This window comes from Symphalangus syndactylus, chromosome 24 (assembly GCF_028878055.3).
Source record: "Symphalangus syndactylus isolate Jambi chromosome 24, NHGRI_mSymSyn1-v2.1_pri, whole genome shotgun sequence".
Classification (NCBI taxonomy): domain Eukaryota; kingdom Metazoa; phylum Chordata; class Mammalia; order Primates; family Hylobatidae; genus Symphalangus; species Symphalangus syndactylus.
This window is the reverse complement of record NC_072446.2, coordinates 19,812,972-19,957,150: the sequence shown is the minus strand read 5'-3', so window position 1 is coordinate 19,957,150 and position 144,179 is coordinate 19,812,972. Positions and strand designations below refer to the sequence as shown.

The following is a 144,179-nucleotide window of genomic DNA, read 5'->3' as shown; positions in this document are numbered from 1 at the left end:
AAATGTAAGTCAGTTTTTCCTGGGTTGCACAGTTAGGAAATGATGGATTCAGAATTTAAACCTAGACTATCCTCAAAGTTCTTGCTCTTTCTATTAAATTGTTCTCAGGCTACATGAGCTTTTAATGAATCAGATCAGGAAATAGAGAATGAGATTCTGATTGGAGGCTTATCCTGAAACATTCTTAGCCTCCTTTATATTCATTTAGGCTTTTCCTTCCTCGCTTTTCCTACCACCGTCCTTACTGAACTGAAGGCTTGCCTCATACCCACACTTGCAAGCCTCTCGCCCCTTCTACCATGTGGCTTTCAAATTTGATTTACTGAAATCTACTTGTCTAAATGATAAAATCGAGAAAGCTTTTACCAAGTAAGTTTATCACAGAAATGTAACTATTATGTGTATTGTGCAAAATGGTTCTTTTTTTTAAATCCAGGCAAATACATTGGAGTCATTAATTTGAATACTAAGTACAAGGTTCTGTTTAAAAATCCACAAGATGAATAACAAATCATAATTCTGGCAAGGCAAAGACATTCTTCAGAGCCATCGTTTGTATAATCCATTGAAGATACTATGATAGTAGCTCGTTGATGGCTGATTTAGAGTCTAGCACATGTGCCATTACCTTTCTTGGGAGATATATTTCATGCATCCTCACATTACAAGCAGTTGCTGACTTCAAAATGGATTGGGTTACAAAAGTTCATCTGAACTATATTCTTTGATATTCAGAATGTTTCACACATCCTTATAAAGCACCTATTATGTGACTATCTTGCACTTGGCTGTGTAGATAAAACAATTAAAGAAAAATAGGGTCCTTGTTTTTTGAGAGTTTAAATGGGATGAATGTGGTGCATTGAATTACAGGTCTTAGCTCTTTGCTCCTCTTTGGACATCCCTGCCCTGAGCCCCCTGACTTTCATTTCCTTGTATACAGACTGACCATACTTCCCCTTTCCTTGGCTATGGGGTTGACTGTGTGACTTGCTTTGGCCAGTGAGGTGTTAGCAGATGCTGCAAGCTAGATTTTGCCAAGTGCCTGAGCAGTTGAGCTTGCCCTGTGCTATGGCTGTGAGGAGTGCTTCCTCCGGGTGTTTATGCTCTTTACCCTGAGCCTGGAATTCACATATGTGCCACCTACACCCCAGCTGCTCCAAGGACCTGCAGCATTATAGCTGCCCCAGCCAACCCACAGAACCCTAAGAGAGAATATATATCCTTGTCATTCTAAGTCGCTGAGTTTTGCCATTTCATAGCATGTTTATGGCAATAGTTAAATGATAGAGGTGGGGAGAACTCCCGCACTACCCAAATAGTTCCAAAAAATAAACCAGTAATCACTGGGGCATGGTGCAGACATAGAGTGTGTTGAGACACAGAGCAGTATATGCAATGGGGCTTCTGAGACATCAAGAAAGTCTCCCCAAGCAAGTGGCTTTCAAGCTAAGACCCGAAGGGTGAGCAGGAATTGGTTGGGTGAAGAGAGAGGGGAAAGGAATCCTAAGTAGAAGGATTGGCACCTGCAAAGGCCCTAACTGAGGTTGGGATAAATTTGGTGTTGAGATGAAGCAGCAGTGAGGGGACCAGATAATACAGGGCTTTGTAGAAGGAGGATTTTGAAATTTATTCTAAGAGCATTTTATTGCAGAATCCTAGTACGGTCAACCTTCCGTATACACGGGGTTCCAGGACATACTCAAATCCCGCTGTCCACTGTGTGGAACCTGTTTATAGGAAAAGTTGACCCTCCATAGAAGCAGGTTTTGCTGGTTTTGTGGAAAAAGTTCTGTATGTAGTGGACCTACACGGTTTAAACCAATGTTCAAAGGCCAAGTGTACATGAGACTCCTGTGGCTGGCTTAGCAAACTAAATTTCCCCTCAGGGGTGTTCATCCATGAGGTTATTCTGTTTTTCTCTGATTACTGCTCCTGTGTATGTTCAGGTGAATCTTCTCTCCCCTTTGGGTAGTGCATCCCTTCATGATGTCTTGGACAGATTGCATAACTTTTCGTTCCCTTTTAGCTGCTAAAATCCTATCTGGTTTAAAATTTTAATCATTTGTTCATGGTGAACATTCCCTTCAGTTATGGACAGGCAGGCTTGTGGCTACAGAATGTAAAGCTGGGGACCAAGTTATGATCTATGTACTTACTTCTCTCACTCTCTTAACCCCTTGGAGTGGAGTGGGCCACAGGTTGTGTGGTGGATGCTATAGGACACCTCCCGGATCCCCTTCTGGACAAAGGACTTGCTGAGAGTGACGCAGGCAGTTGTTCCTCTGTGGTCATCCCACCTTCAGGGGTCCTGCAGCTGAAGAGAGACACTCCACCTATTTCCTGGGGCGGTCTGCATCCATTGACCAATTGATCCTCTAACCCCAATTCCGGATAGCTCTGAAGGTCAACCCAGCTTCAGAACTCCCTGCATAGTTGGCTGAGGCTCGCACTGTCACAGCATCATAGCTCAACTTGTCCCTCTGCTCATTCTCACTCCCTCACTTCCCTTCCACTGGCATGGTTCCTCTCTTAGTCTTCTTGAGCTGCTATAATAAAATGCCACAGGCTGGGTGGCTTAAAAAACAGAATTTTTTTTTCTTATGATCCTGGAGGCTGGAAGTCCAAGATCAAGGTACCAGTGAGCGTGGTTTTTGGTGGGGCCTCCCTTCCTGGCTTGCAGATGGCTGCGTTCCAGCTGTGTCCTTACATGGTGTATTAGTCAAGGTTCTCTAGAGGGACAAGACTAATAGGATAGACGTATATATGAAAATGAGTTTATTATGGACTATTAACTCACATGATCACAAGGTGAAGTCCCATAACAGGCCATCTGCAAGATGAGCAACGAAGCCAGTCCAAGTCTCAAAGCCTCAAAAGTAGGGAGGCTGACGGTGCAGACTTCATTCTGTGGCCTACTCCACTGGTGTACATCCAAGAGTCCCACAGCTGAAGAACTTGAAGTCTGATGTTCGAGGGCAGGAAGTATCCAGCATGGGAGAAAGATGGTGGCCAGAAGACTTGGCCAGTCTTGTCCTTCCACTTTCCTCTGCCTGCTTTTTCCCAGCTGTGCTGGCAGCTGATTAGATGGTGCCCACCCAGATTGAGGGTAGGTCTGTCTCTCCCAGTCCACTGACTCAAATGTTAATCTCCTTTGGCAAGACCCTCACAGACACACCCAGGAACAAAACTTTGCATCCTTCGACCCAATCGAGTTGACACTCAACATTAACCATCACACATGGGTTTCCTGTATGCAGGGGAGAAGAGAGAGGGAGCTCTGGTGTTTCTTCCTTTTCTTACAAGGACACCAGTTTTATTGGCTCAGGGCCTCAGCCTCATAGTTAAGGTCGTTTAACCTTAACTGCCTTCTTAAAGGCTGTGTCTCCAAATACTGCCATATTGGTGGTTAGGGTTTAAACACAGAAATTTTGGTGGGGACACTAGTCAGCCCATAGCTGTTTCCCAAGATACTCATCTCTGTCTCAGTCTGTTTCTCAGGAACACAACTTACCATGAGCTGCTTGTGCCTCTCATCTGGCTCCATCTCCTCAGACTGCTTTATGGAAGAAATGCTAAAAATAAAAGGGATAATTTTTAAAAAATAAACTGTTAGTAAAAAGTAATTTTAGATTTACAGAAAAGTTGCAAAAATGGTACAGAGTTTCTATAACCCTCACCCAGTTCCTGTAAGGCTTTCATCTCACATTAACAGGATACATTTGTCGAAATTAAGAAACCAACATTAGTACATTACTGTCAACCAAACTTCAGGCTGTATTTGGGTTTCACCAGTTTTTCTTTAATGTCTCACTTCTGTTCCAGGAATTAGCCCAGATACCACTTTTCATATAACCATGTCTCTTTAATCTCCCCTGGTCTGTGATAGTTTCAGTCTTTCCTTGTTTTTTTATGACCCTGGCAATTTTGAAGAGTGCCAGTTGGATATTTTGCAGAACGTCACTCCAGTTTTGGAGTTATCTTCTTTTGTGCAATTAGAGTGAGATTTGGGGTTTTAGGGAGGAAAACGGCAGAGGTGAAGTGCCTTCTCATCATATCCTCTTGGGCCACATGATGTCCACGTGACATCGCTGGGAGGTTAGCCTTGATCTCTTGGTTAAGGTGGTGTTTGCAGGTTTCTCCATTGGATCATTTCTCTTTTTCCCTTTTCATACTCTGCTTGTTGGATGTAGACAAGCATCTTTCGCTTAACGTGCTTGTCTTCTCTCTGGACATTGCATCTCTGCTAACACTGCCTGGCCCCTGTGCCTCTCAAGGCAGGTGTCCAGATGCTGGCTCTCTTGGACTGTCTGACCGAGCAACAGTGGGTGACATGAGGTACTGGCTCTGGTTCAACCCATTTAGCTTCTACCCTGGAGGAAAATGAGGCCAAAGGGAGTTAAAGACCCAGTGAATCAGGGTCAACTTATTGACTTGATGTCAGGTCTTCTGTGCTCAATCTAGCGTTATTTCTTAACCTGATATGACTATGGACATAGGGGCAGAGAAGTAGATGTCCAAGATGAGAGCTGGCTGATGAGGTGCTGGACAGAGCATGTGGTGTCTTTGCTCTCATGTCCCTGTCAGCCTCAGCCTCTTGCTCATCGGCCAGGTTTGAGTCATACTTTCACCTCCAGAGGCAGGAGTTGGGGTCAACCCACCTTGCTCACAGGGATGGCAGTGGAAGAGGGTGGTTTCCAAAGGGAAATCAAGGTACTGTCCTAGGAGGAGCAACCGATGTCAGACAGGACATATGGTCACTACAGGTGTGAAATCCAAGTGGTGACAGCAAGAAGTTGAGGGTTTCTGTGACTCCTGGGCCACTTTGCTGGGGATCTTTAATGCATAAAGGACACATTGTATGTATACGAGTTAGGCTTTGTATATGTCATCTGAGCCTATTCTTTCTTCTTTGCATTAGATAAGTAAAAGAAAATAACACAATACGATAATAATACTGCATCCTTGTACATTATAGAAGCACTTTGCGTATTATAGAAGTCCTTTTACACACTCAGTCTCAGTTGATTCTTGCAATGATTCTGTAAAATAAGCATCATAGATGTGAATGTCCCCCCATTATACAAGTGAAGTAAGTGAAGCTCAGAAATATTCAGTCAATCGCTTGATTCCATGAGTGCCTTGCTTACTTCCCAGTCTGCCTTCCAGTACATGTGTCTGAATTCTCTCCCAGTGTAACTCTCCTTCTGTGTGCCTTCTCATGGCAGGGGCAGGCTAGAAATGCTGAGCCATTAAGGCCCCTAGAAACAGTCTCTGGACCAATGATGAATGTGAATTGGAGGTTAAATACCCCAGCTTCCTTGCTCCTGGAGCAAAGAAGGAGAATAATATTTCTGAGGCGTGTGCTCTAGCCTGTGTCAGCTCCTCAGCCGTTCTCAGTGTCCGCATGCTTGATCAGGCACCCTTTCAGGTGTCTTTCCCTCTCTGTCTTAATTCCTTGTCCCACCACCAGTACTTCCTGGGAGCAGCTCCCAAATAAATGGCTTGCACTCAGATCTTTGTCTTAGGGCTTGTTTTTGGGAAAACCCAACTTAAGACAGCCACAGCATCACATAGTGGTTGTATATTTCCACTGTAAGTGACAGAAACCCCAACTTAAGCTGGCTCCAGCAGAAAAAGAATTTACTGGTTCATGTAATTGAACAGTCCAGTCTAATAGCTCTAGCTTCAGGCACGATTGAATCTATTTCTTTAAATGATGTTACCAGGCGCTTGATTTCTCTCTTTCCACCTCTCTGCTCTGATTTTCTCTGTGTTGAGTTCTTCTCAGGCAGGCTATCTTTCCAGCAGCTCACATGATCCCCAATTCAAGTCAAGTGGAAAAGAAACCATCTCCCTCCAGGAAACCCCAGGTAATCCTGAGATTGGATCTGATTGGCTCTGACTGCATCAGGTGCTTACCTTTGAACCAATCACTGTGCTCAGTGAGGTATAAATGGCCAGATTTGGGCCATAAAGACCACCCGGGAAGCTGGTGGTCTGGTTGGCTGCACCCAGTTGCAAGGAGTAAAACTAGATGGCAGTCATTCTCGAGGGAAGATGTTGGGTTTTTTTACAGAAAAGGGAGAATCAACACTGTTCAGATTGTCACCCACACCATCTGACTCTTCGTACTTTCCTCTGAGGAAAAAAAAAGTGCTATCTTCTGAGAAAAAAATAATATATTAGTTCCATTTAATTTCAACAAAAATATAAGTCATACATGCCTCACTATTACTGGATATGCTTAGATATAGAAAAGAAGTAAAAACTCTAAGAACCATAAAATAATTGTTTTATAGTGCATAAATCATTCCATATTAAATTTTAATTTTTTTTTTTTTGAGACAGGATCTTCCTCTGTCACCCAGGCTGGAGTGCAGTGGAACAATCTCAGCTCACTGCAGCCTTGACCTCCTGGGCTCCAGTGATCCTCTCACCTCAGCCTTCCAAGTGGCTGGGACTACAGGCTCACACCACCATGCCCAGCTAATTTTTTTTTGTATTTTTGGTAGAGATGGGGTTTTGTTATGTTGCCCAGGCTTGTCTCCAACTCCTGAGCTCAGGTGATCTGCCCGCCTCAGCCTCCCAAAGTACTGGGATTACAGGCATGAGCCACCACTCCAGGCCAAATTTTTATTGTTTTGTAATAGGATTGTAGGATATGACAGGGAAGTATACCATCAAAGATTCCAAGGACGGAAAAACCACATCTAAGAGGACAGTATTTAATTGTTGAAGGACAGGGAAAGCTGGAGTGGGTGGTGATGGCTGGAGGGGAGGCCCTTTCAGGCAGTTGATTCAATGAGTATGGTTGAGTTTTCATATGGCAGAAACTTAAGCAAAAGTGGTCACATTTCATTTCTTCCCTTAAAACAATAGTGTACTACTTACCACAATTTTGTTGGCATACTGCAGATAAGTGAAATATAATAGCTTAACATAACAGTGCACAAACTGTTTCAGTAAAGGGACAGAGAATACATATTTTAAGCCTCAAGAGCCAAGAGGGAAAATAGAGAATATTAAGTGGGCACTTAAGCAACAAGAAAGAAGACAAATTTTCATATATTTTTCAATGACAAAATTCAAAATATAATAATTGAGTTCAAGTTTTTGTAATACAGGTCTGCTAAGAGAAAAAAAAAAATAGAATTCTTAATTTTGAGAAAACCAGGCACAGTGGCAGGGTCCTGTAATCCCAACTACTCAGGAGGCTGAGGCAGGAGGATTAACTGAGGCCAGGAGTTAGAGGCTATAGTGTGCTATAATTGCACCTATGAATAGCCATTGCATTCCATCCCAAGCAACATAATGAGAGCTCATCTCTAAAACAAATAATTCTTATTCTGAGAGAGATAAATAATTTTTCATAATTGAGGCTCAAAGTTAGTATTCTCTATCATCAAATCAATTGCAAACATTCACCTATAAAAACCACCGTTAGCTTGAGGGCCATTAAAAAATACAGTGGGCTGAATTTTACCCACAGGCTGTAGTTTGCTGACCTTTGGTTTAATCAGAAAGGGAATTTACTGACTCATAGAGTTAAAAAAATAGAGGTGAATCGTTTCCAAACAGAGCTAATTCAGAACTCCAGTTTCATTTCTTTGAGATGACCTTTGTTCTGCCCTCCTTCCTAGGATGACTTTATCCTGAGACTGGGTTCCTTCAAGGATGCCTTAGAAACTAAACTGTCTATTTCATTATTCACATCCAGGAAGGGAGAAAGAGTCACTTCTCTGAGCAAACGTCCTGAGCTTCACTCTGATAGGAGCAAAGTTGAGCCAAGCACTGTGACAAGGTGCTAGGACCAATCAGGGAAGTGACTTGGGTACAGATTTCATAGGTGTTATGCAGTGGAAGGTGAAGGAGTGGCCCGCCCCTCCACACCTGTGGGTGCTTCTCGTTAGGTGGGACGAAAGACTTGAGAAAAGGAATAAGACACAGAGACAAAGTGTAGAGAAGGAAAAGCGGGGCCCAGGGGACCGGTGCTGTGCTTACAGAGGACCCACACTGGCACCGGCCTCTGAGTTCCCTTAGTATTTATTCACAATTATCTTTACCATCACCGGTGCTGTGCTTTGAGATGTATATGCGAACATCTCCATAAACCTTTTAGCAGTATTGCTCCAGCAAGCCCCACCTTATTCCTAAAGGTGGTTATCTCTTTACTCAGTAAATAAAGCACACAAAGGGTTTTACCTGGAGATGTTCCATCGCCCAGGGACGGGCAGAAGACAAATGTCTTTCTTTTTCTCTAGATTTAAGAGAATGGTGATGACCTTTAACCATAAGCAGCCTTTAGGCACTTGTTTAACAAAGCACATTCTGCACCGCCCAAAATCCTTTTAACCTTAAGTTACCACAGCACATGTCTCTTGCAAGGACAAGGTTGGGGGTAGGGTCACAGATTAACAGCATCTCAAATACAGAACTAAATGGAGTCTCTTATGTCTACTTCCTTCTATATAGACACAGTAACAGGCTGATCTCTCTTTCTTTTTCCCACAGGAAGGGGCATAGAGTGGAGGGGGAAGAGAGGGAACGTCCACTGTAAGTAAACTGAAGAATAACACAGAAAAGAGGGAGTGGATGGGCAATTTTTACAAAGTGAATGTGCTCCACCCTTGTCTTGATGTCTCTGTGGGAGATCTTGCTACTCTGGAATATCTGTATCAGATGCATTTTTCTCAAAACATACGGTAGGAATTGTCAAACACCACCTTAGTGGTATTTTACAGAGGCCCTGTCCTCAGCACCTATGGTCTTATTACTTATATTAACTTCCCATGAACAAGTCTTAACATTCTCCTGAGTGATAGTCTGCCAGTCCTGCAACCTCTAGCTCTTAACCAAAATCCTGTATAATCCCCTTATTCCCTTCCTTCTGAAAAGGTTTCCTTGAGAAGACATATTCAACATCCTTGACAGAATGATTGTGTCATGAATCATCTTACATCTTTTAGGGTATAATCCTTATTTTCTTCTATCTATGCCCATCCTAGTGCCTTTATGAAATGGAAGGCACATGGAGGGGTTCTGCTTTTTCTCTTGTCTCCGGTAGTTTCTTACAGACCAGTAGCACTGTGTAAGGTAATTTGGAAGAACTAAAAAAGAAGTATAAGCAACAATTCTACAGCTATCACCATGAGAATGTGTAGAACACAGATCAGCAAACTATGGCCCTCAGGCCAAATCCAGCCCACTGTGCTTTTGTAAATAAAGTTTTATTGGCACACAGCCACACCCATCCATGATATATTGTGTATGAATGCTTTCGTGCTGCAATTACTGCAATGGCAGAATTTGGTAACAGAAACCTGACAACACAACAAGCTAGGGCTTATATGTTTCTCTTACCACAAGAAACCTGGAGTTGTGTGTTCCAGGCATAGTACAAAGGTTTCCTGATTCCATCAAGGACCCTGGGTTCTTTTCACCATCCTTGGTGTATGGCTTCCGTCTTCAGGCTTTTGGCAACATGGTGGCTCCACCTCTAGACACTGTGCCTACATTCCAGGGAGGCAGATAGGGAAAGGACAGGACAGTGAGCAGAAGTTATATGTCAGCTGATTTGGCTCATTTTTATAAAAAAATACTTTTTTAGGGCTTCCCAGAAATCCCCACCCAGCAGATTTCCAATTACATTTTGTTGGGCAAAACTATGTCACATGGCTGGAACTAGCTATACTGGAGCCTGGGGAACTGATGTTTTTGGATTTCTACATTGTTCTTTTGCTCATTGTTCATTGTTTTGTTTTTGTTTTTGTTTTTGTTTTGAGACCGGGTCTTGCTCTGTTGCCCAGGCTGAAGCACAGTGGCATGATCATGGCTCACTGCAGCCTCGAACTCTTGGGCTCAAGGAACCCTCTCACCTCAGCCTCCAGAGTAGCTGGGACCACAGGCATGCACCACCACACTCAGCTAAATTTTTGGTGTTTTGTAGAGATGAGGTCTCACTATGTTGCCCAGTCTGGTCTCAAACTCCTGAGCTCAAGTGATCCTCCTGCATCAGCCTCCCAAAATGCTGGGATTATAGGCATGAGCCACTGTACCTGGACCCCACATTGCTCTTTTAAGTTAAATAAGAAGATGAAAATGGATAATAAGTAGGCAACTACAAACATCTTCCACACCAGGGACTCACAAATCCAAATGCCTGCCAGGATAGTAGGAGATTTAAATGGGTGCTTTATGCCATTGGAGACACCAGAAACTGGTACGATTTATGATGAAGTTGAGAGTACACACCCTACCTACAAGTATTCAACTTCAAAATTTCCTAGAACAATCATCTATAGACCTTGAGCTTTTGACATCCTCTTTGGATGATGCTTCTCACATGAGCTAGTCATTTGAAAAGTGTATTTCAAGGGGTCAGCCATTGATTCATTTATTCTATAGCATTCTACAAATATTAATTTACCACTCACTTTCTTCTGGTGTTCCAGATTGTGGTCTGTGGCTCTCCTTGTGCAGTTATTAAATTCAGAAACCACAAATCAACATGCAAATCAAAATTTGTTTAGGCTAAATAGGTAATGTGTTTGCACATTATATATGACTGTTTTAAAATGTACAAGGAGGCCTTTGTGAGTCATAAAATAGAAATTCATTTAACAAAAGTACCCCTAGTTTCAGAGTAGCTCTCTGTTACATATTTTCTCACTCAACAGATATTCAAAAGCAAAAGCACTATTGTGTGAAAGTCTTAATATTTTTTATATTAAAAAAATTCTCATATGACAAAAAGGTTGGAAAAAAATGTGCTAGGTACTGGGGGCTATGGAAATGGTGAGATGAATATGTCAGAGCCTCAGTTCTTAGAAAACTCACAGCACAGTAGGGATAAAAAATATGAATTAGGTAGGACTCTTTTGGTTGCAAGTGATAGAAACTCAATTTAAACTGACTTAAGGGAAAACAGAATGTACTGAATTATTTGGCTAGAGGTTCAGAATTGGGTTGGGCACGGTGGCTCAAACCTATAATCCCAGCACTTTGGGAGGCCAAGGCAGGTGATCATGAGGTCAGGAGTTCAAGACCAGCCTGGGCAAGATGGTGAAACCCTGTCTCTACTAAAATTACAAAAATTAGCCGGGCATGGTGGCAGGTGCCTGTAATCCCAACCACTCAGGAGGCTGAGACAGGAGAATTGCTTGAACCCAGGTGGCAGAGGTTGCAGTGAGCCAAAATCATGCCACTGCACTCCAGCCTGGGTGACAGAGTGAGACTCTGTCTCAAAAAAAAAGAAAAAAATTCAGAATTAAGCACGTTCTTCGCTCATTCAGGCATGCCTGGATCTAGAGTCTAAACAGTGTCTTCAAGATTTAATCTTGCTCCATTTCCTGGTTTTTCCTTTCTCAATGTTGGATTCATTTTCATGCTCTCCCTTTCTCCCCAGTATAAACAAAAACTGTCCAGGATTACAGTATTGTAGCTCCAAACACCTTCTAATTCTATTGGGAAGAGACATCAACCTTTCCCATAGTTCCTCTGAATTAACTCTCATTAGATTAATCTTTCAGGTGAATCAATGGCTGTGGCAAGAGGAATGGAAGATACTAATGGATCAGATTTTGAATATGTGTCTCATGTATCTGGGAGGAGGTTAGCACCAATCAATCCACATGGATTGATGATGGAGTCTTTGGGGTTTTTAAGGAGAAATAGGAATGTTATTATGAGAAGAAGGAGGAATAAATGCTGGAAAGGCAAAAAACAACAGACACTCACTAGAAACAAACCAAAATCAACATCCCCGAGGAAGAAAATAATGAATGACACCAGACAGACTCGTTTGTTTCATTCAATGTTTTCTTCAATAAACATTTACTGAAATTTGTTATTTTAGTGGAGGCTGTTGATTGCCAATATCTACTCCCACCTTCCATTCCTTTTTTTATCTTTTTTTTTTATCAGAACCATTGACTTTGTTCAACTATCCCCCCTTGAAGTGGCTGTGTTTGAGAGAAGGCTGCTCCATTTCCAAACCCAAGGGCAAGTCTTGACTATCTAAGCCAATCCTCTTAGTGTCATTTCCTTTGCTATTGATTTGTTTAAGGCATAAACATAAGTAGAATTTGAGGCAATGAAATATGAAGTCACCAGAAAGCTTCCAGGAAGGTTATTCTTGCTCTTAAAAAAAAAAATACAGTTAGGGGTCCTCAAAGGGAGCTAACTTGTAGACCTACTCTACATGAGATAAATGTTGAAATAGCATGGGTTCTTGGATAGTGTTGTTGAGGAAATTAATGACTCTAGACATGTCCCCACATCTAGATTTCTAGTTGTATAAGAAAATTCTTTCTATATTTTGAGTTACATTGGGCTTTTGGGTTATTTGCAACAAATGCACTTCCTATAAATGACAGGTCCAGGGCCAGGCATTGAGGATAAGAAATTGTAGGATGTATGCCCTCTGTTCATATGATGCTTCCATTTTAATCGGCTGGAAATTGTTATTTTTTCCCACTTTATTCTACTTCTTTCTCTCTGTGAAGTTAACCAAAGTACCCGAGGGGACTGGATCAAGGAAAACATGAGGGCAAACTCAATATGTTGCTCTCAAAGTGGTCCCTGATCAAATGCTCTGGCCTTGCCAAGAGAATCAGGAGCCCTTGAAGCAAATATGGCTTCTTCCCCAGAAACAAAATTCAAAGTGTGTGGCCCTGCACTGGTGGGTCAGGAATGCCATCTTCACAGACAAAGGAAAACATATTCTCCTTTATTCCCATTTTTAAAACCCCAATTATGGGCACAATGAGGATCCATGGAACCCCATGAACACTAACAAAAATAAAGCACTTAGCTCATGCAATCTTGTCTTTTTATTTTCAATATCACTTACAATGTAAGCTTTTTACAAAATCAAATCCTTTCTCACCAACGATATGATTTTCCCTGAAGAGGCTTTGAAGTATCCCACCGTTATCACTTCTGTACACAAACATTAGCAGAAGCCCTGCTAGGCAGGAGGACAAAAATAATTGTTCAGTCTTCATTTTAATTTAACCTTTTGTAAATTCCTACTTTACAAAAGTTCCCCTTGGCTTACTGGCATCATATTGAGAAAATTTATGAGGCAGTCCATTCTTGTTAAGACAGCAAATCTCCATGAATCTTTTCCCCCATGAAAGTCTGTCCTGGACCCTTCACCCCTTTTAATTTAGGCATCTTGCTCTCTTTCTTTACCATTTGCATGGGTCCCTTTGTCACCTTAACATTATTGTCTAATGGTTTCTGTACAATTAAGGCATTCTGGAGGTGAACATTAATATGTCTCAAAAAATTTACGAAGGCCATATATCTTGATGTTTGCAAAAGGATGTGCCAGAGATTGGCTAGGAATGCCAGTGCTCAGCTCTTCCAGCTGATGTAAGGAACGGAGTTCATTATCTGTCATATTGGTAGTAGGACAGAAACAAGACCTTTGGCAGGAAGGTGTGAAAAGGGAATGAGTAGCCAGCCTAGTGTAAATCAGGAGGGGAAATACAGGTTTAAGCTATTTTAGGTCTGGTTTAATAGAAGAGTGGCTAAAAAGGTGGGATTAGTATTCATATTGCCGTGTGCGATGATTAATATTGAGTGTCAGCTTGATTGAAGGATGCAAAGTGTTGTTCCTGGGTGTGTCTGTGAAGGTGTTGCCAAAGATTAACCTTTGAGTCAGTGGACTGGGAGAGGCAGACCCACCCTCAATCTGGGTGGGCACCATCTAATCTGCTGCCATCATGGCTAGGATAAAAGCAGGCAGAGGAACATGGAAGGATTAGACTGGCTGAGGCTTCTGACCTCCATCTTCCTCCTATGCTGGATGCTTCCTGCCCTCGACATCAGACTCCAAGTTCTTCAGCTTTTGGACTCTCAGATCTACACCAGTGGTTTGCCAGGTACTCTCAGGCCTTTGGCCACAGATTGAAGAAGGCTGTACTGTCAGCTTCTCTACTTTGGAGGTTTTGGGACTTGGACTGGCTTCCTGGCTCCTCTGCTTGCAGGCAGCCTATTGTGGGACTTGACCTTGTGATTGTGTGAGTCAATACTCCCTAACACACTCCCTTTCATATGTACAGCTGTCCTATTAGTCCTGTCCTTTTAGAGAACCCTGACTAATACACACCATTTTTAGATTTTCACTCAAATACCCGCTAGCCACCTGCCCTTGTTTTATAGCCTCTCTCTTCTTCAGTTTCTTCATTTGTAAGGTGGAGGTACATTTAGAACACAACCTTAAGTCCATACCATGGCCTACCAGGTTCCTGCAATCTGTTCCCACCTTGGTCTCAGGCCTCCAGTGCTTTCCTGGCTTTCCTGGAACCCTGGGCTTCCACCACGTTGGTCTCCTTTCCAACTCTGCAGTGTAACGACAGCTGCTTCCCACCTCAAGGCCTTTGGCCATGATGTTACTTCCTCTTCCATGAAATACTTCTCCCCAGATGCTCAAGGGTGGGCTCCTTCTCTTCATTTATGAACCAGGTTAAATCGGACTTTCTCACATAGTTTCCCAAAGGTGGACTTGAGTAGTTTATTTAGAAGGTGATCCCGGGAATCAGAGGAATACAGAAGGAAGGAGAGTTAAGTCAAGGTGATATTGATGAGAAATTGATCACTGCAGGCAACTGGAACTCAATTCTGCAGGGAGTTTCTGGGAGACAGTGTGAAACTTCCTCCAAGTTGTGCTATAAGGGGCTGGGAAGCCGTGATCGTTTTCCACCAATTCTCATCCTCTGCATGTGGAGGGGCACTCCTGGAGGGGCTCATTATTTGGCATTTCCAGCCTCTGCTGGTACAGATTGAGCATGAATCTTGCTGCATTACAGAAGGCTCTATGGCAGAGAGTTGCAGGTGCTAGGGGTAGGAAGCTCTTGAAGTGTAAGGGAACTGTCCAGCAGGGTGCAAGTGGCGCCATGGGCGTGACAAGGGAATATGTGGGGGGAGCTGACTGTGCTCTAGAGTCCTCCATTGATCTCTGTTCCTTCATCCTGTCCATGGCCTTGAAAGCACTTACTACAATTGTGAATCATACCCTTCTTGGTTTGTGTATTTTTTAAAATTTATTTTGTTGTTGCTGTTTTTGTTTGTTTGTTTTTTGAGACAGGGTCTCACTCTGTTCCCCAGGCTGGAGTGCAATGGTGCAGTCATAGGTCACTGCAGCCTCAACCTCCTGGGCTCAGGTGATCCTCCCACATCAGCCTCCCAAGTAGCTGGGACTACAGGTATACCCCACTACACCTGGCTGATTTTTTATATTTTTTGTAGAGACAAGGTCTCGTTATGTTATGCAGGCTGGTCTGGGACTCCCAGGCTCAAGCAATTCTTCTGCCTCAGCCTCCCAAAGTGCTGGGATTACAGGCATGAGCCACTATGTATTTATGTATTTGCTAAATTAATACATACCTATTTGTAGAGTCTAAGGGCACAGAGCGATGTTTGAATGTTCTTGAGTGTTTCTTTGAGTGTTCTTGAGTGTTTCTTTAGTGATCAGCAAAAAGGTGATAATCAAAGTATTTAAGCACCTGAAGGGCAGGGTTGTCAATCATCCAAAAGTTCACCCATCCTGCTTTGTGCTAAGTTTCTGGAAGTAAAATTTCTGTGTCTAAGACACAATGCTTTTAAAGCAGGACATGGCTTTGTTAGTTACATTTTCGAGAATCTTCATAAACCCAAACAGTACAGGTTTAAAGTGCAGGAATGGCATCAAATTAAATTCTGAGGATCTCAAATATGAGGGCCTTGGTAATGAACATGAAAAATCTTTTTTTTTTTGAAGCTGCATAAGCAAGGTGATTTTGAAAGTTTAAAAACGACTGTGTGTATGTGTTTTGTGTTCCACTAAAAGCCCATTTAAAACCTACTTGAGTGCTTTTTCATTTGGTTTATAAGTATTCAGAACATCAGAATAAAGCCTCAGGTTTAGGCAAGCCTCCACCCTCTCCAGCTAGGCTGCATGACTAAAAAAAATCAAAAAAGGAAAATTTTACTTTGACAAATATAATACCTACATTGGGAATATGCAGACAAGTTTTTCCCTAAAAGGTTAGCTAGAGACAATAATTACTTTCTCCAGAGATCACCGAAGTGACATGCTGCTGTCTTGATTTCATTGCTGTTTTGTGATGTGCGTTTCTTGCCACTTATAAATGAAACAAATGAGGTTAGATGGCAAAGATTATGAAAGGAATTAGCAATAATGAGCCTGGGAACAAAAAAACATTATTATAGAAAATTGAGTTGACCTCACTTTTATAATTATTCACCTTAATTTTTTTTTTGTAGTGTAATTTGAATGAAATTAAATAATACTAATATTCCTCCTGCCACTGACTAGGAATTTCATGTAAAGATTAATAACTTTTAAAACTAAAGATTTGGCTGCCATCTTAGAGGTCACTGTTGCTATTCCAGGGCGCGTCCTGTCCTCTACATGATCCTGAACCGCCTATGCCAAAACCACAATTTTCTCCTCAAAGATCTAGGGTCACGTGACTCTGTGGCACAGGAATTGCATCTCCCTCCAACCTCCGTGAGATTCACTTCTCTCCTGAGATTCACTTCTCTTACTTTTCCCAATTTCTCCATGAGAATGTTCTCAGTAAATCATGCTAATGTGTGATGGAAGCAGACATTTTCAGTTAATTGGGTGGGCATAATCTGAATTTGAAATATATAAATTTTTCTTAGGGCACTCCTTGAAGACATCACACTCATTAAGTTGGGGTTTGAAGGTGAGTCAATATAGAACTTTCTACTTGTTTGTAATTTTGGCCAATAGTAACCTGAAGATGTACTGAACATGTATCATGTGATAGACACTGAGTCAAGGAGTTCACTTGTGTCATCTCATTTAATCCTCTCTGTGGCCCTATAAGTACTGTTGTCTTCTTTGTTCTGCAGATACTGCAACTGCAACTCAAATACATTGCAGAGGTCAAAGAAGGGCTGACTCAAGATTTGAACTCTTAACACCTACCCCCAAACCTGAGCTCTTAGCCAACAAGATGGAATCAAAGCAAGCCAATCAATAGAAATATTGGTGTTGACATCCGATAGTCTGTGATCCATCTCTGCTCTCTCAATATCTTTGCATGTAACTTCTCTCAGTTCGAGTTTACACTTAGAAAACAGAAATAATAACACCAAACTTACTGAGTTGCAGTGACTATTAAATGGGGAACATAGTGAAGTACCTTGACCTCTGATGAATTACAGTGATGCCCAATAAATGTTGACTTTTCTTCATTACTTATGGACACTTTTCTTTCTAAGGCTTGGAAAGCATTTAGCACAGTATGTGGCACAGAGATACCAGTCAGTAATAATATTAGCTAATGTTTACTAGTACCTACAATGTGCTTGGCTCCACATTGCATACTTTGCAGGTGGCATCTCTCTAATCCTCACCAGTGTCCTGTGCTGACGGGGCCATGTCTGCCCTCATTTTGGAGAGAGTAGCTGGGTGGTTTCCATCTGGTAAGCAATGGAGTTGGAGTTCAAGCTCAGAATCCAAGCTCTGAGTCAGCGATTTTGCCAGCTGCTGTGGCTCATCGTGTTGTCATCAAACTCTGTGAGTCTACCATTGGCTTGTAAATGTCTTTTCATTTCATCACACCTGGAGTGATCACTCTTTCGAACTTCAGTGGCTTTTACTGTCTATCTAAATCAGTAGGTAATAAATCATGGCCTCTAGTTCATTATGGCCTCCCATGCTTTCCTGAAGTATTTAAATCACTATTGCCTTTGTTTGTTCATTGATTTGGTCACCCAGCCACTCAGCAAACATAATTGTGTGTCTATTATATTCCAGGCACTGTGGGAGATTCTGAGGATACAGGGGAGAACTGAAGAGACTTGCTATTCACTAAGGGAAGAGCCAAACTTCAAGGCGACTTAAACCTTTATTTGGGGGGGGTCCTCTTTAGGAAAAGAACATTAAATGACATACACACAGTTAGATTCAGGGCCAGGGAGGAGGTCTTGCAAGTGAGGGGTTCTGAAACCTAAGCTTCGTTAGCTTCGTGGTAAATCCACTACAGGTCCACACTGTTATGGATCTTAGAATTCTAGATTCTGCTGTAACCCCGATAAAACAGGGAGGCCCTGCTGCCCTGATCACCATCCACAGATCAAGTCAAAACAAAACAGAGCATAAATGTGACTACAAACCATGACGGATTATGAAAATCCTTACTGCAGATTTCCCTGAGGGAGCTAATCTAGCAGCCAAAATGACACGGTGTGCCATACCCAAAGATTCCTAAAAGTCATTTTCCCCAAAATGTCACTATCTCTCACCCTGAACCTCCCATTACCCTCACCATCCTGCTGCTCTATTTTCCACTCTGTCCCCGGCCTAACACTCTTTAAACCCTGGAAACCCTATCTCCGACTACGTGCGCACCCTAAACTGGTGTGGGCTAGTTTCTACTATGAATGTTTTTGTAGACACTGCTAGAATTCACTACAGCCTCTTTCACACAGACATGCAGAATTCTGGAGAATTAAATTCTCCACTGATTACCCCTATTTAAAAATTTTCAGTTTTATGTATCATTTCCCAAACTAAAGCATAAGAGATTTGATGGCAGAGACTAATTTATAATTTTTCAATTTTCAGCCCAATTGGGACCCCTCCCTGGCCAAATATTTTGAAATCGAGGTAGTAATTTTAAAATAACAATTATAATGGGGAACAACTGGCAATTCTATTTTAAAAAATTATTAGCCAGGCTCAAAATTTCATACTCAGTTTGGTCATTAAGTTCAGGCTTGGAGCAAAACGAGATTAAAAATAAATAGCAGATGGGAGAAAATTATATGACTGTTAATATAAATGTTTAGGCATGTTGGACCCAAGCAGTGATTCTCAACCCAGAGGACACATGGCAATGTCTGGACTCATTTTTGGTCATCAAAACTAGGGAAGGAGGGTGCTACTGGCACTAGTGGGTTGAGGTCAGGGTTGCTGCTAAATATCCTACAGTGCTCAGGGAAGGCCCACGACAGAGAATTAGCTGGCCCCAAACATCAATAATGTTGAGGTTTTTAGATCCTGAACCAGAGAACTCACAGAAACAAGCCTTACACTAAGTAACTAATTAGCCAGTTACGTAAACAACTCATCAGTTAACTAACCAACTAATTAATGATATGGATCTGTTTTGACTGAATTGACTCAAGTTTTTTCCCAATTAATAACTAGTCAATTGATGAGTAAAATAACCACATTTTATAAAGTTGGCCTCTTTGTTTAGTTTGTTTATGCATGAAGCGTGCATGCCTGTGTGTGTATGTGTGCATGTGTACAGTGATAGCATATGGCAAAGTAATCACTTCTTTTCCTTATCCTGAAATGTCCTGCATGTTTATGTATCAGGCATAAGGTTGGACCGACTGTAAATGGATGATCTGGCTTAATCTCACAACAACACTGTAAGTGGGATTAACCCCACTCAAAGATGATAACCTGTGGTTTAAAGATCAGTAACTTGTCAACGATAACATGAGCCCTGGTAGGTGAGAGAGACATATCTCAGTCTAGGCTGTCTCAGCCCCAAAGCCCATCCTCTTAGCTAGGATCTCTGAACTGTCACTTATTCCATGCCCTCTTCAATGATTTTTGCATATCTATGAGATACGTGCATTATTAGTTTTCTGATTTTTAAAAATTTAAATAAATTTAACTTTACTCTCAACAGTAACGGGCTGGAATCATGGGTTCAGCACCCTAGCATACATTATATTTCTAATAAATTTTGAGGAATCACTGCTTTAACACCACAATGTTAAGCCACCTCTCGCCTATTTCAAAATGAATTTTTAATGATCAAGCACTATATAAGTGGAAATTATTGTAATAATTGATTGGTTAATCCACGTGAGGGCCACAAAGTACTCTCTAGAAGAAGTTCTGAGTGGCCAAATTAAGGTAAGATCAGCAAAACAAAGAGTGATGATAAAGAAAAAAGATTAAAGGAAAATGCTTCCAAGGAGCTCCTGTGATTAAATGCAATCAAAGGAGAACTAATGGGTTAACTCATTTCTGCCGAGCACAGTTACATAGTGCTCAATTTGATAAAGGACCCTGCAGTAGCTTTCAAACAGAGAAATGGGAATTAGCGGCATTCCCTCTCCAATGACTAATTTTACAGAAACGCAAACAGCTCAGCAAAGGGAACACATTGTCTGTTCCAAGGCTTTCCGTGAACAAATACATTTGATATTTGAGACAACACCCTGTATGAAATAGGCCCTGATTTTCAATATACCCTTGAATTCTTTTATGTTGTTGTCAATAGGTTTAATAATTGATTGTGGGGAAAACACAATAGGGTAAGAAAAATACCAGGGTTATCTCAAGAGTTCTGGAGGAATGATTTGTGTCAAATTAGGCGAGTAGTTTTTTTTTTTTTCCAATTATATACAGTGCCGTTCACAAGCTAAATTCTCACTGATTTAACCTCTCTCTCCTCTGTTCCATTTAGCTGGAATAAACCCCTGTGGCCAATCTTCTGTGAATGAAATTGTCCGTCTTTCCTAGGAATGAGTCAATCTGTGTATTTGTGGATTTCAAATATGTGTGACTACTATGGTAGAAGGAAATAGCTGTCAGAATAAAGAGAAAAGGAGATGGATTTTCCACCTTGTCATGACTAACACACTTTCTCAGTCATTCTTGGCCAACATTTGCAAATAGTGACTGTTGTGGCTAATTGGAGTATTCCTTGCAGTTTTCTCATGTCAGCTTATACGAGCCAACATAAAGAAATACCTTTGTGGACTAGATGCAGTCATCTCGCGCTTTACAGTCTCCATCGTTTTGATCCCTCCAATAGCCCTGTGAAGTAGGAAAGAGGTGTGTCTTGGATTCCCACAGTGTCTTGGATAGCTTTGTTACGGTACCTACTGCACTGTACCGAAATTCATTATTTATTGTGTGCTTTCTCAACAGCACTGTGACCTTTTGCAAAGTGACCTTCCTTAGGGCTTTAAACATAGTAGGCATTCGATAAACCTTCACTAAGGAAGTGTGTTGTTCTCTCTCTGAACTCTGTTTCTAGAGCAGTGGTTTTCAACAGCGGTGGTGTTGTCCTCGGGATATCTGGCAATGTCTGAAGACCTTTGGCTGAGGTGGGGGTGGGGTACTGGTGGCATCCAGTGGGTGGAGGCCAGGGATGTTGCTAAACATCCTACAATACACAAGACAGTCCTTCATGCAAAGAATTATCCCACCCCAAATCCAAATGTCAATGGTGCCGAAAGAGAAAGCCTGCTCTAGAGGTATCTAATACACACCCGAAATGGGAGATGAATTTCCTGTGATGCTCATAAAACATTAAGGTCTCACCCACTGGCATCAGCCCTTCTAAAGCTCTGGGAGGGGCCATATGATTTTGCCCAAATGTAGGTGGCTACAGGAAGCTTTTGGACGTGTCTAAGGGGATGCCCTAGAATTTATTTGGTTTGTCTTGCGTGGAACACATACATGTGGTTTTAGGTGACTTTGTGTACAGTAAAGTTACTGCTCACTTTACTGGTGTAGGAATGACTTCCAGAATATTCTTAATGCTCACTTTGCCATCTCTCCCAGCGGATGGTGATACAAAGGTGAAGGCCAGAGGCTTTGTAGGGCTACGTGCGTTTTCTAGGCACTTAACACTCAATGTAAGTGGGTAGTGGAGGAGACACAAAGTTAAAAATATAGGGAGCCAGGATGGGCACGGTGGCTCACACCTGTAATCCCAGCACTTTGGGAAGATTGAGGTGGGTGGATCACCTGAGGTCAGGAGTTCGAGACCAGCCTGGCCAATATGGTGAAACCCTATCTCTACATACAAAAATTAGCTGGGTGTGGTGGTGGGCACCTGTAATCCAAGCTACTTGGGAGGCTATTGCAGGCGAATCGCTTGAACCCAGAAGGGGGAGGTTGCAGTGAGCCACAATCATGCCACTGCACTCCAGCCTGGGCGACAGAGGGAGACTCAGTTTCAAAATAAATAAATAAATAATAAATAAAATATATGGAGCCAGAAGCTAGTTTGTGGGAAGTTTTTCCATTCACCAAATGTGTAAACTGAAGCAATGGATGAATTTCCCATTGACGCCATGGCAAAATAGAATTTCTTTTCTGTGAGAACACATGCACACACGCAAGGGAACAGCAGACACCCGGGCCTACCAGAGCATGAAGAGTGGGAGGAGGGAGGGGATCGGGAAAAATAACTAATGAGTACGAGGCTTAATGCCTGAGTGATGAAATCATCTGTACAATAAACCCCTGTGACATGAGTTTACCTACATAACAAAGCTGCACGTGTACCCCTGAACCTAAAAGCAAAAAGAGGATTTCTTTCCTGTCTGAAATACAGTTGATAGTACAGTGTATACAATTATGAAAGCACCACATATTTTTCTGTTTTTTAAAAAATAAGCCAAAGAAAATGTATCAGAATTCCTGAATTGTAGGGCATGAACCTGTGGTAGCAGTGGGAAGGCAAGTACATCTGTCTATGTAGTTACATGTTCTATGTATACCAATTATCAGTAATATGAAACCAATTTTAATCATGTTAGAGGAAGGTCTGAATTTCATTACTATTTCTTATGAAAAGTATAAAAAATTATCATAAGAAAAGATTATCAAATTGTAGATGGCCTAAAATTTGGAAAAGAGATCTATTATGGAGTTATATCAGGCAGTTAAATAATACAAACTGTTATGTTATTTTTTTGAATCTTGTGATGCTAGTGGTATTTTCAGTTTTTAGTACTTGCAATTTGTTGAGATTTTATTTTAACTCTAAATACATGTACACTTCTGTACTGAATTTTATATTCTTGTGTTATTGTGCTTAATTAGAGATTCCAAACTGTATAAGCTCCAGGAGCTGCAGACCAGTATCCTCTGGATGACTCACACACTTTGATCACTGGAGTAGGCCTTTCCTGCAAGCTCCTTTGAGTGTTAGACTCATATTAAATCACCTTGACATCAGCTCTGGGATACCTCAGAGACATCTTCAAACTCAGTATGTCCAAAGTCAGTCTTGTCATAAACTCCCCCTGCCTCATCCAGGAGATAAATAAAGTTTAAAAAAGGTTGTAAGTGTGGGTCTCTAATCTGATAGGGCTGGTGCCAATATAAGAAGAGATAGATGCTGGGCGTGGTGGCTCACGCCTGTAATCCCAGTACTTTGGGAGGCCGATCACAAAATCAGGAGATCGAGACCATCCTGGCTAACACGGTGAAACCCCGTCTCTACTAAAAATACAAAAAAAATTAGCTGGGCATGGTGGTGGGCGCCTGTATTCCCAGCTACTCGGGAGGCTGAGGCAGGAGCATGGCGTGAACCTGGGAGGCAGAGCTTGCAGTGAGTCAAGATCGCGCCACTGCACTCCAGCCTGGGGACAGAGATAGAGACAACAAAAATCCTTCTCTCTCTCTCTCTGTCTCTCTACCCTGTGAAGACAGAGCAAGAAGGTGACTATCTGGAAGGGAACCTTCACCCAAAACAGACTCCTTTTGGAGCCTTGATCTTCAGCTTTCCAGCCTTCAGAAAATACATTTCTGGTGTGTAACCTTCACAGTGATTGTTATTTTTTTTTTTATGGCTGCCTGAGAAGACTAAGGAGGTTGACCCAAAGATACCAGATCCTAATATATGGGACCTGTAAATGTTATCTTATTTGGAAAAAAAGTTTGCAGATGTGATTAAGAATCATGAGATGGGGAGATAAGCCTGGATTACCCAGGTGTGCCCTAAATTCCATCACAAGTGTCTTTATGAGAGAGTGATAGAGGGAATTTCACACACACACACACACACACACACACACACACACACACACACACACGAAGGCAATGTGAAGATGGAGGCAGAGATTTGTTATCTGGTCACACACTCTGGAACTGCAGCAGGTAGGGAATATATGCTTACCTGAGGCCTCTGGAGGGAGTGCGACCCTGCCAGCACCTTCAGGTCAGCCTTTTCCTCTAGAACTATGGGAGAATAAATTTATTTTAGTTTAAGACATGAAGTGTGTGGGAAATTGTTACAGCAGCCATGGGCAACAAATACAGAAAGAATTCATATTTTTCATTGCATGTATTTCTCTGTGATTCTTCTCACTATTACGATGGTAAGAAATGAATGGTCTAGATTAGGATTGGCTATTGAGGAAAGGGATTGAGAGAAGCTGTGGGCTTATCTTCCTGTGGGGTTTTGGGTCTAAACTCTTGAATAAAGAGTACATTTTCTTAGAGGATTCTGATGCTGGTAATCACTACTTGAGAACCTAATAAAATTTAGGGTAGGTGGATTCAGGGCCCTGGATATCTTTAATGTCTCCCATATCGATAAAATCTGCATATAGAGAGTCAGTTATTGAACAATTCCAAATTTTAGGATCATAGGTGACAAATCAGATAGAATGTTCAGTCTTCATTACGGTGAGTGGGGTTGGGGAAGTGATGTTTAGGTGGAGAACCAAATAAGATGAGAAAGCAAACTTAGAGGAAGTGAGTTTCAGGCAGAGGAGAACGTAGCCACAAAGGCCCTGAGTCTGGAACTATTTTGGCTTATTTAAGGAATATCAAGATGTCCAAAATAGTTGCAATTCAATGACAATGTTATATTATTTGGTGCAGATAGGTTTATGATTATAGTGTCTTCTTTGGAAAATGTCTTTTACTATTACATTATATTCCTCCTTATTCTTTTATTACTTTAATTCTAAATTCTATCTTGTTTGACGTTAACATTGATTTCCTGTTTTGTGTATCTTTGCCCATATCTTTATTTCCCAATTTTTGCAAAAAATAGTTTGTTTAAATTGTGTTTTTTGGTAAATAACAGAATAACAAATACCTAAGGTAAATTATGTTTCATCTCTCCTATTTGAGCGGCGTAAAAATGTGAATTTTACTTAGAAATATTTTCATCAAAATTTCTAATATGAACATGTCTTGGTGCTAAGCAGACACTTCCATTACCTGAACATAACTTGCATCTACAAAATAACTCATTTCCTGATGAGTTTCAGTAATTGAGGTATTATTGCACATGTCATTTGACATCTTGAAATTTTAGTATCTCTACATGCATGAGCTTTTAAAAATAAAGTCATGGCTCTATTGGGCCACAAAGAATACACTTAAAATTTACAGTGTTAGCAAAAATTACTAATTTATTTAACTAATAACAATGTTGTTTTTTATTTATGTCTATAGTCACACCATCAGTATGGCATATGTTTGAATTGTTCCAGTAGTGCAGATGGAGTTACTGTGATTTAGCAAGACTTTCTCAACTGCACTTACGACCAATATGATGCTCTTGGGAGGGGCCCAGCTGTGGTCTAGATGGTCTGTGTCTGTAGAAGGAAGCATCAAGTTTCAGCCCATAAGGGAATTGAACCCCTGACCGTGGCCTTATTAGCACCATGTTCTAGCCAACTGTGCTTGCTAATAGGTCACACATGACAAAAATTTTGGAGACAAGGAAAAGATGTCAGAACATAGGATCCTTGGTTTTCACATGTTTGTTTCGGTCTGATAAAAAATATCCTTAGATTTGGGGTCAGATCTAGCTTGGTTTGAGTATTAGCCCCCTCTCCTGATGACTGAGTGACCTTGGTTTTCTCTTTGAACAATGAGGATAATGAGGCCAATTTTGGAATATTTTTTTTTTAATGTCAGTGTAAGTAAAATAATTTACGTGGGAATACCTAGTGTATAATGCAGCACAAAGTAGTTATTCAGTACATATTCTTTTATAGTTTGGTTTAAATCATTGTGAGGTAAACTGATGATGCAGAAAACCACAACACTTCTCCCTCACTTAGATTATACCCCCTCTCTTTCCACCTTCTGTCACCTTCAGTGATACAAGTAACATGCTAAGGCACCATTCAGTTGCAAAGTGGTTATATTTATGCAATACAAATAAATGCAAGGCAGAGGAGAGTCACGTTACTCAAGTGTTTTTAGTCTGTTTGGTCCTGGCTTGAGCACACTGAGATGAGGTGAGTTCAGCACTCCAACCCTCCTAGGCAGCAGAAGCCTCGAGAGAAGGCAGCAGAGGTTCCAAGAGAGCAAGTCTTCAAGAGCAAGTCTTCAAGGGTGACCACTGGGTTTTAGGTCCTCACTCTGTAGCTGTGCAGCCTTGGGGCAAGCATTTAACCTCTCAAACCCCGGGTTTTCTCATCTGTAAAATGGGGGTCGTTACTGTTACTACCCCAGAAGATTTTGTGAGATGAGGTGAGATAAGACCAGTGAAGAATTTAACCAGACATACGGGAAGTGTTCGAAAGTGCTCAGGGGAAGGTCATGTGTCTCATCTGCATACCATGCACTTTATGACAAGGGCTGCCTTTTTTAACTTCTCTGATCTCCCTCTCTCTCTCTCTCTCTCTCTCTCTCTCTCTGTGTGCGTGTGTGTGTGTGTTTTAAGACTTTAAGCCTGCCCCAACAAGCTTATTTACTCAGAATGTAAAACAAATTTATAAGTATATTGACTAAATACACATCAGGTATCAATTTTATTTGTTGCAGGAATGAGTATACTGTGTGAGTCTCTTAAAAGGTTGATACTCTGGTTTCAGCCTAACCTCAGCCTTGGTCTGAATCCAAGGTTTCTAAGCCTCTCTTTCTTATCCCCTGGCTCTACCCTTTAATTCCACATCAAATCGTTCTCTCCGGCAGTCTTACTCTGAATCAGCGGTGTTGACCTCACAAGGAATCATAGGACCATTCCCCTCATTTCCTCTCCCTGTTTTTCATATTCAACCTCTGTTGACCCTTCCCAGGTGTTACTCATGTGATGTATTCTGTAGGCTAAGTCATTTCCCCCCTGCCCCGAGTTTCCCATTTATTTCTTCCACTGCCAAAATGTCTTTTTCCCTCTGTATCTTCCACAATCCCTATGTTCCATATCTGTCACCTTTATATGTGTCCTGAGCCTTGCGATTCTCCATCTGCACTCCTGATCACTTTCTCTTCCTCACTCTGAGCCGTTCATTCTCTGTGTTGAGTAAAAATTCTCGGCCTCAAGGAGCTTTCATCAGCAATGCTAATATTTTAAATATTATGATTACTTTTCTCTCTGCTATAAAAATCTCCCAAAACATCCATATGATCAGTATAGAACACTGATTCTCAGTCAGGGAGGGGTGATTTTGCCCACTAAGAGACATTTGTAGTTGTCACGACTGGTGGGGGTCCTTCTGGCATCTGGTGGGGAGAGGCCAGGGATGCTGCGGAACAATACTCCAAAGCCCAGGACAGCCCCACAACAAAGAAATATTCAAATGCCAATAACGCCAAGGTTGAAAAACTCTGGTGTAGGTTAGAAAGTGTATTTATCTTAAAAATCTAGAATAGAACTAAAACACAATGTAGGCATAGGGATAGTTAATAATAAAACAATAATAACTCAAATGTATTTGGCATTTGTCATGTGGCAGGCACTGTGCCAACAGTTTTCCCTTCTTTGCCTTATTTGATCCTCATAATTACCTATAAGGTAGGAACTACTATGATCCCCATTGCAAATGATAAAACTGTGGCCCAAATAAGTTAAATTATGTAACTAAGGTCACATAGCTGATTAAGGACTGAGCTGAGATCCTATCCCAGGCAGCCAAATGGGAAGGGCTTCTTTACTTTGAACCGCTGTGATGAGCACTGATGCATCTAGAAACAGATGTGCCATATACTTCAGAGCGAGGGTCATCTAACTGAGGTCTCTTGGATAGGATTCAGGAGGTCTTTGAGCTTCCTGGAAATAAATGCAGTATTTCCATCAATGTGCATTTTTTTTTTTTTTTCTGGGAAGGCGGATACGGTTCAAACAGTCAAATTATCTCAGAAAGATTTGCAACCAGAAATACATTGGGAATCCATGAACAGCTTGCTCTTGACTTTCAGGAAAGGAGAGATTTTGTGCCCTGGTTTAGGCTCCCTTTCTGCAAACGTGGGCTCAAAAATTCGGACCAGACTATGAACCATCATTGATTAAACTTGATAAATCATTTGGCAACCTTGAATTTCCAAGGACTGTTAAAGGGCACAAAGCAAATTTAATAAAAATTTTAAGAAATGGGGTGACAGGTGATTTTTATATAAGATTAGGAAATATAATGGCCTCAGGTACTAATGGTTTCACAGTATTGACCTGTCCATGTCACAGGACTGTTTGCCTGGGTGTTGCTGATACTGTCCTCTGTGATTCTCACTGTCCCTGAATTCATGGCTCACCTGGTCCCCTACAAATTTATATATTTGCTTATCTGTGTTAATACCTTCAATCTGGTTACCTCCAGCTTTGATGGTTTAGGAGTCACATTGATGCTTCTTTACATATCATAATTGATTACATCTAGCATCTAGGACATTTTTTTAACACCCATCTCATGTGTATCAACTTTGGTAAACGTTCCCTTTGGTCGCAGTCATTTGTTGACTCTGTTTTCTTTATTGATAATCTTTTCAGCTGCAAATGATGATATATTTGTTTCCTTTCAAATCCTTAGCCCTCTAATTAGCTTTTCTCTTTTTAATTTATTGGCTGGGACCTTCAGAACAGTGTTGCAAAGTAACAGTGATGGGCATGCTTGTTTTATTGTTAGCTTTGACAGCAAATCTTCTAAATTTTCACAGTTGCTACAAACTGAATATTTATGTCTCTCCAAAGTTCATATGTTGAAATCCTAACCCCCAAGGTGATGGTATTAGGAGGTGGAGACTTGGTAGGTGATTAGGTCATGACAGCAGAGCTTTCCTGAATGAGAATAATGCTTTTAAAAAAGAGATCCAGGCTGGGCATGGTGGCTCATGCCTGTAATCCCAGTACTTTGGGAGGCTGAGGTGGGCAGATCACTTGAGCCCAGCAGTTTGAGACCAGCCTGGCCAACATGGTGAAGCCCCATTTCTACCAAAAAAAAAAAAAAAAATTAGCCGGGTGTGGTGGTGTGTGCTTGTGGTCGCAGCTACTAGAGACGCTGAGGTAGGAGAATTGCTTGAACCCGGGAGGTGGAGGCTGCAGTGAGCTGAAGTTGCACCACTGCACTTCAGCTTGGGGTAACAGAGGAGACCCCGTCTAAAAAGAAAAAAAAAAAAACCCAGAGCTTCCTTTCCCCTTTCACCATGTGAGGACATGTGAGAAGATGATCATCTACAAAAGAGGTGCAAGCCCTCACCAGGCACCAAATCTGTCTGAACCTTCATCTGGGACTTCCCAGCCTCCAGAACTGTGAGAAATAAACATTTGTAGTTTATCAGTCACCCAGTCTATGATAGTTTGTTATAGCAGCCTGAACACACTAAGACCACCACCTAAAATGATGTTTGTTATAGGTGCTTTTCCTACAAAAATTTCTTCTTTCCACTGCTATGTTGCTAATTCCCTATTATTGTAAAAATCATTTGAAATTATTAAATTTTATCCATTTTGCATCTACCAAGGACGTCAGATGACTTTTAAAATTTTATTTCTAAGTTGACTTTGCATTTTTTTGCTTTTATACATGATGCTGTGGTTTCCCAGAGAACAATCATATTTAAGGGACTTTGAAGTAGGAGGCATTCACTGTCACCACCCATGGGCGTCCTACAGCTACATTCAATATGTTCTTGGAAATACATTGGCCACAATGTAATGACTACTCAAAATATTGCTAACATGACCTACTTAGACATAAGGTAGGGGAGAAAGAATATTTAGCATTTTCCATAAATATATATGTCTCCAGATGTACCTATTCACAGGGAGTCAGAACAAAACAGCATTATGAAATGCTCCATGAGGTCTCCAGGGCCATAAATCAACTGAACTCAGCCAGCACCATGTCTTCTTCAGAAGTGTATCTTTAGTCTTTGAGACTGCCCATGACCAATAAAAGAAACGAGGATATTTTTTGATGAAGTTTATTTTTCCAATATTTTTCCGATATTGAAATACCAGAGGTCCTTGCTTCCAATAGGCACAAATTTCAGTTACCGTGTTTTAATTAAATAACTCCAGTTCCCCAACAATATGGGTCAATTTTTAGTTACCATGGTATATTACCTGTAATTGTATGAAGTGCAAATTTCCCTGCTAGCTCTTCAGTTCATAAATCACTACATAAATAACACATGCACATCATGATCTGTGACTGATCATGTCACTTCTTCGAAGTCAATGACTGGTCACTAAGCATCTGTATTCAGTTCATACGCAGACAGCAAAGCATGAAGTTGTGTTGTCTCCTTGTCTCCCAGTGATTAAACCACGTGACATTTTATAAACGTGAATAATCCTGGCCGGGCAAGGTGGCTCATGCCTGTAATCCCAGCACTTTGGGAGGCCGAGGTGGGCAGATCACGATGTCAAGAGATTGAGACCATCCTGGCCAACATGGTGAAACCCCGTCTCTACTACAAACACAAAAATTAGCTGGGCGTGGTGGCACACGCCTGTAGTTCCAGCTACTCAGGAGGCTGAGGCAGGAAAATTGCTCGAACTCGGGAGGTGGAGGTTGCAGTGAGCTGAGATTGTGCCACTGCACTCCAGCCTGGCGACAGAGTGAGACTCTGTCTCAACAACAAAACAAAACAAAAAAACAAAAAGAAAAAAAAATAAAAGTGAGTAATCCTAAGATAGGATTAGCAACAAAGATAAAAGTGCATTAAAGAAACAAAAAGTGGCAGTGCTGGAAGTGAAACTTGCATTGAACCTAAATGGAGTTATTGAAGAAATAGCTGATCGTAGGAATATTGATGCTGCTGTGGTTGGAGGCTCTACTGTGCAGCTGGAGGAACTTCAAGGAAGCAAGCTTATCAAAATAAGTAAGGAAAGTGGTTGTGACGAAAAGGATGAAGATGTCCCAGAGGAAAGGATGCTAGCAAAAACTTCACTTTAAAGGGATTCTCAGAGATAACTGACAACATTGAAAGATTTACACTCAAGGTTTGGAAACTGATTTAAAGTTAGAATTTAAGTATAACAATTCACGAAGGCGTGGAGAAGATGCTTGCTTTGTCTCATAAGTTCTACAATGTTTGAACAACTCGATAAATTTTTAATAAAGAAAAAAACTTCAATTTTCAATGTTTCTAATTTTTAAAATTGTAGTGTACTAAAGTATTAGTTTTACTATTTCTATATTTCCCTACTTATAAGTGAGAATAAGTGACTTTTTAATGTTTTGACAACCATTTTTAAAGGTCACAGAACAACTGCAATTTTTACCACTGATTATTAATAATCAGATGGTTTTGCACAGTTGTAGCCTGCACAATCGTTTTTATGGTCCCATACTGTTCTGCAAAGTGAGGACAGCGATGTAATTTTCTCATTGAAGAATACTTGGAAAATAGAGCAAGAGAAAAAAATTTACATATAACCCCATCCCAAAAGCACTTTTGAGTATAAAAATGTGTATCTTTCCAATAGTCATTTTGATTGGTATAATTTTATATCTGTTGGTTTTACATACTTGTGATCGTGCTGCTTAAAGAATTTTATTCCCTTTTTAAAAATAGACTTTACTTTTTAGAGGAGTTTTAAGTTCACAGCAAAATTGAGTGGTAAGTACAGAGAGCTCCCATTATACCTCATATCCTCACATAAGCACAGACTCCCCTACCAGCAACATCATGCACCAGAGTGATACATTTGTTACAGTCAATGAACCTACGTTGGCACATCATCACCCAAAGTCCATAGTTTACTTTAGGGTTTACTCTTAGTGATGTACATTCTATGGGCTTCTAACAAATGTATCATAACGTGTATCCACCATTATCATGTCACATAGAATCATACTGCCCTAACAATCCTCTGTGTCTTTGAATTTATTAATCTCTCTCTCACCCCAACTCCTGGTAACCACTGATCTTTTTACTATCTTCATAGTTTTGCTATTTTCTTTTATATATTTTTTGATGTTAATATATAGGTTTTATTAATTAATCTGCATAATAATCCATTGAGTGGATGCATAATAGCTTATTTAACTTTTTAAGTGAATTAAACTGAGTTGTTACAGGTTTTCACTTGTTTACGCTTTTTCCTTTGGTATTTTGCATTCTTTTCGTAGGGTCAATTTCAGAAGTACAGCCATTAGGTCTAAAGTCTCAGCCAATGTATCGAATAAATCTAGCCTGCAGACAAATTTGGCCTGGCCAGCACATTTGTTTATATATACATATATATGTTAATGGAGCCAGTAGTTAGCACAGTTTACATACAAATCTGAATTTCCTATTTTCCTTGAAAAAAACCAGGAGATCTGTTGACACCAGGTGTTTCCATATGTCAGCAAGAAGCCGGACCTGTGGAGCTAGCACCCCTCCGTGAGCAGTAGAGTTTGATTTTCGCTAAATGTGATTAGCAGATGGTTTTTAAAGACAAAAGAACCACAGTTTATTTGCTGTGTTATATTTTGATTTATAGTCCACATTTTTTTTTCAAAGGAATTTGAGATGTCTCAACAAACTGGTATATGGATATGTGGGAAATACTTCTGTAATAATGAACTACCCTGAGTTTGTGGAGCATTAAAAAGTGCTTCGGTTCAAGCTATTCTATTCCACCTTTTCAAGAGGTGGGTTCTTCCCTGAACCATTACATAGTGAGAAGTTTAGTATCTACAAAAGGTATGGTGTTTCGTGGTTTTGCATCTTGTTTGATCTTCACACTGGACAGTAGCAACTATAAAATTTAAAAAGTTTTCTTTCTAGAATTACTCTGGAAGCTTACGTGCAGATGACCATTGCTCTGCTCCACCACCTTTGATGGCTCCCTACAGCCTCTGCAATGCTCTCTCCATTCATTAGCCATTTCATTAGCTCCTCCCACCCTGACTTCACCCGTTTAATTGTTCCCCTCTCTAAAGGTCCATTTAAAATGTGATCTTCTCTCTCATACTGCAGAAATACTACTTTTTCCCTTATGAATGCCCATTGCCTTAATTTCTGCCTCTGGTATGGCCGTTGCTACTTTTTCATTTTCTATTTTAGGTGGTTGGGTGGATGATTTATCTCTTCTACAAGACCTTTGAGGTTTTCTTTTTTTTTCATGAAAGTTTATGTCTATAAGATGCTGTTGAGAGCAACTTGATTCCTCATTCATTTTTGTTTCCCACAAAGTTTATGCCTGAAATGTGTGTATAAACAACATTTGAAAGAAGAAATGGAAATCTCCCATCGCTGCATCTCAGTATGAAGAGATGGAGGGAAGTTAAGTCCTAAATGACCAGATTTGGATGTTACATGACAAGTGGCTTCTGCACAGTAAACTGAGGCAGAACTGTAAGTGATGAGTAGGTATTCAAGAATGAAACAGATCATGACCAAGGACAACCACATCCGACCATTCGTTGTGTTTTGTTGATATGCCCTGACAATAGGTGACATAACCGAGGAAAGAAACTGTTGGGGGATACAGGCCTATACCTCTGGATATATTTTTCTATCGTGATTTTAACTTCAGAGAAACTTCCCTCTGACATAATGAAGACTCTTGAGGATTGAAGATGAATATTTATTGGAGAAAAATGCAATGGGAAATAAAGAAATCAGAAGATTGGAGATGCTTGACAAACTACTGGAAATTTTATTCCCAAGTAATTTATTTCTTATTTGTGTCAATTTGATAAATATTACATAAGTTAGGATTATATTGAATTGCAAATAACAAGAGCAGGTGTTTATTATTTTTTTTTTTTACATAATAACAAGTCCAGAGGTGTGTTTAGATGGCTGTGCAATGGCTAGGCCACTGGTTCTGATGCTCTTGGCTTTTTCCTTATGGTCACAAGATGGCTGCTTCAGTACCAGGTCTTACATCTGCGTTTAAGAGATTAAAAAAAAAAAAAAAAAAAAAGAGGCACAGGTACTTCTGCAACTGCCATCTGTCCTCTTTTATCAGGAAAGCAAATGAGTTCCTAGGAAGCCACTGGCGGACTCGGTTTGTTTCATGGCTATGTTGTCTTGCATGGCTATGTATCGCCAAAAGGGAACCTTTGAAAGGGAATATTTCACTGAATGTTTTTATACTCTGAAAATAAAGTCATTGTTTCTTATACATGAGATAAAAGAGAATGGTTATTAAACAGGTAATAGACAGAATCCGTCACTGCCATTTAACTCCAATGTCAGGGGTCTCTAACTTCAGCATTCTGGGATTACCTTTTCTTTTAAAGCTCAACTGTAATAGTATTCTCTGGGCCCTCATTCAATCTAAGGGTTCTTTTTCTCCCTCCATGTTGAGAATCTGAAAACTTCCTTCCTTCCTTCCTACCTACCTTCCTTCCTTCCTTCCTTCCTCCCTCCCTCCCTCCTTCCCTTCCTTCCATCTTTCTTCCTTCCATCTTTCCTTCCTCTCCTTCCTTCCTTTCCTTCCTTCCATCTTTCCTCCTTCCACCCTTCCTTCCTCTCCTTCCTTCCTTCCTTCCTTCCTTCCTTCCTTCCTTCCTCTCCTTCCTTCCTTCCTTCCTCTCCTTTCTTCCTTCATTCCTTCCTTCCTCCCTTGTCTTCCTTCCTTCCTTCCTTCCCTTCCTTCCTTCCTTCTTCCTTCCTTCCTTCCTTCCTTCCTTCCTTCCTTCCTTCCTTCCATCTTTCTTCCTTCCATCCTTTCTTCCTGTCTTTCCTTCCTTTCTTCCTTCCTCATCCTCCCCCCCTCCTTCTCTCCCTCTCTCCCTTCCTTGTTTCCTTCCTTCCATCTTTCTTCCTTCCTTTCCCTCGTTCCTTCCTTCCTTCCTCCCTTCCTTCCTTCCTCGTCCTCCTTCCTTCCTTCCTTCCTTCCTTCCTTCCTTCCTTCCTCCCTTCCTTCCTTCCTTCTTTCGTTCCTTCTTTCCTTCCTCCCTCCTTTCCTCCCTCCCTCCCTCCCTCTCTTTATTCCTGTATTTCTCTTCCCTTCTCTCTCTTTCCTTCTTTCTCTCTTCTTTTTCTTTCCCTCTTACTTTTTTCTTTGCTTCTCTTCTCTTTTCTTTCTTTTTTGAGACAGTGTCTCACTCTGTCTCCCAGGCTGCAGTGCAGTGGTGGGATCGCTGCTCATTGCAGCCTCAACCTCCCAGGCTCAAGGGCTCCTCCTGACTCAACTTCCTGGGTAGCTGGGACTACAGGTGCACAACACTACACCTGGCTATTTTTTTTTTTTTTTTTTTTTTTTTTTGTAGAGATGGGGGTCTCCCTATGTTGCCCAGGCTGCTCTTGAATTCCTGGGCTCAAGCAGTCCTCCTGTCTCAGCCTCCCAAAATGCTGAGATTACAGAAATGAACCATGGTGCCCAGCTCCTTCTTTCTTATACAGACCCATTAAACTATCTTTGCAACATCAGTCTCTGAACTCACCTTTCTCGTCCGAATAAGCCATCAAGGTTTCCTAAGCAAAGAGCTATCAACATGGACATGGATTAGGCAACTACCCCTAGAATAGAAAAATGACTGCAGTCAGTTGCTTGAAATACTCTTTTTCCTTTCTCCTCACCACAAATGAAAATAAACACTTATTATTTTCAAGTTCTGAAAAATAGTACCCATGTTTTAGGTCTCAAATGTTCAGAAATCTCAACATGAGACACTCTGCAGAAAATATGGAGTCAGTGGGACATGAGTCCGTTCTGTTTAAATCTACATTCAAGTATGTTAAGGTCAGTTTTATCATGCAACCATCGTTTCTGTAGTTTTAACTTACTGCCTCTGAATATGTTGTCTTTGTGATGCATGAAACTGTCAAAATCAGGAACGTGACTTAATGTATTAGTCTCAACACTTACGATGGTAAAGTATCATCAGACTGTTGTGAGTGATGCTCATAAATGTCATCCACTCAACCATATTCAAACCACATGCAAACTTTCTAACCATATGCAAATTCCCATTTGTGATGGTCACCTTCACTCATAGTTTAGAAAATGTTGTGGTTGATTATTCCCCAGCTCTAGTGGTCGGCTGAGATCCAGTTAAACCAACCAGCATATGTCATTATCCATGGTAGTAAGCAGCTTTGGAAATAGCTCCCATGGGGTCCCCACCTCCTGGTATTCACGCTGTTGTGTAATCCCTGCTTTTTGAGTGTGGATGGACTTATCACTTGCTAATTGATATGGTTTTGCTGTGTCCCCACCCAATTCTCATCTTGAATTCCCACATGTTGTGGGAGGGACCTGGTGGGAGGTAACGAATCATGGGGCAAGTCTTTCCCATGTTATTCTCATGATAGTGAATACGTCTCATGAGATCTGATGATTTTAAAAAGAGAAATTCCCCCGCCCAAGCTCTCTCTTTGCCTGCTGCCATCCATGGAAGACGTGGATTGCTCTTCCTTGCCTTCTGCCTTGATTTTGAGGCTTCCCCAGCCACATGGAACTGTAAGTCCAATTAAACCTCTTTCTTTTGTAAATTGCTTGGTCTCAGGTATGTCTTTATCAGCAGCATGAAAATGGAATAATACACTAATAATGACTAAAATATGGCAGAAATAGTGGGATATCCCTTCCAGGATTAGGTTATTAGAGACCATGACTTCCATCTCTCTTGTTTGCTTACTCTCATGAAGCCAGCTGCCTTGTTGTGAACTGCCCTACAGAGAGGCCCCGTGGCAAAAAGCTGAGCATGGTCTCTGCCGAACAGCCAATGAGGACCTGAGGCTCTCAGTCCAACAGCCCACAATGAATTGAATCCTGCCAGCAACCACTGAGTGGGTTTGGGAGAGGATCCTGTTGAACCTTGAAATGACTGGAGTCCTGGTTGACACCACAATTGGAGGTTACAAAAGACTCTGAGCTGGAGGACCTAGTGAAGCCATATTTGGATCTCTGGCCTATAGAAACTGTGAGGTAATAAATGCATGTTATTTTAAGCTGCTAAGTTTGGCAGAGGAAGGAGGGAGGTGTAATTTGTTATATAGCAATAGATAACTGATGCACTCCTGGTTATAAAAGTTTGTTCAGGATGTGCATGTGAGCAATTGAGCCAATGGTAAGTAGGCTGATCCTCGACTTTTCAACTGGTAGAAGGAGAGGGGAGGGAAGGAAAAAAAGAAAGCAAGAGAGGAGGTGGAGGAGGTGGAGAGAGAGAGAGAGACTGTTTTCTGCCATCTATGAAGCAAAGAAGTTGTTCTATAGCTGTTGTCATGAAGCCAGCAGATGTGAATCACTGGATTCCCTTTTTTTCTTAAGCCAGTTTCCATTTTTTTTGTAACCCAGACTTTGACCTGATACAAACTGTAATTAGCTAATGATCAAAACTTCTGCTGTCCAAAGAAGGACTTGTCACCCTAAAACAGATGCTCCAAATTTTGTCTCAACTGACACAATTTGGAGCATCTGTTTACAGCTTTACAGGAAGGGGGACAAGGTATTTTTAAGTGTGTGAGCACAAGTTAAAAAAGTAATTGGAAACTAAATAAGTACAAAAACATCTTCAATCAAAGAAACATTTTGTAAGCTGAAATATTGTTCATTTTTATGATGGTATATGTATATCTTCATATATAAAACTTCACTATCATTAGAAAATGTCACACAAAATAACAAATACACCTTTTTCAATCTGGTTATAAATATGCAGAATGGAGTTTATTTACCAAAGTGTTACACATTTCCAACTGATAATATATCAATAAAAGCTCTCACTCCAAGATGTCATTAAAGCCACATTTGTTCATTTCTATTTATTATGAGAAAAAAACAAAATGAAAAAAGTGGATTTGAGTCATATTTCCTGTGAGTTCATCATTTGCTGGCATATAACACTTGTGAATTTTATTCAATTCATTTAAAATGATTTCTTACATGCAGCCAGAAAGTTGAGGGCGGCAAGGAATTCAGAATTATCAGCGGGCATCCAAGATTTCTCAGGAGACAGATTTAGAATCACAACTAAGGTATGTTTTCCTTAAGGAATGTATCTTAGAAAAATTAGTTCTAATGAACTAGAATTTGTTCCTAATAAATTCAGCTCATTTGTATTTTGAAATTAGTAGACTCAAATGACCTTCTTAAAATGAGTTTCTTCCTTTGTTCTCTTCCCTCCCCTCCCCTCCCCTCCCCGCCTTCCCCTCCCCTCCCCTTTCCGATATAGACCAAAATCTATGGTACCCATTTCAAATGCCCTCAGAACTCATTCTTTTTTCATGTTTATTTCATAAAAGTGGGCATTCTATCTATCCCAACCTTTGCCTATAGACCTAACATGTAACCTGTTTTGGCCAGTGGGATGTTAGCCAGCATCACACAAGGAGAGGTCCTTTTGCTCCTCTGTCTCTGTCAAAAAAAAAAAAAAAAAAAAAAAAACCCAGGCTATCCTGATGGAGAATTACACATTTAGCTCAGGTGTACCAGCCAACAGCCAGTGAGGCATAGAATGAACCTAGCATCACCAGAAGAACTGCCTAGCCCAGCCCAGCCCAAATCTCTGACCTGCAGATCTGTGATGTAAATACATGCTTGTTGTTTTTAGCCACTGTATGTGTGTACATGTGTTCAGGCATGTGTTTCTCAACATTATCCTGGTAATAGGTAACTGGTACACACCTAATACCTGAAAAACTGATTATATGGTTGAAATATCTGGAATGATTCTGATTTCCTGTACTGAGTCCTGACTGATACAGAAGTTTATAGACATTTTCTCATTTAATTGTCACAACTACCCAACATGGCAGGTATTGCTGCTCTCCCATTTTACAGATCAGGATGCTAACTAAATCATGCAAGTCCACACAACTCCGAAATGGCGGAGTGGAAAGCAAACCAGGATGCTGAATTTGAAAGCCCACATTCTTAACCATCAGACCACACTGACTGACTCAGTTTTCACACTGAGAGTGAAAAATATTAGCAGGTTTCCTCTGGAAAGATCTAGAAGATAGGTTTACAAGGTCTAAATTGAATGGGAGCTATAAAGGAAGCACAGGTTTCATGCAGAGGATCTGAAGCTCTATGTGCGCTTGCATGTTTTAGAGCTGAATTCTTGGAGGGTTGTGCAGCCTCTTCATCTAATACGATTGGATTTGGCCCTATCTTCAGATTTGTCATTTCTTCCGTGACACATATTAAATGACAATCTCAAATAAAGACCACTCATCTGAACAAAGGGAACACGCCCCACTCAGGCCCTTCTTTGATTTATAACCAATTCTCTTTTAACATGTGGACCCAACAAACGAGAGATGGCTGACTAGCTCGAACAATGAACTTGTTAGTTAACAGAATTAACAGTGTGTTGTTTCACTGTGATGACAGTAATAAAACAGGAGACGTGAAGCCGATATAGTCACAACTAAATCGTAATGGATGAGATATTTACAGCAAAGCTGTTAAAACATTGAATAAAATATGGGAAGAGCAAAAGCAGATGTGTTTTTATTCTTCTGAGTTGAAGCTTGCAAGGTAAAAAGATAGTTTGAGTAATAATCACAGGTTCTGATTCACAATGCATTAATAAATATTCATATGGTACCAGCCGCTGAAACTTTCCAGATACAGAAATAAAGTGAGAAAGCCTGTTCTTGCCTTACACTTTACTAAGTTTAGATTTCCAGACACACATGTCAATATCTCCATTAGGTTCCTGTAAAAGTTCTCTTTTATTTTCCACTGCGTTCCAAGTCTTGATGGTGAAACATTCATCTTTCCTGTTTCGTTCCAAATGTCACAGTATTTCCCCCACTCAAACCACAAGAAAGTAGAAAGAAGTGATGGTCTATTAATAAAGAAGAGACCTATAATTTAAGTAGAAGATAGAGGTACAAGGAAATGAGCATTTCTCTTTGAATTAGGCACAGGCAAATGAGCTATATATCCCATTGGATGTCCACATCCCCAAATGAATTAGAACAGTGGGATGCCTGATTTTGCAACAGCAAGCAAAACACATTTATGCGTTTTTCTTTTGTGATTATCATTGTCTTTGTTTTAAAGGAGCAGGGAGTTTTCTGAGAGCACAGGGGAATGCTACCACATTACTCAGGGTTGAAACAACTTGGGAAGCATAATTTGGGGGGTGTGAAAGCATCAGGATGCTTGGTCCAGGTTTGTTTTCCTGCATTTCAGAAAAACACCTGCTGGAAAAGAAGGGAGAGGCTTGGCGCAGAACTGGTTTGGATTTTTTGGGAGGGAGAAAGGAAGAAAGTGAGACAAGAGTGTCTTGCAGGGGCTCAGATCCCCCTGGCTGGGGGCCACAGCCCTCCCCTCTTGAGTACCTAGTTTGGGTATTGGAGGCTTCCTGATGGATGTCCATGTGCGCTGCAGTCAGTAGCACAACAGGGCTCCTTGAGGTTGCTATGACATCCTTTGTTCCCCATTTCCCTGCTTTTATTGGCATATGTACCTTGGCTTGTATGTAGAATTGGAGGGCTTTGTGTTGCATTTTCATTTTCCCCTCTGTTTTATTAATCACTGCGTCCTTTTATCTCCCTGCACATCCCCAAGTCTTCTCCCTAGACTTGCACAGAATCTTTCATTTGGGTTCCATTCTTTGTTTTCCCTCAGATGATCTCCGTTGGCTCTAAATGAGATTTTGTTGTTTCTCACCCTCTCTCCCCTCCTTGGCCTTCGTATTATTTTTTCCTTTTAATTAATTCCATCCCCACAGACTTATATTTGCGTTTTTTTCATTTTCCTATTCTTCTCTGTCTTCTTTGAAAATCTCAGGGTGATGTTCTGGGCACTTGTCTGTGGCTCGGAGTTCTGGGAAGGGAGAGGCCGGGGAGGGTGTCTTCCAAGCAGGTAGGGCACAAGACCAGCAGGAAGGAGCAGCCCCAAGCCAGGACTCACCAAGGAAGCCTCTTACCAAGTGCCTCCTGGTCAAGAGAGGGTTATTTCCAGGGCCAGGCATGGGGGCTCACGCCTGTAATCCCAGCACTTTGGAAGGTGGAGGCGGGTGGATCACGAGGTCAGGACCATCGTGGCTAACACGGTGAAACCCCGTCTGTACTAAAAATACAAAAAAATTAGCTGGGCATGGTGGCGGGCTCCTGTAGTCCCAGCTACTCGGGAGGCTGAGGCAGGAGAATGGCGTGAACCTGGGAGGTGGAGCTTGCAGTGAGCTGAGATCGGGCCACTGCATTCCAGCCTGGGTGACAGAGTGAGACTCCATCTCAAAAAAAAAGAGGGTTATTTCCAGAAGAACCTTCCTGGCACTGAAATCTGAGAGCAAGCAGGCCTCTCAAGGGTCAAGAGTCCTACCACTTCCATTTTGGGGGATTCCCAATGTGTTAGACAATGAAGACGGACTAAAAAAAAAAAGAGTTATAAAAATTGTGGTATGTTTAACAAATTAACACTCCTTACACAAATCTAAGGCTATGTCATTGTGGCATGTGCAAGCAAATTAGCAGATTTAGAAACAATGCTTAATCTGAATGCACTACTGATAGTCTTGCAAATAAGTTTCACTAACAAAGTCCAACCACACCAGGTATTTTAGAAAGCATGTGATGTTCTAAAGCTGGTATTATTTGGTTTATCGGCTCAACCACGAGGGAGTTAGTTTCCTATTATGCTCTGATTCTCTTGTCACCCTGTGCACAATTGACCAGGCATTTTTTTTCCTGAATGGGGGGATTGGGGGCGGTCTGAGGTTTAGATGGTTCACGTTTTTTCCTAGTAACTTTGGCAGAGGAATTAATTATTACTGTGCAATCACCTTTTTTGGAAGGATATTTGGAATGTGCTTCTTGTCTCTTTTCCCTTCAGACTTTTTTTCTTCTTCTTCTTTGAATTGGACAGCCTAAATGTTAGCTTTACTGGAGCTGAACATACTGTAACACTTCACCAAGGTGAAAAATGACTGCTTGCCAATGACTTTTACATCTATATTAAGACTATGCTGTTTATATAGCACAGTTAGATATAATATGTTCAAATACAGAGAGTGTGATAGATCCAGGCATCAATGATATGCTTTCTTTAAAAACAAAAGGATTGCAAGAAGTGAGCCAGGTATGGCTACTTAGGAATTTGTGCAAATAAGGAAAACACGGTTATTACTTTTTTAGGCATTGGTCTGTATCTAACTTTACTCTTTTTCGGATTTATTTATTCATTGGCTAATAAAGATTTTCAGCCATAGATGGGAGTTTGTTTTTTTCCTAGGTAATTGGTAAATGAATAGAACCAGACTTTAATCAGTAAACAAGGTATCTGGTAAATTGATTAAATAAATGATTCAATATTGTTAGAAGAACGAGACTACAACTTTATCCCAGTTTAAATCTTCAGTGCTCTTAGAACCTCATTCTTAAGATGAGGCTCTTTCTTTATGAATGGAATTTATTTACAGAAAACGAAGCATTTGGCTGAGTTTGTGGCTTACTCGAGATTGCACAGCAAGTCTGAATTAAATCTGTGTAACAGGTTCTAATCCCGTGGTCCAGCAATTAGACCATTCTCCCTAAGCTTCTTGGAGAATTAATTTCTCATTATAAATAAATATATTCTGCACCATGGTCTGAACATACCAATGCTAAGCACATTTTCTGACAGACATTTCAAAGATATAGATGAGCTCTTGCATCTTTTCAAAAGCAATGCAAGGGACATTCACACAGCAGGTGCTGGAAGGGTCCTTCTGGCAGACAGAGGGGATGCAGAAGTTCTGGTCAATCAGGTTTTCCTGACCAAGCTTGTCTGTGTAGCTGCGGTAAATATGCACAGGTCTAGCGCTCAAAAATGGGCCCCTGGCTCTCACAATGAACCTGACAACCTGGCCAATCAAATTCAAGTCTACCACGTTGCCAGGGTAACTAATACACAGTCACAAAAACAGAATGATCACAGTGAGGGAAAAATACAAAATGCAGCATTTTCATGCTTAGAGAAAGAAAGAGAAAACACAGGCTGACCGTACATAGCAGGAACTGATACTTGCTTCTTCCTTAAGTATGAGCCATTCGTTTACAGCCATGTGCAAATGCCTATGTGCAGATGTATGCACCTATCCTCTTTCACAGAAAATATGCGCCTCACTTCTGGAATATTATTAGTGAATTTAGAATGGGAGAAAGATGGCAGATTATGGTTTGAGGTGGAAAGATCTGGAGGCACACACACAAAAAATGAGCATCCACCCTTCTTCCTTGAGCAGCTCCTGGGTTGAAAGGTGCTTCCAGACTCACTTAACTCAGTCGATGGTCCTTCCTTTCAGTATTTAAAGGATGCTACTGCCAGGGTAATAAAAGCCACCCCATGCCCTTAGCAATGACTCTTTCCAGACTAAATGGTCCCTCTGTTTTGCTATGTGCCCCCATAGTATAGGTGCCCAAGTGATTCTGAAAAACGTAGGTCATGTCCTGCCCCCGCTGACGGCTCCTCCCCTGACTTCCCTTGCAGGCTGAGCAGCAGGTGGTGTTTACACCACGGCCCACCAGGTCCTGCTGAGTCCACCTCTTCCTAACTCTCTGCCCTTATTTCTTGACTCTCTCCCCCGCAGTCCACTGTCAACAGTCTTCCTTTCTGTCCCTTGAACATGCCAAGCTTATTTCCACTTGCATTAGTTTCCTGGAGTTGCCATAACAAAGCCCCACAAACCAGGTGGTGAAAAACAACAGAAATGTGTTCTCCCATAGTTCTGGAGGCTCAGAGTCTGAAGCCAAGGTGTCTGCATGGCCATATCCCCTCTGAAGGCTCTGGGGGAGTCTATTCCACTTCCTTCTCTGAGTTCCTGATGTTGTTGGCAATTCCTGGCATTCCTTGGCTTGCGGGTGCTTTGTCCCCATCTCTGCCTCCCTGCGTGTTTCTACATCTCTTCTTCTCTTCTTATGAAGACATCAGTCATTGGATTAGGGCCCGCCTGAATTGCGTAGAACTCAACTTGACTATGTTTGCCAAGGCTCTATTTCCACATAGGGCCATATTTACAGGTACTAGCTGTTATCACATCAGCATATCTTTTCGGGGACACAATTCAATCCATAATGCCACCTCAGGACTTCCGCCTTGAATTCCCTTCTACTAGCCCTTTTCACGACTGGCTCCTTGCATCTTTTGGGAGTGAACTCAAAAGCCATCTTGTCCAGAAGCTTCCCATATCACACATTTTTGACTTTCCGCCCCTCAACTCCTTGTCATCACTGCACTTTGTTTCTTTCTTAAACCTTATCACCACTGGATATACAACTCCCCTCCCTCTATCGAGGGGAATGTGAACTCCCAGGAGTAACCGCTTTGCATGTCTTATTCACAGCTCCGTTCCCAGAGTGTAGATGAGTGCCTGCAACAAAATAGGTTCTTGATAACTATGCATTGAATATAAAATCTGAATCAGAAAATTTGGGAAGTAGGAGAAATTGTAGAAGAGAAGGCTGAGTTGAGGTGATACTGAATTTATGACAAGCATTCAACAGTTTCTGTGACAAATATCTGTTGGACATCCATTTTGTGCCAGGCACTGTTCTAAGTTACAGCTCAGCTAAGACAGACACAAAGCCTTGAGCTCACGAGATCTGCATCTGAGTGAAAGCCCGAGAACCTGCCATATGTTGAGTGCTTGCTATCTGCCAGCACAGTGCAGAACGCCTGTGATGTTAATCCTACAGAAAATTGTAGAAGGCAGGTGCTGTCATTAACTTTACTTCTTCCCAGGCGAGGAAACAATTTCAGAGCAAGTTCATCTCACTGGTAAGCGGGAGAGCAAACTCCTCCTAAACATGGGGTTCCGTTCCCCACCCTCTTAGCTGCTCCCTTCTGCGACTCTTGAAGAAAACACTAATGATGGCCAGAAGTCCATGTAGTTGGCAATCAGCTGCATTTTCCTGAAGAGAAAATGAAACGCAGAAAAGTTAAATCACTTCCACACATCACAAGCTAATGGGTGGCAGGTAGGGTAGGAGGGAGATGGCCCTGGTTTGTTGTCAGAGCCCATGTTCATAAGCCCTACCTTTATGTCCTTCTCAAGTCTGTAGGTTTGTGGGCAGGTATAGCAGGGGTATCCTTTTTTTTATTATTATTTTTTTAACAGAGCTCAGAACCCAAGGTTCTCAAACTCTAAAGAGTGTAGGATTCGTCAGGGGATTCCAAACAGAGACTTTGAATCAGCAGGCCAGCTTTTTCCATTACCCTTGTGTGACCTTCTGGGGCTCCCTGATTTCTCACTCATAGCCATATTCACCACATGGCAGGCTTTGTGCTACAGAAGGGTTCCTGGGAGTCTGCAGGACACCATGGCCCAAACCACTTCTTCTTGTTATTCCCTGAAACAGACATATGTTGCTTTGCTTACCCCAAGTCCAGACCTTCTTCTGATAGTAACATCTCAAATTTCCTTTTGAGGAACCATGCCTCCCTCATCCCAATCCAAAGAGTTTGAATAGATTTGACGACTCCTCCTTGCTTCCAGATGTGACAAGGTACTTTGATGGACTTTATGGGGAACCAGAAGAAATCTTTTCACTAGGGCTACAAAGTGCATAGAATGCATGTTGGATGCTGTGTTACTGTGAAGGGAGAGTCACCCAGGTAATAAAGCCAGCACTGAGGTAAGCAGAGATGAAAATTAGAGAAAATTAGAGACAGAATCCTGATGAAATCTTGGAATGGCCAGAATACCTCCTGGGAGGTAGGCTTATTGCAAAAAAATTCCATGATAAGTAAGACAATAAAGTCCCTTTTTTGCTAAAATCAGATTAAATTAGATGTTGACACCTGCTGCCAAAAGAATCCCAAATAAAAAGAATCCCAAATAAAACATCTCCTTTAGGCCAAATTCCCCTGTACTCTAGAACAATCTCCCTCAGAAACTGGAGTGGCTCATGATGGTATTTCAAACTAAAGTGCCAATGACTAGGAGTGCTTGCCGACTCAACCACTGGAATGTTCTGGAGATGAAATTGATATTTGAAAGCAACTGGAGGGTGACTGACAGTTGGTAGGTACTTAAAAAATATCCTGAGTCTACCTAAATGGTGTATTTTCTTTTTTTATGTGCTAGAATATATGTACTTGGCAAATCTCAAATATGTTTACAATTTGGGGAGTATAATAGGAGATATTTTATGTGAGAAAAGTTCTCATCATTGCTTTTTGCCTATTTGGTTTATTTTACATGACTGTGAAATGCAAAATTCCAAGATTTTGACTTTTTGCATGATTTTCCTCTCTCTCCCATCTCCTTTTCTCCCACACTTACACCATCCATCCCCAGTGGTCAAAGGTACAAGAATCCACCATTTGGAACTTCATCTTTTAAAGACCAGAAACTCCTCTTCAAGAGAAGGAAGAGTGTGATTTATATGTGGCTTTATCTAAGGTAATACAATGAAGTTCCAAGTTCTCTAGTTTCTTTATTTAAAAAAAAATGGGCTGGGCACGGTGGCTCACCCTTGTAATCCCAGCACTTTGGGAGGCCGAGGCGGGTGGATCACGAGGTCAGGAGATCGAGACCACGGTGAAACCCCGTCTCTACTAAAAATACAAAAAAAAAATTAGCCGGGCGTGGTGGCGGGTGCCTGTAGTCCCAGCTACTCCGAGAGGCTGAGGCAGGAGAATGGCGTGAACCCGGGAGGCGGAGCTTGCAGTGAGTCGAGACTGCGCCACTGCACTCCAGCCTGGGTGACAGAACGAGACTCTGTCTCAAAAAAAAAAATAAATAAATAAAATAAAACAAAATAAAATATAAATACCAGTGATTTATACCAAGGGTAGCAATTTAGTGCATAAGGAATTTCTTTTGCTCTATTCCTCTCCATCTCCATCTCTCTTAAAGTAACTAATTTTCACAGCTTAGTGCATATTCTTCTAGTCATTTTTCTATGGTATTATAACCAGACACAAATGCATGCATGTACATGCATGTATGTATGTATGTATGCCTATATACATAAATACACATACACACATCATTTTTTAACATATTCTTGTACACTGTTGCTTTTGGATATATTTCCAAAGGTAGGATTGCTGAGTCAAAGGGTATGTATAATTTTAATTTAAATGAACACGGATGATTACTTTCCAGAAAGTTTATAGAACTTCACATTCTCACCAGTATATTTCTCCAAATCACTGCTATCCCAGAATTTTTTTGCACTTGATACTGTGGTAGTTTCATGATTTTTATTCTTTTTTCTCTTTATAAGACTGAGCATCTTCCCCATTCGAGTGCTTAGGACCATCACTCAGAATCTGTTCTATGGCCCCATCGTGCATGCCTTTCCTGCCTTTCCTGTGTTCTTTCAGAGGTTGCCGCTTGTAATAATGGGGATGAAGATGCAGCTGATGTTTATTGAGTGTTGACTACCTGTGCTGAGTCTGCTACGCACATACAATGCTGAATAGGTTCTTTACTGAAACTTTTTCCTTTGATCTTCACAATAACCCTATGAGCTATCTAGTTTTATAAGTTGGCTTTTACAGATTAGGAAACTGAGGCTCAGAAAAAAGTTAGAGGATAGGTGTGGTGGCTCACGCCTCTAATCCCAGCACTTTGTGGGGCTGAGGTGGGAGGATCATTTAAGCCCAGGAGTTTGGGGCCAGACTGGGAAACCTAGTGAGACCCCTGTCTCTAATAATAATAATAATAATAACAATAAAATAAAATAAATTAGGTGAGTGTGATGATGCACACCTGTAGTCTCAGCTACTTGCGAGGCTGAGGTGGGAGAATCACTGGAGCTTGGGAGGTCAAGCCTGCAATGAGCTGTGATCACACCACTATACTCCATCTTGTCTCAATAAAAAGGGTGGAGGGGAAGGTTAGAGTAATTTGTCTAAATGTGCAGAGGGAGATGGAAGGGGTCACATGGCAAGGAGTGTGGGTGGCCTCTATGAGTTGTGAGCCAGCAAGAAAATGGGGACTTCAGTCCTACAACTGTAAACTGAAAAATGTAAACCTCATTATTACTGATTAATTTATTTATTAATAGATATTTATGGAATGCCTGCTATGTGCCAAGCTAAGAATAGGAGTAAAAAGCATGAAAAAACGCAAGATCCCTGCTGTTCTGGAGCCTATATTCTAGTACAGAAAATATCAGATCATAGTTTTAAATGTAAATCTATATGTTACATAATCTGCTTGATAACTTCCTTTTTTGTTTGTTTTGACAGCTCCGAGTTGCTCATCATCGTTTTTTTTTACATCACAATATAACTGATAAAAAGCTCCTGTTGATGGTAGAAGAAGTTACAGCCATTTTCTCCTTGCATGCAGATGCTTGCATTGTTAAAATTTCCTTCAATTCAGATTACTTTGTAGGAATCTTTAAGCCACTAGTCCTTTTTGTGAGAGCTGCTATAGTTAAGAGGTGAGAATGCTGTCTATGAATCCACATTACTAGGCATGTGTAAATTGCAAGAAACCTCAGTAGGCTGTAGGCTAGAGGCAGTAAGAATGCCATTGTCATCTGCAGAGACAATTTGACTTCCTCTCTTCGTATTTGAATACCCTTTATTTCTTTCTCTTGCCTGATTGCCCTGGCCAGAACTTCCAATACTATGTTGAATTGGAGTGGTGACGGAGGACATCCTTGTCTTGTACTGGTTTTCAAAGGGAATGCTTCCAGCTTTTGCCCATTCAGTATGATATTGGCTGTGGGTTTGTCATAAATAACTCTCAGTATTTTGAGATATGTTCTATCAATACCTAGTTTATTGAGCGTTTTTAGCATGAAGGGGTGTTGAATTTTATTGAAGGCCTTTTCTGCATCTATTGAGGTAATCATGTGGTTTCTGTCATTGGTTCTGTTTGGATTACATTTATTGATTTGCATTCTACTATAAAGACACATGCACATGTATGTTTATTGCAGCACTATTCACAATAGCAAAGACTTGGAACCAAACCAAATGCCCATCAATGATAGACTGGATAAAGAAAATGTGGCACATATACACCATGGAATGCTATTCAGCCATAAAAAAGGATGAGTTCATGTCCTTTGCAGGGACATGGATGAAGCTGGAAACCATCATTCTCAGCAAACTAACACATGAACAGAAAACCAAACACTGCACATTCTCACTCATAAGTGGGAGTTGAACAGTGAGAACACATGGACACAGGAGGGGAACATCACACACCAGGGCGTGTTGTGGGGGCAGTGGGGGGCTTGGGGAGTATAGCATTAGGAGAAATACCTAATGTAGATGATAGGTTGATGGGTGCAGCAAACCACCATGGTACGTGTATACCTATGTAACAACCTGCGTGTTCTGCACATGTATCCCAGAACTTAAAGTATAATTTAAAAAAAAAAAAAGAATGCCATTGTCTCCCCCATCCCCAATTCCTCTGAGTTGTAGAATTCCCACCTTCTCTCAGAATTTCTGTGATACCATATGTAACCGACGCAGAGGGAGTGAGGCAAGTGCCAAGCTGCTTATTAAAATATAACACAGTTTAATTTCTTATTTTTAGTTTGAAGTTAGTATAAATAGAAGGTCTAATGTCTTTTTTTGCTTATTTTCCACTTTGGAGGACACTGCTCTAGAAAAAAATCAGAAAACACTCCTCACCAGTTAAAGAGGATGATGCTTCTGGAAAGGACACAGTCCCCAATAATGAAACAACCCCCACACCTTGTCTCCGTGAGTGCCTTCTCTTGAGTGATGATGCAAAAGGAGCTGAAGTCAGTTGCAACTTGCAGGAAGTAGCCTGACATACAATGTTGTTTAAATTAAAATGAATGCAAAAGAGAAGCTTGTTATAGCTTAAATAGATAGAGGAGGAGAACTTTTTCTGTTTCCAGTTGCTTGTCTGCTTTGGTTGGAGACCATATGCTTTGAAGAATCTTACAAATGTTCCTGTCCATATACATATTAGAGTATCTCAGCCTTTTCTCTCTGGAAGCCTTTGTGCCATTGTCTGAAGGATCTATAAAAGCAATAAGCCATCTTTTAAATGGAGCTGGAATATGGGATGCTCTTGTTTCTTTCTTGCCAGCGGCCACTGGCATTTATTCCGGAGTTGATGCGTCAGTGACCAGGGTTATTGCTCCCAGAATCCATGTTAAACCACACAAGCAATGGAAATTTTCTCAGCTGTGCTGTGAAATCAGTCTAGGCTTATTTCACTCAAATATGAATAGCAATAAAGATGTTAACAGCAATGCTAATATTAATTCTAATAGCTAAGAGTACCCAGTGCCTACTCCTTGCCAGGTGCTGTGCTAGGAAGCCACATGGATTTAATTGTTACTCCTCACAGCAACCTTACGAGAAATATACTGTCACTTATTGGACATCAGAGCAGGAAACTTCTCCAAGGTTTGGAGGAATTAAATAACTTGAACAATAGAGGCTGAGCCCAAGGAGGATCCCCATAGTCTGACTCCAGGTTTGCAAGGTTAATTAATGACTTTCTGTCTCTCTAATACATATATGTATCTATATGTTATATATATCTATATGTTATATAGATATATATAACATATAGATATTTACATTATATATAATACATGTAAATCTTATATATAAGTTATGACAAATAAATTTTAACCACTATGGAAAACTTGCAACTCAAGTTTCTATATATATGATATGGTTTGGCTGTGTCCCCACCCAAATCTCATCTTGAATTGTAGCTCCCATAATCCCCATGTGTAGTGGGAGGGACCCAGTGGAGAGTAATTGAATCGTGGGGGTGGGTTTTTCCCATGCTGTTCTAGTGATATTGAATAAGCCTCATGAGAGCTCATGTTTTTTTTATTTTTGTTTGTTTGTTTGTTTTTGACAATAGAAAAATAATATACCATGCGTTCCCATGTACTTTTTCTGCACTATAGACTCATTGAGGTGCCACGGATGCCTGCCTTTCTTTCTTTCTTTCTTTCTTTCTTTCTTTCTTTCTTTCTTTCTTTCTTTCTTTCTTTCTTTCTCTCTTTCTCTCTTTCTTTCTTTCTTTCTTTCTTTCTTTCTTTCTTTCTTTCTCATCTCCTTTGCATTGTGCTTACACATAGCAGATGCTGTAAATGTGAGCTAGAGAGGCTGTGTGTCTAGTTAGGAGGACAGACTCGAGCCAGACTGCCTGGGTTTAAACCTGGCACTGTGTCTTACCAGCTGTGGCACCCTGGGCAAATTACTTAACTGCCATGTGTAAAATAGGAATGAAATAATCATGCTTGCTCATAAGGCTGGGGTGAGGATAAGATGACCTTTGTGTGTAAAGTGCCTAGTACATAGTAAGAACTCAATAACATGTTGGTTATTATTACTGTGTGTTTCATAAATTAGCAAATAAATCTTAACTACTATGGGACTAAAAGCCTTATAAAAAATTCCCAAATGTCTCTACCTGCTTAAGATAAGTTTATGGATTTTTAAAAGCTTTTCTGGACTACTTGCTATCAAATTACTGAGGTATCTGTACTACAGGGATGTCCTCTGGCACCGTGGAGAATTGGGGCCCAATCCTAAATGGTCGCATTCTGTATGATTTCTATTTGAATTCATTTGGGGAGAGAATCTGTATCTTTGAATGAAACTTTCAAAAATTCCTGTTCACATATTAGAGTATCAGTATCTGCAGGAAAAATTGATTTCTTCTTTGTTGTTGTTAGATATTCCCTTCTGGGCATGACCATGTACTGCGTTTAGCAACGATTGCTTCTAGTTTCCCCACATGTACTGTGGGCTGAAAAACCCACAGTGATCAGCCAAGTGTGTATGTCATGGTCTATTTGCCCCAGCAGGGCCACTTGCCACCCTGTCCTACCCTGCTCTGTGGCTGCAAAGCTGAACTTTAGGGGCTGCATCAACTGGCTCCCTGGCTCACTGCCTTTCAGCTGGGCAAGCTGGCAAGAAATCAGAGGGAAGAAAGGAGGCCACTTTTCCTGGGGTTGCCTTGGCTGGTCGTTTCCTCCGTGATCATCATTCCTCTTCAGGTAGCCTTTTTTCACAGAGCTCTTCCTCGTTTCTGATTCTGGAAACAATGCCCTCCTCTTTTCCTTCAGACCTCACGATGGTAACAGCTCCTTCACATTTCTGACACCAACCCCCTTTGTAAATAGTGCCTTTACTGAACTGCCCTTGAATTATCCCAGTCTAAATGAGCCATCTGATTTCTGATAGGCCCTTCACTGTTACACCAAGATCGTTAGATTTTTAAGAAGAGTTCAGAGTCCATAGGTTCTGACTGTAGCTCTCTAATTATCAAAGTGCTTGAGTTTGACTACATCTATATGGGCTGTTCAAAGGACCATTTCTCTTGCTTTTCACTGGGTTTTCAGTTATATTCTAGATGATGGAAGTTGGCAGAGAAGTGACCTGTGTATAAATGAGATATTTCAGGATGTTTTGCCATCAGGACATCCCACTCCACTGCATCTTATTTTAAAGAAAGCTCAGGTCTGAATCCACTGAAACAGGAGCTGACAAACCGAAGGAGTGAATCTTCAGATAAGACAATTTTTAAAGGTTGTTTGTACATGTCTTCAGGTAAACTGAATTGTCCCTTGAATTCCATTTCCTGCAGATTATTTCGGGAAATTCTCAAAATGGATAGTGCATTCAGTTCTCATATGGAACACTTCTATTTTGCATATTGACATGCATTTTAACAAGAAAAAGGTCAGTGATGGGAACAGCACTGCTTGTTGGTGTGACAGTCGACATTTACCTGAGCCTTTCTGATACACTGCAGTTTAAGATAATTTAGTAAAATAATTGTCACGATTGATTTTTATTTTCTTTCTGGACCCACAGTTCACTATGTTACTCTTGGGCTAGGTAACTTTCAGAGGCTTAAATTTCCTTTTGGTGGAAATTCATTTATTAAGTTCTGGATGGATGACAAACTTTGATGAAAATCGTGAACTCCTTTATGATCCGTTGGCGAAAGCTGGTGAACCCAACTGCTGTTGACTTATTCTTTGACCAGCATCTGTTTACTGGCTGACATGAGAATGGCAGAAAATGAATGGTTGGGATTTTTCTGTGCATAATATTCTTTCTTATAAATCACACATCTTCTGAGGACTTTGGTGGGAACCTAGGGAGAAAGGTGGCATTCAAACGCATTGTCATCACAATCATAACAGTCATGTAGCTTTACGTAGTAATTCTTTGTCCACCAATGGTAAGATCATACTTTTGGGAGAGAAGAAGAAAAGACAAGTTATATTTAGAACAGTTTACAACTTTCACTTATGAGAAAAGAGGGATGCACTTGAGGAGAAATGCATGACACTTAGATCAAAAGAAAGGAAGAGATGCGCAGAGAGGGCCAGAAAGATACCAGATAAAAGAAAATCTCAGTTCAATTTGAGAAATATTTATTGACCAATTACTATGTGCCAAATACTCTGCCTGGTGTTGTTTCTCAGAATCAAACAAGATGGATGTCACTTTTGACATTAGCTTGCTTGGCATCTCCTGGGAAAAAAGGGGACAGAAAACTATCTGTGCTAAGTATTTGCTGATTCTCCAGCCATATATCCACTCCTCTTTCTGATTTTCCTCGGTATCATTCTTCCTTGTTCTCGGGCTTTGAGTTATAGAGAGGGCTGACTCTATGTCTATTCCCAACCCCAGGTGTGGACATGGGACCAGGCTGAGCCAGTTAGCACAGCAATAGGTTCAGCTAGCCACCTGACCCCGAGTATTGCTATAATATTCAATTATATATTTGGCAAAAACCAGAAGAAAAGTTCTTATCTGCTGTAATTGCACTTGATAGGGATTCTAAATGTGAGAGTAATGTAAACTCACAATTTCTGGGAGTTACCACATAGAGAAATCTTGCTGAACATGAAGCTGAGCACAGTGCAAAGTGGAATTTAGAGACTGACAGATACCAAGCCCTTTGATTGGTATTTGAGCTCCTGGATCCAGCTATGCCTGAAGCTACATTTACCTCCTTGGCATGTCCAAAACATTCTACTCTTTAACTTAAACCTATTTGGTTGAATTTTTCTCATATTCTTTTCAAAGACCAATACATTTATTTATTATTATACTAGTTGTTACAGGTTGAATTTTGTCCCTCAAAAAGATATGTTGAAGTCCTAACACCCAATAACTTAGAATGTAAATTTATTTGGAAGTAGGATTGTTGTAGATATAATTAGTGAAGATGAGGTAACTAATTAAGGTAGGCCCTTAATGCCACATGACTAGTGTCCTTATAAGAAGAGAGACCCAGGGATAAGATGGCCATGTGAAGTGGAGGCAGAGACTGAAGTTCTGTTGCCACAAGCCAAGGAACCCCTGGAGCTACTAGAAGAGGTAAGGAAGGATCCTTCCCTAGAGCCTTCGGAGGAGGCATTACCTGCATGATAACTTGATTTGGGGCTTTTAGCCCCTAGAGCTGTGAGGCAATGTTTCCTGTGGTGTTTTTTGTTTTTTGTTTTTTGTTTTTTTTTGAGATGGAGTTTCACTCATTGCCCAGGCTGGAATACAATGGTGTGATCTCGGCTCACTGCCACCTCTGCCTCCTGGGTTCAGGCGATTCTCCTGCCTCAGCCTCCCGAGTAGCTGGGATTACAGGCGCCTGCTACCATGCCTGGCTAATTTTTGTATTTTTGGTAGAGATGAGGTTTCACCATGTTGGCCAGGCTGGTCTCAAACTCCCAACCTCAGGTGATCCACCCGCCTTAGTCTCCCAAAGTGCTGGGATTACAGGTGTGAGCCACCACGCCCGGCCGTTTCTGTGGTTTTAAGCCACCCAGTTTGTGGTACTTTGCAATAGTAGCCCTGGGAAATTAACACATCAATAAGAAGTGATCTGCCATGATGAAGGTATTATGGGAGTTCAGGCAAGAAGATGACTCACCCTGATGGGAAGATGAAAAAGACTTCAGAAAAAGTTTTCCAAAGGAAAATGGCTCTTGCACTGGTACTTGGATGATATACAAAAATTAAACAGGTGAAAAAGGAGAAAGGAGTGTCTTGAGCGAAGGTGCTTGTGGATATGGAAACGTGTTTGGTGACCTGCAGGGAGGGGGCTGTTTCTCCAGCAAGAATGGCTGTGGAGGTTCCCCAAGGCGTGACACAGGATGGGCAAGTGTAGCTGGAGTCATAAGGCACTTTACCCTTCACCCATGGAATTTACATTTTAACAGGAGGGCAATGGGGCTCTGTCATGAGGGCAATGGGGCTATTTCCACCCGGAGTCCTAGCAGGCAGTTCATGCTGGGCATTTTTAAACAAATTTAGAACTTTGGGGTCTAAGAATTTTGACACCCTATCATAGAGCCGAGTTTCTCAGTCTTGGCAGTATTGACATTTGAGGTAAGGTAATCATCTGTTGTTGAGGGCAGTTCTGGGCATTATGGGGTGTTTAGCAGCATCACTGGCTTCTACCCACTAGATGCCAGTCACCCTCTCATCTCAGTGTGACAACCAAAAATGTCTCCAGACATTGGCAAATGTACCCTGGCAGTCACAGTTACCTCCAGTTGAGAACCTCCATACTAGACATGAAAGAAATTAGACTCATTCTGCAGTCAACAGCTACTGCAAGCCCATTGGGCACCAGGCACTGTTTTAGGCACTAAGAATAATAAGTGAGCATGAAAGACAAGGCCCTGCCTTCAAAGGACTCAGATTTTCCAGCAGGAATGGCTTCATGTCACATTTCCACAGTCTGTGGCTGAACCAACTGGGTCCCAGATGGCTGTCCAAGCTCTGTGGGAGAGAACAGCCAGAAGACAGAGAAGGTTTCTGCAATCATGACACCTATATTGCTGTTGGAGATTGTAGTATTGACTGCTAGGGGCTTCCATATATTTATTTTCACCTCTTCCTTAGTAGCAAACCTTCATTTTGAGTTGGGCACATAACCCTTTGGCATGAAAGTCTGCATTTCCTTGCCTCTCTTGCATTTCTTTGGAGCATATGCATTATGACTAAATCTAGCTAAAGAGACATAAGAGACAGTGCTATGAGGACTTCAGAGAAGGCTCCTTAAAGCAGGTGGAGATAGTGACACTTTTACTCCTTTCTCTTTCTGCTGCCTGGAATGTGTATTTGATGCCTGGAGCTCTAGCTGCCACCCTGGAGAATTTGATGCATGGTGACAGAATAATGGCCCCCCAAAGATACGCATGTCCTGATTCTCAAAACCTGTGAGTACCTTACCTTAGATGGCAAAAGGAACATTACAGGTGTGATTAAGTTAAGGATCTTGAGAGGGACGATTATCCAGGTGGGCCCACTGTCATCAGAAAGGTTCTTAGATGAAGGAAGCAAGTGGGTCAAAGACTTTGGAAGCAGAGGTTGGAGTGATGCGCTTTGAAGATGGAGGGACAGGCCATGAGTCAAGGAATGTGGGCAGCCCATAGGAGCTGGAAAAGGCAAGGAACTGATTTTCTCCTAGAGCCCTGAAAAGGACCACAGTCTTCCTGAAAGACATCTTTTTCTTAGCACTGTAAGACTCATTTTGGATTGTGACCTTCGGAATAGTACAATACTAAATGTATGTCACGTTAAGCCACTAAATTAGTGATAATTTGCTACAACAGCAATGGGAAATGAGTGCAAAGTGATCTTGAGATGGGACTCTTGTGCTACGTTGGGGAAGTGGAAAGACAAGGACATATGTTCCCTGATGACACCATTGGGCGACCATGTTGACCTTAGATTTGTTACTTTTGGACTTCTTTGTGCATGAAAGAAATAAACTTCTATCTTATTTAAAACAGTCTTATATTTGTTTTAGTGTTGTGTGACACCAGTCTGTGTTTCCATAGCTTCTGAATTTGTCTATTTGACATCCATTAATTACAAGGCCAAACTAATGACAAAAGTTGTTTCCAATTTATTCTGTGATCCATATTTCATACTCTGTAGCTTACTTTCATACACCAGCCCAATATGTCCCCTACCCTAAATCAACCTGGGGCCAGGTACCAGACAAGTAGGAACAGCTTTAAGTCCCAGAGTCCACTAGAATTATTTAAACTGGACAGCTGTAAGCTGTTCACCTGTCCTGCCTCAGCTTTCCTGCAGAAAACCTGATGAAGGCTGTGCCGGGTGCCTTCCTCAGATAAAGTTGTGGTCAGGGATCTTTTCGTGTGGGTGACATTTAAGCTGAAACTTCAGTGATGGAGAGAAGCCATTAGGAATAAGGATGGGGCCAGTTCAAGTCTTTTTAGGCAGGAAGAATAGCTGGGCAAAGGTGTTGAGGTGGGTGGGAGCTTTGTAAATTAGAAGGCCAGGTGGTTGGAACATCAGGAGAGATGGAGAAAGATGAGGTCATATGGTGCCAGACCAAGTTAAGGAATTTGGCCTTTCTTCCAGGTGCTGTGAGAAGCCACTGGAGGGTTTTAAGCAGAAGACATTGGCACCAATGTGCATTTTAAAGAGATCACTCTAATATTGCTATCTTGAGCATGGGAAAAGCTGACCCACCATATGGCATGGTCCAATTCTGTCATGCCAACTTTCATTAGTCCCTCCTGGGGCCTTAAAAATTATATTATAGCTGACTCCTAATGTTCATGTGAGTTATGATCCAGGACACCAGAGCGAGGCTGCTTTTCTTTGTGCATGTGGTTTCTACATCAGTTACGGTCTTTCTGTGAGGCAGATAAATATAAGTACTTGAAAGTATTTTATGGATCAATGAAATATTAATGGACCTGGAGGTGCTTTAAGTTTATTTATAAAGCTGGGTCATCTATAGGTCAAATACCATTATAGCAAATGCAATTGTAATGAATATCTTTGATAAATTTGGTTTTTAAGGCTCAACCCATGTCCTGCTTATTTCAAAATTATGAGCTGTAGGCTTGCAATTTCTTACATGCAATTCTGAAATCCAAAAAAAAAAACCACCTGAAGACCAAAGTTGGCTATTTTAAATCTGTTTTATGATTCACTTGATGGCCAAAATTGAACTAAGGGATATTCCCACACAGCAAGATGAATAAAGACTATATACGTGTGTGTGTGTGTGTGTGTGTGTGTGTGTGTGTGTGTGTGTGTAGTGACATTTGAGGCTAGGTTGCACTGCAGAAATATTGGGCTTGATTACAGGGATCAGCCTCAGTTTCCTTTGAGATTATGATTTAATATATCTGAACCTATTAACCTAAAATCTAAGTAAAACTTGAATTTTGAAATATATTTGGCCTGAAAATTCCAGATGGGGGATTATAGACCTACACAACTGTATGTGATCATTTCTTCAGAATGTGCAATCAGGCATTTGAATCATAATTGATCATATTAGAAGGTAGGTGGAGCCATTTAAAAGACTGTAAATAAATTACAAAAATTCTAGTAAGTGTACATTTGTCTGTCCCATTAATTTTACAAAACATTTTGTTTGTGGGTGGGGATGGGGAATCCTGTAAACTCTGTGAGGCCAGGGGCGAGGACGATTTTATCACCATATCCCTAATACATAACAGAGCCTGAAGCACTAGCTACTCAATAAATATGTACAGAATGTAATTACTAACTCAGTTGAGGAACCTGGGAATCAGATGATGCGTGACCCATCCAAGTGCTGGGGTTGGTGGACTGGAACTCAGGTCTTCTGACACCTTTTTTTTCCTTATACTGTCACTGCTGTGCTAAAATGGAAAAAAAAATTGAAGGCCTGTCTGAGGTAATCAAAAACATTGGAACATAAAGGAGGAAGAGGAAGGCAAGTGGCCTTTGTTTCCATTGGACAAAGCTAACCAGTCTGTATGAATAGCCAAGGGCCTTGTTTCTAGATAAAAGAAAACTCTCTAATCAGTTCTAATCCAAGAGCATCGCTGGCAGTGAGAGATTGTAAAAGCGAAATATTCACTTTGAAAAATGAAACCTATTAAATTCAGGGCATTGTAATTTCCCATTGTGAGACTGTGGTACCAGCGATTAAATTCTATTGTGTGTCTACAGCCCTTGTTACCAACGATGTTTAGTATTATTAACTGAGATTCTAAGAATATCAGCTCTCCATAGCTGGAGTGCTGTTCTGTTCCTTATGTGAAACAATTTGCATATATCTCGGATTCGCCCTTGATATGCCTCTTTCCTTCCTTATTCTCTGTATGCCATTTAGAAGCCAGTCCTGTAGACTCCATCTCCACATATATTCTGTGTATGTTCATTTCTCTGCCCACATGGTTCACATCTGGGCAACTCTGGCAGCTTCTATTTTTTAAAAAATATAACTTCAACTTTTATTTTAGATTCATGTGCAGGGGTACATGTGCAGGTTTGTTGCATGGGTTTATTACATGGTTGTGGATATACACATCAGCTTTACCAGATAGTGCTAAGCTGACCTCCAAAGTAGTTCTACCAATTTACACTCCTGCCGGCAGTATATCAGAATTTTCCTGTGTTACATAAGAATTTTCCTCTGTTACATCCTTGCCTACTGATGGTATTTAGACTTTTAAAAATTACTGCTCGGCCAGGCGCGGTGGCTCACGCCTGTAATCCCAGCACTTTGGGAGGCTGAGGCGGGCGGATCACAAGCTCAGGAGATTGAGACCATCCTGGCTAACACGATGAAACCCTGTCTCTACTAAAAATACAAAAATACAAAAATTAGCCAGGCATGGTGGTGGGTGCCTGTAGTCCCAGCTACTCGGGAGGCAGAGCTTGCTGTGAGCAGAGATCACACCACTGCACTCTAGCCTGGGCAACAGAGCGAGACTCCATCTAAAAAAAAAAAAAAGTTATTGCTCATGTGTAGGATATAAAATGGTTTTTCATTTCAATTTTGCATTTCTCCAATTACAATAAAATTAAGCCACCTTTTAAAATCATTTCAACTTTTTTAGATTCGGGGGTACATGTACAGGTTTTTTACATGGGTATATTGAATGATGCTGAGGTTTGGGGTACCATTGATTCCATCACCCAGGTACTGAGCATAGTGCCTGATATTTAGTTTTTCAGTTCTTGCCCCCATCTCTCCCTCACACCTCTAGTAGTACCCGGTGTCTATGGTTGCCATCGTCATGTTCATAAGTACCCAGGGTTTAGTTCCCACTTATAAGTAAGAGCATGCAATATTTGTTTTTCTGTCCCTGCATTAATTCATGTAAGATAATGGCCTCCAGCTGCACCCATGTTGCTGCAAAAATATGACTTTGTTCTTTTTTATGGCTGCATAGTATTCCATGGTATATATGTACCACCTTTTCTTTATTCAATCCACCATTGATGGGCACCTGGGTTCATTCTGTGTCTTTGTTTTTGTGAATAGTGCTGTGATAAACATCTGACTTTTGGGTAGAATGATTTACATTTTTAAAAATGTATAGACTCTAGCAGCTTCTGAACTGATCTATTTTCTATCTGTCCTCTATATGGTGGGCAAACTGCTTTCTTAAAAGATGGAAATTGTCCTAAGTTGTGTTCCCCAGAAGCAGATCTTGAAAGAAGGATCTGTGTGGAAGTAATTTATTAGGAAGCATCTACTGAAAATACCAGAAGGGAAGTGAGGAAATAAAGCCAGGAGAAGAAGGAGGCCAAGCGAGTATACAATATCTACAGGTTCTAGGGAAGGTAACTTGGGTTCTTGCCCTCTATCCCACGGGGGAACTTCTGAGTGTAAGCCATGCATCAAATTGTCCCAATTAGGAGCAAGGGATATTTATATTTCTTGCACCTGCCAGTCATTTGTAAAGGCTACAGCCAGAGGTCATCAATTCCCAGATAACCCAGGCACTGAGTGAGCAAGAAGAAGACTATTCTCATAATAGCCCCAGGAAATAAGCACAATGATCACTTTCATTCCTTTCATTCTACTGACAAGGAAATCATATTTTTGCAGCAACAGAGATGCAGGAGTGGTAGAGACAGAATGTGACCCCCGGATGTTTGTTTTAGAATCTGTCTTCTTAACCATGGCTTCAGATTATGCTATAGTTATCTCACAATCACTAAGGGTGGGCAGCCACAGAAGTGCAGAGAACATATACAAAATGACTGGCTTATGCTCTTCTAAAGTGTTGGGTTATGAAAGTCAAGGAAAGACCAAGGCAGTGTTCCAGATTGAAGAGGATAGAAGCAACAGTTGGTTTTGAACTTGCTCCTTTGACTACAAAGGACATTACTAGGACAATTAGAGAAACATGAGTGGGATAATAGGAATATATCCTGTGATTCATGTTAGTTTCCTGATCTTGATGATTGCTTGTGTAAAAGAATGTCCTTGTTTATAGAAAATACACACTAAGCTGTTTGGGCATCAGGTTAGCAACTTATTCTTATAGTGTGGGGGGGATAAAGTTTATTTTTCTATACCTGAAACTTTTCTGCAATTTTAAGATAACTTCAGAATTTAAAAAAATATTTAAAAATCCTCAAGCAACACTTATGTAAATATAATTATCTTAATTATAACTCTTAGCTTTGAGTTTCAAAATAGAAATGTAGTAAGGATAGTTTTATAAGCCAGGTTTCTACAAGAAAGTACTATTATTCTGAGTATTCTCCAAACTGGGTTTTTATATCCCACAATCAAAGCTTGGTGGGCAGACCACAGAAGGAAACTTAGAGTGGCAAAGATGAGGTAATGTGTTAAAATAAATTTCTGATCACATAGAAAGGGAAAAGTTTTTGGAGGCCAGAAGGAGGAGCCCAGAAATGTGGTAAGGAGAGAGGAGGCAGGAATCCTCAGAGGAGGATCCTAGTGATTCTAGGTTTCAGGTCATCTTGAATTTAACTCTGGAACACAACTTTTCAGTTTGAAGACTGAGGAGAATGAGGCCTCATAGAGAAGCATCCTGTTAGACACAAGGACACCTCTTACATAGTTTCAAATAAGAGAGTAACGGCCAGGTGCGGTGGCTCACGCCTGTGATCCTAGTACTTTGGGAGGCCGAGGTGGGTGGATCATGAGGTCAGGAGATTGAGACCATCCTGGCTAACACAGTGAAACTCTGTCTCTACTAAAAACACAAAAAATTAGCCAGGTGTGGTGGCATGCGCCTGTAGTCCCAGCTACTCGGGAGGCTGAGGCAGGAAAAAGGACAGTAACATTGGCTGGCCTGGGCAGCATCACAGGACCACACATACCCCGACATGGTGGGGAAACAAGCAGCCATTTGTACTCATGGGGATATGGAAATGTTGTATGAACTCTTTGCCTGGAATAAGACTGCGTTCAGGTAGAGGAAGTTTAGGGGACTGGGACTTCATGCCCAGAAGCAATGGTGAGATCCAGGGTCATTAACACCAGAGGCCAACACAGAGCCCAAAGGACTGGTGGGTCTCAACTGCATCTTGGTGGACACCAGCCTGGAATGCCCGTTGAGCAGAGAGGCCACCCTATGCAACAGTAATTGCAGTAAGTGTGGAGGGCAATGCCGGAAGACCATGAACAGAAGGAGCCATCATGAAAGGGGAGCTCACAGGCCAGAAATGCCTTGCTGGCGCCATGAGGAACCGACCTTTCGCTGATGCCCAGGTGCATTATGGGAAGGGGACAAGAACCCTGAAATTAGGGAGAAACTCTGAAAGGTTGAAAAATTACTCCAAAGAAAATTTAGCAAGATGAGTACTAATGCCCTTTATGGATAAATGAAGAGAGTTTGGCTGTCTGTGTGAATCAAGCTTGAGAACAAAGGGGTATATGTTAGAGAATACGATTCAGCTCTCCCCCTCCCTTTTCTTTTATACATTGGAGTCAGTTATAAATGTTAACTTTTTTTAAAATGAAGTATTCATATGTGTTATAACGTGGGTAATACCTGAAAACACTGTGCTAAGTGAAAAATTTAGTCAAAAGACCCCATATTTTATGATTCAATTTATTCGTTATTAATTTTTTTATTTCCATAGGTTATTGGGGAACAGGTGGTGTTTGGTTATATGAGTAAGTCCTTTAGTGGTGATTTGTGAGATTTTGGTGCACCCATCTTCTGAGCAGTATATGCTGCACCCAATTTGTGGTCTTTTATCCCTCACTTCCTTCCCACCCTTTCCCCCTGAGTCTCCAAAGTCCATTGTGTTATTCTTATGCCTTTGCATCCTTATAGCTTAGCTCCCACTTATGAGTGAGAACATACGATGTTTGGTTTTCCATTCCTGAGTTACTTCACTTAGATTAATAGTCTCCAGTCTCATCCAGGTCTCTGCGAATGCCATTAATTAATTCCTTTTTATGGCTGAGTAGTATTCCATCATATATATATATACCACAGTTTCTTTATCCACTCATTGATTAATGGGCATTTGAGTTGATTCCATGTTTTTGCAATTGTGAATTGTGCTGCTATAAACATGCATGTGCAAGTATCTTTTTCGTGTAATGACTTCTTTTCCCCTGGGTAGATACCCACTAGTAGGATTGCTGGATCAAATGGTAGTTCTACTATGAGAACACATGGACACAGGAAGGGGAACATCACACACCGGGGCCTGTTGTGGGGTGGGGGAAGGGGGGAGGGACAGCATTAGGAGATATACCTAATGTTAAATGATGAGTTACTGGGTGCAGCACACCAACATGGCACATGTATACATATGTAACTAACCTGCACGTTGTGCACATGTACCCTAAAACTTAACGTATAATTAAAAAAAGGTAGTTCTACTTTTAGTTCTTTAAGGCATCTCATATTAATTAGAAATGATGAAGATGATAAAAGTAACCAAGAGGTATGAGGGTGAGGTTAAGGCCACCCTTTGATGACATGTCAGAGAAGGTTCTTCCAGGAGAACTGAGACCTAGCCAAAGAGAAGAAACCAGTGATGAATAAGGTTGGGAGAAAAATGTGCCAGGAAGAAGAAACAGCCCAGGCAAAGGCCTTGAAATATTACTGAGTTTGGCATGTTCTGAGCCACGAAAGAACAGTGGGGCTGGAGGTCAGGAAGTTAGGAATGGAGTGACCAAGGATGAGGAAGGAGAGGTGGACAAGGACCAGGTTATATAGGGCCCGGTAGGCAATGATATGGAGGTCTGGGTTTTATATTAAGGGCAATGGCACCATGAAAGAGTTTTAAGGACTTGATTTGTGTTTGTAAGTGATTGTTATGCCCTGTTCAATATAAAATAGGAAGAAGGAGACCAGGAAAGAGGCTACTGCAGTGCATAACCAGAGATGGAGTTCAGTAAATGGATTCAGAATATAATTCTGAGTTAAAATTGCCACAGCTTGCTGATGGATTGGCTATGAGAAAGAGGGAAAGAGAGAAACTAATGATAATTCCTAAAGTTTTGGTTTGAATAAATCAGTGGTTGGAGTTAGGGGTGATAGAGCCTTTGACTAAAATGGGAAGACTGGAGCAGAAAAGTCTTGGGTGGGGTTGGGGTTGCTAACTCCATTGCTAATGCATGGCTACTGTCTGATTTCTCAATGCTAAAGAACGTAGATCTGCCAAACCGTAAACTCTCCTTCAAACATCAAGGGTGATGACCATGCTTGCAATATAGTTGATATAAAACTATGTTCAAGTCCGTATGTTTCCAGTATTAGGTTTTTACTTAGTTGATAATTTATTAATGACATTGTTTACATTTGCATTTGGATGCCTTGCTGTAATTAAAATAACTCTTGAATTTATCAACTGAGCCTTAAAGACCCATGAAAGGCTCTACATGATGGAATAAATTTTCATATTCAGTTGTTTTAGATATGGACAACCATATACGTTTTTCTGACACATGTAATGTTTGACATCAGTCAAAAAGAGTACAACAGAAATATTCCATGTTTAAAGCAGAGCTGCGGGAAAAGAAGGCTAAAACATTCCATATTGCATAAAAGAAAGAGTTAGATTGTCACCAAAGTGAAAGGAAATCAATGGGACAACTTTGGAGACCCATTTCAATCTGTTGTTGACATTGTTTTCTGGTAGTAATTTTCTCAAAATGTTAACAGTATTGAGTTTGCCTATTGATTCTATTATTTTTGACCTTGCATTAGTGTGGGCTAATCTTACATGCCATAAAAATTTTTTTTCACAGCTGAAATTATTGTATGACTCTGGAGGAAACCTCCAATCAGGTCAGATGTGCTGCTTAGGATTTCTTTGAGTGTATAAGCAACAATAATGAGCTATGTTGACTTCCAATACACTTTCATGCTGTTTACATTTTATTAAATGGTTTAAGCAGGGTCATCATACAAATGATCAACATATTGACTAAAACACTCAAGCCTTGAAGAATTGAAGGCCACAGACAGCCAACCAGATTGGTCAGCTTGAATTTGAGTCAATAGCATAAATATATATTTGGCTACAGAGTCAAAGCCAACTTTATATTCATTATTCTGAAAACCCTGCTAAATAAATAGCTCCAAAGTGTCCCACTGGAAGATGCCCATTCTACTGACTCAGTAACCCTGCCTAGCTACGTCCTCTCCAGAACCAAATAATCCAAGCTGAGTGAATTCAGCAAAACTGGGGGCAGTTGATGAAGACTAAGTGAATGGGAAACCAAAAACTCTTGAATGGTTTTCCTGGGAAACAAATAGATTTATTGTTGGCTCTATGTAGAAGAAATTTGGCAGCTATATTTTCAAGGGTTTATGAAATACAGTCACAACACATCATTGGCATCCTATCTATTCCCCACCCTAACACTCCTGTATATCTCCGTGGTAGGTCAAATCACCGTACTCTGCACTACCCACCCCACCCCTTTCCTTTGAGGCTGTAGTTACTCAGTCTGCATGCAAAGAAATTTCGGAGTTTACTGGCACAATGCTAATGGGTTTGCCCACAAATACTTGGAAGAGTATTGCTAGAGGAGTTAATTTGCCTTTTAATGATTTAATTATATGCTACAGCCCTGCCGTACAAGAATAACAATGTTCCTCGCTTTCTTGCTTCTGGGCCTGCTGATTTTGGAGAGTTTTGGAAAAGAATGGAATTTACTCTCCTTTAGTGAGAGGGGAATTGAGTTTGGGGAAGAGAGAAGCATTTCTCCCATGCCACAAATAACTATGCCCATTCATCTATAATGGAATGAGGGGGATATGTCAGGATGACAGTGATAAGCATTATAAAATGCACTGTGATTTTTATTTGCATTGTCTTGATTGATCCCATGAAGTAATATTTGTTCTAATTTACCTATAAGGTTGAGTGAGGTCACCTGGATTGCTTAACACAGAGATAGACAGTGGATGAGCTAAGGGTCCAGCAGAGGTCTTTTCACTCCAAAACTGAACTTCTGTTTTTCCCTACCTGAGCCTATCTTTCTGCAGCTTAAAAGACCTGAGTTCCCTGGGCCCTCTGAATGGGAATGATTGTGATTTTAGGATCAGAGTGGCTCTGTAGACCACACTCCATACTTCATTTTGTACTGCAGGTTGGGTTCTTTGGAGGCAGAATTGGGAGTTTAGGTATTTATTGGGATTAACACCTATAAAAAGAAGGGGAGAAAGCAAGATTGGGCAGAGGCAGATGTTGAACTGACATGCAACTCTGATAAAGCCCCTGCCAACCCTTTGCGGAGCTCTGGGGCTCATATTGCCTATCAGAGCATCCTGCCTTGGACAGAAATGACTGGGCCTTTATGCCCCCACCTTGCTCTATCACTATGGGAGCTGCTCCAAAAGCATGACCTGGGTTCAGCTGGCACTTTGCAGCTGTGGCAGCCCCTGCATTCAAGAACAGATGGCAAGGAGTGGGGAGGGGGTACAGTCTGCTGACCCACACCCCTCAGCTAGATGGTAAGGCCTTTCCTGAAGGGAGGTCTGTGTTGAGCAGCTCATCTCTCTAGGTAGATTTTCTAGATGTTTCTAGATGTTTCCGGGTATCTATAGAAACACTAATCACTCAAGAGGGACACAGAAGGGAGAGAGAAAAGGTTACAGGGTGCAGAATCAGGATGTCTGAGTCTCTATTCCAAATCAGCCTCTTCCCAACTAGGGCTTTATGGTAAGATACTTGAACTTTGAGATCAATCCAACCTGTAATCTGGAGATAATGGAACAATTTTATTCATTTATGATGAGGACTAGGAATAATTTCTTTAAAGTAATTTCAGTCAATAAGGACTATTTTTATGAACCTCTGAAGAAAGAGTTCATGTTCTGGGCCACTCATCAGTCTTCCTAACACCCACCTGTTTATGTATCTCCCCCTGGTTATAAGCATTTTCTTTCTGTTCAGTGCATCCCAAAGCTCCATGAGAATCCATGCACCTACAGCTGGATTTTCTTCTAAGCTCACCCCTGTAAGATCTCATCCCAGGGGGCTGGGAGTGAAAGAGGGCTCTCCCCTCTCCTCCCCTCCCCTCTCCTATAAATGGTTGAATCACCAATGTAAGAGTCCCCCCCCAGGAATTCAATGCAGAGGCTAGTTCAGCTAACCAAGGTTTCCCTTCTTTGCTCTGGTCTGCAAAGGAAGCCAAGCTCAAAGGCCACTGGGTAGAGCTTGGGGCCAGTGGTGTCTGTGTGCACTATCTGGCACTCTCAGGATTTAGATGAGGGCAGAAGGAGACCCAGGAATATTTACTGAGTGCTTATCACTTGCTGGTCACAGAGTCATGCCTTTGCATGCATTTCTCATTTCGTCTTCACAACAATCCTTTGATGAAGTTATTAGCCCTGGCTGCATTTTAATGAGAAGCAGAGGCTCACAAAAGATGAGGGAACTTCTCAAGCCCCTATTGCTAGTGAGTGTTGGAGCTCAGAATGGACTAGGGCAGTCTGACACACAGCTCTGAGTGGGAGGCAGATGGGGAATGTGAAGAGAATTTAGCACATTCACTTTGCAGGAAACTGAGGTTTTTCAGTCACTGTGTTGGTCTCAGTGCAGTATAACATGGGTCTCTTTTCCTCATTTTCTTTAGTGAGGGTAGATTCATCTCCAAGTCTCATTTTTCTATTAATTCTATTACTCCTATATTTAATTTCATTTTCCTGCAAATTAGATTCTTCAACAACTGTGTTGTAGTTGCATGCATGTTTCATGTACATATGAGAAATAAAGTTTATGATGATATGGAATCTTAGATGAAAGACTTCACTAGCCATCAGCAGCAATTATTCCCCATTCATTGGGCTTTTCCGTCTGATGACTGTCAGTTTTTATATGCTCCCTGTTTTGTTGCCTGATATCTAGTGGAATAATTAATCAGCTTTCTTCAGATGATGTTTATTAGTTAAATTGACTTAAGTTTCACATAAGGTAATCACTGAGTGTAGAATTCTAAAGTCAGGCTCTCCTGGGTTAAAAAAAATCCCAGCTTTGCTATTTATGAGCTAATGGCATAACTTTCATCAATTTTTTAAAGTTTTGCCTCTCAGACTGTCCATCTGTAAAATGGACATACTCTTACTTATCTTGTGGAGCTTTTAAGTGAGATAAATTTAAATGCCTTATACATAGTGCTACAGTTTGAATGTTTGTCTCCTCTGAAACTATTGTTGGAACTTAATCTCCAATGTGGCAATACTGAGAGGTAGGTCCTTTAAGAGGTGATTGCGTCATGAGGGCTCTGACTTTATGAATGAATTAATCCATTCATAGATTAATGGATAATGGGTTAACATAAGAGTGGGACCGGTGGTTTTATAAGAAGAGCAAGAGAGACCTGAGCTAACATATTCAGCCCCCTTCCCATGCTATGCCCTGGGCCATTTCAGGACTGTAATCCCCATCAGCAAGAAGACTGTCACTAGCTGCACTCCCCTGACCTTAGATTTCTCAGCCTCCATAACTGTGAAAAATGAATCTCCTTATAAATTACTCAGTTTCATGTATTCTGTTATGGGCAATAGAAAACAGATTAAGACACATAGTAAGTGCTCAACAAGTTCTTGGGAATAGTATCATCCGGTTTTCCATGAAAGATACAGGAACAGATGTGAGATTATATTTTTATTTCACAGCAGGATGGGAACTTGTTGTTATTTGTATGCTTGATTTTCTTTTTTTTTTTCAGGTCAAGAGGAACAGCATCGATTGCTAATATGCTGTCTGCTTTCAACCCCCAAAGGATTATTTTCAGAATGAAATGATCTGTGGTCTTTAACGGGTGGGGATGGGACGAGCTGAAGACCTCTTGATCCTTCGAAGAAGTCCCAGTGGACTTGATTTCTCAGCGGAAACAAAGGGATTTCCTTCCGCAGTGGGAAAGAGACACCAAGTGATAAACCGAGCACCCTCTTTGAAGATTTCCCGGTATATTTGTCCCTAGAGGAGCACGCCTCCAGGAGATTTATTGTTGGAAGCTTTTAGCCTCAAGCGTAATTTTTAAAAGTATGTATTTCCCTAGAAACAGAGTAGCTCCATTTAAAAGTCACAGGTGCCCCCAAGCTCTGCTCGGAAGATTACCTCAAGTTTCATTTAATACCTGTCTCAGACCTGGAGGCAAATTATTTAGTTCATCACTCTGAAAATGGATTTTTTTCTCTTCTACTTCCCATTTCAGCACCTGCCATCTTGTGGAAAGGGACATGCTTCCCAAGAGATGAGAAATGGGCAGGAGTGGAGCCTGAGTCCAAGTACTGTGATTTCTTATCTGCCACAGATGTGCAGGAATATTTAGTCAGGGAGATCATCTTCCTGGAGAAACTGGTCCATCCTGCTCCTGGAGTGCTGTGTTAGTTGTAGTTCCTCCAGGTGCCAGCTTGAAGACCAGGGTCAGAGTACAGTCGCTTACATGGGAGGTAAAGCCAGAAAACACTGGTGGAAGAGGGGGAAAATGAGACAAGGATGGGAAGGCAATCAGGAAAGGGCATGTTATCAAGCAAGGCACTGTTGTGGGCAATTGGAGCTTACACCTGCTGGGGAAGCCTGAGACAGTGGGGAACATGTACCTCACAGTGTACGTGAACATGTACATCACAGTGATGCTCGTGAGGGCCGGGGGAACTGGGGTATTAATACACCAGTTCCATCTGTTGTTGATTGAGGGCCGCTTACTGACGGTATTGATTCCCTGGCACTTCAGGTCAGAGAAAGCCCTCGGTCATAGAGAACATCAAGCCACGGGGCCTGGAGTGCCAAGGGCTGAGTGGATGTGGGCGATGGCCAATGACAATGGCTACCATCAGTGGATTGAATCTTCGGCATCTCATTTCTTGTAAGTCTTCTTAACTTCTGTGCTTGGTGCTGAGGTGAAGCAAACAATTAAGATTCAGTGTTGTCCTTAGGATGCTCACACTTCAGTGAGGGAGTTGAGGAAGCTAAACAGGTAAGCAATTTTGAGCCTGTGAGGTTAGTAGTCTATGATGATATATTTAACAATATGTGCATCATTTGTGATATGCATATTATTTGTTAGGCTGTACTGTAAGCATTTACCTTGACTAACTTATTTGATGCCCACAAGAGCCCTCTAAATTGGGGGCATTTGTTGTCTCTTTTAGAGATAAGGAAGTGGAGGTATGGAAACATTAAGGTGTTCAGCTAGTCTGTAGTGAAGCCAGGATTTGAATACAGGCTATCTACCTCCAGAGCCCTGTTCTTATCCACTAGGCTATAGGTCAGGTTTTCTCAACCTTTATTATTATTGCCATTCTGTGCTGAATAATTCTTTGTTATGGGGGCTGTCCTGTGCATCGTAGGATGCTTGGCAAAGCATCCCCTCTACCACTAGAAGCCAGTAGTACCTGCCTCCCCACCTCCTGTTCTGACAACCAAAAATGTCTCCAGACATTGCCAAATGCCCACTGGGGCACAAATAGCCCCAATTGAGAACCACTGCTGCCTATTATAAAGCAATCAGTTTTTCCTAGGGAAGTGTTATAGAAGGCAAATGGAAATTTCTTTTCTTTTTGTTTAATCTTCTTTCTCATAAAAATAAGGAGAAAAGTAGTATTTCAGAGCTGATCGCATCTCTAAATCAACAGCCAAATATCTCCCAGGGCAGAGAAAATGGAAGTAGAAATCAAGTTATTGAAAAATCAAGTTCAGTTTGTGTGTGTGTGTGTGTGTGTGCATCTGCGTTGTAAACAGGGCATCCTTGCCCACTGTGCTCTGCTACCAGCCCTTCAAACAGGCTGTTTCCATGGTCATTTTTAAAATGTTGTCTTGCAACTTGATGAACTGAGAAATTAGCAAAAAGTCCGTTAAAGGAGAATAGACAGTATGTTCACGCGGGATTGTTTGTTTTGTTATTTTTCATTTTCCTTGGGCAATTTTATTTGTGATTTTTTCGGAGTTTTGTTTTGAACTCTCTTTATCCAAGTAAATACATCCTTCTTCCTTCTATCATAAGCTGGGGGATTCCAAGCTTTATTTTCCAAATCCTCCCAACCCTATTTTATCCATGTGGCTTCTTGGAGCTGGTCAAGTCTGCGAACTGATCCTTGAGATTTTGGGGTGTTCTGTGTGATGACAGTAGCCCTAACTTTGGCATTAAAGTGTCCTTGTTTGTCTCTTTCTTCTTCCAAGATACTCTTTAAAAATTCAGTCTTCTCCAAATTTGGCTTTGTAGCTAATCTATGTGATCAGAGAAGCATCATTTTAGTGTTGGAAGCCTGAATAATTCGCTTTTTCAGTTAGTCATGGAAGTAAAATTCCAGACGTTTAAGCATTCTTTGTAACAAAGCATTTTCATGTTCCTGTGGATAATTTACTAAGCAGTGCTTTGTGAACCTGCTTGCTTTTCTGTGACAAATGCTTTTCATGATCACTGCTCGTGCTCATGCTCAAATACATAGTCACTCTAATGACTTAAATTCCTTTTGCATGGCATTTGTGGGAGGTGAAAAGCCACCATGGTCAAGATCATTGACTCTGGGGTTAGATGGGACTGGGTTTGAATCCTGACTTCACTACTATCAGCTGTGTGAGACTAAGCAAGTGTGACAGGCAGAGTAATGGCTCCCTGAAGATACTAGTGTCTTAATCCTTGAAACCTGTGAATATGTTGCCTTACCTGACAAAAAGGACTTTGCAGATACAATTATGTTAAGAATCTTGAGGGGGGAGATTATCCTGAATCATCTGAGTTGAACAAATGTCATCCCAAAAAAGAGGTCAGAATCAGAGAGGTTAGAAACTGCTAGCATGTTGACTTGAAAACAGAAGAAGAGATGACAAGCCAAAGAATATAAGAAGCTTTTAAATGCTGGAAAAAGTAAGAAAATGGACTCTCCTCTAGACCTAGAGCCCTGCTGACACCTTGATTTTAGCCCAGTGTGACCCAGTTTTCACTGTTGACCTCCAAAACTGTAAGATTATGAATTTGTGTTGTTTTAAAGCCAAAACATGTGTGCTAATTTGTTATAGCAACAATAGGAAATTAATACAGCAAAGTGATGCAATCTCTCCTAACCATTGTTTGGTCATGTACAAAGTCTTGGCAACAATATTTACCCCTTCAAGCTATTGTAAGGTGTAGAAGAGGGAGGCACTGTCTTTTATAATGGAGTTTGACTTTGGACTTAAAAGTAAGAGTTGATATTCAGCAAGGATGATGGGTATTGCCATACTAGTTTATATGTTGCTCCTTCTCTAGTTTCCTCTGAAGATCCCCTACCTCATCCTGGTCACCTAAGGTCCTACACTAAGACTCCTTATTGATCAAGCAGCTATAGAATAAAGAATAAAGAGTAAAAAGAAAAAAGCCTGCACAAGGGAATGTCTGTTCTGATTGGTTAGTGCCATGCCAGTGCTATGTAGGTTGCTGATTATTTTAGTATCACTCCTGCCTAAAAGTAATAGTTAAGGAACAAAATGCAATAAAGAATTGCTCAACTATGCAAATGGTTAATGTCTATAATGCGTAATTTCAACAGATGTAACTAGTTTAAAGGAGAAATAGGTAAAAATGTGCTTATTTCATTCTTTTTCTTGGATAAAATTTTAAATCCTCATTTTCTAGCCACTCTTCTTAGGACTTAAATACTGTGTCTCTTGTTTACTTTTTTCTTTAACAGACAGAAGTGTGACTGTTTTCAGTTGGACAAATATTTAGATTTTCTCCTCTGAAGATAAGTCCCAGTGTCTCAATTGCTAATTCACTTATAATTCTTCTCTATAAATTATTTCACTATTGGCCTTGGAAGAAAAGACCAACTCATTCATATGACTGGAATTTCTTCCCCCAATTTCATAGAGGAATTCATTTTCTAAACATGAGGATTTGATCAATAAACAACTTGCAATCCCTAGGAGGATTTTAAAGGGATTTAGATTGTCAAACATTGACTCAGGATTTGTTCTGGTAGTTGTTAAAAATTACATAAACATATTTTTTTTAACCTCCATCAACCAAAGAGTGAGTAGTAGGAGAAGAGAAGACTTGGACTTGTTATTGATTAGTTGCTATACATGCTCTTCCAGAGAAAGTTAATCAACAAGGTGTTGTCAGTATTAGCACAGTCTTACGTCTCTCTTGGAAATTATTGCTCACAATTGGCAGAGTTGCTGCTGCATCCCTCCTTCCTGCCAGGAACCAATAGAGGTGAGTTTGTTTGCTATACACCAACAAATTTTCTAAGAGCCTGTGGACCATTCTCGTCCACCAACTAAGTGCTGCAGTAAAGAGAGGCAGAACTTCTAGGCCAGAAGAGGGAAGTCATTCCTTAACACACTCTGCATACTAAACTTCCTGATGTAAAAGGCCACATCCATCTTGTTAACCTAAATTCCAAGCATGTAGATTCCATACATATCAAGGTTATGTGTATAGAAAAAAATATATGGCATGATTTGGTTTTTCCTATACGTTGAAATCACATTATAGGAAAGTGCAACTTAAAGTAAAAATGCCATTTGTCAGTGGGAATTATTTAGTCTTTGATAAATGTTGAGAGTACATAAAAGGAAAACACAGCTTATAAGGAATTTATACATAAAAATTATTTTTAGGGGAATTTAATTTAAAACAAAAGATGAGCCACATTAAATCAATTAATATTGCCCTATACGTGTTAAATCTTACTTAAGAGAAATTACGTAAATAATAAAAAATGCAATATCTTATATAATTATTTCTCCATTAAAAGGTGAACTTTGTACTTCTGGATGATGAGATCAAAAGAGCCAGTAAGCTCTGCTATCAAAGGCAGAAATGATGCAAGGGAATTCCCAAGAAGGGGGAAGTTATGCAGTTGAACTATTTTTACTTAACAATGCTTCTGACACCAAATCAGAGGTTTCTTTTCACATCAATGAATTATCCAATTCTCTGAACACCAGCTGGGTGTCCAATAATTCAATTGATCTCTGATACCATCTACCTGGAATTAGCAACAGATTCAACAAGTTAAAGGGCTCAGACACCAATTGCAAATCCCAGGTCACCTATACTTCTGACCCACCAGCTGCATAGACTGGGGGTTCCCACAACTCTCTCCTCAGGTTTGACAGTTTGCTAGGATGGCTCACAGAAGTCAGGAAGCCACTTAACTTACTTCTGCTGGCTTATTCTAAAGGATAAAGATGAGCAGCCAGATAAAGTGGTACATAGGGCAAAGTTTAGATGAGTCCTGAGTGCAGCATCTCTCTTCATGGAGTTGAGGTGCCCCACCCTCCTGGCACACGGATGTGGTTGTGAACTGGAAAGCTCTCTGAACCTGGTCATTTTGAGTTTGTAATGCAGGTCTCGTTATGTAGACATGATTGGTTAAATCGTTGGCCATTGATGATTGACTCGATCTCTAGCCCCTTTCCCCTCCCCGGAGGTGGAGGTTGGGAGCTAAAAGTTCCATGCTTTTAATCAAGGCTTGGTCTTTCCGGCAACTATTTCCCATCCTGAAGCTATCTAGGGACCCACCAAGAGTCACCTCATTTGAACAAAAGATGCTCCTGTCACCCTTATTATGCAGGAAATTACAAGGAACTTAAGAAATATGTGTCAGGAGCCAGGACAAAGACCAAATGCCTTTCTATGGTACCCTAGTAGTACATAGAGTGGAAGGCAAGCTCACAGCCAGCTCCCTCAAGTCCATGTTGAAATTTGGGATGCTAGGTGCAGAAGGACAGAGAGCAGTTGCAGTCTATTGGAGGCCTGAGAATGATAATTCTTCAAGTGGATAAGGAAGGAATAGAATATGCACTGTATTCCATTAAGAATCTTGACTTTTAGTTTTTCAAGACACTGTTCTTTCACTTCTTCTAGCCAAAGATATAACAGAGCAAAACTGTGAAATAGGGCTTAAACAGGTAAGTTCTATAAGTACAAAATAACATAAAAATGAGCAATAATTAATATTGTTCTCCAGTATCTATTGCATTCATTAACAAGGAAATAATTTTCAATTCATCCTCACAACCCCACCCCAATGAAATTTCCTCTCTATTTTATTTCTGATACCAATTTTTAAAGTTGTTTCATTCTCTTCTTACTCTCCTCCTTATTTTTCCAACATTGCTTCCCCTGTTGCCCTCTGTCACTCTTTGAATTTTTAGTGTTGTATTTATGTTTTCAAACATACTAATTAGTTAATTACTATTTAATCCTTCCATTTGGTGCCCTTGGCACCTTATTCCCCTCACCCTAGTCCAGCCACTGGCTTATGCTGTGCCAGCCATAGGAAGGAAGAACAAGAGCCATTTAGTATAGTAAGTAAAGATGACATGACTTTTTATAATGAAATGGAATGATGAGTGTTTTAACCTTTTATGCTCCTCTCTTTCCGAGGATGAAATATTACCATTATCTATTAAAAATTAAAAACAAGTTTAAATTGTGGGTAAGGACTGCCTAAGGGCAAAATTTAAAAAAATGGTTAAAAATCACAAAGGAAACATCAACAATTTAAATAAATTTTCTATACTTTGAAAGCAACATAGACTGCATTAAAAAGCATACTATAAACATGGATAGATAGGTGCAACATATGTGGCACATGCATTGTAAATATATTTACTATTGAAGAACTCATGTGAACCAATTTTTCAAAACTAAAAGCTGTGGGAGAAACATGGGCAAATACTCCATTCACATAAGAGGAAATACAAGTGGTTAGTAAATATTTGAAAGTGCTCAACCCTAACAAGAAATAAATTCATATTGAAAAGGTATCTTTCTACCTATGCCATAAACAAATACAAATTTTAAAAAATACCAGTGCTGGGGAACATTTGGTGAATCTGCTCCAGGAGGGCCAAATATGGATTGTTTTTATTTCTCATCATCTCCCCAAGATGAAATTACCCTTTGCTTTATCTCTCTCCTGATTTAGCTCCTGTGGGGACTAGTTCACCAATCATAATTTCTAGGACTTTCATGTTAAATTTATATTTAGGGTCTCTTGACCTTTCCTTGCCCCTGTACATTGGTTAAGGCTGCCATATCCTACCGAACAGTTTTCCCTAACTTTACCCTCGAAAGAGGAACTTTGTGAAAGCTGCTTTACTTCCTCCATGGAACTCTGCCTACTAAGGGAGGAGGCTGCCACACAAGGTGACCAACTTGTCCCAGTGTACTTGGGACTTTCCCAGTTTTATCACTGAAAATCCCTGAGAAAACCCAGGCAAACTGAGATATTGGTCACTTTTCCCATGTGAAATTAAAAGGAAGATCCTGGTATGCCCCTTTTTCAATATGTTAGTTTTCTAGGGCTGCTTTAACAATATATTATAAACCAGATGGCTTAAAACAACAACAATGAATTCTATCACAGTTCTGGAAGCTAGAAGTACGAAGTCAAAGTGTCAGCAGCATCATGTTCTCTCTGACAGCTCTAGGAGAGAATCCTTCCTTGAGTCTTCTAGCTTCTGATGCCAAGGCCAGCAACCCTTGGTATTCCTTGGCTTGGTAGATGCATCACTCCCCTCTTTGCCTCCATTGTCACATAGCCGTCTTCTCTCTGTTTGTCTTCACATAATCTTCTCTCTGTGCTGTCTATGTCCAAATTTCCCCCTTTGTATGAGGACACCAGTAGTATTGGATTAGAACCCATTCTAATAACCTCAACTTAGTTGAATTTGTGAGGACCCTATTTCCAAATAGGGTCACATTCTAAGATTTTGGGGGTTAGAAATTCAGCATATCTCTTTTTGGAGGACACAAATGCCCAGTCCTGCATTCTTTGGTTCTTGTACAATGAACTCTTTAGTGTAAATTATGGAAAGTTGCAAGTGCAAGATTGAGACATTTGTACTTCATCCACTAGGCATCAATGAGTCACTGACGGCTTCTGAACAAAGGAGTGACATGCTGTTAGTGTCATTTTAACAACATTAACATGGAAATAGTGTACATGATGGGTTGGCTCATGATGGAAGCTGGTTATTAGGACCATGAGAAATCTCCTGGGCCTAGCGCCCAACTACAATCACTGCCTGCTGCTGAGCTCAGCCTTTTGTTCGGGACAGAGCACACATCTCACACCAGAAAGGCCTATAATCCTAAGGCAGTATGTAGACATTCTTTCCAGCAACCAGAGCTCGATCCTAGTTGATCTGCTGCTAAGGGGTACTGCTCTGCCTACCCTCTTGTGAAAGACTTTCTTATCAAATAATAGGTAAGAATTCAATTTCTTACCTATTTCCTCGTGCTCAATCCATGTCTTAGTCTGTTTTGTGCTACTGTAACAGAATACCACAAGCCGGATAATTTATAATGAACAGAAATTGATGTTGCTCATGGTTGTTGAGGTTTTGAAGCGCAAGAGCATGGTGCTGGCATCTGATGAGAGCCTTCTTGCAGCATCATAACATGGTGTAAAGTATCCACAAGGGCGAGAGAGAGCATTTGAGGGAGCAAAAGGGAGTCAAACTTCCTTTTACAACGAGCTCACTCTTGTGATTCTAAACCCACTCTTATGAAAGTAACATAATCCTTTCATGAAGGAAGAGCCCTCATGACCTAATCAGCTCTTAAAACCTCCCCACCTCTCAAAACTTTCACATTAGGAATTAAATTTCCAACACATGAACTTTGAGGGACATATTCTTTTTCTTTTTATTTTTTAGATGGAGTCTTGCTCTGTCACCCAGGCTGGAGTGCAGTGATGTGATCTCAGCTCACTGCAACCTCTGCCTCTGGGGTTCAAGCAATTCTTGAGCCTCAGCCTCCTGAGTAGCTGGGACTACAGGCACGCGCCACCATGCTAGCTACTTTTTGTACTTTTTTAGTAGAGACGGGGTTTCACCATGTTGGCCAGGCTGGTCCCGGACTCCTGATCCCAAGTGATCCGCCCACCTTGGCCTCCTAAAGTGCTGGGATTACAGGCATGAGCCACTGCGCCTGGCGGAGGGACATATTCCAACCATAGAAGCCCACATGCTTATTTCTTCCTGCCTGTCTTAAATCTTTGAGTGTTAATGTTCCCTTCTTTCCCCCAGTGTCCATTCCCACGTGTATAGCCAACCACACTGCAACCTGGACTGCATCTGATTTCTAATTGGGGCATACTTTCTTCTTGCCTTCATGGTCTTTGAGATTACTTTACATTCTTCTCAGTCGCATTCCCTTGACTTTGATCTTGGCATTTTATTTTGATCTCAAGATTAAAACTCTTAGTTATGAGTAAATTATAGGCTGAGGTTAACGTTTACTTGCCATGGTTTCTGGCCTATGTATTACCTTAGCCATTTTTTCTTGACAGCATAACTCTTGAGTTTTCACTCTGTGAAGGGATTTTATTTCCTGGCTCCCTGAAAATTAGCAGTCAGGAAAGTCTTAGAATATTGACAGTGGAGGGGAGGATGAGGTTAAAATACCCAATACCTGAGATTTGAGCATCTTAGCCCATTCTATTCCTTTTTCTTCGCGGATCTGCCCTATTTATGGCTTAAGAGCTTTAGCCTTGAAGCCTGATCTCTGATGTCAGCTGCTTGAACAAGAAATGGACACCCAGCCAAGACTAACTATAAAAGACAGTTTCCTCCTCCAAATTTAGAATGATACCAAGACTGGATTAATTAACTGGAGTGAAACTCAAACTTCACTTCATAGACTCAAGGTTTAAGGCTGCTGTTTTGGACTATCTATGATGGGTTACCTGTAAGTATGTTGAACATATGAGTCCCTCTTCAAAGGATAAAGAATGAGATATGTATTCATTCACTTGACAGATATTGACTGAGAACCTACTAAAATGCCATCGTCTGTTTTAGGCTTTGAAATTATGAGAGTGGAATGGCCTAACATCCCAGAATGTGCTTAACTGAGGTGAGAGGAAGAAAATAAATAAATAACGCCATCTGAAATTATGTTACAGAGTTAAAGGCAATGAAGAAAGGGTAAGAGAATAAGGAGATAGAGAATAGTAGAAATTGGGGGCAGGGGACCTTGCTACTTTAGACAGAATAGCTGCAGAAGATATCTATTAGAAGGTACTACTTGAATAGGAATTTGAATAAAATGAGAGAGTAAGCCACAGGGCTCTCTGGGGAAAAGACATTGCAGGCAGAGGAAGCAGGTGCAAGATCCGTGAGATGTGAGCATATATAGTGGGGCAAGAAAGCTTATGTGGCTATAGAAGTGAGAAGGAGGGAGAGAGTTATAAGGTCTGAGACATAAGCAGTGGCCAGATCAGAAGGTCACTGTCAGCATGGTGATTTTATTTAAAGCTGTCATCACGGTGATTTTCTTTAAAGCATGTTGGAAAACCATGGAATAACATGACCAGATTTATACAGATGTGATTTTTGTTTGTTTGTTTGTTTTTCTTGCGACAGAGTCTCAAGGGGACTGGACTGCAGTGGGGCAATCTTGGCTCACTGCAGCCTTCGCCTCCCAGGTTCAAGCGATTCTCAGCCTCCTGAGTAGCTGAGATTACAGGTGCATGCCACCAGGCCCAGCCAATTTTTGTATTTTTTAGTAGAGACAGGATTTCACCATGATGGCCAGGCTGGTCTTGAACTCCTGGCCTCAAGTGATCTGCTCGTCTCAGCCTCCCAAACTGCTGGGATTGCAGGCGTGAGCCACTGTGCCTAGCCCAGATTTATATTTTAAAGGGATCACTCTTGCTATTATGTGAAGGACAAATGATGAGAGGGGAGTGAAAGAAAGGAGGAGGGAGAGAGAAGAAAGAGTTGACTACTTGTCTACTTTATAAGTCCTATAAGTCTTCACTCTGTCTTCTCTGGTCTGAGAAGTTCTTGTGCACGCTTAGGATATATAATTCCTTACTTGGTTAAATTAAGTGGATTTCTACTTTTTTTTTTTTAAACAACCAAATTGCTCCCTGATTAGGACACTCTCAAGAACTTGAAGTATGGTGAGATAATACATGAGGAGAGGAGGGGATGACTATGAAACATACCATGGTGATACATTTATAGGGCCTAATTATGTACTATTTTCAACTGGGTGCTGAAAACATAATTCAATTTATGGAAAGACTCATTCTACAACAGTAGTCTCAACTGAGGACAATTTTGCCCTCCAGAAAACATTTGGCAATGTCTGGAGATGTATTTTGATCAGGAGGATGGTACTGCTGGCATCTAGTGGGTAGAGGTCAAAGATGCTGCTAACCATCCTGCAATGTCCAGGACAGCCTCTCACAACAAAGAAATTTTCATCTCCAATAGTCAACAGTGCTGAGGTTGAGAAACACTTCTCTAGAATACTGTGGAAGAAAACAGAATGCACTCAGACACAAGCATGAGTATTTGTCATCGGGGCTTCTTGGACCTTTAAGATAGCTCCTCTAAGTTGAAGGAAGGAGAAAGGATAATGAAAAATATACTTACTGGCTGGGTGTGGTGACTCACTCCTGTAATCCTAGCACTTTGAAAGGCCGAGGCGGGTGGATCACTTGAGGTCAGGAGTTTGAGACCAGCCTGGCCGACATGGTGAAACCCTGTCTCTACTAAAAATACAAAACTTAGCTGGGTGTGGTGGCGTGTGCCTGTAATTTCAGCCACTCAGGAGGCTGAGGCAGGAGAATCGCTTCAACCCAGGAGGCAGAGGTTGCAGTGAGCAGAGATCACGCCTCTGCACTCCAGTCTGGGCAACAGAGCAAGACTCCATGTAAAATATATACCAACTTAGGTGTATGGATGTTACTGAATGTGGCCTCTCGTCTGTGGTCCATTGGTCTATCTTGAAGCAGTGAAGTACCTTATAAGAGCATCAGTTTTCTAGATAGAGGAGGAGGACCCACTCAGATGCTGATAATAGATTTTGAGAATGGCCATCTTGCAAATGCATCATTTCCTAATTCATACCCTTTGCTATAGTTTTGCAGATAGGCATCAAATATTGCCGAATTACCATCAATGGTTCCTATAGAAGACGTGCAAATAAAAAGCAATCAGATTGATGCCAAATATTTATCATTAATCTTCATAAATAAGTGGAAGTAAAACTCATTGAAGACTAACTTAACAATTTTCCCTTTATGTGACATTGAAGCCTTAATGTACTTGCAAATTCAATTCAGTAAATAAATGTTTGTTGAATTGAATTGCAAATCAGTCCATTTTGATTCTTGATAAAGAAGTGGGAGAGAAAGAGACTGACTGGTGATTTCAGGCTGGGATTCACCATGTAACTACTCCAAAGGAGAAAAAAGGGCCAGGATACCACCAATGCAGGCAGAGTGTTCACCTCTAGTGGTCCCAGAACCTTCGTTTTATCTTTTCACTTGGGAGAAGATTGGTGTTGTCTCACCACCTTTACAAATCCTCGGGAGGGGATGGGGGCTGCTACCTGGACGTATTTCTGGCAAATTTAACAAATCTCTTTTACACGTTGTTATAATCATTCTTTTCCTGTACGTCTCTGAATTATAGTTATGTATTTGACAAATATTTATTAAGCATCTACTGCATTCCAGGTACATATCTGTATACTGGAGATGCAACAGAGAACAAAATAAGCAAAACTTTCAGATCTCTTGGAGCTTGTAGTCTAACAGGTGAGGCAGACAATAAACCAGATGTTTGGCTAAAATATGTGTATTTGAGATAATAATATGTTAAAGAACAAAATGAAGGAGGGTGGCGAGTAGGGAATTTCTCTGGCTAGGGTAAGAGGGTTGTTAACTTCAGATAGGTTGGCTAGGGAGGGCTGGGCAGAAACAAGTCTTTTAAGAGAGGATTGTAAAGAAGTGAGGGAACAAGTTCTGAGGTTGCCTAAGAGAGGCAACTTCCAAGTTCTTGGAAGAGCACCTGTTAGTGCTCCAAGAAGGAGCCATGGCTGGTGTCTTGGGAACACTGTGTTTCTGGTTGGTGCACCTGGAGTAAGTGAAGGGGCAATGGGAGGAAGTGGGATCCCGGTGATGCAGGTCTCATCGGTCATTGTGGGGATGTTGGCTTTAATGGCAAGTGACATAGAGGCCAGTGGACTATTCTGAGTAGAAGGGTGCCTTGATGTGAGTTGCATTCCAACAGGATTGTTTTGGCTGCTGTGAGGATAACCTGATGTGGGTCAGGCAAGTGAGGAGTCCAGTGTCATAATACACAGGAGCAACACTGGTGGCTTAGACAAGGGAGGTAGAAATGCATGGGGTTGTTTCCCAACACAACACTGTTCTTTTCTCTGCTTACTCTTGTTTCTTTATTTCTAGCAATAGTTACTAATTCATAATTCCTGTTGACATTTCCTGCACTTTCATGAGTTTCTTGAGCCCTGTCTGTTTCCCCGGTTCATTATTATCAAACAGCTCAGCTATGATAGACTGCTGATCTTCATCTTCATATTGATTAATTTCATTTTCACATGCATCACCCACATTTCCAGCATCTTCAGCACAGTTTTCAGATGATGAGTCATTTGCGAACGACAGATTTTCATTATAGGAGTCATCTTTGGAGCAGGATGTGTTGGACTAGACTCAGGTAAAATGTTTGCTCAACTCTGCCTAGCCCTCTCTCTCATGAAATGGGATTTGATGGGTTTCTTTGAGCCCGATCACTGTCAAAATAATTACAAAGCTGTTTTCTCTTATTTATTTGCTGATCAACTGGGAATTGTGTTATTGTTTTACATGGGAAATGTAATTCCAGCAGTCACTACTTTTAAATGAAATGATAACTGCTCTGCATTGTGATTATATAACATGCTCATTATGAACTGAGGACGTTGGTCCCTTGAGTCTGGGTTCCAGACTGGGTCGGTGGTGGGAGGAACCTCACTCTAGCTCACCCCAAATTGGTTAACAGAGGTCTTTCATTTATGGAAGGGGTTGCAAATTGAAATACTTCTCAAGATTCATCAGCCAACGTAACTGGGTGAATCGGGCATATGTAAGAAAACAGGGACTGGAGGGTACTGTCTCGCTGAACTCTACAGGGATAAGCCAAGGTCAGTGCCATTTGCTTGTTATCCTGCCTAAATGTGGTTTCGGTATTAACAAATTGCCTTAAAAGAAGCCAGAAATCTGGATTATTATGGACACTGATATTTAATTTTTTTCACATTTAGAGCAACAAAATAGGCCTTTGAACCAGACCCAGTTCAAGTTGTCTAGTTTGTAACTCCTTATTCACAAAGATACCTTTGCACTTTCTGTATTTATGATGCTGCTTTTACCTACTTTCAGTGAGAACAACCATATGGGACTCTGTATAGTTGAAGCTTGCTGTAACTGACAGTAAAGAATCTTACTTAGGAAAAGTAACAAAATACTTTTTCCTTCTGCTATAACAAAATACCATAGACCAGGTAGCTTATAAACAACAGAAATTTGTTTCTCACAGTTCTAGAGGCTGGAAAGTCCAAGATCAAGCCATCAACAGACTCTGGATCTGGTTCACAGATGGCACCTTCTTTCTTTGTCCTCACATGGCAGAAGGGGCAAATGAGCTCTCTTGGGCCTGTTAATAAGGACATGAATCCCATTTACGAGGGTTCTGCCCTCATGACCAAATCACCTCCTGAAAGACCCCACCTTCTAATACCATCACCCTGGAGGTTAGCATTTCAACAGATGAATGTTGAGGGTCACAAACATTCAGACCACAGCAGGGTGGTTTTCTAACATACCCATGTTCTGACGCTGGCCCCTGGAGGACTGAGTATTGAATCCTGGCCTGAACTGACCCTTAGGCTCTTGGTTCTGTGCTACACTTCCCACCAGTGAGTCGATGGTGTTAGTAGAATTGAACTCAAAACCCTGACTTCAAATTCTGTGTTCTTTCCTTCTTTCCTGGGCCTTCTTTTCTTCAAAATCCACTGCAGGTATCCACTTGAGTCAAGTTTGGAGCACCACTGGTTTATAAGGAAACTTCCTCTTTGGATCATCTTTTCATGGCCACAGTAGGATTTAGAAGAAACCCAGGTCTGAACTGAAACCAGTGTTGTCCAATCTCAGGGCTGCAGCTAGTCTGCCTGGCAACCAGAGCCCAGGCACCGTAGCCTCTGAGACTTGCACTGCAGTCATTTAGGAAAATCCGTCTTGATCTATTTGTCTCTGTCTCTGTCCCTCTCTTTCTCCTCACCAACATTGTCTCCATTTTAATTTTTGAACTTTAAAAAATGCTTTAATTATTACTGGTAAGTATAAAAGTTGTGCTAATGAGACATACATCTAGAAAAAGGTCACCTAGACTTTCTGGGGTAAAAATTGACTTCATGAAGAGCCAGCACTACCAGCTTTAAGCCCTGGATAGTGCTGCTAAGTGTATACCTTAAAGTGGGTAGGCATTAGCTGGGATCATTTGAAATGCAGATTCTGATTCAGTAGGACTAGGGTGAACCTGGACTTCTGCTTTTCTTAGGAGCTACTGGTGATGTTAATGAGGCTGATCTGTGGACCATACTGAGTAGCAAGGCCCTATAAAATTGCTACCTCATCTCTCTCTTCCTCTCTCTCTTCATCCTCAATTATGTTTTCCTTCAAACATCAACATTCAGAATAAATGAGAAATCATGTTTTATTCAATATATTTACTTTTCTGTTTTGTTTAAAAGTGACTACATTTTAGCTATACTATGAGTTAAAAAGACTTTCTGTGTGTGTGTAAGGAGGGATAGCTTTTCCAGGAATGAAAGTACCATTGAGACCATACTTTGCATGATCCCAGATCAAAATGGCCCAAATAAATAATAATTATAATGATATTCTTATTATGATAATGTTTATTGGACATATTCTTTGTCAAGCACTGTATTAATTGTTTAACTTCGTACATCTCTTTGTTTGTGATAACCATATGGGTTGGGAACTGTTGCACCAATCTCAAGTTTATAAATGTCACACACAAAAGCAGGGCAAGAGACTCTAAGGAACTGGTCCAGGGTCACAGAGCAGGAACATGGTAGAGGCAGGATTCAACCAATGCCTGGGATTATTCAAAACTTCAAATCCTATAGAATCTGGGGGCATGCCACCATGCAGACTGAGTATATCATGTCCTCAATGAAAATGACAGAGGGAAATGTTTTATTGGTATCAGCCCTAAGGCTTCTGGTCTTTTCTTGTTGCTGGGTTTTCCAGAGAGTGTCCAGCTTCAACCAGTTTTCTGGAGTACTGGAACAGGTATCTGGGTACCAGAAGTGACCACAACAGGATATAGCAGGTGAAGGTTAACCCAACCAGGAAGTAGACTAACAGTTGAAAAGAGGTTCTCAAAAGGCATGAGGAATCAAAAGAAAAATGCATGAGATGCATTTCCTAAATAGTCCAATTGTTGGGGTTCTCCCATGCTGAGGGATTGAGGAGAGAATATGATCAAACCCTTGCTGAGGATTTGGCCATTGACATGGGCTTCTGGTTAATCAGGCCATTTCCTAAGTAGAGTCAGGTCAATACCATAGGCAATAAGGGTCCAGGTGATCCTGAGGACAGGGCATTTAGGGAGGCAGCTGAAAGGCCCTCTACCAACCAGGCATGAGACAAATGTGATTCTCTGCCATCCACAACCAGCCCAGAGACCCCATCACCACCAACAGTATAAAAAAATGATGAAGTGGGTGAGCTCTGGAGCCAGACTCAGCTAGTAACTGGCCTGGGTCCTTGGGCTCTTGTGATACTCAAATTCTTCATTTGCAAAATGGTATCTTCCTGATGGGACCATTGTGAGAATTAAATGAGGAATTATTTGACTATTGTAAGTGGACTAGAGATAATCCCTAATTTTCTTCACTATAATATTTCTGGACATAATGTTTCTTAATACAAAGAAGGGACTGAATAAATATTAATAGCTGTTACATGAATGATCAAATAAAGACCCTGCTCATAAAAGCACTTAGTACAGGACGTGGCATAGAGTAGAAACTCAGCTTTGCTAGTATACACTTGAAATTTCACACACGAGAAAGACTCATCAAGACCAGGTACTCTCAGGGAAACCCAACACTTAGGAAGTAATTTTATGATGCAAGCTAATGTTTAAATGATGCCTACTGTCTGTGTTAGACACTCTTGTAACCAAGCATTTAATATTAATCAATACACAAAAATCTCTAGACACCCCCATGATGTACAGGGTATTTTTACACATCCACCTCATCTTACAGATGAGAACACTGAGGCATAGAGAAGATATAATTATGTCATTTAAGACCACAGATCTCATAAATGGCAGAGCTTGGATTTAAAACCAGAAGGTTTGGCTGCAGGGTCCATATTCTCAATCACTATCTACCATTGCTGTTCATTTATGAGACTTCCAGGGTGTGAGGACTTGCCTCTAGCCTTGTACCTCTTTGAGCCCACCCTCATCTCCATTCCAGAGGTAATCGGGCTCCTTGGAAAGAGAACCATGTTAGCGGGGAATTGTCTGTAGAAATTGGGGAAGACCATGTGGGCTAAAGTGGAAATGTACTTTTTCATACAAGTGCTTTTTAATAATCAAGCAGAATTAAGATTAATTAAAATTAAATTATGGTTCCTTTTCCATCACAAAAGCTGTGTTTCTAGTTGTTCAATGGAAAGATCATACACAAAGAAAGCAAAAAAAAAAAAAAAAACAAAACACAGGTAGTATTTGGCAACACTGGTCATAAAAAAGAACAATCAAAACTTGTTTATTTTGTAACTAAAATAAAAGTGGAAAGAAGTTGGAAGATAGTGTTTTAGGAAGTTTTAAAAATCCTCTTTATAATCTTTGTTTTTTAACTTCATAATAATAAATATTCACAATATTTTAATGAGATAATGTGTTTTTATAAAGAATCTTCCCATCGTGGTGATAATAGAGAAACCTTGGTTATTGACTCTCAGTGACGGCTTGTAAATGACGTGTAGAAAAATCTGAAAAACCTGGAAGCTTCTTTTTTTTTTTTTTTTTTTCTTTGAGGTGAATCCTTCCATCTGGCTCTGGATCTAGTCTATCCTACCTTTCAGAGATATTAATTTATAAATCATCTCCTCCTCATCTCATTCCGCTCTATCAATTTCCTCTCCTCAGCATTTTAACTTGACCAAAATCTCTGCCATCTTAAAAATACTTCTTTTGGTCCTATGTTTGCCCATATTGCCCTATTTCTTACTCATACTGAATATTATTTTGTACTATTAAAATGTTTATCATTTAAAAATTATCTACCATTTTATAACTAAATTTAACTCATTTATATTTATTAATTGAACATCTATATACCATTGCATTGATATCTTTCCTTTACTAGGTATCTTTTTTTTTTAACTTGACTGTTATTAGTGGATTGGATTTACTTATTTTTGTGTTTATATAGTAGTTTCACAGTTTTACATCTCATTTCTATGTTTTGACGTTTATATGTACACTTTAAATCACATACACGGAAAATTATCCAGTGTATCTTGAGTCAGTCAGTATCCTCTGAGCAGGAAAGAAACCTTAGTATGTTTCACTCTTCTCCAGTCTCTCACTTCCTTATCTATGATACAGTGACCTTTTGAAATTTCAATTCCAGAATCACATTAAAACCATTCACACTTTAGAAGCATTTGGCTTGGCTATGCTTCTATCCAGCCTATCAAAGTGTGAAGGAAGAGGTTGTATTAATTCTGCCATCTTTTAAAGTTCTATTTCTTTTTTTTCCTTTTGTAAAGTTTTTATACATTTTCACTTATTTATTTTTGTTGTATATATTTGAGGAGTATAACATGATGTTTTGATATACATTACACAGTGAAATGATTACTATGGGTAAGTAGATTGACATATCCATCCCCTTCCTTATTTGCCTCGTTTTTGTGGTAAGAGCACCTAAAATTACTCTCTTAGAAAATTTTTAGTATACAATATTATTAACTATAGTCCTCATGCTGTACATTAGATATCTAGACTTATTGCTCCTACCTACTTGCAAGTTTGTACACTTTGACTTATCAGGTCTCATTTCCTTCTCCTCCCTGCTCTCGTAAACACTGTTCTACTCTCTGTTTCTATGTATTCAACCTATTTTTTTTTATTCCACAATTTGACCTTATGTTTTACCGGTTTCTTGTTTTCTGTCCTTTCTTGTATGTCATTTTCTTCTACCATAGATTCTTTGGTAATTTTCCTGTGGTATATCTTCAAGGAACTCAGAGAGACTCTGTAGATGGTAAGGTTTCTGATTTCTTACGTGTTAGCAAATAGTCAAGCGCCTGTTTGATCAGATCCACTGTCTTCTAGCTTACAATGTTGTCTAGCCCACAATGATAGCTAATGACAATCAGAACTTTAGCTTTTAAAGGGAAACGACTTCAGCTTTGATATTTTCAGGTTTTTGTCTTTAGTTTTTGTTCTGACATTTTATCATAATGTTTATAGGGGTGGGTCTTTTATTGCCATCAGTTTTTCTGTTGCTGAATGTTCAAAGGCCCCATTCAATTTAAAGATACTTTTTATTCTTCAGCTCTAGAAAATGTTCTTTTATTAGGATTATTTGTTATATAATTTTCTTCTTTCCTTCTAGAACTCGTTCTTGAGAAATAGTGGAAATTTTGGGTCTCTATTCTATGCCTTTAAAATTATTTTTTTGCATCACCATGAGCCAAGATCATCTCCTCATCCCAAGATCCTTAACTAAATCATATCTGCAAAGACTTTTTTTCCATATAAGGTAATATTTATGGGTTCCAGACCTAGTATCTTTGAGGGTCTTTATTCAGTTTCATAAGGGTGCTTTTTGCTGCTTCTGATTGTAGACCCTGAGGCTGGAGTTTTATTATGCGCCAAAAGTCATGACGTTGTCCTCATCCATCTGATCCAGCTTTGCTCGACTTTCTCACTTTCTCCACCTTTTCTCCTTTTTCCCAGCCGTTTTGCTTCCTTTTTCCACCCATTCAATCTTTCCAAGCACTTACCTCTTTTCCTTTTTCTTTTCCACTCCCCGCTTTTCTCCTCCTTCCTTCACCACCTTCTTCTTTCCCCTCACTTTTACCTTCTTTCCCTTCCTTCTTTCCTTTCTGCATTCTTTTCCCTTCTACCCCTCCTCATCTCCTCGGTGCCTCCCCTCCACCTTCTCCTTCCCCCTTTCTCATCCTTCTTCCACTTCCCTTACATCATATTCTCCTTCTCACAGCTTTTCTCTGCCTAATATCTCTGCAGCTCCAATCAAATATTCTCACCTTGAACCACATCAGGAATTCTTCATCATTTCTGGTTTGCTGAATTTATTTTTTGTTCTTGCTTTCTAGGATCTTGGTTCATTTAATTGTAAAAAAGAAAAATCAATTTCTGAAGTTACATTAAGCTTTTGCAGGTTGGCTGGACACAGTGGCTCACACCCATAATCCCAGCATTTTGGGAGGCCGAGGTGGGCTGATCACTTGAGGTCAGGAGTTCCAGACCAGCCCGGCCAACATGGTGAAACCCCCTCTCTACAAAAATTACAAAAATTAGCCAGGGGTGGTGGTGCCTGCCTGTAGACCCAGCTACTTGGGAGGCTGAGGCAGGAGAATCGCTTGAACCCAGGAGGCAGAGGTTGCAGCGAGCCAAGATCATGCCACTGCACTCCAGCCTGGGCAAAAGAGTGAGACTCCATATCAAAAAAAAAAAGGTTTTGGAGGCAGGAATAATATTCTTTACAATTTTAATGCCTGGAAATGCCTTTTTATTTATGATATTTCTTTAGACTGTGAACTTCTCATAGGAAAGACTCTTCCATATTTGTTTTTATTTACTTAATGCCCAGCACATGGTGTTACTCTTACATGTTTCTGAAATGCATGTCATTGTGGATTTTGTGAAATGAAATGCACATGGTTGTTTTAACTGATCACTCAAGTTGATTAGACTGCCACATCCCACGCAAAAAGAGGGTGCTCAGAAAGCCAGCGATTGGATAATAATTTGAGAATACTCAAGTTTCTAGTAGTCCTACTCGGTTGAACCTAAAAATGCCATTAACCCTTTCTCAAAGAAGCAGATTGGAGGTGAGTAGCAGTTGTGTGGCTTTTTGGTATGCAGCTGTTCACTTTCAAAACTTAATTTAAAACAATAAAAAATGTACCTCGAAATCATTTTGTTTCCCTATTTATTTAATGTGATTTATTCTAAATGCGTTTCATATCACCATAATATATCGGAGCTCAACCACCACCTGTTATTTTGTAGGGGAAATAAACAAGACCTCTCTCATCAGATGAGTTAATTACACTGACATATTCACTCCTCCCCAGAGATACCATAAACTAAAATGCCGCAAAGCTTTAATTCAAACAAGCAGGCTGGAAACAAGAGCTATTGCAGTGGTATAATTTTCTTTGGGAGAATCAAAAGCTCAACACAGACTTGAACTTAGGGGGCAAGATAGCTGGAGTTGATCAAATGGAGGCTCGTCTAGGGTCGCATAATAAATCTGTGGGTGAGTTGAGCTTGAACCCATTTCTCAATATTTTGGCACTGTTTTCCAACCTTTGTGCTTCTGAGCATCATGTGGTCATTTTTAAAACTTGTTTCATCCCGTCATTTCTCCCTCCTCTCAGGTATTTGTCTGGGGATGGCTGTGCACCCAGAAGGCCATTCCCTCCATGAAGATACATGACGGAGGTACCTGGTCCTACCTGGATTCTTGGGCGTGCGGGCAGCAGCAGCAGCAGCCACAGTGAACTTCATCCTAAGGAAATTAAGCACACATTGCTTGAGGCTGCTGTGGAGGTGCCAGGTCAGATTCTCCAGCGGCGGAACCTGAGATGAGGATTCATGGGCAAGGATTTACTGAGAATGTTCCCCCAGAAGAATTGTGTAGGGTGATGGGAGAAGTAGCCCAGGGAAGGGAAAGAAGCCAGCCAGGCAAGATGTGACTTCAGGCAAATCTCAGCCTCAACCTGATCCTACGGGGAGCTCAGGAGTGTAAATCTCACCCCAGATTTTTTTCTCAACTGGCAGCAAAAGAAGTGGGCTTTCATACTCCCCCTACGATTGGTCCCTGGCTAAGAGCCACTGGGAGAGGCGTAAACTCCCAGGCACTTTTGGTTATCTTCCCTGTAAGCAGAGCAGCCCTCACAGCCTGTGGCAGCTCCTTAAAAAGAATCACAGGTATAGGAAAAAGCCCAAAGAAGGGGGGGAAGTGGGGATAGGACCCACAAGAGACTATGAGAAGGATTTAAGGTGGCGTGAGAGGAGAATAGCCAAGTCTGCTGTCTCCAGTAAGGAGTAGCAGGTACTCTGTGCCTACAAGGTGGAAGCTGGGGGAGGAGCCCCACCTCAAGGCAGAGTACCTACAGTCTATATAGATTTTAAGGACTTCTAAAATATTTGAGACCTAAAAACTGAAAAAAAAAAAAAATCATAATTTTAACAAAAAAAATCACTTGCAATTAATGCATTTATTAATTCAACCAATATTTGTTAGATATCTACTAGGTTCCATTCTGTTCTAGGTACTGGGGTTTCTGTAGTGGATAAAACACAAAAATACCAGCCCTCATGGTGAAAAGAGAATGACAACAAACAAGATCAATTAGATCTATGGTAAGATAAATTAGATCTATGGTATTGAGGAGGGAGGCAGGACTTGACTGTGGAGGCTGGGCTCCAATGACACCAGACCAAATTGAAGACTAGCTAAAACAGGGACCTGACAGAAGCAGCTTTCCATAAGACACCTCACCCGTCTGCCATGTCAGTTTACCATTGCCATGGCAACACCCGGGAGTTACCACCCCTTTCCATGGCAATGACCCAAGGATCCAAAAGTGACCACCCTTCCTCTGGAAATTTCTGCATCAACTGGCCCTTAATTTCCAAGTCATTAAAAGTAAGTGTAAATATGGCTGCAAAACTGCCATGAGCTGCTACTCTCGGCACACTGCCCATGGGGTAGCCCAGCTCTGTAGGAGCAGTCACGGAGCTGTAATACTGCCTGAGCTATAACACTCCTGCTTCAATAAAGCTGTTTTCTTCTACCCTACCACTGGCTCACCCTCGAATTGTTTCCTGGGTGAAGCCAAGAACCCTCATGGGCTAAACTCCAATCCGGGGTTGCCTGTCCTGCATCAGCATCTTATGTTCATAAGTTCCATAAAGAAAATAAGGCAGGGGAGGAGAAGTAAGTAGGGTCCATGGTGGTGTGGGTAGGTGTGAGTTGTACTTTTAAATAGGGTGGTCAGGGCAGCATTCTCTGCTATACGTAATGATTGCTGGGAGCTTTTGGGCAAATGAGTAACTCAGAACTAAATAAGTAGCTTAATAAACAGTCTTTCCACTTGTTTTTCACAAAATACATTTCAGTTAATATGCAATGGAAGCAGGGTCACACATTGTACAATTCCAGGGAGCTCCACTCAAAACTGGGCTTGTCAACATGGCAGCTCAGGGAGTGAGTGCATTTTAATATTCTTGACATATCACAAGGTGGTACCTCCTATGACAAGAATGTCCGGGATTACAAAAGTCTTCAAAGAGCCCTTCTCGCTTTGGTCACGTAGCATTGCAGGTCTGCAAGTCAAATGACAGGGCACCCTAGGAAAAGTGGTGTTTGCAAACTGAACTCTTGGAGGTAGATTGATAAACCCACAAACCAATTTGTTCATTTACAGCAGGCGATGTAGCTGGCACAATAACTCAATCAGTCTCTTTCCTGGTATTGACTTACCTGAGGAACCAAATTAATTATCAGAAGGTTGCTCTGCTAAGTATGGAATTAGAAAGAAAGGAAATTGGATGGTCTTAAGGGATTGTTCTTACAGGCTTGGATAAATCCTGATAAATTGCCTTTAAAGAGAAAGGAATGTACTGCTCTTTGAGAACCTGGCTCAGTCGTAACCACCTTCTCCTTGAACTCTGATGCTGACCCAAGTTTGTCATCCAAGGCTTTTAGTTTACACTTGTTCTTATAACCTGGTTTCAGAAAAAAAATCTAAATTGCATTGTAAATCAATGAGATTTTAAGTGTGCTGTGTTCTGACTGTGTTCAGGGAGGTATTTTAATCTCATGGATAAATGGTAATCTTTCATCAGAGATAATTTCCTCTTTTTGATCTTTCTCTTTATTCCTTTGTCTGTCTTGCTTTAGGTCCTTTTTCTTTTTTCTCATCACCATAGCAAATGTCTCAAAAAACTGTGGTTGTAAAATAAGCAGATAACAACCACGCCTTTGTTTCATCATAATGGTTAGGAGCACACACTCCAGCTAAATCCTGGTCCTTCTTGGTGGCTGTATGATCTTTTTTTTAAAATTAATTAATATATTTTATTATTATTATACTTTAAGTTTTAGGGTACATGTGCACAACGTGCAGGTTTGTTACATATGTATACATGTGCCATGTCGGTGTGCTGCACCCATTGACTCGGCATTTAGCATTAGGTATATTTCCTAATGCTGTCCCTCCCTCCTCCGCCCATCCCACAACAGTCCCCAGTGTGTGATGTTCCCCTTCCTGTGTCCATGTATTCTCATTGTTCAATTCGCACCTATGAGTGAGAACATGCAGTGTTTGGTTTTTTGTCCTTGCAACAGTTTGCTGAGAATGATGGTTCCAGCTTCATCCATGTCCCTACAAAGGACATGAACTCATCATTTTTTATGGCTGCATAGTATTCCATGGTGTATATGTGCCACATTTTCTTTTTTTTTTTATTATTATACTTTAGGTTTTAGGGTACATGTGCACAGTGTGCAGGTTTGTTACATATGTATCCATGTGCCATGTTGTTTTGCTGCACCCATTAACTCGTCATTTACCATTAGGTATATCTCCTAATGCTGTCCCTCCCCACTCCCCGCACCCCACAACAGTCCCCGGAGTGTGATGTTCCCCTTCCTATGTCCATGAGTTCTCATTGTTCAATTCCCACCTATGAGTGAGAACATGCGGTGTTTGGTTTTTTGTCCTTGTGATAGTTTACTGAGAATTATGTTTTCCAGTTTCATCCATGTCCCTACAAAGGACATGAACTCATCATTTTTTATGGCTGCATAGTATTCCATGGTGTATATATGCCACATTTTCTTAACCCAGTCTATCACTGTTGGACATTTGGGTTGGTTTGAAGTCTTTGCTATTGTGAGTAAGCTCACTTTGCTTCAATTTTCTTATTTAGAAAATGGGGATAATAACACCCATGTTGTAGAGTTATTCTGATGATTCCTAAGGGTCTCAGAGACCTAGGATCCACAAAATCAAAAGTATGTTCATAAAAATATTAAGAAGTAATTTGCCTTTTCACTGAGTTGACTTTTGGAATAATGGTGCAAGATCAATGCTGGGTAGACTGTGGTGCCTTAGTATGACAAGTGGTGGCACCAACTGTGCTAGCAGTCTTGGTATTCTGCACCACAGCATACTTGCGGGGGAAAAAAATGAAACTTAAGAACAGCCTTGATGAAGCAGTAACATTTCTTAATTTTAATAAATCTTGATATTTTTAATGTTCTGTGTGATAAAAAGAGAAGTGTATATAAAGCACTTCTGCTATATAAGGCATCATGATGGTTGTTTCTAGGAAAACACTTGTATGATTGAGTTCGGAGCTGAAGTAGACATGGTTTTCATAAAACATTTTTATTTGGAAGAATGACTGACAAATTATGGTAATTCAGACTTCTGAATCTGGCAGATTTTTTTTTTTCTTGAAAATGAGCAAAATGAGTATCACTGCAAGGAAAACAGCAAGTGGTATTTGTTGCCAATGATAAAATTCTTACTTTCAAGCAAAAATGAGAATTTTGTAAAAGTTGAACCCACCACTGTGAGCTTGAGAGCTTCCCTATGCTTAAATACTTTTCTGATAAGAATGGTGGTGATATGAAATATGTCAGTATCCGGAATATCTTCATAACTTGCTAAGTCAATATTTTCTAAATGACCAATGTGTGATGTTACAAAATCATGCATGCATTAAAGGTCTTTTCAAATTGCAAGATAGACCAAATGGATTTTAATGTAGCAGAGCATGAAAAGTCTATTGAATATGGTTTCACATTCTACATTGTAGTAACCTTTAAAAAATTATTACTTGTTGAATTTTGGTGTAGTATCAAAGAAGAAAATCCCCACTTATCTTAAAAGCTTTTTAAAATACTCTTCTAAGTACCCACATGTGTGGGACTGGATTTTCCTCACATACTTGCCTTAACCAGAACGACATATTATTGCAGACTGAACACAGGGAAACATATGAGAATGTAGCCATTTTCTACAACTAGGCATTAAAAATATACTTCTTACTAAATATCTTTTGTTTTGGAAACTATAGTTATCCTTTTATAAGCATATGTTGTTTATATTAACATGTAATGGATTCACTGTCATTTATTATTAATTTATTATTATTTTAGCATGAATTTATAAATAAATATATTAAAACTTCCGCAGTTTTAAGTTCTACCATGGCAAATATTGATTGCGATAAGCCATATATACAAAAGCTCTCTGGGAAGCTCAATGATTTCTAAGAGCGTGAAGGCATCTTAAGACCTAAAAGTCTTGAGCGTCACTGATTTAGAACATTGCTTAGCTCATAGTAAAAGACATATAATGCTTAACACTTTTATTGGCTAATTATTCACACACCTAGAATTACTTGTTCCCAAAGTATGTATAATTTTAATAACAGTTAACTTTTATTAAAGATTTACTTTGTGTGTGCCAGACACTGTGCTATTTGCTTTGCATGTATTATCTAACGTAATTTTTAATAAAATGTGATGAGATAGGTACAAATGTTAGTTTTATTTTATAGATGAGGGAAATGAAGTACGGAGAAGTTAGGTAATTTGACCAAGGTCACACAGTTATGAAATAGCAGAAATGAGACTCCAGGCAATCTGATTCCAAACTGCCCCTAATGACTTTTCTCTATGTATGTGAGTTGTGTTTATATTATTTCCCCATTTAAATGCTCTGAGTCCCCCACCCACTTGATTGCCTACAAAGTCCATTCCCCCATCTCAACCCAAGCAAATCTCCCCAGTACTTTCTAGGAATTTCCAAAAGAATACCTCGCTCACGGAGCCACAGTCAAGTCCATCAGCCGCCATCCTCCACGTTCCTCTCTATTCCAACCACTCTCTGGTTTCCACTGGCTACAAAACCAGTTGAAGGAGTTTTGCCATCACCTTCCTAATGATGCTCTTCATATATAAGCTATTACCTCACAACCTCTGGGACACCAACAAGTACTGGTTCTATCAAGACTGGCTACATAATTTGCAGGATCCAGTGCAAGATAAAAATGTGGGGCCTCTTCTTTAAAATTTATTTAAATAACTTTGTTATTTAAAGTCTGCAACAGCAAAGCATTGATCAAGTACGGGGTTCCATGTGGAGTGCTCTTTCAGTTGCATGCCTGGGGGGAATCGGCTCCGGGTTCTCTGCAGAGATGGGAAATACCACAGCCTTTCTGAATCTGTCACAGCTTATGCCCCTTGGGCATGAAGGCAGGAGCCTGCAGCTCATGGCCTCACATACTTTCTTGTGAAAATGGGTCCTGCAGCTTCTAGTCTTTAGTCCTCTAGCCAGAGACCATCGAATCTAGTCCACAGAGATGGAGGCACTGATGCCTTGACACTCCTTCTGCTATCTTGTCTTTCCTGTCCTTCCAGCAGCAAAACCAAGACTTCGTGCACATCTGTGGTTGTGACCAGTTGGAGAGACATTAGGAGAAGAGATACTATGTTCACTCCTCACAGCTGTACCAGGGACCTGAGATATTCCATCACTATTCTATGAGTGAGTAAATTTAACATGTAGAAAGAACTGAGAACTTTTTCTTAAAAGCATGAAGAGCAGCAGGACTTTGTCAGGTTATAGAGAAATCAAACTATTTTTTCTTAAACCAAGGAGGGACACTAACTGCCTTATTTAACCAAATCATGGGAAGGATAGAGCAGGCTGGTTTCATACATAAATGGATCTAGGGCCTTAGCCCACTCTGACAGTCACTGTGAGAGTCTTACCCTGTTTCTCTGACTGGCCTTGACTTCAGACCCAGAGCTATCCCTGGACCCATCACTGTGGCCAAGGGAAATGGTGGGACCATTGGCCCAGATTGTGCCCACTCGTGTGGTCAGGAAGTGGGCAGGAGTGCTATGACCATCTCTCACCACGGTGAGATGGGATAGTGGAGTAGGAGCCATTTGCCCCAGAAAGTAGTAACTATTCTGGATAGAACCTTTATGGCAAAGTCATGGTTCTTCTAAAATAGCCCTTTGCAGAAATGTAAACCTGAATGTGGGCAGGCAGAATAATGAGAGCCAGGAAACAGGATTCAGTTTGAGAAAATCTGGTTTATTAGCAATTGACATCAGGTGAGTGCTGATGCTTTTATCTCCAAAGCAAATTTTGGGAAACCAGAGAAAGTAAGGTCAAATCAGTAGAACCTCGCTATCCTGAGAGACACAGGGACTAATCCAGTGAATAATGTTCATGTGTTAGGATTTTGGAGATCCCACCAGTGGTTTTCCGTGCCAGGATATGAGAAGATAGTCTCCATGTCCAAACTCACAATTTCAGAACAAATTTCATCAAGATAAAGGTAAAAACAAACCATGACCTGGGAATTTTGTCAGTCAGATCACTATTGCAGAATTTATTTATTGCATACCCATGTCTTACAGCAAAAGGCAAATATGCAAAGGACACTCCCGTATGAAAATCACCCCTCCTCCACGAACTGGTGGCCCGTGAAAGAGGAACCCAATGAGGAATTGGCATACTTCTGTTTTTATATTTCCTTTGTTTTGCACCAAAGGTCATATTTTTGCAATATTTTGTCTATATTTGTTCCCCCAGCACCCAAAATGAAGGGAGCTGATGAAGTAGAGGCAACCAGGAAGTGGGGAGGGTCACTTTCTTAGGAGTGGGTGGAACCAATGAGAAGCTGTCTGATTTGCAGTGGTTCAGTGATTTCTTAAAATTCTTTGCAGGGCTGACCTATTTCTAATTCCTTGAGCCTATAGTCTGAAAGGTCATTAATCTGGGCTCGGCTCATGGTGCTGAGGCTTAAGACTTCTATTTCTTAAATGCCAAAGGTGTGTCAGGTTGCCTTTTGAAATGCTGGTATCTCTATTCAGGCATGCAGCGGTTAGTAGAGAGGTACATCAGCACTTTCCTTTGTCAGGGAAACATTCACCTAACCAAAGGAGCCACCTGTGTGTTTACTTTTCTTTCTTTCTTTCTTTCTTTCCTTCTTTCTTTCTTTCTTTCTTTCTTTCTTTCTTTCTTTCTTTCTTTCTTTCTTTCTTTCTTTCTTTTTTTTTTGCCATTTGGATCTTTGCCATGGATTCAAAAGACAAACCAATCTCCCCCACATACTTTCTTTTTTCTTTTTTTTTTTTTTGGTCAAGTACAAGGACAAACTGGTATGTGTTTGCTAATGGGTGACAGCATCAAATGTACTTTCTGAGAGTCAAGTTGGAGGAAAACATGAAAAGTATCAGTTTATTCTTGTCACTTTATGTCTCCTCATTTTCTATAGAATGAAATCTGAGCTCTTTGTTGTCACATATGAGGTTCTTTTTGGTCCTCTTTCTGCTTCCTTCGCTGATCTTTCTTCTTGCCTCTCCCCATACTTACCTTTGACCTCTAAGAACCAGTCATGTCTCGGTTCACATCAGGGCCTTTGTAAATGTCATTCCTGGCCTTCTCACCTGGCGGATTCCTGCTGGCCTTTCGGGTTTCAACTCGGATGGATGCTTCTTCTTCAGGAGGCCTCACCTGACTCCCCAACCCTGAAGGAGGGACTTGTCTTTGACGTTCCCGTAGCAGCCAGTGCTTGCTGCAGGAACACACTTCCTCTGCATGTAATTGCTTGTTTACCTGTCTTTCTTCCCTATTATGCCTTTTCTGGCTTCTTTCTTTTCCTCTTTCTCTTTCTCCTTCTCCTCCTTCATTTTAATGCATTTTCCTTGCATGAAATCCAAACATCACACATAAAGAATGCCATCCTCCTGGGCCACGTGTCAGATCACTTTCATGTCTCTCTAGATACACTTACCAGTCACTTACTCCCTTGGGGTTTCCCTTGACAGGCCTTTTGCCCTCCAGCTTCCTATTGGGCTTGGCCACTAGGGACACAAAAGAAGGTCGGAGGGTGGGTGGGAAAGGGTTTGATGTATGCGTCCCCCACTTCCCTCCCCGCCACATTCCCACAGCTGATTGTGTCCCTCTAACTAAGGCTCTAGGTCTCCTCAGGTGTCCTTCTTCCTGCAGTCACCTCTTGGGCTCTGGTGGCACTTTTTCTTCTTGTCCTTCGGGCCTGGGCTGGTGAATGGTTCCTGCTTTCACTATTCCAGATGTCCGGCTCTGTACCTTGCTGCTCTCCTTAAAGCCTGCCTCCATCTATGTAAGGTGTCCCTGTATTAAATGTTCCTTCCACTACCCAGTGTACATGTGCATTCCATCATGCTGAAAGCCTCACTGATTATGATAATCACTTCCAACTCTAGTCCTTGCCCCTTCCTCGAGTTCACCCAGTTATAACTATGCCTTCTAGAATATCACAACCCTAGATGCTGGCACAGTATCACACACATAGAAGGAGTCCAATAAATGTTGACTAAATGCTATTGTTGAATCTTGGGCTCCCAGGAGAAGATGGGATAAAAGTTGCTAATTCCAGCCAAACATTCATTTCCTCTGCACATCATAAAGATAAAACAGGATCACAGTTGTTAGCGTGGAAAATTCCCTCACTGTTATGGCAGCAGATAGCCAGTATGTGTTCCAATGAAAGACTCAGCAATGGGTATAAAAATAATCCACTGTATACATCAAAAATTGAAAGCACATTCTTTTCCTTTGAAACAAGATCGGCTTCTAGAAGCTTTCACTCCAACACTCATCCATCTAAAACTTCTCTCCAAGGGCACGAGTAAAATGCAACTTGTTTCATAATAAGTCCCAGGAGTTTACTTTAAAGACATGATTACCCAGAAGGCAATGAGAGCTGTCTACAATTTCTCTGTTTTAAGAATATTTCTATCCTAAAGAAAGACAGGATAGCACCAAAGTTTCACTGGAAGTTTTGGCTTGTGAATTATACAGGAAATAGAAATTTTGCATATCTGTGATTGATCATGGATTGGACCTCATTCTCCCAATTAGAGTTGCTCAACAATGGAGCATAAGGCTCCATCAGAAGCCCAACTATCTGTCAGATCAGCAGTAGGCCAAGCTGTAAGCTGACAGCCTTTATTCTACCGTGGTTTCATTGCTGGGATCAGTGACTATTTCAAAACCAAGCTGGGGCATTGCATACTCGAGCCATTATAGCTACTATTAGCAGTGTCCTTACCAGGTACTTTGCATGTCTTATCTCACCCAGGCCTCCCATCAGCACCATGAGGGGGATGCTTTTAGCATCTCCAACTTACAGATGAAGACACTGAGGCTTAGCCAGATGAAGGGGCTTCTCCAGCTGAGTGGTGCAGGCAGTACTTCCTTTGCAGCCTAGGCTCCTTATCACGTTTCCATTCACCTGGATGGAGTTGAGTCAAACTGCCTCTGGCCGCCTCCAGCTTCCCGCTGGGCTTTGCTGTTAGGGGCACCAAAGAAGATCAGAGGGTCGGAGAGAAAGGGTTTGCAAATTTGCAAATATGCAAAATTTCTATTTTTTGTATAATTCACAGGCTGAAATTGACGGTGAAACTTCAGAGCTATCCTGTCTTTCTTTAGGTTAGAAATATTCTTGAAACAGAAGAAACTGTAGACAGCTCTCATTGCCTCTGGATAATCATGTCTTTAACGTAAACTCCTGAGGCTTATTATGAAACAAATTGCATTTTATCTGTGTCCTTGGAGAGAAATTTTAGATGAATGGGTGTTGGAGTAAAATTGAGTCTGGGCTGCCTCTCTACCTTGGTACCCACTTCTACTCTTGTACTTTTCTCATTGTGTTGCATTGGCTCATGCTCAAAGGTTAAAAAGAAAAATTGGCACAAGCCACATTTGGTCCACAAACTACTTGCCCTCCAAGGTTCTTAAAGGGTGTGAAATTTTGCAGGATCACCCTTCAGAGTTGCTCATAACATTTCTGATTTTATTAAACTCCCCCCCGGCCTTTTTAGGTCCTTAGGTAAAACTCCACTAAAAAAAAAAAAAAAAAAAAAAAAAAAATAATAATGACCCATTGCCATCAATCCTCTGACTGCACCTTTTTCTGTTGTCTTTAGATTCATGGAGTAGACATTCAACTAAGCAGACATCCTCCTCCAACCCCTCCTTCTTCCCTCTCACCAAACATTCCCATGCCTGACTCTTCTTTACCTTAGAAATGTCCTCATTATCCCCATTAGTATCAGCTGTTCCATTAGGGCACAGATATCCCGACCTGGACATTCTAGGGATTTATTTCCCCACCAGGCACTGGTTTGGTAAAGTTCTTATTCCACAACATGAGCACTGTTAGCATTTTGGACCTGACAGTTCTCCGTTGTGGGGGCCATCCTGGGCATTGTAAGCTGTTGAACAGCATTCCTGGTCTCTACACATGAGATGCCAGTAGCATCTCCAGTTGTGACAAACAAAACTGTCTTCAGATATTGTCAAATGTCCCCTGAGGCCAAAATAACCCCTAGTTGAGAACTACTGGTTTAGTGAATGACAAGTGGGGCCTGGCAGCAATACGGGTAACTCCGCACATTCCTACACATCAAGGCTTCTTGAAACATGCACAGTGGTGACTGTGAGTCTCCCTCAGGAACAGGGGAGTTAGAAGCCCCCAAAGTGAGGATCCCAGTGCTTTTTTTTCTGAAGCCCTTTCATATTTTATGCCTGTAGTAGCTCAGGGTCTTAATACATTCATTTCTGCATGGGTGGGATTTCAGGCTGCAACAAGATCTTGTAGGGACACTATTTCTTGCTATCAGGTGATCACAGTTCTGTGCATTGTCTCACTCAGTCCTCACAGTAACTCCAAAGACAGGTTGTATTATGATCCTATTCTATAGATGAAGGAACTTAGGAAAGTCACACGTCCAGTTCATACAGGTAGAAAGTGATGAAGCCAAGACTTGGGGTGAGGTCTTTTTGATTCCAGATGTGGATTGGCTGATTATAACTGCTTCTTTGGTGATAAGAGAGGGCACTGGGACTCCTCTACTTGAGAAAGAAATGCAGTAAGTGAAAGAAATGGTGGAAACTCAGATGCTGGACAACACATCCAGGAGGCTGGCTCCTCTCCATCAATAAACCAGGAACAGTTGCTTAGTGCTGTCACTTCAGAAAACTGACTGAGAGAGGCCAGATAATGATCCTTCCTTCTCCATATCTATCTGCCAGTCTAACTTCTCAGTTCCATGTTCTACTTAAGGGCAGGAAGGCTTTACTCAATTGTACTATTGCTATTCAATGAGTGTTGCCACCTAGTTTAGCTACAATCACAACATGATTTCATTTGATAAGCTATGTGAGGGCAGGACAATGTCTATATTGCCTGCCATTTTATTCTCAGCACATGGGGCTCTCAATGAGCATTTCTGAAATGAATGAATCAATGAATTAGTGGATAAATCTATCTTGAGAAAGGGTAGGTACATTTTTACTTTTATTGCTTTTCTTAGATTTTTAATCCATGAGCAGGAATTAGTGATGGGTTTCAAGATGATCAAACTTAATGTGGTATGTGCATTATTGATGTGGAATCTTAAAAATCTCTACTGTCCATTATATGTACTGAAACGTCACTATGTGCCCTATAAATATGTACAATTATTGTGTGTCAATTAAACTAAAAGGAAAGAAAATATATACAAAAGGGTAAATCTATGTTTCCAATACACATCTTTTGGATGACGGCAGAGCATAATATGGTATTTCATAAAAGCAAGACAAAACACAACAAAATGATTTTGGGGTACATTGACTCATGATTAAGTAACACTGACACTCCTAGTAGGAAAGATTTGCCTGTTGGATTTTCTTTAAGTCCTTCTGTCTGGTTGGGGAGAAAGTCTCAGTTGGTGCTAGCCTAGTCTTTAACATCACACTATCACTTGTTAATCTCCCTTTTTGACAAAGGAAGAGGAGACTTCAGGCTCAGACCCTTCAGCAGACAAGTCCAGATAGAATTTTATAGCATTTTAATGTTTATATTGTGACATATTCAAGTTGGTCATCTGTGTAAGGCCAATGACACTTGGTACTTTACATTTATGGTTTTTGTAAAATATTTCCCTTTTAAAGAAATCTAGGAAAACAAAAATGAAGGGAAAGTTATTGAAAGTAAAGCATTTCACGTCTTTATAACAGTTGTTGCATAGATATGGCAAACATTTTTGATGCGGTCCACAGATGCATGGAATTTGAGAAATACTGTCCCACCTGCTAAGAACAAAGATGGAACTGGTTTTTAATCCTAAATTTACAGCTTGCTAGAAAGGTGGGCTTCAGGAAATTCTTTTGCTTTTCCAGGCCTTGATTGTCCTCAGATGGAAACGGGGATGGTATGTACATCATAGTTTTTTAAATAATATTTTGATGAGATAGAATACTTTATTACCTGGCATTTAGGAAGAACTCAAAAAAAGGTTGCCATTTGTTGTTTAGATCTTGTTTGCCCATGAGCTGATGCCATTAAAGACTGACAGTAATACCAGGGGATGAAAAATATGCCTTCTTTTATTTTCAGGTGGTCTGGCTTGATGATATCAAACCTGACATGGCCTGAAGAGGCAGACAATGGCTCTTGCTAGCTAATTATTGTCAGATGGATCGGCAGCCGACCAACGCTTCTAAAACTATTGTTTTTGGCAAATGTCCCTCAACATTTTCCTGGTATATAAATAATGATCCCTTGCAGAAAGTCACTTCCTTTAGTTTCCTTGGTGTACGTTTCACAAACGGTTTGTTTTGGCAGGTTCTCCAGGAAGTCACTTTATCATAGCTACAGGTGGTTTATGAGGAATTCATTTTGGTTAAGGGAGGCACCAGACTAGGCCTGCCTTGAACATTTTCAGGCCATAGCTATTTGGGAAATGTTACATTCTCTTGGGTCTTGACCATCTATTCTGTGTCTTGGGGTGGGTTCAGAACAAGATTCTGGGTAAAATCTGGAAATTTTGGCTTTGGCGTTGGAACTGGGTTATCCTCTGACTCCCATCCAAGCTTTTTTGTTGTTGTTGTTGCTATCTCCCACTCCAATCATCTAATACTCCGAGAATAAAGTCCAGTAACCAGTGTTGGTGAGATGGAACCAAATGGTGAAAGAAAGAGAGAGAGAATTTTAAAGGGCTGTTGATCAGGAAAGACATATCAGAGAGTGTAGCTTGGAGAAAGGGAAGGGAGTGGTGCTTCGGGGAGGGTACCTGGGTCCTGGGGGCCCACTCATCACCTTTATAGGAGCAGTAGATAGGAGAGTAATGTCAGAGGATTGCTTAGTGGTTGAGTACATCTTCTTAGGGGCAACAAATTCCCTCCACTCCCAGCAGGGTTCTACCAACAGACCGTATTCATTAGCACAGAGGTTGACTGCTGTCATAGGGACCCAGGATGAGCTTGGCTTAACCAAAAAAGAAGCTCTTTCTCTCTCTAAGCCTAGGGCTGCTATAGTATGGCAGTACCATAGTATCAGTCATCCAGCACCTTCTTACTTGTTGCTTCACTGTTTTTTGACAACTTCCTTGTTTGTCTGGCTCAAAATGGTTTACTACCATGCCCACATTTCAGCTAGGGGAAAGAAGTAAGTGCAGAGGGGTGGGCAAGGTGCTTGAGAAGCCATGACCCAGAGTTTGCACACATCACCTCTCTTCACAACCCTTACAAATATTTACCAAGCACTTCAGCCTCAAGCACTGTGAATAAGGCATATTCAACTTCTACCTTCAGTTTAAAAGGCCAATTAGCATTCTTCAGGGGCTACAGTCTCATTTCCTTGTCCATAAATACTTATCAAATTTTGAGAAAAACAGATTCATTGTTTCCTATATTCATTGTTGTGCATGAAGAACATTGTTGAGTTCTGCCTGAGTGCTGGGGTAACAGCGAAGACAGTAGGCAGATCCTCCCTGCAGGGAGCATACAGTCTGCTGAAAAATAGTAATGAACAAATATGTGAGCAAACTGAAAAAGCAATTGCAGGCGGGGCATGGTTGCTCATGTCTGTAATCTCCACATTTTGGGAGGCTGAGGCGGGAGGATCACTTGAGCTCAGGAGTTCAAGGCCAGCCTGGGCAAGACAGTGAGACCCTATCTCTAAAATTAAAAAAAAAAAAATTCAAACAATTAGCTGGGCATGGTGGTGCATGCCTGTGGTCCCAGCTACATGGGAGGTTGGGGGAGGAAGATCACTTGAGCCCAGAAGGTTGAGGCTCAAGTGAGCCTTGTTCGTACCACTGCACTCTAGCCTGGGCAACAAAGTGAGACCCTGTCTCAAAACAAAAAAAACAAAAACAAAGAACAAGTAATTGCAAATTGCGGCAAGCGTTTTGGAAAAAAACCCAAACCGAATGCTTGAAGAGGAAAGAATGAGAAAACATATTGTTTGAATTGATGGCTTCCAAAGCTTTTTGAGACAGTGTCATTAGAAAGCTTATTCTTGAGAAGAAGGGAGCTGAGAAGGAGGGAGCCAAGTGAAATTCTGGGATGTTGGAATATTATACAGCAGTGAAGATGAAAGAGCCACAGCTATACGCAACCATGTAGATGCATCTCGGAAGCATACAGTTGAGTGAAAAAAAAATCACCTAAGACTACATACACTACAATGCCATTTTTAGAATAAAGTGACAGTTTTAAAGTTAGATGGTAGGTTCCTGGATGCTAGTTTTGTTAGTGTGCTTTCTAACTTATACATGTGTTAAATGTGTTTTTGAATATATCTAACATTGCTCAATACAACACATTTTAAAAACATAGAGGAGGGGCATTCAACTCAAGTGTCTAGGGAGCCCAGGCAGGCGGTGTAAACTGGTGAAGTGGCTGAGTGGGTCCCTGGGGAACACCAGAGCACCTGCCTCATCTGCAGGGGCGCCACCGCCCAGTCCCTGCCTGGGGTTGCCATGTGAGCTTGCAGGCCAATTACCCAGTAACATCCATCCAGGACTTCCCATTTTTCTTAAGGAGCCTCACATCTGACATCTGCATTTTTACAAAGCACTATTCCAATGCTGGCAACGATTCCAAATTTCAAAAACTCTGTGGGGGCAAACAATACCCTTTGGGAGGCATACCAAGTCTCAGAAATAGAGGAAGTACTTGGAGGCCAACATTAATTCCATGCCTATTTGCAACAAGAATGCCTAAATGTATTTCTACCATACTGTGCTGCTCGAATGCAGGCAGGAAGGAAACCCATCCCCTCTGCATTCCCGGAGTGTGCTATTTCCAACCTGTGGCTCTGCTGGGTTCCTGCGCCTCTCTCACTTGTGAGCTCTAACCTCTAAGTATGGAACATGTGAAGGTGGTGCCAGCGCAGCTGAGAGCAGGCGGGCAGGAGCTCAGGCTGCGTCTCCACCCGAAAGCCTGCTTTCTGCATAGCACCCTCGTCCCCAGCCTTCCAGCCCGGCTGTGCGGCTGTGCATGGTATTTGCAACACTCTCATTTTCCCCTAAAGGGCCATGGGGGAGGAATGGGCAACCTGCAGCTAGGACTATGCTGCTGAGATCTAATTTACGTTGTCCACTGTTGGGACTGAACGCTTTCCATACAAGAGTATGCAGACCCCAAGGGACATTTGGCAATATGTGGAGATATTTTTATTGTCACAACTGGAATGGGGGCACTGCTCAGATTTGTGGGTGGTGGATTGTGGGTGGAGGTCAGGGATGCTGCTAACAGTGCACAAGACAGCCCCCCTTCCTCACCCCAACACTCCAACAAAGAATTCTTCCACTCAAGATGTCAATAGTGAACAGTGCTGAGGCTGAGAAACTCTTTTCCTCTGTCTGCTCCCACCGAAACACGAAGGTAAATAAAGCCATGGGCTGCCCACTCCCTGTGAGTGATGAAAGGTATGTGTTGGGGGTGGGGTATGGTGAGGGGTGTAACATGAATTTAGAAGAAATGCCCTTTAGCTAGAGCTGGGATTTGTGGCCACTATTTTTGTTTTTATTAAAGCGTAGTGCTCACAAGCAGAAGAGGAGATTTGTTATTCTAAAGACAGTTGCACAGCAAAGCATGCTATTGTATAATCTGGCATTTTCCCCACTAGGGAGCTATGGTGCATTACTCACGAGTGACAGAACCAACGAGCTTCATCTCCCAAGAGGCTGGTGCATCTGTTTAAAGGAGCAGGCGCTATGCAGAGCCGCCCCCACCCCACCCTGCATGGCGGAGTGCAGTGGGGGAAGGTAAGCTTCATTTCAGTCACGGTGAGGATGAACCATGCATTGATTCTATGCCCGCCCCACTCCCACTCCCCAAAAGGAGAGGGCCGAGTCCAGTTGTGTTCTAGTAGCGGGACCACAGGAGAGGAGGCAATTATTCTAGGCTTCAGTTCAATAAATGTGATTAGGGAAGTTCTAGCTCTTTCTGTACCTCAGTTTCTCAGAAGACCTGTGCATACTGGGGCCAAGAGCTTGGGGCTTGGGAGTCAGTTGGGTGTCATCAGTTTGAATGCAGGTTCAGCGCTTACAGTCTTGGTTTTTTCATCTAAAAAGTAGGGATAGTAATGCTTGTTTCATAGGGTCACAAGAGACAAGGATTATAAAGCACTCAGCACTTGCCAGGCATGTAGCAAGGATCATTCCAGTATTCAGAGATAAAAGGAAGTCAACGCATCTTCCCTTTGCACCTCACAGAACAGTTGGGAATTGAAATGAAATTATAGATGGGAAAATACTTGGAAAACTTAAAAGTGCAGTATCAGTGAAATGTAATGAAATCAATGTAAACATCAGTGCAAATAGCGATAGTGTTTATTGTGCTGATCCTAATAAAATAGAAACATTATTACACACTATAATTATAGCCAGTTAGAAGTGGAAGAAAATTAGGTCTGCATTAGTTTAAACCTTCTGTTTTATAAGGGGAGAAATTGACTTTAGTGGAAAAACTTTCATGAACCTCAGCCTGGTGCCCTTTCTCCACTCCCCACAAAGTTAACTTGTTTAATTTGGCAGCCAGTTAGAGCATTGCTGCATCAGATGGAAGGTCTGTAACATACAGACATAAGCCTCAGTTTCTTCATCTCTAAAATGGACATGGTAATGAAACCCAACTCACAAGGTAGTGATGAAGAATGAGATCATGCAGGTCAAATGTTTAGAAGGCAAGCCTAACCCATGGAAAGTCCTCCAGAAACAGTAATTATCATTATCCTTATTAATGGTAGTAATTGAGATGACATCTGTACATGTATCTCTCCCAGAATCTGACATAAATTGGAGGGGGTGGGGCAGGGTGGTCAATATATATTCATTAGTGTGATTGCAGATAACAGTACCTCAATGTTCTGAAAAACACTGGTGGGGACTCTAAGTCTTCCTAAACAATTCACCATCACGTTGTCTGGTTCCTGGACATCCCAGGGGAGGACCTGGACAGGCCAATGGCATCCCTTTTGTAGCTTCAGAAACGATAAAAGCTGTCTGACAGTCTAGAATTTGGACAGGGGTAGAATTCTACAAGCCAAAGGCCCTGATACTAATTTTGTTCTAGTCTTTGTATTAGTCCTTTTTTACACTGCTGATAAAGACATACCCAAGACAGGGTAAATTATAATGAAAAGGAAGTTTAATGGACCCACAGTTCCACGTGGCTGGGGAGGCCTCACAATCATGGTGGAAGGCAAAAGGCACGTCTTACATGGCAGCAGGCAAGAGAATGAAAGCCAAGCGGAAGGGGTTTCCCCTTGTAAAACCATCAGATCTCATGAGACTTATTCACTACCATGAGAACAGTATGGGGGAACCTCCCCCATGATTCAATTATCTCCCACGGGGTCCCCCCCACAACACAAGGGAATTATGGGAGCTACAATTCAAGATGAGATGTGGGTGGGGACACAGCCAAACCATATCAGCCTTAGAGGATTTGTGAACATTTAGGGTGGGCAGCAGAGATCAGTCACATGTTCTGATGGCCCTAGACCAGTGGTTCTCAAATTTTGCCCTGCATCAGGATCACCTGGAGAATTGTTAAACCACAGGTTACTGGTCCCATGCCCTCTGAGGGTCTGGGGTGAAGCCCTATATTTTGCATTTCTTTTTTTCTTTTTTTTTTTTTTTTTTGAGACTGAGTCTCACTCTGTCGCCCAGGCTGGAGTCTAGTGGCATGATCTTGACTCACTGCAACCTCCGCCTCCTGGGTTCTTCAAGCCATTTTCCTGCCTCAGTCCCCCGAGTAGCTGGGATTACAGGTGTCCATCACCACGGCTGGCTGATTTTTGTATTTTTAGTAAAGACGGGGTTTTGCGATGTTGGCAAGGCTGGTCTCGAACTACTGACCTCAGGTGATTCACCCTCCTCAGCCTCCCAAAGTGCTGGGATTACAGGCATGAGCCACTATGCCCAGCCTCAATTTTGCATTTCTAACAAGATCCCAGCTGATGCTGATGCTCCTGGTCCAGGGACTGCACTTCAGAATCACAGTCCTGGAGCAGCATTGCTCGCTACAGTACTGCTGATGTTTAGGGCTGGCTAATTCTTCATTGTGGAGGGTACTGTACGGTGTTTAGCAGCATCTGTGGCCTCTATTCACTAGATACTGGTAGCAGTTTCGACAACCAAAAATGTCTCTAGACATTGCCCAATGCCCTCTGTGGGGCAAAATCTCCTGGTTGAGAACCCCCGCTGTAGACCGAGATGATGAGAATCAAATCCTAGTCACTTCTTGTCATAGCAGTAGGACTGCAGTCATATTGCTGTACCTCTCTAGGCTTCTTCATCCATGTAATGGGTACAGGGATGCCAACCTCATAAGATCCAAGTAGAGACTAAGAGATAATACAGGGAAAGCACTAAGCACAGTTCCTGTATACATTGAGCAGCTTCATTCATGTTAGTTATTGTTTTTGAGCCCTCCGTAGCAGATCTACTTAGTGCAATGTTTTTTTTCTCCCATCAAGAAGTTTTCATAGAAAGCATTTTCATAGAGAAAGCAGGTTCATATAGAAAGCATTGGCTGCTGGTTGGAGTGGAGAGATTGAAGACCCTCATCTAGGATCAAGCAACCCCCAGAAAACAATTTTAAACATGTCCATTCAGACAAAGAAGTCCAAAACCATAAGGTCCTCTCAGCATCCTGAACTAATGTCCAGCTGTTATCTCGGTGAGTAGCTCCCAATCCTTAGCTCAGAAGTGACTGACTACAAAAGCATATTCCAGCTTTATGAGCACACCTCCTGTTTGCTAGCTGGAGTTGATACTATAGAGATCTCTTTCCAGTTTTTAGAATTTAAAACAATGATCTGGTCACTCACATTTTCTTTCCCAACTTTGCTCTAGAAGTGAGCTTTCAAATCCGGAGCACTTCTGCATTCTGAATTCCCAAACAACTCCTGTTCAAGGGTGATCTATACTGCCACACACAAGGGATCATGGATTTTTCTTTGGCTGTCAGCTCTCAAAATTACCCAGCAATCCCAAAATGAATTTCCACTAATCTGACAGTTTTGCCTCTCCTGACATGATGTACTGTATATTCAGTGGTCAGCAGGGACTATTTAATTGCAGTTAAGCCTGTGCTGTTCATTGTGGCATTTAAAATAGAGCAATGTGTAATGTGGCTACCCTTACTGACTCTCCGGGCCCAGATGGGTGGGTGGAACTCAATTTTGGGGGGAAACTTCTACTTGGGAACATTTAGTAATTAAGTTTTACTGACTGGCAGCTTTAATTCTTTCACTTTGAAGATTTATAAATGTTAGAATCAAAACTAACATCAAATCTCTCTACAAGTTAGAAGGAACTAAAATATCAGATGAAACTGATGATGAGTTACAAATGGATTAGAAACTCAAGAAAGGAGAGATTAACATTTTTAGAGTCCGTACTATTTGCTTGGCAGTTTGCAGGTGTTATCTCACTTTTCTCTTAAAGCGTTTCAAAGAGGCAGGGACATTTCCCCCCCATTTTACAGATGCAGAAACTGAGGACTTAAAGAGATTAAGTTACTGCCCAAGACCTGTGGGTTGTGTGAGCAGAGCCAAGATTTGAGCCCAGGTTTGTCTGATAACAGTCTAGATTCTTATGCCCCCACACTAAACTTCCCAAAAGATGCTAAATGTCATTGGTTTTTCAACTGCTTATTTGATGGGTGGAGAAACTGAGGTGTAGACAGTTCAAAGTGACTTGCTTAGAATTAAGCTATCTCAGGCTCAGGAAATTAGCCTGTGGGTATTCGTAAGTCTGATTATTAAGAATAATGCAGTGCTTTGCCACTTATAAAGTGCTATAACATCCATTATCTCATACTAAATTTTGGTTTTCAAGCAATTCTGTTATATGAACGGATAACTCAAAAAGAAAAGCATTTTGACAAGTGCTCTTTTTCCCACTGTTGAATCTAATGATAAATATCTGCAGTATAACCACAAAAATGCTACTGTAAGGTGCCATGAACACATGAAGAGCAAAGACATAAGTGGATTCACGTATTCAGCAAATATTATTAAGCTTGTAATATGTGCTAAGCATTATTCCAGGTGCTGGGAATACTGCAGTGAGTAAACTATTTAAAAATTCCCTACCCTAAGAGGGCTTACATTTTAGAGGGCGCAAGCAGATAACTGACTAAGTAAATGAGCGAGATATATAGCATGTCAGGTCATAAGTGTGAACCAGCAAAATCAAGATGGGAAGGAGAGAAGGGGGCACTGGAAGCAGGGATTAAGTGGAGAGGGTAATATTTGAATGAAGATATAAAAATATGAAGAACAAGCTTTTTGAATATATCGGGAAGAGCATTCCAGGTAGAAGGAACAGCTGATGCTAAGTCCTTGAGGCAGTACATATACACTTTTGTTGTGTTTAAGGAACCCTAATGGTTAGCAATGTGGCAATTTTTCATGGACTTATTTGCCATTCATATGTCTTCTGTGGTAAAATATCTGTTCAAGTCTTTTGCCGTTTTTGGGTAACTGTTTTTCTTCTTCTCCTCCTCCTCCTCCTCCTCCTCCTCCTCTTCTTCCTCCTCCTCCTCCTCCTCTTCTTCTTCCTCCTCCTCCTCCTCCTCTTCTTCTTCCTCCTCCTCCTCCTCCTCCTCTTCTTCTTCCTCCTCCTCCTCCTCCTCTTCTTCTTCCTCCTCCTCCTCCTCCTCCTCTTCTTCTTCCTCCTCCTCCTCCTCTTCTTCTTCCTCCTCCTCCTCCTCTTCCTCTTCTTTTCTTCCTCTCTCTTCTTCTTTTCTTTCTTCCTCTTCTTCTTCCTCTTCCTCTCCTCTCCTTCTCCTTCCCTTTCCCCTTCTCCTTCCCCTTCCCCTTCTCCTTCTTCTTCTCTCCTTCTCCTTCTCCTCCTTCTCCTTCTGCTTCTCCCTCTCCTTCTACTTGCTGAGACAGGATTTTACTCCCATTGTCCAGGCTGTAGTGCAATGGTGCAATCCTGGCTCACTGCAATCTCCGCCTCCCAGGCTCAAGAGATTCTCCTGCCTCAGCCTCCCAAGTAGCTGAGACTACAGGAACACACCACCATGCCTGGCTAATTTTTGTATTTATTTATTTTTTTTTTGTAGAGATGGGATTTCACCATGTTGCCCAAGCTGGTTTTGAACTCCTGGGCTCAAGAAATACACCTGCTTCGGCCTCCCACAGTGCTGGGATTACAGGTGTGAGCCACTGCACCCAGCCTAATTAAGGTTTGAATATTTTATCCCTATCAATGACGTGTCTTTTCATTCCTCTAATGTTCTTAATTTTGATCAAGTCCAATTTATCTTTTCTCTCCTTCATGGATTGTGCTTTTGGTGTTACATCTAAGAAATCTTTGCTTTTGATTATTTTAAAAATTGATTTTCCCATCAAGTAAAAGAAAATGTACTTTCAAGTTCCTTTAAGTATATCCATGTTACCTAGGCAACCAAGTTATTTATCAATAGGTGATCATTTGTAATGATTTGTTAATAAAAGAATTAGAAAATCTTGCTTTCCATGATCCTTAATCTACTTGCAAGACCTCATCCCCTTTAGTATAAGCTTATCCAAGACCTACGGCCAACTTGGAAGAGAGGCAGGTGCGATTTTGTGGGGAAAGCTTCCTGGGCCCTAGCAATAGGAGACTGAATTTTCTTCTTTGTTCTGCTACTAATCAGAAGCCCAACTCTGGGCCAGTTGTATTCTCTTTTTTAGTTTACGTTTCCAATTGCAAAAATAAGGAGTTGTACTAGATTTTTTTTTTTTTCTTATTATTTTTTTTAATTAATTTTTTTTTGCACACAAAAACAATAAACATTTTCTAAAAAATACATACAAACAAAAAGATGCGTATCAAACATATTAGGAAGGTTGCACATGGGAAGTCGGGGAATAGAAATGGGGGGTGGGAGTTAAAATAAATGAGAGAGGGACTTTATATGGATCAGTGATAATAACTCAATCCTCTATTTGACAAAGAAGAGGGAGAAGGAAGAGGAAGAAAAAGAAAGTGGGATAAAGGATCAGAAAGGGAGGAAAATAGAAAAAATTAGAGTATGACTCCAGGGTAGACCTGTTTTATTGTCACTGAGTTGGTTGGTTGGTTTGTCTGTTGTATTTTTCATGTTTCGCCAAGTTGGCCAGACTGGGCTCGAACTCCTAGCCCGAAGTGATCAACCCGCCTCGCCCCCCAGAGTGCCGGGACCACAGGCGTGAGCCACCACGTCCAGCCCCCACATTGCTTCTGGCCTCCGTGGTAGACCTCCCAGACGGAGCGGCCGGGCAGAGGCGCTCCTCACTTCTTCCCAGACACGGGGTGGCCGGGCAGAGGGGCTCCTCACTTCCCAGACGGGGCGGCCAGGCAGAGACGCTCCTCACTTCTTCCCAGACGATAGGTGGCCGGGCAGAGGCGCTCCTCACTTCCCAGACGGGGCGGCCGGGCAGAGGCGCTCCCCACTTCCCAGACGGGGCGGCCGGGCAGAGGCGCTCCTCACTTCCCAGACGATGGGTGGCCGGGCAGAGGCGCTCCTCACTTCCCAGACGGGGCAGCTGGGCAGAGGCACTCCTCACTTCTTCCCAGACGAGGCGGCCGGGCAGAGGCGATACTCACTTCCTCCCAGATGGGGCGGCCGGGCAGAGGTGCTCCTCACCTCCCAGACGATAGGTGGCCGGGCAGAGGCGCTCTTCACTTCTTCCCGGACGGGGCGGCCTGGCAGAGGCGCTCCTCACTTCTTCCCGGACGGGGCGGCCGGGCAGAGGCGCTCCTCACTTCTTCCCGGACGGGGCGGCCGGGCAGAGGCGCTCCTCACTTCCTCCCGGACGGGGCGGCCGGGCAGAGGCGCTCCTCACTTCCTCCCGGACGGGGCGGCCGGGCAGAGGCGCTCCTCACCTCCCAGACGATGGGTGGGCGGGCAGAGGCGCTCCTCACCTCCCAGACGATGGGTGGGCGGGCAGAGGTGCTCCTCACCTCCCAGACGGGGCGGCCGGGCAGAGGCGCTCCTCACTTCTTCCCAGACGGGGTGGCCGGGCAGAGGCGCTCCTCACTTCTTCCCGGACGGGGCGGCCGGGCAGAGGCGCTCCTCACTTCTTCCCGGACGGGGCGGCCGGGCAGAGGTGCTCCTCACTTCCTCCCGGACAGGGCAGCCGGGCAGAGGCGCTCCTCACCTCCCAGACGATAGGTGGCCGGGCAGAGGCGCTCCTCACTTCCCAGACGATGGGTGGCCGGGCAGAGGCGCTCCTCACCTCCCAGACGATGGGTGGGCGGGCAGAGGCGCTCCTCACCTCCCAGACGATGGGTGGGCGGGCAGAGGCACTCCTCACCTCCCAGACGGGGCGGCCGGGCAGAGGCGCTCCTCACTTCCTCCCGGACGGGGCGGCCGGGCAGAGGTGCTCCTCACTTCCTCCCGGACGGGGCGGCCGGGCAGAGGCGCTCCTCACTTCTTCCCAGACACGGGGCGGCCGGGCAGAGGGGCTCCTCACTTCCCAGACGGGGCGGCCAGGCAGAGACGCTCCTCACTTCTTCCCAGACGATAGGTGGCCGGGCAGAGGCGCTCCTCACTTCCCAGACGATGGGTGGCCGGGCAGAGGCGCTCCTCACTTCCCAGACGGGGCGGCCGGGCAGAGGCGCTCCCCACTTCCCAGACGGGGCGGCCGGGCAGAGGCGCTCCTCACTTCCCAGACGATGGGTGGCCGGGCAGAGGCGCTCCTCACTTCCCAGACGGGGCAGCTGGGCAGAGGCGCTCCTCACTTTGTACTAGATTTTTCTGTGCTCCTGTCTAGCCCTAATACTATATAAATGGGATATTGACAGGAAATTGAACATCTTCAGCAGGACCAGGACTAGAGTCAGGCAAGAGCTGCGTCTAGGGTACAGCATTTAAGAAGCTGTGTACGGCTGGGCAGGGTGGCTCACACCTGTAATCCAGCACTTTGGGAGGCCAAGGCGGGTGGATCACGAGGTCAAGAGATCGAGACCATCCTGGCCAACATGGTGAAACCATGTCTCTACTAAAAATACAAAAATTAGCTGGGCATGGCGGTGCATGCCCATAGTCCCAGCTACTCAGGAGGCTGAGGCAGGAGAATCGCTTGAATCCAGGAGGTGGAGATTGCAGTGAGCCGAGATTGTGCCACTGTACACTCCAGCCTGGCGACAGAGCAAGGCTCAATCAAAAAAGAAAAGAAAAAAAGAAGCTGTGTGAGCTGTGTGCTCTCAGGGTTGTCCAAGTTTTCATTCTGCATTTCCACAACCCTAACAAGGAGCCACTTGCAAGACATTGAGAATGAGGGCCTCCATGAATTTTATGCCCTCCGTAATTCTCTTGCCATATCCTAGTTCTGGTCCTGACCTTCAATGAGATAAGTGGGCATGGCCCACATCGGGGCTGTGATGAACTGGCACAGGGCATCTTGCATTTGAGTATGTGTTCGAATCCCCTGGGAATATTGTTCATTCACATTCAGAGGGTCTGGTATGGGGCTTGGGATTCTGCTTTTCTAACAAGCTCCCAGATGATGCTTGTGCTGGTGCATGGGCCACATTTTTCATGTCAAGGAACTAGAATGTACCAGCTTTGTCAGCTCACCTTCATTCATTGCCATGTGGGAATTCAGTCCCCAGAGTGCTCAATGTCTTTTTTGGTTTTGTTTTGTTTTTGGGACATAGTCTTGCTCTGTCACCCAGGCTGGAATGCAGTGGCGTGATAGTGGCTTACTGCAACATTTGCGTCCCATGCTCAAGCAATTCTTGTGCCTCAGCCTCCTGAGTAGCTGGGAATACAGGTACACGCCACCATGCCCAGCTAAGTTTTGTATTTTTAGTAGACATGGGGTTTCACCAAGTTGGCCAGGCTGGTCTTGAACTCCTGACCTCAAGCAATCTGCCCGCCTCAACCTCCGAAGTGCTGGCATTACAGGTGTGAGCCACCATGCCTGGCCCCAATGTCTTGATTAGTCAGAAGAGACACTGGAAATCTGCGGTGTAATATGAAGTCTCTGAAAATGGGCAAAGAAATAGCAAAATCTCAGAATAAATTTAACAACAAAGTCAACATCCCCGTCCCCACACCAGAAATGTTAGCCTAAAAAAGGATGTCAGAGTTAGACTCAATTTCATTTCTCAGGGTGTCCTTGCTTGAGTTGCCATGCAGTGATGGATCAGTGGCTCCCCTATTCTCCCCTTCCATCCTTTTTGCCCACTGTGTCTCCACTAGTAATTTTCATCTTTGTTTTTTAGCATATCTCCCCCTCTCTCTCTCCACTCCCCAGCTCCTTACATGCCTCAAAGCTTCTCTGGAGTAGACAGCTGTCTCCTTTGTCAGCCCAACATCCATTTGTTCTCCTTCTGCCATCAGCCCATTTTGTTTTGAAGATTTATTCTCTCCCCACATTCAGCTCATGGGATTCAAACCAGACTGCACCTTCCTGTACTCACGGCTCCAGTAGGAACCAGGCCCAAGTTGGCCGATCAGGGTATTCTATCACCCCAGCCCCAGTGATTGGCTGAGGAATGAGCACATTACCCAGGCAGGATGGATTATCTTTCTTGCCCAGCCTGAGTTATTGGGAAAAGGGAGCCCTTTCTCTTGGAATTGGAAAACTGGCAATAATAATATCTAACACTGAGTGTTTACTCTCTACCAGGCAATGCTTTAAGAACATGCTTTTATATGAATTATCTGTTTAATTCTCACAACAGTCCTGTTTTGTATGTACTTTTATTGTCATCATTTCACAGATGGGGAAACTGAGGCACAGAGAGGTTAGAGATGTGCCTGAAGCCACACAGCTTGCAAGTGGTGGAGCTGGGATTTGAACTTGTCAATCTGGCTGCAGAGCTGAGCTCTTGGAGACTAGGTTTTACTGCCTAGTAGCATGTAAGCCTGGAACTGCCGGCAGTCATTTTGTAAGTTTGCAGAGTGAACCTCAATGAGCAAGAAGCAGAGAGGAAAGCAGTACTAAGAGATGCAAAAGAGTCTGTGTTCCAGCAATGGGATCTGAAGTCCTGGATCAAACCTTACCTGGTGCCAAGATTTACCCATCATACATGCCAGTTATAAGACCCAAATTTACCCTTTTTGGGGCATTGAGTTTGAATGAGTATTTTTGTTTGTTTTGGCATCAGAAAGACTCCTAATTAATACACAGTATGACATTGACCAAGACGCTTCCTTTCTCTAGGACTCAGTTTTCTTATCTGTAAAGTAAAGGGTTCATCAACATTCTTTGGTTGAATCTTACCTGAAACATTTTGTCAGCCTTCATCAGTCTCATCTGAGCCTTTGTTTCCACAGAACAAAGCCATTTAAGGAAGGAGGGGAAAGTGTCATGGAGTCTTACTGTCCTGAGTGCAAACATGGTCTCTGTATTGTCCTTATCTGTTCATTTTCTGCCCCTCAGTACTAGAATGAAAACTCTAGAAGAAGAAGGAATTTTGTCTGATTTTCTTACTGCTGTATCCTCAGTATTTTGAACTGTGTCTAACTCAGAGTACAATCTCAATTTTTTTTTGATTTTCATATATCTGTATATATATTTGTTAAATGAGTGAAGAAATCCTTTTATGTCTTTATGGGTAACAAGCTGGCTTGGGCATGGTTTTCAGTTATGGGTCCTTCCTTTCGTGCAGGAGTGGTTATGGATGGTATTTGTTCCTCTCTGCTTCATAATTCTCTCATCCATTTTTGACTTAATGGACAGAAACAATAGATGAATAAAATGGAATCGTCTCTGAACAAAACACAGGGTTTTAATGCTTCTTAAATCCTGTAACATATTATCACTTCTAAACTCACCGTAAGCAGTTAAGTTCTTATGATGGATGAATTTCCAGTTTCAAATGATGTAAGAGAGGACTGTGTCTTACTTTCCTTCCTATTTTACTTATATTTCAATATCTTAGTAGAGCTATTACATGAAATTGATCCCCCAGCATTAGGAAACAGGATGTTGCTGACACTGTTATATGCTATTATATAATGTACTATTATTTGTCATTTTTGTCATGACATCCAGCCCAAGCTTCTCTCTTGCAAATAAACCTCATTTTTGTTTTGGATGGCAATGTGCTCAGATCCAGGTAATAATAAAGACTATAGTAGGCTGGGTGCGGTGGCTCAAGCCTGTAATCCCAGCACTTTGGGAGGCTGAGGCGGGTGGATCACCTGAGGTCGGGAGTTCGAGACCAGTCTGACCAACATGGAGAAACCCTGTCTCTACTAAAAATACAAAATTAGCTGAGCTGAGCATGGTGGTGCATACCTGTAATCCCAGCTACTCAGGAGGCTAAGGCAGGAGAATTGCTTGGACTTGGGAGGCGGAGGTTGTGGTGAGCCGAGATCACGCTGTTGCACTCCAGCCTGGGCAACAAGATAGAAACTCCATCTCAAAAAAAAAAAAAGAAGTAACAATAATAAGATAAACTAAAATGACTATAGTAGCTATCACTTGAGTATTTTTTTCCTATGTTTTAGGCACTCTTCTAAGCCAGAAACATGCATTTTATGTGTTTGATATATGAAGGCATGGATTGGGATTAGGATCAGCCAGTCGTGCTGTCACTGACCCTGAATTCCAGGCAGCTAAGTATGGCCATGATGTTCCCCTGCCCAGTAAGAGGCTATGCAGCAGGTGGACTGGAGAAGAAGTGGGCTTTGCTTCCAGCTTTGCAACCTTGGAGAATTTATTTAGTGTCTCAATAGCTAAGGTTTTTTTTTGGTTTTTTTTTGTTTTGTTTTTTTTCCTTTTCTTAAATCTCTGAAATGGAGTTAATGATACTTACCTCACAGAGTTGTTGCAAAGGTTAGATGAGCTAACGCATGTGACACACTTAGAAAAATGCTTGACCAGTGCTTCTCAACTGAGACAAGTCTGCCTCCCAGGAGACATTTGGCAATGTCTGGAGACACTCGTGGTTGTCACAGCTAGGGTGGGAGTGGAGCAGGTGCTTCTGGCACCTAGCGAGTGGAGGCCAGGGATGGTGCTAAACATTCTACAATGTACAGGACAGACCCTACAACAAAGAACAATCTGGTCCCGAGTGTCAATAGTACAAAGTGGGAAATCCTGGCCTAGACCTTAATAAACACTCAGAGTATGGGAGCTGCTTGAGGGCTGCCTAGAACATAACCTCCAGAAGAGCAGAGAGATATTGCTTTTTTCTCTGCCCTATCCCTGGAGCTTAGATTAGTGCTTGGCACATAGTAGTTTCTCAATAAATATGTGTTAAATTAATGAATGATAGATACAATGACCCTTGAAAATTTTTGCTGTCATGACTATTCCATCCTCCTCTGGTTTCATCCTACTTTGGTCTCAGTCATGATAAGTTGTTATAGGAGCCATTTACCACCATGGTACCCAACATGCTAATGGAAGAGGCAAAGGCTAGAAGGAATCTGGGCCTCTGATGACCTTGTCAGCCACTGCACTGGCCTGGACTACCTGATGCCAAGGTTTTCAGCCTATAAAAAAAATGGCTCCCTGTTTGTTAGGCCACTATTATACAGGTTTCTGTGACATGCAGACAAAAACATTCATAACTAATAACCAGAAAGGACAGCATCTTCTCTTGGGTTTATGACATGAATTAACTGTCTCAAACCCACTGAAGAAAACAACCCCATTGGTTAGTTCACTTCCAAAGGCTCTGCTTATTGTCAGATATGCTGAAATTAAATTTTTTGTATTTGGCAACTATGCTCCAATATTTAAATGCCGACACTAAATGCTCTAACAAAAGTGGAAATGTCGTACCACTTTTTGGAAGTGCTTGGCAGCTAACAAACTTATTCTGGCATAAACTCTAGGAAGTTGTCTTAATTTTCAAAATTACTCATATAAAGAAGACATACATGCGGCCAACAAGCATATGAAAAAAAGCTCAATATCAGTGATCATCGGAGAAATGCAAATCAAAACCACAATGAGATACTATCTCACACCAGTCAGAGTGGCTATGATTAAAAAGTCAAAAAAATATCAGATGCTGGAAAGATTGTGGAGAAAAGGGAATGCTTATGCGCCGTTGGTGGGAATGCAAATCAGTTCAACTACTGTGGAAAGCAGTGTGGCTATTCGTTAAAGAGCTAAAAACAGAACTACCATTGGGCTGAGCCATCTCCTTACTGGATATATACCCAAAGGAATATAAATCCTTCTACTATAAAGACACATGCACACACATGTTCATTATAGTTCTATTTACAATAGCAAAGACATGGAATCAACCTAAATGCCCATCAGTGATAGACTGGATAAAGAAAATGTGGTACACACACACCATGGAATACGATGCAGCCATAAAAAGAATGTGATCACGTCCTTCGCAGGAACATGGATGGAGCTGGAGGCCATTATCCTTAGCAAACTAATGCAGAAACAGAAAACCAAATATTGCATGTTCTCACTTGTAAGTGGGAGTTAAATGATGAGAATGCATGGACACAAAGAGGGGAACAACTCACAAAGGGGCTTACTTGAGGATGGAGGGTGGGAGGAGAGAGAAGAGCAGAAAAAATAACAATTGGGTACTAGGTTTAGTACCTGGATGACAGAAGAATCTTCACAACAAACCCCCATGGCACAAATTTACCTACATAACAAACCTGCACGTGTACCCATGAACCTAAAATAAAAGTTTTAAAAAGTTACCCATGTATTTAATGCATGTTTGTTGAAGGATTAAGATAGGTCCAAGATGGGGCAGGGAGTAGGGTATAACAAGAAGAAAACAGAGCTAAGTTCAGTTCTCTGTCCTTATAAAACTGACAGGCTGAAAGGAAATGTGGATCTGAAATTACCAGTGCCGTGAGTGTCACGAAGAAGCACAGAGCTCTACACAACACTTGCTGGGAGTCTCTAAGCTACTCAAGAGATCAGGAAGGGACTTTCCTGAGAAGCTGAGATCTGCATTACAATGTCAAGAGGCAGTATGAGACAGTGGTTGTTGAGGCTCTGGGGTAAGATTATGAAGTTTTTGTTTGTTTGTTTGAGACAGGACCTCTGTCACACAGGTGGGAGTGCGGTGGTGGGATCATATCTCACTGCAGCCTCAAACTCCTGGGCTCAAGCCATCCTCCTGCCTCAGCCTCTTGAGTAGCTGGGACCATTGGCATGCACCACCACACCTGGCTAAGTTTTTTTTTTAATTTTTAAAATTTTGTGTGGAGTTGGGGGTCTCACTATGTTGCCCAGGCTAGTCTTGAACTCCTGACCTCAAGCAGTCCTCCTGCCTCAGTCTCCGAAAGTGCTACGATTATAGGTGAGATTATGAGCTTTTGAGTTTCCCTATTACCTATTCCCAGATGGATGATCTTGAGTAATTAATTGCCAAAGGCTTGATACCTTATTTATTAAAATAGTACTTCATAGGGTTAGTGTGAAAATTAAATTGGATACTAGTGTAAACTTGCTGTAAGCCTCAAATATTATAAGCCTTCAAGAAGTGTTAGATTTGTAATTATTAAAAATTCACAGCCAGGCGCAGTGGCTCACACCTGTAATCCCAGCACTTTGGGAGGCTGAGGCAGGCAGATCATGAGGTCAAGAGATCGAGACCATCCTGGCCAACATGATGAAACCCCATCTCTACTAAAAATACAAAAAATTAGCTAAGTGCTGTGGCACGCATGTGTAGGCCCAGCTACTAGGGAGGCTGAGGCAGGAGAATCGCTTGAACCAGGGAGGCAGAGGTTGCAGTGAGCTGAGATTGTGCCAGTGCACTCCAGCCTGGCAACAGAGCGAGACACTGTCTCAAAAAAAAAAAAAAAAAAAAAAAAAAAAAAATTCACTAAGGAGAGGAAGGATAAAAAGCAGGGGCATGCACAAACCTGTTTTATGATTTGTCAAAACTTGTTTCTAATTCATCCCTTGCAGGTTACATCATCTGGAGACTGAGAACTTGGGATGCTCCTTGTTCATCCAAGCATTTGAACAAATCCAGTGTCCTTTTTGAGCAAAATATGAGCCCCACCTTTAGAATCTGTGAATCTCCCCTTCAGATGGGAAAGCTGTTTTTGTGACTAAAATTGGAAACAATCCAAATGTCTATGAAATGATGAATGGATAGATAAAATGTGATATACCCACACAATGGAAAAGTATTTATCAATAAAAAGGACTGAAGTCCTGATACATATTCCAACATGAATAAATCTCCAAAACATCATGCTAAGTGAAAGGAGCCAGACACAAAAGACCACGTTCTGTGTAATTCTGTTTATATAAAATAGCAAAAAACCAAATTCATAAAAACAGAAAATAGATTAGTGCCTAGATTTGAGGGTGAAAAAAATTAACTGCATTATCTTTTTGGAGAGATGAAATATTCTGTAATGGATTATTGTGATAGTTGTACAACTTCTTAAATGTACTAAATATCATTGAGATAAATAAGTTTTTATGTTGCATACATTATATCCCAATAAATTTATTTTTTAAAACATCCTTTATGACTGAGTTAAATAAACTTACAAGCTCCTAAATTTGTGTGGTAGGATGTTAATTTTTAGTTTAAGATATTTGGTTTCTAAAGATACTGAGTCTCCAGAGAAGTCAAATGGAATATTAGCAGTTGGGCTAATCTGAGATATAACCTTGATGAATTTGCTAGGGATGTCCGATGGTTGGGAGGGACATTGAACGTTTTGAGCCAACAAGATCTCTGACTTCCATCCTTATAGTGAACTCTGTTACTTTGGACAGCATTATCTCATCTACCTGTCGAAATCCCCTTTCTAAGTTATTATCATCAAGATTGTTCAAATAGAAACCAATATTGCTATATTTTGTCTTTTGTACAGCCATATTTGAAGACATTGGCTGTTAGGTTTCTTGAGATCCCTAAAATGGGATCCCTTAGATCTCATTCCATGAAAATGATTCTCATTGCATGCAGAAAATTATTTTATGATTTGGAAAAACTTGTTTCTAATTCAGCCCTTGCAGGTTACATGATCTGGAGACTGAGAACTTGGGACACTCCTTGTTCATCCAAGCGTTTGAACAAATCCAGTGTCCTTCTTGAGCAAAATATAAGCCCCACCTTTAGAATTTGTGAATCTCCCTTTCAGATGGAAAAGCTTTTTTTTGCATTAAGTAAACTTGATCCTTAGATCCATATGATCTTCAGGTGAAAATCTCTTCGTGGCCATGAAAATTTTACTTATGGTGTATTTGTACATTTTCTCCTGTGATACAGGGAGAGACATGTAGTTCAATAGGTTTTCCTTTTTGTCTCATCCACTAGGAAAGGCAAAGTTACATTCAATGGTCAATGTTGCTGTAGCTCTGACGTATAATAATGTCTCATTGCTATTCTTTCTTTCTCTCTCATGATTCTATATATAATTGTCTCATTTGTATTATGCTTAATTTAGTGAGCTACATCTCATTTTAGGCAGTGAGCGGGTTACAAATAAAAATAATGAATGCGGCTGGGTGTGGTGGCTCACGCCTGTAATTCCAGCACTTTGGGAGGCCGAGGTGGGTGGATCATGAGGTCAGATTGAGATCATCCTGGCTAACACGGTGAAACCCCGTCTCTGCTGAAAAATACAAAAAATTAGCTGGGCGTGGTGGCAGGCAGCTGTAGTCCTAGCTACTTGGGAGGCTAAAGCAGGAGAATGGCGTGAACCCGGGAGGTGGAGGTTGCAGTGAGCCGAGATCGTGCCACTGCACTCCAGCCTGGGCGACAGAGCGAGACTCTGTCTCAAAAAAAAAAAAAAAAAAACAAACCACACAAGAATGCATAATTTTGTACGTTTGCAATTATATTTTTCTGCTTTTGAAATTAACCAACATGGGCAACACCATTGGTGGTGGTTGTCATACACACACATAGATATGCAAGCATGTATGTGTTTTGATATGTTAGATATGCAGATATAGATGTCAACATGAATTCTCAGCTGAAAAATAGGAGTAGCTAGTGAAAATTTGTGGCTAGATTTAAATCTTTAGAAACTGTTCTTTAGAAAGGACACATTAATGTGAGGTAAATTTTACTAGGAAGAACTAAGTAATAATTCTCCTGTTATAAACCATACAACATTATAAGGGAGTTAAGTTTAGATTACTTTAAAATACTTGTGGTTGGGGTTCTATGATTTAGACACAATTGTTTCTTTAAAAATTATTTCTCATGACCTCAATAAAACTTCAAGGACATCTAATGCCTAAGGAATCAGATCAAAGATGCCACTTGAAATTTCAAAATAGGATACTAAGATGTTCCAGTGTAGCCTTCTGGCAGCAGTTACATGAGTTCCCTTTCTGTCTTTGAAAACTGGTCTTGCCATCTCATAAAGAACAGTGTGAAATTGAACTTGCAATTAAAAAATAAGCTTCATTTTTCCCCTCCTCTCCACAAACCTCTCGGCACAACCAAATTGAGGGTCATCAGGAAACAGAAGGAAGAGAATGCTGTAAGATTTCAAAGATGCCTGGTAGGAATATTTCTTAATTGTGCCGTGCTTTCGAGCTGCGTGGAATTGTTCTTATTAAAAATTAAATAAGAACAGCAGAGAAGAACATGGAAAGCTCTTCGAGATTAGAGCTTCGTGAGATTTACTTAAAAGGCTTTCATTAGGCACTGGGGGTTCTGAAGCATATTAAAACCCTACCTGTACAAAATATATGGTGCTCTAGCTTTTAGCCCCTTTTCCTAAGAAATGTAAAACATGGGCGCTTAAAACAGGAATAGGAAAGGAATATTTTCACAGCGTTCTTTGAAATAAGGTCTACATGTTCAGATTAGTAAATAATTAGCCCTTTTGTTCTTCTCTCCTTCCCTTCCTTCGTTTTTCGCTGCCTTTGTCAACGCAGGTTAGTACAGGTCCTAGCTGGGGTTTGGTTCTTTATTTTGTTATTATTATATTTTAAAAATCAGTTTTCTATCTTGGGTGAATGGAGGAAAGGTTTTCAGCAGGGCTTCTCAAACTTTCATGCGCACATGAATCGCCTGGGATCTTGTTAAAATGCAGATTCTGATTTAGTGGGTCTGGGGATGGGGCCTGGGGTTCCGCATTTCTAACAAGCTTCCGGTTGGATGTGAATGCTGCTGATCTGTGGACTGTTCTAGAATAGCAAAGAGATCCAGTAGCCCCTAAATTAAATCGTATGTATCCAATTCCTTTAAAGAAGGTAGGGATGGACTGACTGGGGGAAGAGTGGGGACAGAAAAAAAGGTGAAGAATAAATAAAAACAAAAACTGCACCATACACACAAAGATAAACAGCCTAATTATCCACATTGCTTCAGTTTGATGATTTATCATTCCCGAGTAAGTGATGCCGATAATACAAATTTTGTCATATTTTTGTAATACAACTTGGCTTTTGGTAAAGCAATTGGAGTTCAAGTACGTGATCCTTTAAAGTGCTCAATATGGAACACGCATGTGCGCGTACACCCACCCACACACACACACACAAACACACACACACACACAATGTTGCCAGTCAGAGCTGCCTGCTTTTCTATATATGTGAGGCCTCATAATTTTCCCCGAAGGATACAAATAACCATGTCATTAAACATAACAGTTTTGCCATAGGCAGGGCAGGGGATAGAGGCCTGATATTCAACAGAAATTTCAACACTGTGGCCACTTACCTCACTTGGGGAGCTGGGGTTCAGGAAGAATTCCTTCAACAATAAGATCAAGTGCAAAGATTTATTGGAAAGTATTGGAAGTATTTTGCAAACTATGGAGTGTTGGATAAGTGCTACTTGCTATTATTTTTTCCTGTTTGCATTTGATTTGCTGTATTTTATTTCATTTAAAAATATCTTTTTGAGTTGTTGCTGGTTCATGCAATTCATGCTGTTTCATTGCAATTTGCCAATATGCATCAAAACTAAAAATTAAAAGTGTTTGTATACTCCAATCTAGCAAATCCATGGACTGAAATGAATTCTACCTAAAGCCTTATGTAAATGTGGAGAGAGAGATGTATGAGGAAGGTCACTGCATTATTGCTTGGATGGAAGAAAATCTGAAAACGCCTAAATGTCCTTCAATGGGACTGGCTCCGTGTGTAATGGCACATCCATAGAGTGAAATATTCTGTTGCTAAAACCTCCAAATGAGGTGCAACTGAAGTACGAGCATAGAAAGACACCTGAATATAAATGTTTAAAAAGAAAAAAAAAGGAAAAACACACACACACACACACACACACACACAAAAGATGTCCTGAAATTGGGTTGTCCACTTGTCTGTCTGTCAAGCTTTATTTTGTTAGCCTGGTAAAAGCTCCTGACAAAAATAACACTAAAAGGGTAACAGCAGTGATCACTAGGAAAGGAATTAGAAGGAGGTACATTCTGTTTCTATTTTCATACTTTTTCTTGCTGTATTTCTGGAAAACAGAACATAAATAGAAAAGAGGACAGAATGGACGAGTAACTAGAGGACTTAGATTTGGGTCCCAGTTTGGCTTGGCCAAATAATAGCTTTGGGCAAGTTACTTCACAACTCCAAGCATTTATGTCCTCAAATGTACAGTGTGGATTGGGACGATACCACCCCATGGTTTTATTTCTTTGGAAGACTGAACGAAATGCATAAAGCACTTTGTCCTCCACAGAGAACTCAGAATGTCCTTGTTTCTTTTTGCTGCTCTAAACGTCACTATGTGATCTGAGGACCCTGGCAATCAGTGCTGATACATATCTGGCTCAATGCACCCAAATCCGTGAAGCTTTATACAGCCGCCCCCCGCCCCACTTCTCCTCACCCTTTGACCCCTTCACAGACACTATCCCCATCTCTATGGGTGTCCCCCAACAAAATGTCAGAAAGACCCATGTCGTTGACTTATGCTTTTGTATTACCGTGAACCAATGTACTTTTTCCCCCAAGGCTATTTGCTCTTATATCTTATTCTGCAACATCTGCCAAAGGATTCTGTGATGAAAGAAATCTCAGCCCCAAAGCAACAAGCCAGGAGGAATTCAGGTAGGCAAGAGTCTTCTTGAGGTACCTGAAAGGACATAAAATAGTGTTTGCCGCTTGAGTCACTTCCAGTAAATATTGCTGGTCCATGAACCACCTATATTATTTTTTGACTAATTATTTTTCACAGACTCTATTTTAAACAACTTAAGAATCCACGTTAAAAGAAAATAGTAATTAGTCATGAAAAATCCACATGTAAGGTCTGCATTGATAAAAATAAATAAATAGTAAAATTTTGAAAGTATACATCTGTATACCACCTAAAACAGTGTTGTGTCCTAGAGGGATACATTTACCACCCTTTGGACAACAGGTGTATAAAATATCTCCAACTCATCCCAATGACTCTTACTCTTCTTCGCATTCTCCCAATGGACAAGAGACGCAAACGCATGAAGCACTTCATGGGCTCTTGCAACAAAGCAATCCCGTTGCTCCAGAGTGAAACAGTCTCTTTTTTAAAAAAAAAGAAAAGAAAAAATGAATGAATAAATGCAGTGTTTCTTATTCAATGCTGATGACTTTAAGGAACAGATTTCTTATTAGTTTCTGTTGGAAACAAAACAATCTTCTGTTTTCATATGTCAAACTCTTTTGTCCATTTGGGAAAATCACTTAAAAAAAAGAGATAAATCCAACTCCTCCATTATCACAAGGTTTGAATTTGTACAAAGGATGAGAGAATTGAGGCTACAGCTCAGACTATTAGTGGAATTTGTAAAGGGAGAAAATTAACTGTTCATCATATATATATATATATCTACATATATATATATTTGCAGTAATGTCAGTACTAGAAGCCTTTTGTTCTTATTTAATTGTTGTAGAGTCTGCCTGACTAAAGTGCTGTGCAGAAGTTGTCAGTTCTATAAAATCAAAGGACTTGGATCCTGGCATTCTAAGAGCTGTCTAATTTAAGACCATTGAAATTCACATAATATTGTTAATTCCTATCATGTCTCCACAGTGGATTTTTTACCAGATCTAAGTAGATCACAGGCTAAGACCAGGGAGAAATAAAAAAAAATGCATATATGTGTATATGTATATCTGTATACACACAGAGACACATAGTAGCATGTATCATTTCAGCATATTCTAGTTTGCAACAAATATGCAGAATACTAGACTGTGAGCTACCAAGTCTTCCAAATTCTGAGTATTATAATCCTTTTCTTGGTATAACTGACATAATTATTGTTTTCAATGAAATCAGAGATTTTCTTTATGCAATCTTTTTTCAAGAAAGAGATAGATATGTGCAAGCTTACAGCACACACACACACCTATCATATAATTATATTCTTTCTGAGTCTTTATACTCTGCTGTGATTTCCTTTATGTCTTATTGGGGGTTTCATCCAGCAATTGAATGACTGGAGGGAAAAAAATAGAAATTTTTTGTCTGTCATAAACATCAGTGAGTTTGGATTACAATTACCTTATGTACAAGTAGGTGTTTTTTCATACTTTAAATTTTGCATTTTTTAGATCTCTACCATCTCTTCATGTCTATTTGTCGTAGATATTCAGTTTGCAGTGTCTATGAATTGTTTTGTTTTGGAAAATGAGATGTTTGGAGAAGAGGTCTATGTACGTGTGTGTGTGTGTGTGTGTGTGTGTGTTGTGTATTTTCCCGGCTCCAAGCATTTCATTCACCTGATTTTGATAAGACAGCCTCAAATTTCAGTTAATGAATCATAGCTCCCACCACCCTCTCAGCTAAGGTGATTTGGTTTTAATGGGCCCCACATAGGGTTGCCAGATAAAATATAGAATGCCCAGTTAAATCTGAATATCAGATAAACAATACTTTTTTTTTTTTGATGTAGTCTCACTCTGTCACCCAGGCTGGAGTGCAGTGGCATGATCTAGGCTCACTGGAACTCCACCTCCCTGGTTCAAGCAATTCCCCTGCCTCAGTCTCCTGAGTAGCTGGGATTACAAGCGCGCACTACCATGCCTGGATAATATTTTTTGTATTTTTAATAGAGACAGGGTACTTTTATAGTACAATTATATCCCAAATATTGCATGGGACATATTACATCAGAAATAATTCAGCTGGGTGTGGTGGCTCATGCTTGTAATCTCAGCACTTTGAGAGGCTGAAGCAGGAGGATTACTTGAGCTCAGAAGTTTGAGACCAACCTGGGCCACATAGTGAAACCCTGTCTCTACAGAAAAAAAAATAGCTGGGCATCTTGGTTTGCACCTGTGGGCCCAGCTACTGGCCTGAGAGGCTGAGGTGGGAGGACCACTTGAGCCCAGGAGGTCAAAGCTGCAGTGAGTGGTGATCACACCACTGCACTCCAGCCTATACAACAGAAAGAGACCCTATCTCAAAAAAACAAAAACCCCACAATTCATCATTTATCTGAAATTCAAATACAAGTGGGCATCTTGTAGTTTTATGTGCTGACTTGGGCAACCTGAACCCAGCCTTCAGCACCAAGGCCTGGACTCTCACGGGCACGTTAGATCAGCAGTTCCACGGCCATCGAGAGCCAAGACGAGAAGTTTCGTTGGCTGCCTGAGGGAGAAACAGGATTTTCTTCCTCTGGATCTGAGGCTGAGGATCTCATGATTTGGGGTTGGTGTTGCAGCCACGTTGCGCCATGGTAGATCAGCATGGAAGGACGGCACACAGTGATAATGGTTGATAATAACAATAGTTACTGAGCACTTTCTATGTCCTTCTCCGAGTAAAGAATTTTAGCTCATTATTCTGTCTATACTCTTATGCTTGACTCTAAAGGTGAAGGTCAGGGTGAAATTTACCAGGTTGAACCTTAGCAATTTTCTGGCTCCATTTAGCAGTTTTCTCTCATGACCAGGTGAGATGGCTTAGTGATGACACCCAGGGACCCTGGCTTCTTCGCTTTTGCTCACTCACAATCCTTAGCATGAAGTTCTTGTCTTTAAGGCCACAAGGTGGCTACTGCTCTTACCATGTCAGAACAAGGGGGAAAATCTAGGTGGCCTTCTCTGGGAAGCCTGTGTCTTCTACTCAGGAAGCCATTCCCAATATATTGGGACATTACTTTTTCATAATTCCTACAATTATTGCCCCACTTTACCAATGAAGCACCTAGAGCACAGAGATAGCAGGTAACTTGTTCCAAGTTTAACAGTTAGTGTGTTAGTAGGGTTTTCTAGGGCAACAGAACCAATAGAATGCAATATATGGAGAGAGAGAGAGAGAATCTATATATATCATCTATATCCATATCTGTGTGTGTGTGTGTGTGTGTGTGTGTAGGAGACACAGATAAAGTTCTAGAGAAACAGAGCAAATATAATGATAATGTGTAGGGGAGGGAGACAGGAAGAGATATATTTTAAGGAATTGGGCCATGTAATTGTGGGACAGGCAAGTCCAAACTTTGCAGGGCAGGCTGACAAACTGGAGTCCCAGGGAAGAACTTTGATGTTGCCACTGGAGTCTGAGGGGTGTCTGAAAGGTCCCTGGGGGCACAGAGTAGGTAACTTCTTCCAAGGTTACGCAATTAGTGTATTAGTAAGGGTTTTCCAGAGAAACAGAACCACTATAATGTTTTATCTATCTATCTATCTATCTATCTATCTATCTATCTATCTATCTATCTATCATCTATCATCTATCTATCTATCTATCATCTATCCATCCATCCATCCATCCACCTATCTATCTACACACACATATATATAGAGAGAAGAGAATCTATCTATCTGAGAGTATATCTATATCTATATCCATATATGTGTGTATATACATATATCTATATATATGTCTATCATTTATCTATCTATCTACATATTTATATATAATAGAGAAAGAGAGAGAAAGTTCCAGAGAAACAGAACCAATATAATGTGTGGTGGAGGGAGACAGGGAGAGAGATTTATTTTAGGGAATTGGGCCATGCAATTGTGGGGCTGGCAAGTCCAAACTTTGCAGGGCAGACTGGCCGGCTGGAGTCCCCAGGAAGAACTGATGTTGCGACTGGAGTCTGAAGGGCGTCTGGGGGCAGATTTCCCTGTTCCTCAGAGAACCTCAGTCTTATTTCTCTTAAGGCCTTCAACAGATTGGACGAGGCCCATGTACATTATAGAAGGTCATCTGCTTTACTCAAAGCCCACTGATTCAAATGTTTATCTGTTCTAGAAAATGCCTTCATAGCGACATTTAGATTGATTGACCAAATATCTGGATAACTTGGCCCAGTCAAGTCAACACCTAAATGTGCCATGCAGCTGGTAATTTAGAGAAGCTGGGAATCAAATCCTTCTGGTGTTTCCACAGCCCAGGCTCTCTCATTTGCTGCCATTTATATAACTCACACAGCTTCTGTGAAGAAAAAGCATTACATGTAGGGAAGGCAATTTTTATCCTTCATAAGAACACTGAATAGCAGATCTTTATTCTGTCCCTACACAAATCACTTGAATTTACCTTTTTATTTTAAAATGAAGTACAAATACTGAAAGTCATATGAGAGAATTATATAGCTTAATGGACAATATAAGCTGAATATCCAAAACAGCCACCCAGCTCAAAAAAGAGAGCTTTGCTGGCAAAGAAACACCTTTGTGTATTCCGTCCCAACCCCAGTTCACTTCCTTTCCCCAAAGTAACCATGATCTTGACTAGGAATTGGCTTGACAGCTGTTTTTATAAATAAGGTTTTATTGGCACACAGCGACACCCAGACATTCCTTGACTTATCTGTGACTGCTTTCACACTGCAATGGCAGAGTTGAGTGGCTGTAACAGAGACTGCCTGGCCCTCAAAGGCTTAAAAAAAATTTACTACAGAAAAAGTTTGCTGATCCCTGATGTTGACTTTCACAGTGGTAATTTCCTTGAGTTTTAAAATAGTTTTATTATTCAAGTGTTCATTCCTAAACACTATAGTTTAGTCTTGCCTTTTCTTTGTATGTCTTTTAAATCTCATTTAATCTACAGGTTCTCCTTCTAGCCCTTTATTTTCCTTGCAGTTTATTTGTGGAAGGCACAGGCCATTGAACCTATAGTTTCCACTGTCTGGATTTTGCCGTTGCATCCTCTTGGTGCAGCTTAGCAAGCTCTTCTGTTTGCTGTATCTCCTGCAAATTGACAACTGAACCCAGAGACTTAATCAGACTTGGGTTCAACCCCTCTGGCAAGACTTGACTGTGTGTTCACTCAGCAGTAGGCATAGAATGTCTGCTCATCTTTCTTTCTCAGATGCCACAGCTGCCAAGGGATGATGCCTAGATGTGATAGTTTATTATGATTTTCAGAATGTCGACATTCTGATTGAATCAATTCTTTTTATGCATAACTTGCATACTTTCAGAAAGAAATACTTTGCCTCATCTTTCATTTGAGTTCCTTGAAGTTCATATAGGAAAAACAGGTGAAGGCTTCATTATTTTTCTTTATCAGTTTTTGAGATACTGCACTGATTCTCTATTGTTGTTAGTATTATTTGCCTCATTATAACATAATAAGGTATGTAAGGAATTTCAATCCCTGGCATTTATTAGCCTAATCAAAGCTCAAGTTATCCCTCTTTGCCAGTGAGAGCCTTTTCAATATGGCTCCTGAGTCTTTCTGAGATGACGCTGAAGTCTGATAGGTCTTTCGCTGTTTGGTATGACAAGATGTTCTAAACTCATCTTCTACATTTTTCTGTCCCAGATCTGGAGGAAGCCTTCCTTTCCCTCTTTTAAGGTGGTATTTCAAATAGAATACTACACAGCCATAAAGAAGAACGAGATCATGTCCTTTGCAGCAACATGGATGGAGCTGGAGGGTATTATCCTAAGCAAACTGACACAGGAACAGAAAACCAAATACTCCATGTTCTCACTTATAAGAGGGAGCTAAACATTAAGAACATATGGACACAAAGAAGGAAACAACGGACACTGGGGCCTACTTGAAGGTGGAGGGTGGGAGGAGGGAGGATAGAAAAACTACTTATCACGTACTATGCTATTACCGGGATGATGAAATAATCTGTACACCAAACCCCCACAACATGTAATTTACCTATATAACAAACTTGCACATGTACCCCTGAACCTAAAAGTTTACACACACACGTATACATATATATATAAATATATATATAAATATATAAATGTATAAATATATAAATATATAAATAGATATAAATCTATAAATCTATAAATATATATAAATCTATAAATATATATAAATATATAAATATATATAAATATATATAAATATGTATATAAATATATATAAATATGTATATAAATATATATATAAATATATATATAAAAATATATGAATTTTGTTTGGAGGGACACAAACCTTCATATTATAGCAATGCAAATATTTTTGCTTTGCATCTTTTGTACAGTCTTAACCACCTAGGTCCTGTGCCTCTTGTCCCCACCCTCTCACTTGAAATTTGAGGTTTATAGGTGTTCTGATTTTTGCCCTGACTTCTTGCATGCTGATTATGCTTTGTGCCCTGTATAACTGGGAGTCAGTTTTGCTAGTTATAAAATCCTCAACTCACAATTTCTTCCCTTGAATAAGTATGGTACTCCATTTTCTACTGGCATACAGTGTTGCTTTCAAAAAGTTTGATGCCAATATTTTTAAATAAATAATATTTTCTTTTTACCTAAGTGTCCAATTAATATTCCTTTTGCTTTAAAGTCCGATAGATTTCATTAGCTTGAAAGTCCTATAGATTTTATTTCTTGGAGACTGTCTTTCCAGGTTACTATTCTCAGGTGCCTTGTATGCTCTTTCCATATGCAGTTTCAAATATATTTTTTCAATTTCAGGAAAGTTTCTTAAATTATGTATCTCAGTATTTGTTCTGTTCCCTTGCATTTTTTCTTACCATCTATTTTTGAATCTTCTCTGCCTATCTTCAATGTTTCCACTTTCTCTGGAATTTTTTATTTTCTTGCTTCTTTTCAATTTTTAAATTTTTTATTTAAAAAATTTTCATTATGTTCAGGCATTGAATATTGTGTTAATTCTCTCTTGTATTTATCACATTTTTAATCTTGTAGTTTTTCCTAGCTTAGATTTCATTTTTTAAATGATTTTTTTATTTCTAAATATTTCTTATGTTCTTTCACCTCATTTCTAAGCAATCGAATTCTGATTTGTGTTGTGTTTTGAGATCTTGTATAATTTTATTGTATAATGTAGTATGCTACAGTTTTGATCTGTTTGTGGGCATATCTTTCTGGCGTGCTTTCATCTCTATAAGCATGTTATTGGTTTTTACTTCTCTTTTTTCTCTTGTAATGTTGCGAGGGATCTGACCTCAATACTTTTCTGTTGTCATTTCTATGTGAAATTAGTTGTCCTGAACTTTTAAAGGAAATGTGGTTCAGGGCAATTTTTTTTATTATTATACTTTAAGTTCTAGAGTACATGTGCACAACGTGCAGGTTTGTTACATATGTATATATGTGCCATGTTGGTGTGCTGCACCCATTAACTCGTCATTTACATTAGGTATATCTGTTTTTCTAATCACACAGAGCTTCCTCATCTGTTTTCATATAGTGTTCACAAATGGTGGCTTGATTTCGAAGATTTCTCTGGCTGTTATTCCGAACTCCCCCGACTCCACACTTCTATTTATTACCTTTAATTTGGATTCTTTTTCCAGGAGCTTCTTCTCAGTGTGGAGCCTGGTCCTGGCAGGGGGCTTTGGCTGTTGTCACTGAGGGCTCCTGTGGCCTGGACAGCTCCTGCCCCTTTCAGGACTCATACTGGCCTCTTGCACTCACTGGCTCTTAGAGTGGTCATGGCAGCCCCGTCTTTGCCTGCCACGTAAGCTGGTCCACTGTTTCCCAGTAAGTTCCTGTTGGCTATTTAAGGCTTCTCCTATTCTCAGATCTGGACACTCCATTTCTAACCTCTGCTTCCTCTGGGCAGAATTTGACCCTTGAGGACTTGGGGCTCTCATCCCTACCTTCTGGCTTGAAATATGAGGTTTGTAGATATGCTTTGTTACCTGCCTTTTTTTTAAAATTCGATGTTGTCCATGAGTTTTGTTTTTTCTATTTAGTTGCTATGTTTGTTTTTAATGTAAGGGAAGATTAAAATATTACACTGTCACCGTTACTACCATCCTCCCCAAATCCCCCTGTATTAGCTACCTAGGCTTACTGGGTAACAAATTGTCACAAATTAATTAGCAAAAGAACACACACTTGCTATATCACTGCTCTGTAAGTCAGAAGTCCAGGTGGGCTCGACTGGGTTCTGCACTTAAGGTCCCACAAGATTGAAATCAAGATGTCAGCTGGGCTGGGCTCTTATCTAGAGATGTTTACATGCTTATTTCTCTGACTTTAAAATTTTTGTGTAGTAGAGTAACACACAAAATTGATTAATACACAAAATTAATCCACATAACCTCCGTGTCTTAAGGTTGACTTAAGGTTAGCCTTAGTTACATCTGCAAAATCCCTTTTCCATGTAAGGTAACATTATTAACAGAGTAGCATCAGGAGATGAATGTCATGGGGGCCATGTTAGAATTCTTCCTACCACATCCTCATTCATTTATTTTGAATCCTAAGAGTTTATTGAGATCCTACTATGTTCTAGGTCCTTACAGTAAGGGTACAATGGTGAATAAGACAAACATGGTTCTCGTGCTGAGTAGAAAATTAATGCTGAATGTTTAATGAATGGATGACTAAATAGATGTGTAAAGGTCTAAATGCACATTCAGAAAAAAGCAACAGAAGACTGAGACTCAATATTATTGAGTATGTTTTAAAGGTCCATGTATCATCTTGAATGGAAATGTTGCTCAACTTCTGATGAGGAGACTAATTCATCAATATCTCTGTTATCACTGACTGATGACCTCGCATAATAAAAGATCTTGACTTGTGTGTATGTTAACAATTAATGGAATGGGTAATGTTATCACACAGAGTATATGGAAGGTAATAAAAAGGTATAAATGAGAATTACACGGGTTAGTTGGTGTCGTTAATGGTTCTTTTGTTCTGCGAGAGCAGCAGTATCTTATTCAGGAGACAGGGTTGCAGTTCTGGTTGCCAAAATGACTTAAACATGCCAATTCAACTATTAGTCCTTCAGAGGTATTTTCCATTGCAAAAACCCCTGGCCCAAGTGTATTGACGAAGCTGTCTACTTTTGTCCTCCTCATTTTTTTGACCCTTTCAGGGGCTTTAATGATGTGGAGACCCATTCACTTTGTTAGTGTATGGTTCCATTCATAATTAGTTGCATCGTCTTGTCATGCTTCTTTATCTCCCAGAAGGCTTCTTATCCTGTATCCAGCCCCTAATGAAATAAAAGGGTAGTGATCAATTTTACAATACACACTACTACACAGGGGACTTCATTTATTTATTCAGAAATATATGTCATAAAGATTGAATGAGAAGCTAATATTCAGAGGTGGGAAAAGCAATGCTCTATATTAGGGAGAATCAGCATTTGTTAGCATAAGCAAAACTCTGAGTCTTGATTATAAGTGTCAGTGTGTTAAAAAACATTGACTAAACCCAGTGTGAAATTACAAGTCTGTAATGCAAATATACTTGGTGAAATGCAAACACATTTATCCATGCATTAATTCATTCATTCAACAGCAATTTATTGAGTGCCTAGCATGTGTCAAGAGCTCTTCTAAGCATTGAGGATACAGTGGGGAAACATGCAGAAAATGGCATTGCCCTTTGAGAGCTTATATTCTAGTGTTGGGAATTAGAAAATACACAAAATAAATAAAGACATCATTATATTATCATTTATTGATAGACAGTAATATTTTAATGTTGACAAAGAAGTTTGATTGAAATAAATTAGAAGGTTTGTAACAGAAACAAAAAGAGATTTGCACTGTTTGCATATATATTTGTTCTATGGACATTTGTAAGAATGGTTTCATCTTGATTGGATCAAACATTTTTCCTGTTCTTTGAAATATGCAAAGCCAACAGTTGGTTGAGTACTCAGTAAATATATATCAAATGCATAAATTTTACTGAGTTTAATTTTTATGCAAAATAATTATTATTGTAGCTGAATTTTACAAATATGTTTTAATTCTGTCCTTGTAATTTTATCCTAGATTTAGTAAATAATAATATTAGTATTAGTAATAATCACTGCTACAATTTAACCTTTAAATATTGACTTAACCGTCACCTCTTTAGAGAGATTTTCTTGACTATTCTATTTTTAGTTACACTAGTTGTTACCTAATACTGCATTCCTTTAGTTTCCTTGATATTTATCACCATGCACGCACTTTTATTTTTACATATAATTGCTTATCATCTCTCTTTCTCACTAGGTTGTAAACTCCAGAAGAAAAGGGGATAAATCTGTTTTATCAATGTGTACCCTTCATGATGACTGGCACACAATAATCCTTCAATGACATATATTAAATGAATGAAATCCACACCCTTCTTTTCCTCCTTATCTGACTTTCTTCCTTCTATGTTCTTCTTTTCATTCACTAGTTATTTTATCTATTCTTTAAGCATTCATATAACTTGCAATAATAATAGCCAATTATTTATTGAGAGTTTATGATGTACCAGACACCACCTAAGCAGAATCATTATAATACTAAAAAATGAAGAACTAATTCTTAGCGAATGCCTCCTCCGTCTGTATTGGGCACTGTGTTGGGCTCTTTTCATACATTATTCTTTAATTCTCATAGCAACCTTGCAAAATAAACATCTTTATCCCATTCAAAAGAGAAGAAGCTGTGATTCTAAGAGGGTAGATAAAGTGCCCACAATCACAAAGATGGAGATGGGTAAACATTGAACTAAGATGAAGAAAACTCTCTCTGCATCACAGTCTGGGTTTTTCAACTCATCTTTGCTGTCTCAAAATAAATTAATAGGGTTTATTAGTTTCTTGGGTTGTGAGGATTAACTGATGCATTTGGATAAACAAGAGAGTTGAAGTATAAATTAATATCACTATTGTAAGTCATATTGCACCTTAAAAATAAGAACATTATTTAATCATTGGAACTCCTCACTCCTCAAATTTAGAGAGATAAATGACACTTCTGGGCACTAACTGAATACAACAGTTGTGACTGCTCCCATTTGATGTCATTAGAGAAAACTTCTTTACCTCCCCAGCTCACCTTTGTTTTTCTTCCAGTAACAGGCCTATTTCCTTTTGAAGACTCTCTCCTTTCCCAGTCTCAGTCCATGTATCCTGGATAAGGATTCTCCCTCAGCTCTAGGGACAGAGCATAGGATCCAGGCCTAAGCTGACCATGGCACTGTTTTCCTTTAGCCACAAAGATGGGCTCAAGTTCAGGGTGAGCTGAGCTGGCCCAATCATAATAAATCCTCGGCCTTCCTTTGTGGGTGCAGCCAGAAAATAGACTCTTAACCCCTCTGGATTTTCTCATGGGAAGATAGGATCTGGGGGTACTACAGCTATTTTGTCACTACCTGGGCAGAGCCTAGGCTTCTGAAGGTCCCCAGTGCACCCTGAAAGTGAAGCCAACACAAAGCAGAGCCAAGAGATGAAGAGAATGCGATTCCAACTGACATTGTTTAAACTCTGGATCCAGGTCTGCTTGGATTCTTTTCTTTTTTTTAAGCCAGTTTGAGTTAGGCTTTCTATCACTTGCATCTGCAACTATTTTAATTGTTACAGCGACAGTGGGATGTTTAGATATGTCAGGGCAAAGCTGGCCTATGCTGATGTGACAAATAAACTCTGAAAATACAATGGTGTAACAACAAAAAGGTGTATTCCTCACTCATGTCACGGCTGATTGGGGGTTAGCAAATCTCTTTCATGGGTCAAGATTGACTCAAGATTTGAGCTCCTTTTTAGTTTCGCATCTGGAACCCATATCCTTTGCAGGTGCTGTGGCAAAGATAAAACACATTAGAGGGTGGAATGGTTTATTTTTAAGTGCCAGACATTGGCCCAGGTTACATCCTTTCCTGGATAATTCTCCAGTCACGTGTCCCCAACCTAGCTGCAAAGGAGGCTGGGAAATGTGGGGCTTACATGGGTGTTTGGTGAGCAATAACAGCTCTGTCACAGCCACTCTCTGGAGAACATTGATAGTCTCGGAGTTTTATTATCTCCAGTCAAAATAAAGGTTGTTATATGCGGAAACTCACAAATTCACCCAGAGGTGCTCTTGAGAATCTCCCCTCTTCTCTGATGGTCATTTGGGCCATGATGCCACCCAGAGGTTTTCTCTTCAGAGACAGAAGGCTTCAGCCTCCGATCATGACTCACAGGCGCCATCTTCTACCGCAGAAAGAGCTTCTTTCAAGGTCTCCTATATGAGGATTAATTTAGCCCAGCACATAATTACTACTTCTTACATGAAAAGTCATCTCTAGTTCCCAGTATTCTTCCATACTAATGGGATAGAATTCTTTATTATATGATTTCATGGGCTGCATGGCTACTTGTCCCTTCCTTTCTTCCCTTCTTTGACTAATATTTACTGGGCACCTATAATGTGCCATGCATCATGCTAGACCTTAGAGACATAGCAGTAAATAAGGAAGATGTCATTTTCCCCAGCAGATCAAACTGCCTGCTTTCATACTTCCTTCTTCCTTCCTTCCTTCCTTGCAAAATTTTAATTTGTAAGCTATTTCAATGTGCATTGTTGATTCTAAGATTATAGCATTTTTTTTTCTCATTTTTTGTCTTCCTGTTATCTGGATCGGTAGAGTTAACCTTTGCATAATAGGACTATGAACTACATTCCAAACCCATGTCCCAGGAACAATTTCAAATTCCCCTCTGTATTTCCAAGTCCCCTTGCCCATAGTCATCCTCTTGATCTCTTTCTCTCTGACTTTTATTTTGAGAGGAGTGCATGCAGCAACCCTGTAATTCTCCTTGTCTCCTCCCTGCATCGTATTTGGAGAAATCTAACAGCAATTGACTGGGTTTTTATTAGTTCTTAGGGTACGTTTTCCATTTTTCAAGGATCTCTCATCAGGGGTTCTTTGCCAGTAATTACTACAGCACTGAAGACTTGAAGGAGCTTCCTCTCAGCGTTGAGTGATGGAATTTCTTAATACTACTGCTTTTTATTTTTGGAGGGGAAAAATTAAATTAAATGTGCTGTTTTATACCAGGCTTATTTAGTCTGCAAAAACATTGGAATAATTTTGTTAAAATGAGCATGCTTTGAGATCACTCTGTTGAGTTATAAGAACACGAAAAGGCCTCTATCATTTTCCTAAGAGTATTTGCCCAGAAAGGGTCTTAGACATATTGAAAGGACAGACACACATAATAAAGACCAATGATGTTGAGGATAAGCCTTTTATTGGGGCGTTACCTCAATCAGGGGTCAGTAAGGTAGGGCCTTTGGGTCCTCGTTTTGTAAATAAAGTTTTATGGGAACACAGTCATGCTTACTTGCTAACTTATTGTTTGGCTGCTTTTGTGCTGCAACAGCAGAGCTAATTGTTGCAACAGAGACTATACAGCTCACATGCTTAAAATACATATTATCTGGCCCTTCGCAGAAAATTTTGCCAACCCTTAACCTTGATGCATTTTTTGGTGTTCATTTTGGGATTTCCACACATCTAATTGTTTTACATGAAAGTACTCTTTTCAGCTTCACACATTTACCATTTATTGGCAAGCGTAGCTGCAGAGTTCACATACAAGAGAAAATGTTTGTTCACAAGTAAGAGACCCATTCATTCTCTTTTATTTATACCTCGTCCTCGATTTAAAAACAAAACAAAACAAAATCAGCCATGGAAGAATTAAAACATGATTGATTTTTTTTCTACCCTTTTCTGATCTGTCACAAGACTACTGATTCTAACATACAGGTCAGTAACTACCTTGGGCCAACACTGAAGACTTGATTTACTTTAATTGACTTAAAGTGATTTTCCTTCAACTGAAAAATGCTAATGTAATTTTCTTTTTCTTTTTCTTTTTTTTTTTTTTTGAGATGGAGTCTCGCTCTGTCGCCCAGACTGGAGTGCAGTAGCAGGAACTCATCTCATTGCAAGCTCCGCCTCCCGGGTTCACGCCATCCTCCTGCCTCAGCCTCCCAAGTAGCTAGGACTACAGGTGCCTGCCACCTTGCCCGGCTAATTTTTTTGTATTTTGTAGTACAGACGGGGTTTCACCGTGTTAACCAGGATGGTGTTGATCTCCTGACTTCATGATCCGCCCCCCTCGGCCTCCCAAAGTGCTGGATTACAGGCGTGAGACACCACGCCTGGCCGAAAAATGCTAATGTAATTTTCAATGCTAGAACCACTTTATTTATTTTTCAAATTTATGTATTTATTCTTTAATTGACATATAAAATATATATTTATCATGCAGAGCATGAAGTTTTGAAGTATACGTACATTGTGGAATGGCCAAATCTAGCTAATAGCAGATGCATTTCTTCATATAGTTATCATTTTGTGGTGAGAACACTTAGCATCCACTCTGTTAGCATTTTTCAAGAAAACAATAGATTATCATTAACTATAGTCACAATGCTGTACGACAGATCTCTTGAATTCATTCCTCCTTTAGCCTCTGGTATCTGGCACTCAGCAATCAGCCTAACAATCATGCTGAAAACTTACCACTTCATGACTATTTATGTCAAAAACATGGACGCTTTAAGTGAAGATCAGTTTCACAATTAGACAATTGGTGTACCTGACATTCGTCTACTGTTTCATTTGAAAAATGACTTAAAGATGAGAAAAAATGAGCATTCCCTCTCTTTTTTAAAAAGGAGGCAAATATCAGAAGATTCCCCTCACATCTAAGTTACTTGTAGTATGAGCTTAAGAGAATTCAGGTGTCTTGTGCTTATCTGCAACAAATTATACAGTGAGAGATACATTGTTCCTCATTAGCAAGGATAAGGAATAATGTCACATGGAGAAAAATGACTTTCTTTAAATTGTTTAAAGAGTTAAAACTAATATTCAGAGTGTAGAACGATCTGCCCCGGCCATGGTCGGTAAATAATAATAACAATGATAGTGATGGCTAACATTTATTGAGTTCTTACTTCATGCCAGGACTGTGCTTATGGTTTACTTGCCTTATCTATTAAAGAGTTCCCAAAACTCCTTGAGGTGGCTGATATTTATTTCCATTTTACAGATGAGAAAATGGAGTATCTGAAAATTACACTCAGATCTACCTGACTGTAGTCCAGTGGTTTTTAACTGGAGGTCATTTTTGACCTCCTCTTCCTACCCCACCCCAGAGGACACTTAGCAATATCTGAAGACTTTTTAGATTGCAGCTGGGTCAGGTAAGTGCTACAGGGATCTAATGGCTACTCAAGGATGCTAGTAAACATCCTATGATGTATAGGACAGTGCCCCACAACCAAGAATCACTTGGCCCCAAATGTCAATGGTGCCAAGATTGAAGGATCTTGTTCTAGAACTTGCACAAGTGATGGAGACTTCTAAGTATTTAGATTTAGAAGATGTTACCGGGGGCTCTAGCTTCTGTCTAAATCCCAGGGAAGCAGTTTGTAACTCCATCCATCCATCTGTCCTGAATGGCCTGTTTCTTCCTCTTAGAAAGAGTCTTAGATAATAATGTTATTTTTCCAGGAGCCACCAGTTCCACATTCTACATGCAAGGGACTAGACAGCTCTTGCCCTTCCTCTGTGTGAGTTCCCATGGTCCTTTCATGGACTTTCCACATGATCAACACAGAACACTGCGCTTAGTGAATAGACATACCTTTGCTGAGATTCACTCAATTAAAATCTTAACCTGTCAATAGAATTCCCTGCCCATAAAAATGGAGATACTTGCAAAGAAATTTGAAACCAGAGCCCACTTCTCCCCAAATCAAATTTATGGTTGTAACAGGTAGATGGTCTCACATACAGTGCAATAGGCTATGTTGTTATCTTTCTCTTTTCACTTGAACTTGTCTCTCTCTGGCCTCAGTTCTATAATTTAGTCCATCTTTAAGCCTCACATTGCACGAATGTCGGATATATGCAGGGCCACTTCGACATGCAACCTTGTCCTTAGGTAAGCTTCTCTGCACTGCTCCTTCAGAGGGGTTGAGTTCTAAATCTTCAATCTCAATCCAGATTAGAATTGTAGGGCTAATGTTCAACAGTGCATCGAGTTTATTTTACATTTCCTATCCAGTTCTACTCAAAGCATGGAGGTTTTTATAGAAAGAAAGCTTTCAGGAAAGAAACTATTAAAAAATAGAGTACTTCAAAAATCTCTCTCCAAATTTCAACTGCTTTACTTACCTAATCATTAGATTACTTGATGGTTATCTCAGTTCTGAAAAGGGGTTTTAATGCTGCCTCCACAGCAGATCAGCATATACCCAGTGCCACGTGGTGGGTATGGCATGGTGCCAGGGACTGCAGGAGATCCACAGAAACATAAGGAAGGTCTTTGCCCTTAGGGGTTTTACATTGTGGTTGGGAAAATGGGACATATGTATACACATGGAAAATGAAATAACTAAACAAAAGGTAAATGATAATATGAAGCAATCATCCAAGAGGTGGCAGGAGATATATCTGCTTTTTTTTTTTTTTTTTTTAAAGTGCAGCCCATTGTTTAGGAAGAATAAAGTTTGCTATGACCTGGTTTGTTCAGAAGTCTTCACATAACGGGTGGAATTTGAAAGAGGGAATATATTCTCAGGGAAATTGGAAACAGTGAGAACTCTATATGTTAAAGGCTGGAGGGAAATCATTTACAATGGGCTGAAGATGCTGTGTTGGCAAGCTGTAGTGGCGAGACCATCATGGAGTATTAGG

The 144,179-nt window shown here is 41.0% G+C and overlaps 1 long non-coding RNA gene across 1 annotated transcript; it reads left to right on the top strand.

Annotated features, from left to right (window-relative positions):
- The first annotated feature begins 82,368 nt into the window (after nt 1-82,368).
- LOC129474634 (uncharacterized) lies at nt 82,369-117,825 on the top strand. Its single transcript, XR_010119533.1, has 8 exons — nt 82,369-82,469; nt 82,814-82,935; nt 90,479-90,657; nt 91,376-91,466; nt 96,544-96,670; nt 107,088-107,226; nt 112,544-112,666; nt 117,178-117,825. It is a non-coding gene; the product is annotated as an uncharacterized lncRNA (long non-coding RNA).
- Nucleotides 117,826-144,179: the final 26,354 nt, after the last annotated feature.